Raw genomic sequence first — 144,179 nt, forward strand, 5'->3', positions numbered from 1 at the left:
TTGAGTTTGACACCCCTGGTATGCAGCTTAATCACTTATGTCTGGAAAGTAGGTTCCCCATTCATCAGAATGTGTGACAGTTAGGACAATATTCACTCCCCCCCACCCGCCTCCACTGACTTCCTGGAATATTTGCACGAAAGTGGCAAACTTCCAGCCACTTTCCTTGTAAAAGCCCAAGAAAACAGATAAGGGAGTTGCAGTCATAAATTGTCTATGTAGAGATGCTTAAAGTACTCACTGGAATTCTTGTGTGGTTGCTACTTTAACCTTCCTTCTAATAAATATTACTCCTCTGAGGTCTGTGATTTGATTTTTTGGATTTAAGTGTTGTGGGTCCAGGTTGTTAGGAGTAAAATCTAACATTTATTACGATTGTGGATTGTTACTCAGCAATGCTTGATATATAGCAGGCTGCTGTGACAAGATCACCAAGCACTTTGTATGTATCTCTTACGTTTTTCCAGAACTGGGAAAACTGAATTGAGAAAAGTCCCGTGAGGTGATTGGGTACCAGCCTCATTAGATAGACTAGACCAGGAAATCAATTCCACAGGAAGGTTGTGGCTGCTCCATCATTGGATGCTTTTAAGAAAAGACTGGAGAGACTTGCAGGGGATTGGATAGGAAGACCTCCAAGGTCCCTTCCAACTTTGTTATTCTGTTTCTGTTCTACTGCCCAGCTAGCCTTATGGACAAGGTCAACTCATGGTCTCCTGGTTTCTAGCTTGATGGCTTGACTACTATACCAAACTAGCTCTTTTTTAAAAAATTGAATACCTATTGCCTAATCTAAGCTCCCTGGAGAAAGTAGATTATATGGACTATTGCATCAATCAGTGTTTAGTCATTGGTGTGGGATAAACGTTGCATTGGTCACCCTCATGGATGATCCATGTCAATACTTCAATGAAGGGGACTTCTTGCCTTGCTGGATCTCTATGCACCATCGATCTGGTATTCTTCTGAGTTACCTTAATGGGTTGAGATCTGGGGGCCTATTTTGAGATGGAACTTGATAGATTTCAGCCAGGATTATGGAGGGGAAGCTTAAGTTATAAACAATTCAATACACCCGGGTTTGGCCTTTGTTCCATTTTGTTTGACAAAAATATGAAGGCATGGAAAAAGTCATCTGTTTTGGTGGGTTCAGTAGCAGATGGTACTCAATACTCAGTAGTCAAAGCATAGCCTTTTCAGAGTCTGAGAAAGTAGATAGCTGTTTGCAAAATATTGCTAGTCATCCAAAATGTTAAGAAACAAAATGTTTGTTAACACAAATTTTAATTGTGTATAGTTGAAGTAATCTGGGATGCCATTGAACCCACCTCTGAACATGGAATATAGAAGAATAAAGTTGGAAGGAACCTCGGAGGTCTTCTAGACCAACCCCCAATCTAACCGGAGACCCTATACCAGTGATGGCTAACCTTTTTGTCCTCGTGTGCTTTTGGCACGCGTGCCCACACCCATAATGCAATGTGCCCCGCCCCATGCACATGCACACCACACCCTCCATGTTTCCCCTGCCCCCCTGTGAATGCGCACACGACATGCACATGCGCATGTGTCTCCCGCATGTGCGGCGGAGTCCCGAAAATCAGCTGGCCAGCAGGAAGCATGTGCGCATGTGCAGTGCAGCTGAGCTGGGATGACAGCTCACATGCTCGCAGAGAGGGCTCTGCGTGGCATTTGAGGCACACGTGCCATAGGCTCTCCATCACAGGCCTATACCATTTGAGATAAATGGTTGTCTATTTATCTGAAATGTACCATTTATCCAGTTTTACCAGTATAAATATACCATACATTTATGAATACTATGCTACACATTTATACATCTATTTATCCATATTTATGTATACATATCCCTAGCACCGCATAACGGAGAGAGTTCCTGTTACTTGTCCCAGCTTCTGCCAACTTAGCAGTTTGAAAGAACATAAAAATGCAAGTAGAAAAATAGGGACCACCTTTGGTGGGAAGGTAACAGCGTTCCATGTGCCTTCGGTGTTTAGTCATGCTGGCCACATGACCACTGAGACTTCTTCAGACAGCTCTGGCTCTTTGGCTTTGAAACAGAGATGAGCACTGCCCCCTAGAGTGAGGAACAACTAGCACATATGTGCGAGAGGAATTTTTACCTTATGTATACATTTAAAAATACTATAAATGTGCCATTTATCCAGTATTATTTAAGTGAAACATTCAGAATGGTGATTCTAAATGCATTTTGATCCAATAATATTATTCACAACCCTCCCAACCGCACCTCAAAAATCCAGACTCTGTTATCAGGGGTTGCCACAAAGAAGAGGGAGTCAAACTATTCTCCAAAGCACCTGAGGGTAGAACAAGAAGCAATGGGTGGAAACTAATCAAGGAGAGAAGCAACTTAGAACTGAGGAGAAATTTCCTGACAGGGAGAACAATTAATCAGTGGAACAGCTTGCCTCCAGAAGTTGTGAATGCCCCAACACTGGAAGTCTTTAAGAAGATGTTGGATAGCTATTTGTCTGAAACGGTATAGGGTTTCTTGCCTAGGCAGGAGGTTGGACTAGAAGACCTCCAAGGTCCCTTCCAACTCTACTATTGTATTATTGTATTTTACACAAGTGTCTTGGCAAAACAAATCCCAAACCAGATTCTCACTTCATCAAAAAGCAATTACAATTAGCCCGAATTAGCCCAAATTACCACTTTGAGAATTATTTATCCCAGCACAAGAACCCCTGATCTAGAGTCTCCTTATTGTTCTGCACCTGAGTTGTGAATGTTGGCAAAGAAGAAGGAAATCCTTAAAATGATATGGCAGAAAAAAACCCTGAAAGTCAACATATCCAAGGAATGCTTGGAAATGTTCTTATGAAGGTGATGTGTTTCTTACAACCGAGAATCCCTGATCTAGAGACCAAGGCACAGTATCTTAGCATCAGCAACTTTAAGATTGAACTTCCAGAACTCCCCAGCCAGCGTGAGAGCTGAAGTCCACACACCTTAAACCTGCTGATATTGAGAAACACGGCCTTAGTCAATACATTCCTTAATTTGGCTTTGCTTTCCCTCATCTTTGTTTGCTGGAGAACTCTTCGCTTTTCCCAAGTCAGATTTAAAAGTTTGAAAGTGTATTTATTTGAGAGCCTGTTCATCTAATGCAGGGGTGTCCAAACTTGGGAACTTTAAGACTTGTGGACTTCAACTCCCAGAATTCCCCAGCCAGCATGGCTGGCTGGGGAATTCTGGGAGTTGAAGTCCACAAGTCTTAAAGTTCCCAAGTTTGGACACCCCTGATCTAATGCATAGCACGACAGTGGCTGGGGATGTGTAATTTTTCCTAATATGTGCATTTTTGTACATACATTTTGTCACCAAAATCCAGAAAAGTGCAGATCTGAAGAAGTGTTATGTTGAACACACATCACTGCACTTGGAATCTGGGTTGCTTACAGTTGAAGCTTGAGCTGGTCTATTTGTTTAACTTTTGGCTTAAATCATTGTTTGCTCCTGCTGGTTTGGCCCCTCCAACTTCTCTGGACAGTTTTCAATCTGTCTGGAAGAAGCCATTGTCTAAAAAGCCTAGTCATATATGGATTTTCACTGAGATTTTTGGTCTCGTTGGGATCTTATAGAATGAAAACAATTCTTGGCTTGCCTGCTTGGATACCAATATGCAAAGTTTTAAGGAAAAGTTTTCCTTACTGAAGTTAGATTTTTTTTTTTTTAGCATTTTAACCCCAAAGAGTAAAGGGCCTTTACAAAGGAGTATCTGGAGAACTTCTTGAGGGAAGGTGTTGTAGCACCCATTTGCAGGTATTGAAGAAATGATGGGATGTGTTCTTTTATGCCAGGGGTGTATAATTTTCCTAAGGGGCCACATGAGAAACTGGGACTGTTGTGGAAGGCTGAACCAATATAGCTGTGAAGGTGTGTAGGCATGCACATATGCACATATATAAACTGGAGGGAAAAATAGCAGTTACCTTCAAACTATGGGACAAGGTGGCTCAGTGGATAAGATGCTGAGCTTGTTGATCAGAAAGGTCAGCAGTTCGGTGGTTCAAATCCCTAGCGCCACGTAACGGAGTAAGCTCCCGTTACGTGTCTCAGCTTCTGCCAACCTAGCAGTTCGAAAGCATGTAAAAATGTAAGTAGAAAAATAGGGACCACCTTTGATGGGAAGGTAACAGTTTTCCATGTGCCTTCGGCATTTAGTCATGCTGGCCACATGACCATAGAGACGTCTTCGGACAGCGCTGGCTCTTCGGTTTTGAAACAGAGATGAGCACTGCCCTAGAGTCAGGAACAACTAGCACATATGTGCAAGGGGAACCTTTACCTTTACTTACCTTCAAAATAAAAGCAATCTATGTCGGCCGAACATGGACTGCCAAAGGGACAGATGTAGCCTGGGCAACATAAAAAACCCCGGTCCAAGATGACTTAAACTTGTTTGTGTTACCATTTTCCCCCAAAGCCTAATTTGTAAAAAATAAGATCCCAATGCCAAATTGGACGGTGAATGCAAGATGCCATTGTATACACCACACTCATTTATTTGTCTCTGCTGCATTGTATTTATAATAACTTCATTCATGTTCTTCTATAGAAACCCTAGAAATTGCTTTTTTCCCCCCAGATATTGGCCAAATCAATTCCTCAGTTTTCCAACAGAATGTTCAGAAATAAATGTCACTTCCCATGTACCTATTAACTCTCAACCTTGGTTCAGGCACATTAAATAACTTCAGAATTAGCTCATCCACTTGTCACAATGATGCAGTGTTCCAAGAATCAAAAGTAAGTAACCACTTAGTCTTTACACGGAATTTTAGTCTGAAGGCTGCAACTGATTATAACTTTGAGAAAAAAATTAATATGTAATGTAATAAACATATGTGGCTAATTTGTATGCTATTTAGGTGTATATCAACCAATTTTTTTTTTTACAGAAAAAGTTAGGTTTATACTTTGGTCCTGGCTGATGAAATCTTTCTGGCCATTGCTTGCTGTTGATGACGTTTTAAATTACAGCATATCACGCTGGGAAGAATCATTTATTTAAAAGAGATTTGTTATCTGTTTTTTAAAGAATTGGCAACATTGCTGAAACATGGATGGAATTTGGCACTTACTTACTGTAGACTAAGAAGTATGCAGAGGATTCAAGCAACATAAGATTGAGAATGCTTTGTTAAAGAGCAGAGGCAATAGGACGGAAAGATAGTGCTCAGGCTTCTAAGCGATGCGTTTGATTTGCTGACATTGAATTTGAACAGTCCCTGTGTTTGCAGAATAGAAGACTATTCTGGCCAGCTAGAATGATCATGGAATTTCCATTCTACTGTTAAATCTTCAACCCCATCAATAGATTATATGTGAAAAACAGATTACATGTTAGTCTTTGGATACATATGGGAACAATCAGTCAAAACTGAAAAAAAACCACTATATGTTAAACACTTCAGATTCAAATTCTAGTACCTTAAGTTTAAAATATCCCACAATGAATGACATTTGAAAACTACAATGATCCTTGGAGATTATGTAGTCCTTTTCTACACATCTGCTCAAGGAAGAAACTGCAAGATCCAGTTATCAAATGGATTAATTTCAACTATTTCAAAATGCAGAAGGTGCAATTAATATTTTCAGATGCCTTGCTTATAGACACTTTGTTAAAAGTGTGTGAAGAATGGTAGGGAATTAAAAAATAATAATACTTCCATATTGTTATGGTCAGACCAGGAATCAGATTGATTCACTGCTTATGACAGCTCAGACTATTTACCTTGCTGAATCTACCTTGCAGCCCCTCCCAATGTCTCAAGAAAGTGTCCCTCACCTTCTAAAATATTTAGACAGAGATACCAGGGTTTAGATCTTGAATTTTTTTCAGTGCAAAGCATCTGCTCTTAAACTGAGCTATGTTTCATATAGTTTTGAGTATGGCAAACCTAATCTAAGAACATCTTTCATCCTTAAAATGTAAATGTTCAAAACTTCAAGAGTGGGACAAGGAAAATGTGGGTTTTATGCATTTTTAGAATTATTTTAGATTTCCATTCCTGGGTTATTTTGATTTATCTTTCTCCCAACAGCACACTCTTTTTATATTGTTGCTCTACCATTGTTTAATCCAGGTGGATTTCATCATTAACACATCTGAAACCATTGCCTCTCCTATACCTTTATTTCAGGTTCCCTTTTCCCCAGTGGTGGGATTCAAATAATTTAACAACCAGTTTTCTGCCCTAATGATTCCTTCCAACAACCAGTTCACCAAACTGCTCAGAAAGTTAACAACCGGTTCTCTCAAAGTGGTGTGAACTGGCTGAATCCCATCACTGCATTTCCCCTTCATTGAATATAGCCTGTGTGATAATAGATGAAGCACTAAATATGCATAAACCTGTGAAAATATACCTTTTTTAAATAGTAGAGGTGTGTGGGAAGGAAGGAAGGAGAGAGGGAGGGCGGGAGGGAGGAAGGGAGGGAGGGAGGGAGGAAGGGAGGAAGGGAGAAAGGAAGGAAGGAAGGAAAAAAGTTTTTTAACCATTTTTTGAGATTTATTTTAAAATTATAGTAAACCAGAATTTAGTATAGCAATTATAAAAAGATCAAAAATACAAGAATGAAATTAAGCTGCACTGGTCAGCCACAGACTAACATGAATGAATTTCAACAAAGACAAGATGCAGACATGAATGCACAAGGGAGTTTTGATAACAAAGGCGGCATTTAAGAGTGCCAGTGTGGTTTTGACCAGAGTTTTAATGTCGGCAAATAAAGTACATTTCAATACCCTTACAACGGTCTCTGTTTATATAGTTTTGTGCCAGTAGTGGGGTTAATAATAACTGGCTATGGAGATACTTTGGAAGACATCTGCTAAAGTTATTTTTCTTCCTCATTGGATCATCCTTCTTTACATCAATAAACCAACTTTCTCAGTTGCTCGATTGACTTCAAGATCACCAAAGAAAGAAATACAGGATCTTTATAAAGCAGTAGGATTCTCTTTCAAACCTAAAATAGTAGAAATGTCTCAGACATCTACAAGATGTTTAGCTGCTCCTTCTGAATGGACTAAAGCAGAGCAATGCAACAGGAGGGAAAAGCTCAGTAATCACACTAGAGATGAAAATACCATGTTTCCCTGGAAATAAGACCTCCCCTAATAATAAGACCAATCAGGCTTTTGAAGGTATGCGCTAAAATTAGCCCTCCCTTAAAAATAAGCCCTCTCTGAAAATATTGCAACACAGCAGCAGCCATGAGGTGACTCCTGCATCTCAAAAATAATAACACCTCCCCTAAAATAAAGCTAAGCACTTATTTCGAGGGTCAAAAGAAAATAAGACCCTGTCTTATTTTTGGGTAACATGGTAGCAGAACCTGGATATCTCAAAAATAAAAATAAAAATCACAGTTTGGATGTAGGTGATGAAAGAAGAAATGATAGTCTCAAGAAGTGAGTGAATTTTGTGTATCCGAGGTTTTGCAGAGGTTACATATAACAATGCAGTGCACAAAAGTACGGGGTTTACGCCATTTCATGTGGCTATGGGGCAGGAGTTCGTCCCAATTCCGGAGGGTCCTCAGGTGCGCCCAGATGACACGACCTCACAGGAATAGATAGCCCAGATGCAAAAAGTGTGGAAAATGGTGAGGGATGCATTATGTCACTCTTTTGCCACATATAAAAAGAGGGCCGATAAAAGGCAGAAGGCGCAAGGACCTTTCCACATAGACCAGAGGGTATACCTCTCCACTAAATATCTCAGACTGCCGTTGCCATGTAAGAAACTCGGGCCTAAATTCATTGGGCCTTTCCCAATTGTGCGAGTTATTAACCCGGTCACAGTGCAGCTAAGACTCCCCACTCTACTGGGGAAAACATATCCAGTCTTCCACTGCAGCCTGCTCTGATCAATTCACGCATCTGATATCAGAGAAGACCCGCTACGGCCACCAGCCCCGGTTACTGTAGATGGGGAACAGCACTATGTAGTGCAAGATATACTAGATACCAGGTGACACAGGGGACGGTTACAATACCTTGTTTTATGGAAAGGTTATCCCCTATCGGAGGCACCTTGGGTTCATAGCAAGGACTATAGGGTTCCCCACCTGGTAGTGAGATTCCACCGCAGACATCCCACAAAACCAGGGGGAAGGGGTCTTTCAACCCCTAACTGACAATAATTTTTAGCTCCCCAAATGCTGTCTCCGTGATAGAGGGCTGCATGTCAGCTCTGGCCAGCCCAGAGGCCTGGAGCTGCTATTCAGACGAGAAAACCAAGCCAGCTGCAAAGACTCACCAGGTTTCCCTCCTACACAAGCAGTCCAGCTGAGCTATTGATAACTGACTGAAAACAATCCATGATTAATGCCAGGTGGTTTTCGTTCTGGGTCACGAGGGGATGGGTGAGCACACGCGCGGAGTGCAGTTTATCCTATTTACCAAGTAACTATAAAAGGTGTTGGGGAGCACCGGATGGCAGCTCTGACAATTTATTCCTTGCCTTAGTGCTTTGTTGGTCAGTTCATGCCGGAGGAAGAATACAAACTGCATTTACAAACCGTTTCCTTGTTTTGCTGTTTTCATTAACCCTTCGGAACCTGACAATTAATACAAACATGAATATTTAATGGAACAAGTACATAGAGAAAAAGAAAGAAAAAGAGAACTATAATCCCGTATTTTTTAAATTTGTTGGTAAGGGTCACAGTGATCTTTAAATGTTATTTCCAGATGATCATGATTAAGATACACTGCCCAGCTGATTGTGACTTGGCAGGGCAAAAAAGGATGTGGTTCTGTGATTGTCCTGCTGTATTTCTTTGTTCATGAATGACACACAACATCTATTATCTTGCCTTCTTCCTCACACATGTTCCATAGTTTGGTTTTAATTGTATACTCCAATGAAAATCTGTGATATGTTTGTGAAAAAAAAATCTTTCATCTTTATATTGTAACCAGTGTATGCCTAAAGAGGGGGGGAAGACTGAGTCAACCTTAAGCCTGGTGGGATTTGAACTGATAAATAGCAGTCAGCCGGCAGTCAGTAGAAGTAGCCTGCAGTGCTGCACTCTAACCACTGAGACACCAAGGCTCTTTTGATTCTCTTTGCCTTTCCAGGGGTCACCCTTTGCCAAGAGTTGAGTACATGGCTCAGTGGTTAGAGTGCAGCACTGCAGGCTACTTCTGCTGACTGCTGGCTGACTGCTATTTAGCAGTTCAAATCCCACCAGGCTCAAGGTTGACTCAATCTTCCATCCTTCTGAGGTGGGTAAAATGGGGACCCAGATTGTTGGGGGCAGTATGGTGGCTCTGTATATTGCTTAGATAGGGCTGTAAAGCACTGTAAATCAGTAGATAAGTCTAAGTGCTAAGTGCTATTGCTAGTGAGTTCTGGCAGTCTCTTTTGTCATGACTTGAATACTGACAAGCAATAGCAATTACTTATATAATGCTTCACAGTGATTTACATCCCTCTCTAAGCAGTTTAAAGAGTCAGCATATTGCTCCCAACAATCTGGGTCCTCATTTTACTGACCTCAGAAGGATGGAAGATTGAGTCAGTCTTGAGCCACTAAGGATCAAACTGCTAGCAGCCCACAGTCAGCAGAAGTAGTCTGTTGTACTGTGCCATGACTACTTAAAATGATATGTCTAGTTTTCAATACTGGCCTCCTTCTTAGTAGGAAGTCTCCAACCCTCACCACATGACTCTTTCTCCAAGAGTCATCAGAGCATGGGGTGGTCTCATCTGCAGATGTCCCCAAATCACTCTCAAAAACAATAGCCTAGCCTCCATAGGAGTGTACATTGTGTAATTCCACAGTCACGGAATGATTTCTTGATGTTCCTAGTCCAGTGGGGAAGGTTCTACTTGCCTGTCTTTTGTCTATCAACATTAAGACAAATCCCAGGCAGGTTGTAACCTTAGGCATCCCAGGCGTAGGTACAGGCACAGCAGCCTTCTTGGTGTCTCTGTTTTCTGTAAGATACATTTACCTAAGCAAAACTTTTGGCGGCTCTTTCAACTTCTGCCACTGGGATGGATCACTACAAAAACTGGCTTCAATTTTAAGTGTAACAGAAACCCAGGAACTCTTCTGTATGTGCTGGCCACTGTTTCTGCTTTTCTCGCCAGGACATTTATGCTTTGGCATTTGCATAGACATCACAGCTGTCCAGCTGATACTGACGCACTCTGGGTGGCCCATTTGCCTCCTGAGATTTCACAACTGCTGCTGTTGCTGCTGAGAAGTGAACCTGAAGATTTTCAAACCCTCCTACAAGTAGATGAACTTGCACACAAATCAAGTGTCAGTTTCTCAGCACTTCCACAGAATATTTTTCCCCCTTCAGCTATTGTTCCGTTGTCTGCTTAATTAGACAATTGCTAACAATATGATCTGACCCAAGGCCTCCTTGCATGAATGTATGTCTGTAGAGATAATCTTCTCACAAAAATCTAACTGTTTGCCAAGATCTTCAGTGCGTGTTCTAAGCCACATTTTCATATTCATCTTTATGGTGTGGGATTTACATTATGGTAACTATTATTTTCTGAAGGATTGGAAGACCTAATAAGAAAATTCACAACTGGAAGCGAAAGGCTTCATTGAAACTCTGGAGAAGTTTCCAGCTGGTATGACTATTTCTCAAATTGAAAGCTTGCTTTCCCCTAGGATGCAGAAATAACTTCCATAGTTGATTATAGCCAAAATCTGGAATGCCCCCAAGTAGCAAAAACTAGGGTTGGGTCTCTCCCTTCCCATTTTCTCAAGAAGAGTTAAACATCCAGATAACTGGATAAGACTGCACCCTAATCATCTCCAAAGGACCAGCCAAGCTGGAGTCACACTTTCAAGTGGATCCAAGTCACTTTGTCCACCAGATTCCTAGTACAGCACAGGGGTGTCAAACTCAAGGCCCAAGGACCGGATGCGGGGTGCTTAGATCTGGCCCGTGGGGCTGCCCTGGAAACAGCAAAGGACTGGCCCACGGTGCCTCTGTCAGCGAAAATGGAGCTCGGGGGGGGGGCACAAACTCCGTTTTTGCTGGCAGAGGGTTACAGGAGGCCATTGGGAACCTGTTTTCTTTGGCAGGGCGCTCAGGCCACCACAGGTGCCCTGACATGAGTGACGTTGACCTGGCCATGCCCACTCCACCCCCACCCACCCCCAAGTCAAGCACAACCCTGATGCAGTTCTCAATGAAATTGAGTTTGACACCCCTGGTGTAGCACAATCCTCACAATGACCCTGCATGGGATCCCCCCAACTCCTTCAATGCAGCCTTAATTTTTAAAAATGCCCAGAAATTTGGTCTTTTCTGTACATTTCTCTACTTGGAATTTAACCATTTAAAAAATATACTTTATTTTAACTTCTGGTTTTCATGATCCATTCTGGATACCCAAGTCTCTGTGTATACAGAAAAGGAGAATTGAATGTCCTAATCAAGCAAGCAGGCAAACAACACAGGAAAAGATTTCACTGAAATTAGTTTAAATATAAGAAGGCTTAGGTATACATTTAGTTCATTGATTTATTTGTGTTTGTCAAGTTCTTTTTTAAGTACATGCTTTCTTCTAAAGTCAAGGTCGCTAACAACAGATGTGCACATATATGTAGATTTACTCAATTGTTCAACTGATTAATTAATTGAGTAATGCAATCAATTGGCAAAAAATGAGGATGATTAATTTTCAATTGCAGTAGTAATGTTTTGGTCCCTTTTTATTTTCTTACAGCTGAGAGTGGAAGCTCTTAAGGAAAGGACTAATTGATGGTAATGTTAAAGAGCAGGGCCTGACTTTAGAAAGCATAGGGCCAAGACTTAATTGTGTTCCTACTTAAAAATACACTTGATCTTTCCATGAGACTTTTATTCTCAGGAATTGCTGAGGACTGGGTGATAATTTAAGTGAGCCTCTTACATTACTGGAAGTGATGACAACAGCTTACTAAAGAAATGAACAGCATTTTAATTTTAATTTCCCAGCTTATTAGTTACGCTATTTACTCTTGAATGTCACCTTGGCACTCAGGGGGAAAAACATGACCTACCTCCTGAGTTCCAAGAGGAAATAAGGACATTATCTTTCTGTTTGGTAACAATACTTGGCTTGAGGTTAACTTTTTGGCTAATAAGCAAGGCCAAAATCTGAAATATAAACAAATTGGTTTGCTTAGAAAGTGCTTTTTGTTTATTCACAACTCATTGCCAGAGTGTTCCTTATAAAGTAAAGGATATTTCCACGAAAAGGACCTCTGTTGTAGAGGTGACACTGCCCAGAGTCACTTTTTCAGGGAGATTTCTAAATTAAAAATATCTATCTATCATCTATCTATCTATCTATCTATCTATCTATCTATCTATCTATCTATCTATCTATCTATCTATCATCTATCTATCATCTATCTATCTATCTATCTATCTATCTATCTATCATCTATCTATCATCTATCTACCTATCTATCTATCTACCTACCTCCCTACTTACCTACCTACCTGTCTATCTTATCTATCTATCCATCCATATCTATCTATCTATCTATCTATCTATCTATCTATCTATCTATCTATCTATCTATCTATCTACCTACCTACCTACCTACCTACCTACCTACCTACCTGTCTATCTTCTATCTATCTATCTATCCATCCATCCATATCTATCTATCTATCATCTATCTATCATCTATCCATCTATCTATCTATCTATCCATCCATCCATCCATCCATCCATCCATCCATCCATGTCTGTCTGTCTATCTATCTATCTATCTATCTATCTATCATCTATCATCTATCTATCATCTATCTAATCTATCTATCTATCATCTATCTATCTATCTATCTATCTATCTATCTATCTATCTATCTATCTATTATCTATCTATCATCTATCTATCTATCATCTATCTATCTATCTATCTATCTATCTATCTATCTATCTATCTATCTATCTATCTATCTATCTATTCTTATCTATCTATCAATCATCTAGCTATCTACCTACCTGTGTATCCATCTATACATAGGCAGACACGCAAACAAACAAGCACATGCTCATATACATACATGTACATACATACATACACAAATCCCATTTTAATGCCTGCTGATGTAATGGTAGGCCTTATTCCAGGCCTATATGCATTAATTGCTGAAGCTGTCTGCTTCTAAGAAATCAAGATGTGGAGGCTCCTTACCACAATCCATCCTGTTTTCCTCTTCACAGTACACTGAAAGGTTAAACATCACCAAATGAATCAAATTGTCATATACTGAAGCTAGGAGGTGTTATTCTTTTTCCAACCGATGAAAAAGGAGTGATGGAAGGGAGAAGTGGTCCTGGAATTAACTTATTTTGGCTAAAAGAGTACTGAAATATTTTCTTTGTAATACTGATTTTACAGACAAATGCAACCAAGTGGATTAGGGTACTGTGTGAATGCAACCAATTGTGATTCAGTCAACAAACCATGATTTAAAATGGTGTCCAAACAGAACTCGCTCTCAGGTTTGTGTATTTTAAATTTCATCTCCAACCTGATTCCCTACGGATGTGAGGCTTTATGACAGGGGTGTCCAAACTTGGGAACTTTAAGACTTGTGGACTTCAACTCCCAGAATTCCCCAGCCAGCATGGCTGGCTGGGGAATTCTGGGAGTTGAAGTCCACAAGTCTTAAAGTTCCCAAGTTTGGACATCCCTGCTTTATGACTTTCATCATCTTACATAGCCCTCACAGAGAGGGATCTTCTTAAGAAAGACAGCCCTAACAACTTCTCCTCATGGCTGTTTTCATCCACAAGGCAGTTCTTTGCCCTGGCTTAGTTCTTTTGCTTCTCTCTCTACCACCAGAGAACAGAGGAGAGAAAGATCCCTGTCAGAGTTTGACTTTTTCAAATGTTCCAACCGGAATTACAGCAGATCTTCAAAAGCACTAACGATTCGTTTTCCTTTGTTCCCATTGAAGATGAAAATCCCCTGCCGAAGTAACAAGGATTCCCATTTAATTCTGAGAGTTGGACCTGAGTTAGTAAAAAAGAAAAAAAAAAAAAACACCCACCCAAAGGTAAATGGAATAAAAGCAGCAGAGGGTGGTTTGTGGGTTGTTGAGGATTTTTCTTTCTTTCTTTTTGCTCTTTGGGTTAGTGACTCCTAAATCTTTCTTTGGCAACTGAATCAAAAACCTCTTTCCAAAGTCAATCTGTGTTGAGGATGATTATGAACTAAAATTTGGACAGCAAAATTAAGCATTGCTGATGCTGTGTTCAGGGGAGGATTTTGGAAACTTGATCAAATATACATCCCAATAATGCCTCTACAAATCATTGTTTCTTCTTAAGAGCTGTAGAATTGCCCAGGCAGCATGTTGGCTAGGAAATTCTGGGAATTAAAGTCTGCTCATAAACTTGCCAAAGTTGGGGAGGGGGAAAGATAAAAGTTACACTTGTCCAGCTGTGCCTGGCTTTAGGAGGTTGTATTCATCTCCATTTCCTAGCAGAGGGACCTAGCGTTGTCGGAAGACAGTTCCGTGGTCATGTTGAAAAATACTGCCCTAAATGCAGGATTAGACTGGACAGGACAGCTAAGGAGGATAACCTGGATTGGCCTGGATGGTTTTTCACATATTGTGGTTAGAAGAGTTTTTGGGCAAACAATTTGTGCAATACTCTCATCTGTTTTATTTTGTCAGTGTATTTCTTGGTCTGTCTTTCCCAGTTGGCAGTGTTGTAAATCTTATGAAGATCCAGGGGTGGGATTCAGATGGTTCGTAGCTGTGACGATCAGCTGAGAGCGAACCGGTTCGCTCCGACGATCAGGTGCCCCCCCCCCGCCGCTGTGTTATACTGACCTATATTTCCTTTTTTCTGAAGCCCAGCTGATAGGTGTGGCAAAGCGGATTGCCACACCTCAGCTGCTTTACTGCTGTAGAAGGTAAGTCTTTGAGCTGTTTTCAAACCCACTGCGCATGCCCGGAGCGAAGTGCGCACTCAGTGAACTGGTTGTTACACCGGTTGAATCCCACCACTGTGTAGATCTACCATATAGCGTATCAGATTGCTATACAGAATCACACTGTTTTAACTTAACCCTATCCCTTAGGGATCTCCACCAATGTGACGAAGGTGAGTCCTTGGAATTTATGCTCTTTCAAACCTTTGCCTTCCTTTTGAGATTTTTGCTTTTATAAAACAAAATGCAAAGATCAGCCAATATCAAGTCTGTGAAATTTTCCCAGTCACTAAGGACTAATTTGGGGGGGGGGGGAATCTTCTGTCCATTTATGTTGCAAGTAGTTGCATTCAAAAAAATAGTTCTTTTACAGTGCAAATTATTCACAGGTGTAAAAAGATACCCATATAGCTTTGTATTTGTAGTTCATTCTACAACACTCTCCACATCTACTCAGAACTACCTATAATTATATTTAATGGAACTCATTGTTTACAGCCGTCTGTTCCAGTCTTGTGCCTTAAGCAACATCCGATTGTCTGAGAATTCAAAAGTTATACTCCAACATATCAGGATGGTATAAAGTTGGCAAGAAAGTCATATTCAGTTTGCGTGCTTTTAAAACTATGCTCTTTTTTTGCTGTTCGGTTATTCAAAGAGCATTAAGATAAATAAAATATTATAGAAATGCCTATGCTGAAAATATGGGTGACGTGTTGATTTATGAGACTGTCAAGCACATTTATCAAAAGAGTGCCAGATGTTGGGGTTACTCGTCTATCAGAATTTTCAACTGTGTCACCAGAACTTATTGTCAGCAAGGTAAACCATCCATTTTATGCTGCTTTTAAACTGTATTCAGTTGCATGAGTTCCTTTCCCTCTAATTTGCTTCTTTTCTTTCTTATCAAACAAACAAACAAACCAACCAACAAACAAAAGTGGCTCAGTGGCTAAGAAGCTGAGCTTGTCGATCAGAAAGGTCAGCAGTTCAGCGGTTCAGATCCCTAGCGCCACATAATGGAGTGAGCTCCCGTTACTTGTCCCAGCTTCTGCCAACCTAGCCGTTTGAAAGCACGTAAAAAATGCAAGTAGAAAAATAGGGACCACCTTTGGTGGGAAAGTAACAGCGTTCCGTGTGCCTTCTGCATTTAGTCATGACCACGGAGACGTCTTCGGCTTTGAAACTGAGATGAGCACCGCCCCCTAGAGTTGGGAACGACTAGCACATATGTGCGAGGGCAACCTTTATCTTTACTTTAAATAAATAAATAAATGCCCTGAATGTATCCATTTCCTTTTTGGGTGATATGAATGTGTGTCCGCTGTGAAACCGACAAAACACGAAGTAATATATTTAACATGTTTTGACATTTACTCTGTTGTTAACGTTGTCATTTTAATTTATTTTATTAGTATTTAAATCTCCCACATGAGGAGGTTCCACAACATTAATTGTTGAACCAACAACATCGAGTTGATTTTTGGTGTTTTGGAATCAGGGTCGGTTCCTGGCAACTGCCTGGACTAGTCCCTGAAGTTTTCTTGCCAAGATTTTTTGGGAAATGGTCTGTCATTACCTGCTTCTTGGGCCTCAGATGGATTGACTAGCCCAAGGTCACCCAGTTGGCTTTGGGCCTAAGCAGGACTAGAATTTATGGCCTCCCAGCTTCTAGTCCCATGATGACGAACCCATGGCACGCAAGCTCCCAGCTCCAGCACATTGCCAGTGTGCCAGCCAGCTGATTTTCAGCCTTCCAGAGGGCCAAGGGAGGCCGCTTTTGCCCTCCCCAGGCTTCAGGGAACAAATTTCCAGTAGGCCCGTTGGGCCTGTTTTTCGCTCTCCCCAGACTCAGGAGGCGTTCCTAGAGCTTGGGGAGGGCAAAAACAGCCTCCCCCGGCCCCCTGGAGGAAATGCCAAGCTCAGCTTGGAGGCCAATAGTGTGGCGCGCACGGGAGGGCATTGCAGGGTATGTGTGTGCATGCATACGGATGTGTACCCATCCTCACATTTTTGGCACCCAAGAACAAAAAGGTTAGTCATCACTGTTCTAATCTGATAACTTAACTGTTACAATATGTCAAATGGGCACAGGTTGAATAATTCCATTTATTTTCACTACCTCTGCTAAGCACATTGGTCTACAAACATACTCCACAGTTGAATATTGGGCTGCAATAACCAGCAATTTATTACCTGCTTTTTCAGTTAAAAAAATTCAGAAAGCAAAGATCTGTGTTAGGGTGATACTATTGAACTTGACTTAAAGATAAGCAAGAACTGGTCAAGTTTGCACATGATGCTATGCAGATTAGTCAAAAAAGTGATATTATTCAGGGTAGTAAAACCATACTAAATATGGAGTGCCTGTTAAGTATCACTCAAATAGTAAATTCAGTTTAACTAATGTGCATTAAGGCAAAAAATTTTAACACACATTGTGTTCTCTGAAACTAACAAATGAAAAAAATATCCTTGGGGATATAATGAATCAGACAATAAATATGTCAGTTCAGTGCAGAGCTACTGTAAAAAAGGCAAATTCTATGCTGTAAATCTTTAGGAAGAGAGCTGGAGAAAAATGCATTTGTTTATACAATCTCGGGATCTCAGATATTGCATACAATTCTGATTCCTGTGCTTTAAAGGTTTCGAATAGAGCTGAAAAAACTGCTGAATGGAGCCACCAAATTAATCAAGGAGCTCAAACATCTTCCTGTGGTGAGAATCACATATCTTACGATTGTTGAAGTTTCAAATATAAGTCAAATATGAGAACGAAGTTCTACAGGCTATACTCCTCCATCTCATCAATCAATTGTTCGTAAATGAAACAAAATTAATTTATTTTGGCTTCGTACTACAGTAGACTATAAACTCTTTTTCAATGTGCAAGGAATACGAAAACTAAAGAAACCAAGGTCATAATGGGACTGACCTCGCAGTCATTAAAGTGGCTTTTTGTCTGTTTTCTTTCTTTGTATAGTTTCCTATAGAAGTTACAAAAGTTTTATAGTTTTTTTTATTGGGAATTAGCACTAAAGACAAGAATGCTAAGGTGAAATGGAGGTGGTGGAAAATATTGATGTAATGCTGTCATCTAGTGGACAAAAATAATAATTGCAATACTAAAATATTATACAGTTGCAACTTGCCTGTTTGCAGATGTGGACACCAGGATATTGTGATCAGAGTACTTGTGGTCTCACAACACACTAAGGTATGGTTTCTACTCATACAATACACTTGTAACTCACATTATATACTTGTAGTAAAGCATGCTTCACAAACCACACTGGCTGAGTTCATACATCTTAAGCCAAAATACGGTATAGTCTTGTTAAGTTTACAACTTTGAGAATAGTGCCAATTCAACCTTTGGGTTTGGTTTGGGTTTCAATCCATATATTCAGATTAACAAAGTCTTCTATGCACACTAGAATGTCTGCACTTTGACATCATTATTCTACCAAATGTTCTTCTTTTTTAAAAAATACTGAGCAGAAAAAAATGTGCTTAACAATTATGTATTTGATCCAGTTAATAAATGTTTTTAATTTTACTTACAATATAAACTTTAAAGTTGATTTTAAAAATCATTTTATTAGATGTGCCCTCATGAGAATATGGAATAGATATAAACCCAGGTGGTGCCCGAAACCACTTCTGTGGATCTCAGCATAACAAACATTTCTTAAAAGAGAAGCAGCAGGCAAACAGCAGGAATTATTGGACATTTCTCAAGGGGAATATAATATTAAATCAAGACATTTAAGAGCATGTAGATTTAAGGATATAGTTGTCAATGGCCTTCCTATTTACAGTTAACAAAATGAGTCAAAATAGATTTTAAAAACCCTTATGGAACAAAATAAGGCATAGTTTGAAGTACAATATGCACCTATAATGAACATGTAATCGCTAAACTTTTAAAATTTTGGCTGATATTTTAAACAGAGGAAGACCACCTTAAAAAATGTATGATAAAATGAGCCAAGAATTTTAGTTGTAATATACAGATGGATAAGTGGGAAAACATGCAGTTAAAAGGGTTGAAATTTACATTATGCTGTGATCTTAAAAATAATACAACTTAAACTTAATAATAATACAGTTCTGGGTGATATATTTATTTACTGTCAGATGTTTACTTACAATACAAAATAAATAACCATGCAGTGTTACTAGACAAACTGGCGAGACTGATGTAGAGATCGACTGACCAGACAGCTAATCTCAACAAAAGAATGGATAACTATTAATGGATAACTGACAAGTTAGAACAACTGACAGTTAGAACAATTAATCAGTGGAACAGCTTGCCTCCAGAAGTTGTGAATGCCCCAACACTGGAAGTCTTTAAGAAGATGTTGGATAGCCATCTGTCTGAAACGGTATAGGGTTTCCTGCCTAGGCAGGGGGTTGGACTAGAAGACCTCCAAGGTCCCTTCCAACTCTACTATTGTATTGTATTGTATTGTAACTAGGTGATACAATGAAATTGGTTTGCAGCTAGAAACTTTAAAGTCTGAAAAAGAAAAGAAGACACTATTCCAGAAAAGAGAAAAAATAATCAGAACTACTTTAATTATCCACTATTGAATTAATGGAGTATAATAACTGAGCCAGGTATAGATCAATCAGATAAATTCATGAAGGACAGATTTGCCAATCACTATTTAGCCATGAACTGTCAAACTCAGAAAGCCTTTTTCATGGTGGCATCTAACTATGGGACACCTTCCCAGAGAGGTTCAAGGGGACTTTCTTTATGTCCGTTGCATGCAGAACTCTTCTCCACTCCCACCGAGAATGTGGGAGTTTGTGCAAATTTTAATAAACATGATTATTTAAACTTTTCATGGCTTGTGCTTTTTCATTTTACTGTGGCATCTTCTTTCTTATATACTGTATATATATAAATGAATGTGTGACAAACACTGTGGGGGTAAGACACACCTAACACTTCTTGGTGTGTGTGTGTGTGTGTGTGTGTGTGTGTGTGTGTATTCTAGCATAACTCTGGAACACCTTGAGCAATTTCAACCAAACTTGGTACACAGATGACTTACTCTCTGGAGACAAATACTGTGGGGGTAAGACATCCCTAACACCCCTTGGGGGGGTGTTCTGTTAAGATGCAGCCTGTTGTGCCTTTAAATGGCTTCTACTGTACTCCCGTAAAATGACTTCTACTGTACTGCACAGTGGAGTTATCATGGTAACGGCTTCATAGAACTCCACAAGGGGGCTCCCTTTGGTAAGGGAGAAAATCCAACATTAGAAATTGCAGCCACGTTCATGAAAGGAGGGTTGGGATAAATAAATACCCAGACAGTGCCAGGTTATCAGCTAGTTGATGATGATATTAATAATAACACTGATTAAAAAAAATAAGATATAAAGCCTAAGAACATGTCTTCTTCTCAACCCCAATTCCTGAAGAACATTGACTTGTGGACATTGCACAGACATTTAACAATCAGTGATTGAGGGCCTTTGAACTAGTCAGGTAGATCAAAAAATCAAGACAATAAAGAAAAACAAATGACTTGTTTACAAGAAGTAAACTTGTTTTCCAAGAAAATGTAATGCACGAATGGTACTTGTTTTCAACAAAGAAAGCAAGAATGCAAACACATTGACACTGAACATTTCTCCCACCCACCCAAATGTTGATTTGCAATTCACAAGTTGTCTTATTCTTCTTATTTGGCAAAACCTTTAATTGATTATCTACATTTAAATGGACTAATTGCCTACTCATTTTTTTCTTGTGTTGCAGACAACTTACTTAAAAAAGGAAAGATCCTCACTGTTCTAATGATTGTCTTCTGTCTACTATAAATTAGGACCATTATTTTACAAACAGCTTTTCCAAAACATGGCAGAGAGTTGTCAGTTCCTCTTTCAAATGAGTGGCAATTTCCAATACTTTCTGTGGTGAATCAAGAACTTCCATGCTGCAGTTAATGGGATTGTAGTGAAGAGGGAAAGTCTTCTTGATCGTAAGAGCATATTTCCTATAGAGCAAGGAACAAAGGATGTATCTCTGGTCTGCATGACAACATAATGTACCATTACCTCTAACACTAAAGCAGTATTGGCTTTAATAATTACCATGAATCTACTCCTTGTGAGTTTGGTTTGTTTGAAAATGGGTGTGCTATCCAAAATATGAGTGGAACCTCATATTTCTTCCTCTACCTTTAATCCGTGTACAGATATATCATTAGGGTTTTTAATAACAATCTTCAAATATTTTTTAAAAATGGGAATGCCCTAATATAACCTTTATTCCCTGGTACCCCCTGGGAAAATAAAATAGATGAATAGCTGCACCCCAGTATGTCTAATTGCCCAGAAAAAGGACATATAAACATAGATAGCACAGAATTTTCTAAGGAAGTGAGTGGCTAGAACAATTGTCATAAGTGTTTTGTCCACCATAGGAATCCTTCTCTCAATGGGTCTCACCAGCAAATAATTTATAATTGCATCCTTAGTATGTTTACACACTCTAAAAGTACTAATGCCAACTGCCTATAAAGACCAGGAATCCCTGCTAATGCTAATGAAAGAAGTTCTAAATCAATCATAACTCAGCATTAGCTTCACAAGAACTCTACAGAACACATTTGAACACGGACATCTAGAGATTGCAGGTTTTGCACTCCTGATATACAGTAAATCCAGATCAACCTAATCTGGTGATATAAACCTACCAGCTTTAAACTTACTGTAGTTGAGACTTTGCATCTTCAAAGCAGTCTGCTACAAAGTAAATGGGCTGGAAGGTCTGGTCATGATAAGGTTGGACCACCATCACATCTGGATCAAAGGGTTTATATTCTGGCTTTTCTGATAAAGCATGCTTTCAGTGAAGAACAACAGAAGAATTGTTTTAGATTGAAATCAACTCAGTTGGCAACACAATAGATAATTGGGAGTACCCAAGGACCTGAAATGAATGGATGGATAGGATGGTAGAGTGAAATTTCCATTAAATTCCTGGAGCTTCAAGAAAATGTTTTAAATTTTGCTTTCCTACATCATCGAAACAGTTTTCTGTGCAAACCAATATTTAATTCAGCTTTTTCAGAGTTCAGACTTTATTTGATTTGCACAGTTCTGATTTTTGTACATTTTTCAAGACAGGTGAGATGGAGTAAGGTGAAGCAAAAACTATTTCTCATCAAAACCGTAAGGTGTTCGGTTTTCATTTTTAAACTCTACATGGAACTATTTAAACTGTGAAATCCTATTACATTTGTGTTTGTTTCTTTGGGTGTTTTTTTTGTCCATTCTAATCAGTTTTGACTCCTGGTGACTGCCTAGACAAATCCCTGCATTTTCTTGGCAAGATTTCATTGGTTTGCTATTGCTGCTTTCCAAGAACTGGCGAGAGTGTCTGGCCCAAGGTCACCCAGCTGCCTTCATGCTTAAAGAGAAACTAGAACTCACAGTCTCTGGGATTCTAGCTGATGCTTTAACAACTCCACCAGACTGCCTCTGTTACACTAACCATCATGATAAAGAGTCAAACAATATATATTCCCAACCAGCTATTCAACTCATAAAACAAATACATTTTTTAGTCTTGCATGCAGAAATGATGTGGCTGCTTTAATTAGTACTAGAGAGGTGCTATGCCCATGTCCGGGTATTTTCAAAGGACATGTTTCCAGCGAAGTACATTGGCTGACTATTTTGTACCTGGAGCACTGTTGTTACTGTATTATTTTTTTTAATAATAACTTTATGAAAGTTTATAAGTACAAAGATAAAAGACTAACACAAACTAAGAAAAAAATACAAAAAGCAAAGTAAAGAAAAAGTGCAAAGAGATTTTAAAAAGAAAGAAAAAAACCAATAAAAATGGCTAAAATATGACTTCTCTCCAGTCACCTCTCCAGGTGTTAAAACATAACACCTTCTCTAATATTTTTTAAAAATTCTTCCCCCCCCCAATCTCATCCCCAAATCAAATTGTTAAAATTCATAATTTGATACTAATCAACAAAAATGTAGTAAAAGCTATTAGAATTAGTAAAACACACATACACACAAACGCATTAACTTTAATCAAATAAATCCACTATATAATCTGATCACTTTTTAAATGAAATAAAACAAAATAAATCTCTCCCTACTTATAAACAGATCTTTAAAGTTTCATTGTTCAGTTTTAGTAAAAAGACAAAAAGAAAGAAAACCCATTTATAGCTATCAGAAACTGGTATATATTATTTGGTATTGGTCAAATAAATATACTTTATGATCCCTCTGTTTAGGGATTATAAAGTATACTTATTTAAAATCAATATAAAAATAAAAAAAATTGATTTCTAAGCCTATCAAATAACATCCCGCAGGTTGATTTCTTATAATTTCTTCTTTGTCTCCTTTCAGGAATAGTTTCAATAGATTCCTTTTATAAAACCAAAATAAAAAAGCTTTCCAAATAATTGTTCTTAGTTATTATTCCTAATTGTTCTTACTTATTAAGATATCAACTGGTTTTGTTTGTAAATCCATTTTGTCATCTTTCTCCATGTCATAGTCTGACATTCTTAAATCTATTTTCAGACCCACAGTGTCTTTTTTCCAATGTCACTTTTGTAATCTTGCATTTTTTTAAAAAAAAAGTCCAAATCCACATTCAATCAATCTTGTTCTCTGTGTTATCCAATAAAATATGTGATTCTTCTCTATCCTCTGTTATTGCACCAGATAATCCTACCTAATATCTGAGTACAGTGTTCCCTAACAGCCTTAATTTCTTCTATAGTCAAATAATATTGCTCCATTGGATCTTTTCCCCTTTTAATTTTACTTAATTCTTTCAAATGCCCTCTAGTCAATCTTCAAAATCCCCTCTTATCATCTGTTTATTTTCCAGTCAGCAAACCTTTCTTACAGGAGTATTTCTTACAGTTAATTTCAAAGTCTTCATATATTTTTTAATAAAATGTTTAACATACCAAGGAAAAAAAGTTTCCATTGTACCTCATTAACAACATTTGCATTCTAGTCTCTCTCTCTCTCCGCACTCTCTTCCTCCCTCCCTTCCTCCCTCTCTCTCTGTTTTCCAAAAAGGAAAGTCTTTCTTTTTAATTCTTAAACTTACATGGAACTTCTTTCATCTAGAGTAGAAGGAGATTCTCCTAGTGTAATAAAACATATTGTTTGGAAGGTTCTTAACTTCTAGTAAATTAATAAAGAGCAACTTCCTAGATTAGTTAAGAAAGGAAGTGGATGAACCCAATGTCTCCTGTATTACTATTCTTCTTCTCTTCCTTCCTAGTATCCTTATTAGTAACCTTGACTATCACTTATTGTTGTATCTTTTTATTCTTGATGAATGTATTTTATTCTCCTTATGCACACTGAGAGCATATGCACCAAAGACAAACTCACTGTCCTTGTGTATCCAATTACACTTGGCCAATAAAGAATTCTATTCTATTCTATCTATAAAGATGCTTAGCGATGGCTTAGGCAAGAGGTTTTTCTCCCTGGCTCCCAGAACTATGAAATCTGTTGGAGATGGCTATTTTATTATCTCTTCATTGGGAAATTCTGTGTGGTGTGAATGTGTGGGTGGTCATCGCTCCCTCCTTGACCTAGAGAGGAATTCTAAGAATCTGATCAATTCACCAGTTCCTCTATTCAACACTGTTGTTAACTCCACAAAAGTAGAGCTGTCTTCAGTCTGCCATTACAACTATGGTAGTCCTTGCTACTGTATTTCTTAATTGCCAAAAAAGAGCGGGGAGGCGGTGGGGGGGAAAGAACTTTCAGAGCAGCTTTATTCAGTCTTGGCACTCTCCAGATATCTGGGTTTTCAGTTCCTAGGAGCCCAAGGCAGAATAACTATTGCTGAGATTTTATTTTGGCAGTGACATCCATGAATCTGGATGGTGTCCAGGCTATGAAAAGCTGTTTCGGAGATACATCCTTGCCTGTGTCCTCATATTATGACTCTTATTGGAAATGTCAGGAAAAGGAAGGAAGGGAGGGAGGGAGGGAGGGAGGGAAGGAAGGAAGGAAGGAAGGAAGAGAGGAAGGAAAGAAGGAAGGAAAAGGATGTCTTTCCAGAAATGGTGATGGCATTTTAATATGATTCAATAAAGCCCAAATTCAACTTATGTTGTGTCAAAGCTGTTGGTTCCTAATTTGACCTCTGCTTTTTTTTTCCATGCTCAAAAGTTATGCAGAATTAGATCTAGCTGTAGCTGGATGGATATCGCTAAGGAATTCCAAAGGGGTAAATTAAACTGGGAAGCTTAAAAAAAAAAACCCTAATGAAGGCAATGGGGGGCAGCTCCGAAGACTTCTCACCTTTGGTCAGGAATCATGAGGAGTTAAGCTAGCCCAAGGGCATCTCTATCTTTTGAAACTTATAATATCTCCCAAAGTCCGAATAGGGAATTTAGGAGAAAAAGCAGCCTTAATTCTCTTCCAAACGTTGAATTTTAGCTGGACTTAAGCTCAATTATTTCATTTGCAATTGCATGATGTTGAGTCAGTTCTCCATGTGAAGATTCCTTAAATTTAAACCAGACACATTTGTAATAATATACAGATATATAATGCTACAGGCTTATGAACACAGGCTGAAACGTTTTTATAATCTCAGACCCAGCTTTTCTCTCTGAATCTTTCATTCTTGCAATGGGAAGATATGCTTAACAAGTGCTTGATGACCCCACATAACCTTTCACAAGGAAGGGAGGTTTGTTTTTCAGCAAACGAAGCATGCAGAGGGAAAACGCCTGCCAGCTGTGAACTATGGGCCATTACATTTTACTGTACATAGGATCAACTCCAGCCTGGGTGTTAACATCATATTCATTGTATATAATGCAGAACAGCTGAACATACAGTAAAAACTGAGTGTGTTCTTGGTGAGTTTTCTAAAGTTCAAGAGACATCGCATCCACCGTGATGGGTTCAGATAGAGTAGATTTAAATGTCACCTCCCATTCGAAGGACAAAACCGAGTTTTTAGGCCAAATGGTACTTGAAAATGAACTCTGAAATTGGCCTTCTTTTAAATGGCTAGCTGTTGCTTTATAAACAGATAGTATATTTAACAGCAATGTTACAACTGGAATCATTTTGGATAACTTCAGCTAGGGCAGCCAAGTGAAATCTTCCACCCAAAGCGGTGCCTTAAAGATACGCCGGACTACATCTTCCATAATTCTCAGCCAGCATAGTTAGAGGGTGGATGCTGGCATATCATCCAGCAGTGGCCAGCAATACATGCATTACAGGTACTTAAAACACATTAAAAATACTTTGAATTTAAAACAGGTCCATTAAAAACAATAGGATTTAAAAATAGACATGACTTACTGTAAATTTCATCTATTCAATTGAATTATTGTACATTTTACTAATTTTGGGAAAATTTAACATCAGTAGGCCTGTATTAGTGGTGGGTTCCGGGCAGTGCGACCCTCTATGGGCATACCAGTGGCAGGTGGGAGCAGCAGCCCGCCCTCGTTCCTTACCTGTATTTAAGCCAACCGGGCCATTTGCGCACATGCGCGCAGCATACAGTACCTATGTGACCTCCGCCGAGCAGCTGGAGTGTCGCAGGGTGGTGGCATGCGCATGCATGCACAGCGCACCTGCCCAAGGTGGATGGCCAGCTCCATCACAGCGTACCGGTTGCGACAGGATCTGGAACCCACCTCAGGCCTGTATGCTAAGTCACCAAATAACAGTTATAAATAAATAAGTAAATAAGATTTACAAAACAGTTTTGTAAATCAAAACTAACTTAATTTGAGGGGGTGGGACAGAGGGATATTAAAAAAAAATCAAGAAGTACTATGTAGCCTTTAGGTAAGAATGTTTAGATTGACAGATGATCAGAGTAAATAATATATGGGATGCTTGGAATTGTTAGAGTGGTGTATAGCGGAAGTCAGGGGGGTGGGTTTGATTGGGAGGTGGGGGAGGGCTAGGGTGGAGGGTGGGGAAATATATATGCATAATTAATCTAAAAGATGGGATTAATGAGATATTGCTACTTTAAGAGAAACCTATATTATGATCTATATATGTTTAATTAATTTAGAAGATGGGGTTAATGGGCTATTGTTACTTTAAGAGAAACTTATATTATGATTGTTGGGAGGTGAGGAGGTATAATATTTGAATGAGAAATCTATTTTAAGACGGGGGGAGGGGAGGGGGTACAGTATTTGTATGTGACTTACATTATATGGCGGGGGGGTAAAAAGGGGGAAAATTTGTTTGTATAAAACTTTTTCAATAAAAAAAAGAAGTAAAAAAAATCAAGATGACTATTGAGGTCCCATTCCTTTCTCCAGGTGTTGCACGTTTTTATGCTCTACTACACTGAAACAATGACCAGTCTGGCTTTTCATTACAGTTGGTTGATGAGAAGTATCTTGTTCATTATTAAGAGCCCGTGAAGAGTTTTATTTCATTTTAAAATAAATCTATCAACATTTGCCTCTGAGTTACCTTCCAGGGTTCCCTGCTGGTAATGCCCATCTGTTGCTAAATATTGCAGACTCCTGAGATGTTGATGTTTTTAGGGAAGACATATATCAGACAAAAATATTTTTAAAAACTTACTATCAGTTCTCCATAGGATGAGAGGAGGCCTGCTCCATAGACTTTGATAGATTCATTTTGTTTGCAGAGGCCAAACTCAACTGTAAACCAATAGAACTAAGAAGAAGAGAAGGAAAGAAACAGATTATGAGAACTCGTCTGGAGTAAAAAAAAATAAAACCTTCCCAGTTCTTAATCCAGAATTTATGGCCACTCATCCTTGGGTTAATGGAATTGTTGGTTCATCTCCCTTGATACTTCTTTATTGGGATGGTATCAAATACCATATTTGATGCATTGTGGGAAAACAACAGCACAATAGCCACCAGCTGAATTGGGGCCACCAAAGTTCAGTTCTGTAAAGAAGAAGGGGAAATACAAATATGTCCCAATGGGAATTTCACCCATCTAACCACTTTTTCCAACTTTGCACCTTCCAGATGTATTAGAAAACACTTCCTATTTCGATGGGCAATATGCTGAAGGACAGTAGGTTGGAAAAAGCCATGCTATTGGTGCTTGTATCCTGGATAGGTGGATTTGGGAAGGGATCTCTCTCTCTCTCTCTCTCTCTCTCTCTCTCTCTCTCTCTCTCTCTCTCTCTCTCTCTCTCTCTCTCTCTCTCTCTCTCTCTCTCTCTCTCTCTCTCTCTCTCTCTCTCTCTCTCTCTCTCTCCTTGTATGTAAGAACAGCACAATATGATTTTCTTGCAGAAAATTATCATTATGCCCTGGGTGTTTGGAAAGCATAGAATATTTATATGATATGTGTTATTGTATACATGTGGCTCTTTGGCATTATATTTCTGCCATGAAAATTTGTGTAGGAGGCCAGGCTGAGCCTAAGAGAAGGGCTAAATGTGTTATAAGTCACGTGTCCCTGCGCGCCCACAAGAGATTCTGCCCACCTTCCAGTCCACCTTTCTTTAATCTCTTGCTCATTTCCCTTGAACATTAGTTGGCCAGATTCATGTACAGAGTTTAAGCTTGGAATAACTCATTTGAACTGCTTGGATCTCCTGATTTACCAGGTGCTTGACAATGTGATTTCTACTCACTGTTGATAGTTTTTCAATATCCTCATCAGATGCTCCAAGAGAAGCCAGCCCAATATCCTAAATCAAGCATATTGATTTTTATTAAAATTACAAGCCATTTTTCCATTCTATTCCATAAAAGCCTTTCAGAAAAGAAATTGCAGAATTATATTATTTTTCAGTAGCATCTTCAGCATGTCACACCGTCTGGTTCTCCAGAACCATTCAGAACCTGCTGAATACCACCTATGATGTATAGGCATGTGCTTATGTATATGCATGTATTTATTTAAATGTTTATGCCACCTCCCCTGCAAAGTGATTCTGCTTGGCTTACAAATAATAAAACAAATAAAAAATAATTGAAATATTAAATCATGAAGTATTCACGTTATTTAATACTTCATGATTCAATTACTTTCACTGTAGAATAATTAACACATTACATTAATTAACATTATTTAATTATTAAATAAGTATTAATTAAATAAATTAAACCATAAATATGCAATGATTAATGATTAAAATTAATGATTAATTTAATGGTAGCAATAATTATTAGTGTTATAATTAAAATAGTAAAACATTGCTTTATCATTCTGTGTCCCTACTCCTCCACTTTAGGATGTAGCTAGCAGCACAACAACACACTAGTCAAGGAGAAAGAATTAAGCAACGTTCTGTAAAAAGACCCTCTGCCTTTAACTTAATAAGGGGAAATAAATTAGGAATATATCAGACTATGCAGACCACTGTCATGTGAACTAACCCCAAGTAAATGATCAGTTTGTCTCCATTTAACCCAGCATACTTTTTCTGACAGTGGTCACGGAAGTAAGTGCAGGAAGCCAGAAGATCTCTCACAATCTTGTCCTTCATCAACTGATCAGAGATACTCTATAGTCTCCTAAAACATTGAGGTCTAATAGCAATTGCTGAAGACATTCTCCATGAATTTGCTTACGGGAATACGGAGCCTTTTTCCAGGAATATTTACACTCTAAGCAAGATTGTCATCTTTAGGATAAACATCTGTATGGTTTGTTCTGCTTGCAACTTCCCCTAGGTCAATTTATTATTTCATGATTGTTAATAATACAACATAGAGCCAGGAGTATTTCATCTTTGGATTCTTGTTTAGCCAAGAAAAAGAGTGCATGGAAGTGGAGCATATACTTTCTAATATGAGATAATCCACCCCATGTGATTTGAACATCTGGCAAGGTTAGTGCAGAGCTGTAAATCAGATTGTTTATCCTAAAGCAATTTAACCCAGCATTGCTCAGCCCAACACAGGCAACAGCTGCTTGCTGAAAATGACAATGGCTTGTGCAGCATTTGAAAGGAGGTATAACAGGAAACAGTTTGCCATTATCAGTTGCTGCTGTTATTTTTATTCTCCAGAAAGTGATGGAACAATCAGCTGGTCCAAACTGCAATGCCACAGGCAGCGCGGGCGTATTTCAATATTCTCATGCAATTGCACAGCTCTACAAGCTGCACTGTTACAAGTGAGTTTCTAGGTATGGTTCAAATGCTGGCTTTCATCTATAAAGTCCATCATGGCATGGAATCAGGTTATTTGAGGGATTACCTCTATCCCATGTTCATCCATTAATATCAAGCAGAGTTGGTACACTTCAGATCCTTCACATAAGCTATGCCAACTATCAAGCTCTGGGAAGTGGCCTTCTCTGCCATGACACCTGTCCACATTCTCCTCAGAATTTTCAAAAACCCAATGTCCCAGAAGTGCTTTTTCATAGCCACATTTTTTGAAGACCACTAGAATATCATTACGGTGGAATGTCTACAGTGGAATGTCTTGTCAATCATCCAGGTCATGGTTGCCTCAAAAGTGCTTTTCAAGAAGCAACTGGACTTTCCTGTTTTTCTTTGAAGACATTTTGCTTTTCATCCAAGAAGCTTCTTAATGGAGTGGAGCTGGAGAAACTTCTTGGATGAGAAGCGAAACATCTTCAAAAAAAAACCAACAACAAACAAACCCAGAAAGTCCAGTTGCCTCTTGAAAAAGCACCTTTGGGACAACCATGACCTGATTGACTGAGAATCTCCATAGACATTCTATCATAATGATATTCTGATGGTCTTCAAAAATGTAGCTGTTGTCCCAGGCCTTGGGATAGAGCACTGTGGATATAAAAAAAATATGGTAATTTTTTTCTATCAGCTGAGATCTATCTTCCTCCTCCTCCTCCTCCTCCTCCTCATTGCTCATGAGGAGCCATTAGCATCATTATTTCCCACTTCTTGATGGAAACACTTTTAATTGACAGTTTACTACATATTTTTAATTTTCTAGATCATCCTACTTTAAAATCTTGATTATATTTTGATTTTATGCTTTATAAATTCCTCTAGAAATATATTTTAAAAATAAGTACAAATGCACAATCAGTCTAGATAAACTCAAGCTTTTGTTTACACTTAAGAACTACAGTGGCCCCTTCTGGTTTCATGAGGAATGTTCAGAATCCACATAGCTGGCTAGCTACATTTACCTTCTCTGTTAAATTTCCAAGCATTCCTCCAAAACTTTGCCTTAAAAATTAATTCTGTTTTGAATAGGTAGCAGCAGACATAAATTTTGGTTGTCTCCTATCTAGCCTAAATTGCCAAATACAGATAGGGCACTAATATTAGGTCAAGCTTCCTTGTCTAACTCAATATTAACTATACTCTCTGGCAGAGTTGAACAAAAGAAATATTTTTGCAGATGTTAATAAGAATTCCAGAGGAGGAAATAATTTTTGTAGAAGATGTTAATGGAGTGCTAGATCCAAGCTTAGACAAATCATCCCAAAGGGAAAAAAGGAAGGCAGCTTCCAAGAAAAGAAAGACAGCTTCCAAATATAGATAGATAGGTAGGTAGGTAGGTAGGTAGGTAGGTAGGTAGGTAGATACATAGATAGATGATAGATACATAGATAGATGATAGATAGATAGATAGATAGATAGATAGATAGATAGATAGATAGATACATACATACATACATACATAGATACATAGATGGATGGATGGATGGATGGATGGATAGATAGATAGATAGATAGATAGATAGATAGATAGATAGATAGATAGATAGATAGATAGATAGATAGATTAGATAGATATAGATGGATGGATGGATGGATGGATGGATAGATAGATAGATAGATAGATAGATAGATAGATAGATAGATAGATATGGATGGATGGATGGATAGATATGGATGGATGGATGGATGGATAGATAGATAGATAGATAGATAGATAGATAGATAGATAGATTAGATAGATATAGATGGATGGATGGATGGATGGATAGATAGATAGATAGATAGATAGATAGATAGATAGATAGATAGATATGGATGGATGGATGGATAGATATGGATGGATGGATGGATGGATAGATAGATAGATAGATAGATAGATAGATGATAGATAGATAGATAGATAGATAGATAGATAGATAGATAGATAGATAGATATTGGCTTTGACTGATGCTTGCAGAGTTGATAACTTCCCACGCTGATATTCGCATAAAGTTAATTCTTTTAACTTTGATCGTAATTGTTGTTTGTTTTCATTTGTGTGCTGTGCTGTGTTGTGCGGTGTTAGTTAATGGTTCAGAGAATTATACGAACTCAAAACGTGGGTTAATGATTTCATTACACAAGCATATTCCATGAACACAATCAATATGTGAATCATCACCATGCCAAGGGCATTCCTTCCATCAGAATAAGAAGAACATAATTACCTGTGAAAACTGAGCAAAGTCCTTATCAGCTAACATGGGAACATGGCCCAGCAGCTCGTGGCAACAATCCCTGCCAAAATAAACAGGTTAAAAATTGCCATAATGGTATCCTTGGCTTTAGGGACTTTAGTGAAAACTCTTCATTGCCACAGCAAACCACAGAAATCCTATGATCTATATATGTACTGATTTGCTGCTGTTTCAGCTGTCTCTTCTGCTATATTGAAAAACCTTGACATAGCCAATTCTCCAGGTGCCATGTGGATTTCAAAAGCTATGCAGGAGTCAATTTCCCACCTATTTCGCATGTTTACCAAAGGAGTACATTGAGCAGATGCAATCCAAATTCAAACCAATTGGAGCATCTGCAAAACACTTCCCAAGATGACCTAAAACTATTGCAGCCTGCGTGGCATATCCAGTCATCTATAAGTTGAGAAAGTGAACAGCAATGTTCAAGGACAAGTATCCAAGCACAAGTATGAAAGCTTTTAATTTGGAAAGGTCTCCAAATGATCCTACAGCCAGCCATGCTGAAATGGATAAAGTGGCCAGCCGAATGAAGGTGCTCCATTATGAGATATTTTTAAATATATCTTATTCTCTAACATAAGATTTAGATGAATGAATCAGCCACTGGTTTGGGGTTTAACAGCCAGTGAGAGTTCTGGATGCAGTCTTTTGTCACAATAATGCCTTCACTGGTTGCACATCTCCAAGGAAGCAAGTAATCAATTCAGCTCACCACAATGCTTGGATATATATAACATGCTTCATATGTACATGTGCAGCTACAGTCTCTACTGACTGGTTGGCATAATACACTGGCAGGCAGCATTGAGGAAGAGGAGGCAGCAAGGGAAGAAAGTGGGAGATCATGGTTGCACAGTTTCTTTTTTTAAAAGGGGGTGAAGAAGCACAAACATGGAAAAACACACTAATTCCCACAATATAAGAGTGGATGGTAAAAGCTGATCGAATTCGCAGAGGTGGCAAAACTGATTGTTCTAATTGTTCCATTCACCTAGGACAGGCATGTCCAAAGTGCGGCCCGGGGGCCAAATGTGGCCCTTTTTCAAATTGCAAGCGGCCTGCAGCCTCTTCTCCCCACCGGAGTTATTTGTTTAGTCTTTCATAAAATACCGTATTTTTCGGAGTATAAAGATGCATCTTTTTCCCCTCAAAAAAGAGGCTAAAAATCTGGGTGCATCTTATACACTGAATACAGCATTTTTTGCCTCCTCTCTGCCCCCTTCACCAAAATGGCCGTGCATAGCCTTTAGGAGGTTTTCAGAGTGCTCCTGAGGGCTGGGGAGGGCATAAATGAGCAAAAAATGGGCCGTTTTTTGCTCAACTTTGCCCCCCCCAACCCCCAGGAGCACTCTAGAAGCCTCTTAAGGGCTATTCATGCCCTTTAAAAAAAAGGCCCGTTTCCACGAAAAATGGGCCGTTTTGGGAAGAGTGGAAAAACTTTTTTTAAAATTTGCCTCTTCAAAATCTTGGTGCGTCTTATACTCTGAAAAATACGGTAGTCAATTCGCATTTAATGTTAAGGGTTCAAAGAATGTCAGGCTGAATAATCGGCCCCACACATTTTCACCTCACCAAATCTGGCCCTCCTCGCAAAAAGTTTGGACACCCTGACCTAGGAGTATAGTCATGCTGGCTGCATGAAAATGGAAGCGTCTTCAGACACTTGGCTCTGTAAGGGGAAAATAATGGGGAGCCCCTTCTAGCCCAGTAAAGTTTGGGGGTTCTGAGATGGGTTCAATATTGACATTAATTGCCTGGTGCAAGTATAAAGGGAAATTTGTAATCAGCATGTCCATCTGATGAGATGATAGTTGACACGAACCCTGTAGCTGCCTATATGCCGAAATGAAGAGGACCAACGAAAATAGGCCTTCCTTATCTACAAAAAGGCAGCCAGGCTCAGATGCTTGTGGTTACACTAACAGCCTACAACCAGTCATGAATGCTGCAAACCAGTGTGGCAGTTTCTCTCATGGGAGGACAGAACTGAAACAGAGATGAGCAGTGCCCCCTTGAGTTGGACATGACTGGACACGGGAAACTTTTACCTTTATATTTTATCTAGTTTTGTTTCTATTTGGAAACAGTGACGTGCGGTGAGGTTTATGGCTGGTGAGGCACTGACGTCATCAAATGATCATCATGAAGGGAGGACTGCGACAACTTTGATCTTTGCAAGCGTGCAAGCAAAATACCCCAGGATCATGGTGGCGGGGGCAGCAAGTCCTTCCACTGCGCTGCAGAGAAGAGGAGGCTCTTCAGTGCTAGCCTCAGATCAGCGTGAGCCGCAGTCCCCTTCATGTTGGCTCAGGAAGGAGGTGAATGGGACCGCGTGTGCAGGAGGCTCCTCAGTGCTAGCCTCACATTAGCACGAGCTGCGGCTCGCGCTGATCTGAGGCTAGCGCTGAGGAGCCTCCTGCATAGCGTGGCTCTTCTCCGCAGCGCAGCGGAAGGAGTTGCTGTCCCCGTCACCGTGATCCTGGGGTATTTTGCTTGCACGCTTGCAAAGATCAAAGTTGTTACAGTCCTCCCTTTTTAGAGGCTTTTTTAAGCCTCACCTCAGCACTCGCCTTTTCCCTTTTACATTTTTTTCTTTTCATGAGAGCAGTGAGGCTCTGCCTCCTCTGCCTCCCCTGACTGCACGTCACAGTTTGGAAACGACTTCTTAAGTTTTGCTTGAAACTTGGTGGGGGGGGGACCCCAGAACTTTGATTTTAGATGTCGATATTAGAATGAATTAGTTATTATAGACATGGCTTGAAACATTGTGAGATTTAAAGCGAAAGGTTGAGGTTGGAATTATTTTATTATTATTTTTGAATTTTATTGCACTGAAAAAAGTTGGAAGTCACCACTATTTTTCCTTCTTTCTTTGCACTCCTCTCTCTCTCTCTCTCTCTCTCTCTCTCTCTCTCTCTCTCTCTCTCTCTCTGTTCTCTAACTTTTGTTTCTTTTTGTATTTTTATCTTATTATGCAACTCAATAAAATCTATTGAAATGTTAAAAAGAAAGGCAGTAGCAATAGGGTAAAGGTAAATTATTTCCAGACATTTAAAACTATTAATTAGTGAAACAACTTGCCTTCAGAAGTTGTGAATGCTCCAACACTGGAAGTTTTGAAGAAGAGATTGGACAAACATTTGCCTGAAATGGTATAAGGTTTTATGCCTGAGCAGGTGGTTGGACTAGAAGACCTCCAAGGTCCTTTCCAATTATTCTATTCTATTCTATTCTAAAAAAAAAAAAAACGTTGGAGATTCAGTGATTGCTCAGGACCTTTCCAAACCAAAATACCAATGCCATTCATTATTATATAGAAGATGTAATAATGCATTTCATCAGAAATTCAGAATGAAAAGGTTCTTTTTATGAGCTGTATGCATATCCAAGTGTTCTGACCTAGGCTTCTCCAAAAAGCACGAGACAGAGTCCTGGTCCCGACAAAACCCCGTTTATTAAACGAATGTGAATTCCTCTCATTCACATTCAGCAAAGCCTGGCAAACAGTCTTTCAAAAGGAATATTTATGACTACAGACTTTATCTATCTTGGAAAGCTGCCATGTAAATATTTTCCAAATAAGGTGCTGTGCAAGGAAAGGCTGGGCACAGAGCCTCTGAGATTCATGGACAGATCTTCACACTCCTGAAACTAATCTAATGATCGAATGAATTGTTTCCTGCAAAAGCCCACTCCCTGTTTGTTCTTCTTTTATTTCCTATGGGAGGGGCCAATCACCTTCCACCTGTGACTTTACTCCCAAGTCTAACCTGATTTCTGAGTTGTTCTTTTCTTCTGGCAGCTCTGCGCTTGTGCACACTGGGAACAGGCCTCCAGCTGTTCATCTGCCTCACTGCTGTCTAGCTCTGTAGGCACCTGATCACTGCCAGATGGCCTCAGCCCCGTCTCTGCCTCCGATGCAGAGCCCTCATCCGAACCTTCCCCAGCCTCCAGGACTGGCCCATGCTATTCCCCAACCTCCTCACTGTCCGACTCTGCTGCCAGCTCTGCTGGCTGCTGGCGGGCAACAACACCAAGCCTTTGTAAAGTTACATTTAGGAAGAGGGTTTTTTTAGACTAGGCTTAAACTGCAAATTATTCATTTCCATCTTCTCTTTGGCAGCTGCCCAGATTACCATCTGAGGCTGTAAAAAAAATACTGATTTCTTTTCCACTTTGAAAAACTAGAAAACAAACTACAAAGCAGAGAAGGAAGAATACCGGTCCCTTCCCATATTGGTATCCTATTAGAAAATGCAGCTGGAAGAAATGAGGGAGAAAGAGAAGTAGAAAGTATGGATGGGTGGGACTTCACACGAACAGTCCCATGTGGAGTTTAAATTTCAGAGTAAGTTTATGCAAACTTTTTTTTAAGGATAGAATTTGGCAGTGCACATGCTGGTGTTGGATTCTGATGTCAAAAGTTGAAAAGAAGCAGAATGTAATAGAATATGGCTGAAAAGAAAACTGGTGGATAAAAGAAATGGGTGTGTGGCCAGAAATGAGTGTTGGGTATGAACACATCATAAATGATTGAGGCTGACTGTGAAAACTGTGTGAGTGCCAAGTGAGCAAGAATCTTAAAAGCTTCCTACCTTTTTTTTGTCTCCCAGCTACCTATTAAGAATTACCGTATTTTTCAGAGTATAAGATGCTACAAAGTATAAGACGGACCTAACTTTTGGGGAGGAAAACAAGGAAAAAAATCTGCCTCTGCCTCCCAGCAATTTGCCTCCTTGCAGCAAACAGCCTATTTCAATTTCAGTTTCAGCACAGCCTGATTAGCACAAGCAGCTCATTGTTGGTTGGATCAGCCCCCCCGATGATCATCTGTTTCAGGCTGCAGGGATTGCCATAGCCTATTGCCACCTCTGCATGCCCCATTTTCGGCCTCCGCATACCCCATTTTCGGCCTCCGCATCCCGCTTTCAGCCTCTGCACACCCCGTTTTTGGCCTCCATGCACCTCATTTTCTACTCCATTTTCCACCCATTCCAGGCAGTGGGGATCAAATGGGTGGAAAATGGGGGGCACGGAGGCCGAAAACGGGCCGCACAGAGACCAAAAATGGGATGCAGAGGTCGAAAAGGGAGCATGCAGAGGTAGCAATAGGCAATGGCAATCCCTGCAGCCTGAAACAGCTGATGGTCAGAGGCCGACCCAACCAACAATCAGCTGCTTGTGCTAATCAGGCTGTGCTGAAACTGAAACAAGCTGTTTACTGTTTGCTGCAAAGAGGCAAATTGCTGGGAGGCAGAGGCCAAAGGATGATGGCCGGCAGGTGAGCAGGGCTACATTCAGTGTATAAGATGCACCCAAATTTTCACCTTCTTTTAGGGGGGAAAAAGTGTATCATACTCCAAAAAGTAAATCCCTTGTGCCCCAATTCTGGAAAAATTGCAATGCTGGTTTTTGTCTTCTTCAGACTGGAATCACCAAATCTTTTGGGACCATGGTTGGCAATTCCAGGGCATGGCACGAGGAGCAGGTTTAGCAGCCTATAATGCAGCCTTCAGGGACACATTGAGAAAACCATGACATTTATCAGCTCACGTCTACTTACGGTTCTGGGGAATGCATGGGGGACGACCAGTGCCTTATGTACTGAGTACTCTGAAAGACACGAAATGCCAGGGCAGCAAGGAAATCCCGAGGAGATAGTAGCCCTGCAGCTGGTCTCAAGCTAAAGCCCGTTCTTTCTATAAGAGAAATTTACACTGCAGTTCAACTTTTGATGAAAATATACTTATATCTTCGGAATGATGCAATTTACCAAGCTCTGCTGTTACGTCATTATTCCATTTTCACATGCATTGTCCTGTTGTGAAAATGCCTCTCTTTCACACATGCATTTCATGTGAATGAATTCTTCCCTTTTGTTCTCTATTCTTCTTCAGGGTTGTAATTTCCCATCTAATCATGGAATAGCAGTAACAATAGCACTTAGACTTATATACCGCTTCATAGTACTTTTACAGCCCTCTCTAAGAGTCAGCCTATTGCCCCCAACAATCTGACTCCTCATTTTACCCACCCCAGAAGGATGGAAGGATGAGTCAACCTTGAGCCAATGAGATTTGAACTGCTGAATTGCAGCTAGCAGTCAGTAGAAGTAGCCTGCAGTGCTGCACTCTAACCACTGTACCACCTCGGCTCTTGGAACCTTGGATCAATGATTTTGGAACTTTCTCTGGGTATTTCCCTTCACAGAGCAACACGCAAAATTGTAAGAAAAATAAACAAGTTCACAGTAATATCCCCAATGGAAGAGGAGGGCAGAAGATCTGAAAACAAACTCTACTATTAAAAGAAAGGTGATTCCTGCTCAGAAATGCCAAGGATTAATCATGAGTTGTTCCCACACTCTTGGAGCCAGAAACTCTGCCCCACAGCTGGAAACTATCCTTGAGAACACCAATCCTTTCCCCGGCTCTTATCTGTTGAGGAACCAGTTGTTGCCTCTTTTAGATAAAACTCTCCACATATCTTTCTGGGCTCCTTGAATGGATTAGTATCTTTGTTCTCTTCTGTTATTTCATCAAAGATCAGGAACTCAAGGTAACCCCCTGTCAGGTAGGTTGGCCTAAGAAAGAATCACTGATCCAAACATTCAAAGTGGAGCTCCTTATTACCAGTTCTCAGCCATTAAACATGATGTTCTCTAAATGGGAACCATTAGACTATAAGCTAAAAGAGAGAGGGGAAACCATTAGGCCAGGCTTGTCAAACTGGTAGCCCATGGGCCAGATACATCATGTGGAGGCCACGCCTACCCCAGATACACAAAGGGGAAAATGTCATGATGCATCACATGACACGATCGAGTTTCACATCCTTGCATTATGCTGTAAGCTCAAAGTCAACAAATGTCTTTACTTGTGTTCTTGAGATGTTGCCGTGAAACAAAAATCTGCTCAGTATAATTGATTTCATGAGGTTTATGCCTCTGATGAAGCCTGTGATTCCATAAATGCTGCTATCATAGCAATAGCACTTAGACGTATATACTGCTTTAAGTGCTTTTACAGCCCTCTCTAAGCGGTTTACAGAGTCAGAATATTGCCCCCAACAATTTGAGTTCTCATTTTACCCATCTCGGAAGGAGGGAAGGCTGAGTCAACCTTGAGCCACGTGGAATTTGAACTGCCAAATTGCAGCAGCCGGCAGTCAGCAGTACTGCATTCTAGCCACTGCGCCCCTGAGGTTCATCATCTCCTTCAGGTGTTTCCTTTGAGGTCAATTAAAGCCCTGCTGAATCCACAAGGATCAGTTTAAGAAGGAAGAATGACAAATAGTGCATTTCAATTCTCACATTTAAAGCAAGCACCTTTTGCAGCACATGGAATGGGAGCTAAAAGGACAGAAACAGCCCCCAGTTGAGACATGCAGAGAGAGTATTTATGAGGCTTTCTTCCTGCTAAGGCTTAAGAGCATAGGTTACATCACTCTTGACAGCTTCAAAGTTGGTAGAAATGCCCTATCTGAAAGCAGCTTGCAGGCTTCGTTCTATCCTGTGCCCACTCAGCGACAAAATACATGAAATAAATGCATTTCCTGAATGTCTTAAAATGTTGTCTACATTCTTATAATTGTATGGTGTACGTCCCCCAAATAGTGTAGGGATTTCTTCTTGTTCTATCATCCATAAACAAAATGAAAGCCAGTGGCCAAAATTATGCTTGAAATTGTATCCAATATAACTTTTTTTTAAACACCAGTCTGAAGGTTTCCAAAGGTAGTTCTGGAGCTCTGCTGCTTACTGATGTTTGGCAAATTTCAAAAACTGGGCACCTTCTCAGAATCACAAGCTTCTTCAGCTGCATAAACCTTCAGAGTAGAAAGCTAATTATTGGGCTGGAGACTCCTAGAAGTGTGTTTCTACACCAGCAGCACCTCTTTCAAAATCCAAGAAAAGAAACCCCCAACTCCATTGTTTTACAGAAAGGGTACTTTTACTGGATATGAAGTGAAAGCAGCGAAAGTAAAGCAAGATCTGAGTCTAAAAGACACAAACTTGTACATATCAAAAGTTTACCCAAATTCCTCCCCACAATAAACCCCAAGCTAAATGTTCACTCTCCAACCTCCAAGGGTGTCATGTGGGGTGCATCTTCAGTTGACCTCATCTAGAAGGTATGCAGAGATGGTTGGCCTTGACCAGACCTAAACAAGAGCATTCAGCATGCGCAGAAGAAGGTGAGAACAAAACTCCTTCTTTGTCCTGAGATATCTCCTACAGCATGATTCCCCTCCCAAATACCGAAACCTCCTCCCTCCCCGTTACTATGGCAGCCAATAGCAAGCAAGTGATATAGAGGCTGTCACCTACAATTGCTCTAACCTTTCAGAAATGCAGAGACATCCTGGAGTTGTGGGATACAGTCTGCATGGTAGCCACAGTATTTTTCTAGTTGATGAAAGGCTTCCAGGTATTGGTTACAGGCATGGGTGGGGTAGAGGACACTCAGCTTCTGGTAAATTTCTTTCCTGAGAATAACAATTGTTAACTAGCAAAAAAGTTCACTTAAAAGAAATATAAATCAGAGTCATACTTAAGTAATATGACTGTTCATCTTTTCTAAGGACAGATGGAATTTTTTTTATATTTAAGATACTGTAATACACGAAAGTTCCATAAGTCACTATTTATCAAAACTGCAATACATGTAAAGCAAAATAAGATTAAAGTATTATTACAGGTGCCCTGTTTCCCTGAAAAAAAGGCCTCCCTGGATAATAAGCCCAACCGTGCTTTTGCGTGCATGCGCTAAAATAATAAGCCCTCTTTGAAAATATTGCAACACAGCAGCAGCCATGAGTTGACCACACTCACCGCCTCCTGCACCTCAAAAATAACAAGACCTCCCTGAAAATAAGGCCAAGTGCTTATTTCGGGGGGTGAAAAGAAAATAAGACCCTGTCTTATTTTCAGGGAAAGACGGTAATCCTCAATTTACAACCAGAACTGGGATAAGAATATTCATTGTTAAGCAAGGCAGTTGTTAAATGAGTCACACCTGATTTTATGACTTTTTGTCACAGTTGTTAAGCGAATCCAGCTTCCCCCATTGACTTCACTTGTTGGAAGCCAACTGGGAAGGTTGCAAATGGTGATCACATGACCCCAGGAGGCTGCAACAATTGTAAATACATGCTGGTTGCCAAACACCTGGATTTTGATCATATGACTGTGTCGATGCTCTGATGGTCATAAGTGCAAGGACCAGTTGCAAGTCACCTTTTTTCAGGCCATCATAGCTTTGAACAGTTACTAAACAATCAATTATAAGTTGAGGACTACTCGTACTGTACATCAACATGAAAATTGCAAGATGGGGAAGACAGTGGCACTGTTAACTCCCCATGTGCAGGTTCAAGTCATACACTCACCAAGTAGCAGTCTCTTCAGCCGTGTACTCAACTCTTGGCAAAGGATCACCCCTGGAAAGGCAAAGAGAATCAAAAGAGCCTTGGTGGCACAGTGGTTAGAGTGCAGCACTACAGGCTACTTCTTCTGAGTGCTGGCTGCCTGCAATTTGGCAGTTCAAATCCCACCAGGCTCAAGGTTGACTCAACCTTCCATCCTTCCAAGGTGGGTAAAATGAGGGCCCAAATTATTGGGGGCTCTGTGAACCGCTTAGAGAGGGATGTAAAGCACTGAAAAGCATTATATAAGTCTAACGGCTATTGCTAAAACTAAATATATTTCATTTTTGAGCTTTTCATATTTCATTTATGTGATCCATAATGTCAAATTTCACACACACAGCCAGGCAAAATTAAGGCAGCAGATTTCAGTAGGCTATCTTTAATGCTAAGCTGGAGTGAATACAGGAACGTAGAAACTACACTAGGATTTTCCTAGCCTCATTTATAGGAGCTAATTAAGGCAGAGTCTATGAATACGTTCAAATGCTTTTTCCTAGATTTTTCTGCATTTGGACTGAGTTGACATTTGTGAAATAAGCTGTCATGCGCACGCTGGGAACAGGTTCCTATTGTTCTTCTGCCTCGCTGATGTCAGACTCCAGAGACTCCGGAGACAGCAAATAACTACCAGATGGTCTGGTTCCCTCTCTGCCTCCAATGCAGAGCCCTCATCGGAGCCTTCCCCAGACTCCAGGACTGGACCATGTTCCTCCCCAACCTCCTCACTGCCTGAATCTGCTGCCAGCTCTGCTGGCTGCTGGCTGCTGGCAGGCCACAACAAATTATAAGGCAGTACTGCACAACTGTTAGTTTGAGGGCCACACCAGGCTTTGGATGACCTATCAGGGCTGCACTCTGAAAAGCGGAGCCATGTCCTATTTTGAGTACCTTAAACATTTGTAAGGATGAAGGCACTCAGATTACATAAAGCTTGTCCTTTTGTTCAATTATTTATTTGATGCACTTACTGTCTATATTTAAATGCCAGGTCAGCAATAAAAGCCCTCCTTTTCCTATATTGTGGATCAGCATAACCCTAGAAAAAGAAGAAAAACGCTGCTTGCCAAAGTCCAAGCAATTCCATTCCAAAGCTTCACGCTTGGATATAATTGCAACAATGAGAAGAGATTTAAAAAAAAAACTTAAAAAAGAAACTTGGTTAACATTGGGACAAGAGATTTCAGAGTTTTTATGGTGCCCTTAAAAAGACGAGAAACAGAGACATGATAAGCGGTTTACTGACTTGTTTTGTGGGGATGGGGTTTTCCCTGTCTTTCAACTTTAATGTGGAGGCAGCATGTGAAACCAAACTCACATAAAATTAAGTTCATTGTAGTCCTTGGCTATAAAAGGGGAAGAAAGAACCAAGTACCAGCAAAGGGGAATATTTGTAGCTGAAGGTTAACATGAGGGGTCCTTGGTGCTCCCTGATCTTGGTTGTTTTCTTGCAGATTTTTCATTCCCCAAACTATGTAACCTCATCAGTCACTGGCACTAATGACTAGCACTGATTATGTTACCTAATTTGTATAATGAAACATCTGCAGGGAAGCAACCAAGCTCAGAGAGCATCATAGACCCCTGAAAGAACCAAGTGACAATTGACACATAGAGAAAACCCTACCTTAATTTCGACCTCTTTGGTCCATCTAGGATTTCACAAAATGTTTTCATTTTTTTGTTCAGTTTCATTCAATAGCTACAAGCAAAACCCAATTTGTCAATGTTTGGGACTAAAAGAGTCTTGTCCAGTTCTCATTTTGCCTTCACTAGAATATGCGTAAATCTATTTGGATTTCAACAAGCACATATTGTTTCAGTTTCATCTCTCTTCCACATAATCCCATCACAATAATTTCTCCTTCGTAAAAAAAAAATAGTTTAGTTTTTACAGAACAACATCAACATGGACAACCAGTGTTCTATCTACAGTGGTTCCAAGAAGAGTAATTATGTCAGGAAAAATAAAAAGAGCAACTATCTTCAACTGGATGGTTAAATATTGTACCCAGAAGCCTCTGTTTTATTATTGGTACAAGATTTCATAGGGATGTTGGTAACTCCAAGCCTAAATAATTTGGAAAGATACAAACTTCACTTACCGGGTGGTCAAAATTCAGATCAGGGTCAAACTTGGTGATCAGGTGATGGCAGTAGTCAAGATCTCTTATTTTCTTTGGGAACCATGGAACTGTGGACAACAGCATCAATTGCACATTGTAAGAATGTGACATTTGTAGTTTCCATCAGAAGAGCAAGAATAATTTACTTGTTCAGTGGTATCAAATAGACATTTTTTTCCTTCAACGTGATGCCTTCAGAGATGTTGACCCTACAAAACCCCAAATCTAAATGGTCTTGAAATTTTGGTAATTGTGGTTTCAACATTTATGTGGATAGGCTAGACAAACGTCAGACAAAGAAGTTGATCAATGAGTTCATTATGAAAATAATCTTGACTTTACCAGCTGAGGAATTGTACAGGTGTTGATGAATATGACAATCTTCCTATGTAATCAATTGAAAGATCCCTGCTTATCAACATGACGTTTTGCTACTAAATAATATCTAACTTGCTACTAAATAATATCTAAACCTATACAGAGAAATTATTGTACAGACAAAACATTGCTCTTGAATCACACATTATCTTTAAAATTCTGGGTAATGGCCTTTAAAATCTCTGCATCTTGGTTTAATTATACTGTAGCTAGGAATTCCAGATAGACATATACTGAAGAGGTATATTAGGAAGAAAGAAGGTAAAAGCCTTTTGTGACATACCTTTTTCTTCTCTGATAGCTTCCACGTCCTCTGCCACTCTCTTCAAGGAATTTAAAAGACTGCTAACCTCACAGTCCTGAACTTCACATCTTACAAAAAATTCAAGGTTGCCATCAGTGTTCTTTGACATTCTAGCTGTTCGGCTTTCAAAATGATGTATTTTAGCTTCAAACATCTATAAAAGCCCAACACAGGAAGACAAATTTTTACCATTTTAGTTTGTGAAAGAAAATGAAGTGCAAATCTCCTCCTCCTCCTTTTTCTAAGAATATTTCCCTTTAATATTCAAAACATAGGCACCAATCAAACACTTCCCAAAATATTAATCATTCTCATAATAAACTCCTTGCTTATTTTCACACAGAGTAGAAGATACAACTACAAAACTCTCCAATAGATCTGAATTCCCAAAGATGCTTCAGAGTTTGCAAAGTGTGAACCAAACCTTAAGCCAGCTATATATTTTTGCCTGTAGATGTACAATAGCTCAGAAAAGTTACTCCTGAGAAATAGAATTATCATTTTTGTTTTCTACTTCTCCTTAAAGTTGAAGAGTGCTGACATAGGGCAAAAGATAACAATGGGTTTAAATCTGGGAGAATTTCATGAGAAAGAGTACAAGAACAATCATGAGCCCACAGAGATGCAGTAGGAGGTATGATGTTACAGTTAAAACAACTAGCACTAGATTTAAATTCCCATCCAGCTCCAAAGAAATCTTGGACTAGTTAGTTTCCCTGTTAAAGTCATCCCACAGAATTATCATTAGGGTAACACAATGAGGAAGGAAGAAACAGGCTCAAGGTAGACTCAGCCTTCCATTCTTCTGAGGTGGGTAAAATGAGGAGCCAGATTGTTGGGGGCAATATGCTGACTCTGTAAACCACTTAGAGAGGGTTGTAAAGCACTGTGAAGCAGTATATAAGTATAAGTGCTATTGCTATCTATGCTACCTTGAACACCTTGGAAGATACCCATGATGGGAATTTAATGTAATTAGTAGCACAAATAGTACTGGATGAATGTGCATGAAACATCAAAAGAGCATGGTTGCAAAAAAAAAAATCCAAATATGTGTGTGGAATATATTAACACAGTTTTCCCTTATCATTTGCCTTCTAAACAGGCTGGTTATCTATTGATATAATAATTCCACACACCAGGAAAGCCAGCCTATCTTGAACTATGAAACTGAGATAAAGTCTGTAAGGAGCTGCTTTCAGTGCCAGCTTTCTACAGCCTATTTCCTTCCCACTATCATTTCCATTCATTAGACTCTTCGGCCGGAAAAGTTTTAACAGATTAACAGAGTTGGAAGGGATCTTATAGGTCATCTAGCCAACCCCCTCCCCTTCGAACAGTTTCCTCCTTTCTTTTTCTTTTCAAACTGAGAAGCCCCGACCCCCAACCTTGAAGGGCTTTTCAGAAGACACGTGTGAAATATTGGTATAAGACAGAACTTACCTCGAAAACTCGAAGCGTTTTGGAGATGCTGCTTTTCTTCTTGTTGCTCAGAGCGAAGGTGAGGGTCAGCGTAGCGCTCCGCTCCTCTCCTTTCCGATCCAGATCCCGAGACTGCTGCGTCTCTGAGGGCTCCATCTCTGTCGACTTTGCGCGCGATCTCAAGCGCTCCTGACCGGCAAGATCTCTGGCGAAAGAGAAACCGGCGCGGTTTCCCCGACGGGATCTAGCTGCTCAGCTGCCCAAACGCGGTGGAGTTGCGTACTTGCTGCGGGCCGGGGAGAACTAGGACGGGATTCTCCAGTATGGGGGAGGTGGGTTCCCGCAATGCTTCCACCGTCCTTCAATTGAATGCCTTCCAATCAACGTCAACGTGAGACCATCTGGGGATGATGGGGGAGGACATCCGGAAGGTACCAGGTTGGGGGGGGATCTTTGGCACGTGATCGAGCCCACTGTCTTAACCATCAAACGGATTCTGTTTACGAGGAAAATAACTCTCCCCCTCAAACGGCAACTTTTGCGGTTCTTGCATTGTGGTGTAATGCTGGGGTTCCTCCCCCCCCCGGCTTTGTATCTATTTTGTTTATTTTTTTTAACTGACTGCTAGCTGCTTTGAGAATCAAAAGACGTCTAGAAAAGACTTTTCCCCCTCCCGCCAAAAAATAGACTAGGGAGAAAATTCGATAGCTGTCCTCAGAATGCTTAGGCTCAAAACATGTAAACGGTTTTCTTCTGATTGTGTGAATATCACTCATCCCCCACCCCCTGTTCCGGTACAAGTTGGCTGTCAATTAAACTGACCTGCCGCAGTGGGTAAGAAGCCTACTCAGTCGCATTCTCACCGCACTCTGGGTTTGCCTGGAATTAAATTGTTTGTAGTTCCGACGTTGTAGGGAAACCTAGATAACATTATTTGATCTTCTACCGTACGATTCAGAGCATCGTAGAATTTATGTGAAAAAGCAGATAATAGGAACGCAGCCCTTGTGCTTCTTTATCGGGGTTTATGGATAAAGGCGACGTTTAAGTGTGTGGTTCTTCCGTTTATTTGGTAGGAATTCCACGGAATTCAGTGGGCTTGACCACAAGGTAGATGGTGGCATCAGGGAAGCAACTTGGCTCAAAAAGGCTCTGAGAAAGATTTGCAGCGTAAAATAATTCGAATTTAGTATCAAGCAAATGAAATGGAATCAGACGTGGTTTCTGTTTTTTTGACTTTCTGTCAAAGACATCTACAAGTTGTATTATTAAGGGCATCTTAAAATCAATTGAATTAATGGACTCCTTAATAAATGTGATCCCTCCACCTCTTTCTCGACAACACCTATTTTCTTATGTCATTTCATTTACTACTCTCAGCCCCTGTCGTTTTTGATTTTTTAAAAACACCCTTCGTCTGTTATTTACATGGAGAGGGATAATGTGGGTGAGAGATGCCCAATTCTTTGATATTGTCTTGGCAAATAAATACAAAGATATCACGGAGAAAATCAATGCAGACTTGTCACATTGCAGGAAGAGAATCTTACTTGAAACCCTTCAAGGAATAAACTCTTAAATGTAAACAACACTTGTACGGTTTTTGCAAAGCCTATGAACATAAAGTAAGTTTTATTTCACCTACACCACGGATCCCAAACACGTGTTTAAGGTACCGAAGAGCCTCCTTAAGACTCCGTTGCTCAAGACTGAAACACTTCAATTCCAATCCTTTATCCTTCGCTCTATATTGGCAATCATAAAATTCGTAGCGTCACAGCGGTGCTGTCCTTGGTACTGAAAAAATGCTCATTGACAGCTGAATCCACGCAGATGGATTAAATTGGTTTAGTGCTCTTTGGTATTTATTATTTGCTTCTCCGGTTAGTTTTCATTCAAGAGGCAATAAATGTGTTTGTGTGTCTCTGTATAATCACTGTGAAGCACAATTTCTTCAAGTTAGTACAGAAACCTGGTTCTGAGGAGGGCTGTTAATTTTTTTTCTTATTAAATCCTTGATTTGAATGCAATTTAATTTAAATATGAATAAAATGTAATTTAAACTATAATATATAGTATGCATATATTAATGTGCCATACTTTTTAAAAGTTGACATATATTAACTATTTTATGGGAAATAGAAATGTTATTTCTAAAAGTATTTTAGAAGGAAAATAAATATTTATGTTGATACTTGTTATTTTGTTTACATTGTTATTTACTTGAAAATTCAGGAGAACTAAAGGGATCTAATTGGTTTAAGTAACATAGTAATAACAATATAAAAAATTTATCAGCAAAATTTCAAGAGTGTAACTGATAGGTGATAGTGCTATAATTTAGTAGTGGAATATAATCATAATAAAAATGTTAATCAAATAATATATAAGCACATTTATGATTTTATTGGATATTTATAATACTAGTTGGAGTTTTAAACATTAGTTCAATTAATTGCATTTTTATTGAGAAAAGCATTTTCAAGAAAATCCCAGAAAATAGAAGAAGAATTCTAAGAATTTCTCTATGAGAGAGATGGGAGACAGATTTTAAAATATTGTTAAAATAAATAAAGGTATAAATTTCCCCTTTTGAAAGAAATTGGTTTGTTGTATACTGAACAAACGTTGCTTCAGGAATTTACAAGGAATATAAGTCTGTCTCATAAAATGTGAATTAGTCATTTTTCTCAATAGGGATTAAAGTATTAAGTAATTATGTTTTGAATTTTATATGTGTATTCATGCCTTTGTTGGCTAGCATTACAACAGACCTAATCCCAGGTGTTTTTTTTCCAGATACCTCTGAGCTTTAGTGACCATTATAATTAAGGAGAACATCCAATCTTAATTAATTTGCTCTTTTTTGCCACTATCTTGGAAAACATGGACATAATTCAGCCATGTTAAGCAATGTTTTATGAGCTGAAAGAGTCCTTATGAAGAGGCTAGCAATTGCTTTTCATATTGGTACCAAGCAATGAAATCTTAAATATCCAATTAAACTTAATCCCATATAAAGAAAGTAAAGGCTGCAGACTGCGTTGATTTAAAATGTTAATTAGATCATTAGTTGAATCATATGAAATGAAAATCACGTGGCTTCTCATGTATTTATTCAGCTCATCTTCATGATTTATTTTTTCATATCATATATATAATGCAAATAGAAAATCCCATTTTCCAGTAACATCAACCTAGTTCACAACAAAGCCTTTCCTTCACTTGTGGTCTACCAGATTATATTCCATCATAAAAACCACGTATACATATACTTTAACAAATCTTTTTATTAACTCAGTTACATCCATTCCTACTTTAACATGAACCATCAAAATTTCACTGAAAATGAATTTAAAATATAAGTCAATTGTAATGAATATATTAATTTTAAAGAATAACTATTATGAAAACCATTAGGTTCCATGCAAAACAACCCCCAAAGATATTGTATGTATTGAAATAATTATACATTTTAAATATTGGTTTAAGAAAAATATGATCAACATTTGGGTTATTTTTTCTACATATTAGCTAGCAAAAAAGAACTTAAATGTATTTGAATCATTTGAATAAGGGTATCAATGTACATTCTTCTTCAGATGATCATTGTAAATAATCTATATATATTTAAAGGTAGCAGTAAAAATTGGATTTTCCCCTGCAAACCATGAATTTGCAGACATATGCAGCAAAGAAATATTCTGCCAGTGAAATGGTTCTACCAGCAAAAATACATCAGTAGAATATGTAAACTGGGACAGAGTTATGGGTGGGATATGAGTATTGAAGGGGAAAAAATATTTGCACAGCATGCTGGACTTTTGCATGTCACCATTATCCCCAATAGGTTACCTATGGAACTTTACATCCATCCCAGTTGATCAATTTAAAATATTTATCTTTAACATGTTAGGTATTGTTATACAATTATATTTGATATCTAAGATCAATATAATCTTCACATCTGATTCATAGATAATTAGCACTGTAAGAAACTAAAAGTAAAATTAATAAAGACTTCAAAAGACTTCATTGTATGGATACAATGTAGCTTCCTAAATTCTTTCCAGAGATCCATTGGAATTTTTTTTTAAAATGTGCAGAGGGATGTTTTGTGCAACCTTGACCTTATGCAACCACTTTCAATTTCACTCTTTCTTCTGCCATTTCTTCTCCTACACCAACTTTTGTCCTCTTCCATAACATTTTCAGAGAGTTGCGCTGTTTATAGAGTCTTGATCACCTTCACAATATATATTGGATTGGAAAGAATAAAATCACTTGATTAAATGCACTTCAAAAATGCATAGCTCTTATACTGTATAAAAGATGAATTGAGTAAGCTTAGCTTTTCTACTATTTTTCTGCATTTTGTTTTTCCAACACTATCAAATAGAAATCATGTTTGAAACGCCTAGTTCCTAGCTAGATTATTTATAATAATTTTGTATAGATTTATACGATCATATCCAAATATGGAGAGGGATTTATCTGTAGATATAGTATATAAACATATTATATATTAGATTTTGTTTCTTTTCTGCATTATATGTTAATTATGGGCCAACTGACTTAGTTAAAAGAAAAAATAACAAGCAAGACAAGCCCAGAAGTCTCTCTTTCACTTGATCTTCTGGAGAGCATTGCGAAGAAGTTCCATTTCATCTGCAAAGAAATCACGAAAAATAAAAGTTTTACTTTGCTCTATATTTGTTACATCTGCATATTAACTTTTTCTACAAGGCAGCGCATATGAAGCTATCCACAATTTCTCCTGTCAATAGAGATAATGATGCAGAGATTACTGGGCAAATAAAAAAAAACATAGTACAATCTTATGGGGAGAATGCATGGCTGTTCTCGACGTACAACAGTTCATTTACTGTCAGTTCAAAGCAGTGGTGGGATACGACCGGTACGCCCTGGTACAGGCATACCAGTACCTACTGGGAGCACCAGGTACCCTTCCGGTTCAGTGCTCTGGAGGGCCCACCCGCCTGCCCACCCTCCTTACCTGTATCTGAGCTGATCGGGGCTTTCACGTACAGAGCGTACGACGCCTGTGCGATGCTCCACCGAGCAGCTGGAGCATCGCGGGCGCTAGGTACACATGTGCATGCACATGGAGGATGCTCGGCCCCATTGCAGCATACTGGTTGCAATGGGATCCGGAACCGACCACTGGTTCAAAGTTACAACAGCATTGAAAAAAGTGACTTATGGCCGTTTTTCACATTTACGACAGTTGAAGCATCCTTAGGGTCACATGCTCAAAATTCAGAAGCTTGGCAACTGGTTCATATTTAGGACGGTTGCGATGTTTCAGGGTCACGTGATCTCCTTTGGAGACCTTCTGACAAGCAAAGTCAATGGGGAAGCCAGATTCACTTAATAACTGTGTTACTCAATTTAACAACTGCAATGATTCACTTAACAACTGTGGCAAGAAAAGTCATAGAATGGGCCAAAATCCACTTAAGAAATTTCTCACTTAGCAACATAAATTCTGGGCTCAGTTGTGGTCATATGTCCAGGACTATCTATATATGTGTTTGTAGGAAATGCATTGAATGACTTATGAAGAAGAAAAACAATGAGATGATCTACTGTGCTACAACTGTTAATTTAGTGTCTATAGATTCCATACAACATAGAAGCTCCGACTCACACAAGAATCTTTTTGTGCACCAACAACCATTAGTAAATACTTTTTAGATCTTTGGATCTTTAATAGGAAACTATTAAAAAGATGTTGTTGAGGCTGATAAACGGAAATAAATGCATTTGTTATGAAACTCATCTGAATTCCAGGAGAAAATGAATACATCTGTCATTGCAATCTAACCACAAAAATGTTTATTTTAAATATGCTACTAGAATTGGAATTTTAAAATACATTTTTCAGTTTGTTATGAACTTGGAAATCATGATACTTGAGTCCGTCTATCTCATATGGTGCTTGAAGTTTCAAAATGTAGCGAAAGTCAAACATCCATTTCTTTGTACACAAGGAACCGTTGGTTGAATAAAATGAAAAGGCAAAACACACATATAAAAGATTCTTGGTTGGCATCCAAGCAAACCCATCCAAAGTTCTGAAATTAAGTACTTACTGCCAATGGCATCGGCTAAATTCTTTAATTGTTTGATATTGTCCAAAACCTCAATTCTTTCAGTATATGGATTATAACGGACTGAAAATGGACGTGAAATCGTTGAGGCATATTTTCTGTAAATGCAAAGCAAACATTTAAAGGCAGCAATATGTTCAGGTTTTTTGGTGAAATGTCATTCTTTACAGCTAGGAACTGTAAGTTTTATGATTTGTTTGAAATGGAAAGATGAACGATAAAGCTGAGATCTTGTGCAATAAATAAAAACTATTATGCATGTCTTAGAGATGGAGTGTAAGCTATGTCTTTCCTTTGATATGGGACTGTTTTTGCTCTTTCATGTATTTCCTGCAGTCTCAAATTCTCACCTTTCTCTTGCTGTGTATCCCTCTGGAAAATCATTTATCTCACAGGTGAGCTTTTATTAATAACTTTATGTTAAAACGTTCATGACTGGGAGAGACATGGGAACAAGGTCAGCCAATGAATAGGCATAGCAACTAAGCCAATGGGAGCTTAAACAGATCTGAGTCTCTGCAGGGAATTGAAACAGAAACTTAAGCAGTCTGCCGCTCTGAGAAGTAAACTAGCAGTCTGTCTGGGCTTGTCTGCTAAAATGAAACAAACTTCTTGTGTTTGCCTGTAACTCTCCTGTCTTGTGTTTACTTAAAAGAACCACCTGTTGTTATTGTACATTTATTCATCTATTCTTATGTATATAAAGAAGTTAATGAATCCTACTGCATCAGTTATCTGTGTGTGTTTCTGGATTTGAATTTATGCAACAAACTCTGACACTTTATAATCCCTCTTCCAAATTAAAGATTTCTAAGGTAGCTGGCAGTAAAACTATGGTTTTGATAGTACTCTAAGCAGATCCTACCTTAACTTCTGTTTTGCGTCTTCAAAACTTTCAGCTACATAGTAAATAGGCTGGAATTCAGTAACTGGATATTTTTGAACTGCAGTCTTTTCCAAGATGAGGGGTTCAGTGATGGGTTTATTTGACAGAGAGTACTAAAGGAAAAGGATAGAATGGTTTGAAATTTTAAATAAAAATTATTGTTGCTGCCACTGTTTAAGCTTAGTAAGGTCTAATCATTATTTCCAGTATTGAACATGAGTGTGGAGTGTCATTGCATTGTAGTCAATGGAAATGTCTTAAGAATGTAGAAATACAATAAATTGTCTGAGAGCTTGCATCGTCATAACCTCAGAATTCATAAAAACGCTGGGGGGGGGGAGGAAACACACACCCATGTTGGAATGTCTTTACAGAATGAAATTATGGGATGCAACTCCAAACAGGGATATTCCATTTAAAAGGTTGAACAGACTCAATTTTTTTTCTTATAGTATTGTTTAATATTTTAATTAACAAGGGTTATATTCTGGATTTATTGATGCCTTCATATGCTAAAAAAAAAAAAAAAGATCCACCTTCTCACAACAGCATTCTATAACAACATCTGGATGGGATTGGAGTAAAACTGCCATTAAGGTTAAAGTTAGCAAGATATTGGATAAATTGGCTGGTAATAATGGAGATTGTATTCCAATACATCTGAAAACACCAGTTTGGCATCTTTACTCCAATCACTTCTGGCCAGTTCTTTCCGACTACCAGCATAGCCACAGAAGAACCCACCCAATTCAATAGGACCGAGGAATTCCTGGATTAGGTAACAACATAGTTTCACAACTAGTGTGTCCTAATTCTGTTTCTTTTTCTAACAGATCTATGAAAATGTATGACAATCTCATTTCTACTCAACAGTGGTGGCATAGACTGAGAACCTATCTAAAAAAGATGGTAATGAACATTGAATTCCTCTTGATTCTTTTGTCAAATTTATTTTAGGCACACCATATAGACTGAGATCCTCATGTTTTCTCCTTCACATGAACCCAATAGTTCATAAGTAGCACTCTGGTATTATTTCTGAACAGTCATAGTTTATTGATTGATTGAATGAATGAATCAGTGAATATAGCCACCCAACTTGTTACTTATACCTTTCTCTTCTTCTTTTTAATTTTGAAAGGGTTGGAGAAGACCTGCACAGAATGGTATCTTTCTTTTCCAGAAGGCATTAGGGAAAGGAAGAAGAGACAGCAGTACATGATCTGTTTATTTAATTATTTTTTTCTAGGACAACATATCTCCATGAATTTGGGCTTGTCCATATTGAGGGTGCAAGTCTGTACCAGACACTCATACTACTCAGAATTAAGGAGAAGTTGGCTTCCAGGTTGATGACTAGTCTGTTCTGGAACATTCCTTTTCTTCAAGATGGGAAGTAAAGATGTGGCTTGCGCACTGATATCACAATAACTTTTTTCCCCCAAGAAACAGAATATCTTATATTTGAACATTTGGAGAATTAGCCTTTCAAGGACCAAGAAGACAATAGGAAACCAGAAAAAGGCTACCAAATTTAAACTGGGTTGCATTTGAAACAAAGCTACATGAACATCACCATGCCAAATTTTATTTTGCAGAACGTTTCATCAACTTCATTTGCAGAAATCATGAATTCATACTTGCAGTTCACCATATGATGACAACAGTCCAGCCCCATAGGCCTTAACTGCATTGCCTTCTTTACAGAGGCCAAATTCCACAGTGAACCAGTAAACCTGAAAATAAAATAAGGTGCAGAGTTATTGTTACTGTTGCCTAAAGAGTTTCTGATGATGCTGAAACAGGGCGATGAAATAAATTAAAAGAAAGAAAATGATTTATATTAATGAAAATTGTGTTCTATGAATGGATACTTTCTTGATGATTTTATTATAAACTAGCTGATAACTCAGTGTTGCCCGGGTATTTATTTATAGGGGGAAAATGTCCAGACCAAATGAAATTTCTAATGTTGGATTTTCCCCCTTATCAGAGGGAGCCCCCTTGTGAAATACTGTGAAGCTGCTACCATGGTAACTCCACTGTACTGTACAGTAGAAGCCTTTTTACGGCAGTACAGTAGAAGCCATTTTAAAGCACAACAGGCTGTATCTTAACAGAAGATAGGGGTGTTAGGGGTGTCTTACAGTATTTTTTTCCAGAGAGTAAGTCATCTGTGTACCAAATTTGGCTGAAATTGCTCAGGCATTCTGTTAGGGTGTAACCAACAAGTTGGGTAGACAATATATTGCACAAGGCATGTTATGTATCTTTAAGAGAGGAGCTCTGCTAATTAGTAGATTACAGCATTTAAATTGCAGCTGATGTTGTTGCTCTCTCTCTCTCTCTCTCTCTTGATTGATGTATGATAACTGCTGTCTAACTGTTACTACTGTTGCTATTACTTACTGTGTGTAAGTTATTTGCTACTTGTATCCAAGTTATCTTGGTAGTATTGGACTGTTATTTCTGTGTATGACTTTTTGGCTGTGTTTATGGATTTTGCTATATTCTTCAAAAAGTAAAGTTTATTTTGTTACTTTACTATCCATTATTCAGTGTGGTTGCTTTATCTATCGCACGCTGCGTATACTTTACAGGGTTGCTCTGTTATAACCTCGACCTGGGGTTCATTGCTAGTGCTTGATCGCACCAGTACCTAACACATTCCAAAGTTATGCTGGAACATACACACACACACACACACACACAAAGATATGTGTGTGTGTGTGTATGTATATGTATATGTACACACACACACACACACACACACACACACACACATATATATATATATATATGTTGTAATTGTACTGATAAATAAATAAAGGGAGACTAGGATAGATCTATTTCGAGCTAATTAGCTCTCATCAGCTAGCCATACCCTTACTGGGATTAGAACCCGGGCTGTATATTAGTCATACCAGGGGTTGTAACACAAACACACACACACACACACACACACACACACACACACACATATATATATATATATATATATATATATATATATTAATAATGGTTAGTTGTTTATTTGGGTAGGAACCTGACTCTTTGCATATAACTAACCTTCAAAAATGCTATGGTTTGTTTCACTGTATATAAAATGCCAATGTATTAATGGTTATAATCTTTTGGTAAACATTTCAAGCTTATAAAAGTACTACAATAGTTAATGACTTTTGAATGATTAGCAATATTAATATAATGTAATGTATCATGTAAAAATGAATTATTTTTCAAGGAAGAGTTTCAAGATAATTCTGACACCAACCAGCCAAGAACTTTCACTCCATATTAATTACGGGATATGACTGAAGCTATTATCAGAATTCAACACTGACCGTTGCAAGTTTCTCAATATAATCATCTGGAGCTCCCAGAGAAGCCAACCCAATCTCCTGTAAAAGCAAAACATTTTCATTTTCTTATTTTTATTCTCATCTACACAATCCCTGCACACAAACACACACACAGACTCACACACAACTTTTTTTAAAATCTGAAAATGAAACAATAGGGAGAGAAACTATCAAGAAAACATTCCTCTTTTCTGCTTGTAAAATCTTTTTCTTTCCAACAGAGGGGATTACATATATTGTTATATATGTAACGTGTAGAGGAAAAATAAAAGTGCGTGTATATAACATGCATAAAATGGGTGTGCCTTCACTTCCATGTTAGCAACTTCCCCCCTTTAAAATAAGCCCTAACAGTTTTAATGTAGGCTAAAATATGATTGGACAGTTCAATATATTTAAAGTTATCAACTGTAGATTTCAAAATGCTACTGAATCTCAACTTCAAATAAAATCATCTTTATGATCTCAGCAGGTCCTCTAAAAAAATTATTTTTAAGCATCAGGAAAATTTCCTGACTCTAACTAGGACTGAAAGACAAGTTACTCAGTTACTCAAGCAAAGCAAAAGACAAGTAATAAGCATCAACCTTAGGCCTGGGAACCAAAGTCAGGTTTTTCAAAGCTTTCTGGATTCCTTGGAGAGATAATTAGAGGTTGTATTCTACCAGTCTGGACCAGTTCACCCGAACCAGTAGCAGAAATTGCAGGTGGCCTCACCCACCCGCCCCAGCTCTATGGCATCCCATTTAGGCCCTTTTGTTGCAAAAAGCGGATGCATGGAAGGTTGAATGCATGCATGCTCTCTCACATTTACGAACCAGTAGGGAAGGTAAGTGAATACCACCCCTGGAGATAATAGGTTATCCCCTGCCTGTGTCAACCTCCCGCTAGTCAACTGTTAACATTAACATTTACTTACTTGAGAAAACTGAGCAAAACTAGGGTCAGCAAACAGAGGGACGTGTCCTAAGAGTTCATGGCAAACATCACTAAAAGAAAATATAAATCAGTATGAAAACATTCAGCTAAGATGGGCTTCTGAGAGGGACAAATACATTGGAAGAATCCTGTTATTTCAATAAACTACTGCTGGGAGAAACAATCTGATTTGCTACAGATGTTTTGGACTTTTTTCAAGCTTAGCCAGCCAAAAACCAAAAGATTGCAAGAATTTTGGCCAAAGATACAGTATCTGGAATGTACCAGATTACCTGATTTACCTTGCTAAATGTATATATGTGTAATCAGATAGAATTAACCCTTCCCTACCATGGCTTCCTTCCCTTTCTTCCTTATTCATGATCGCTAAATAAAAATCAATAGTCTCTGAAAAATATTCATGCATGTTCTATAAAGTTTTATGCACAATTCTGTACTGTCTTGGTCCACTTCCCCTTTGATCATGCATATTATTCCAGGTTTCCAAGCGTAATACATAATACTTTACAGGATGAAATACGTACGGTTCAGGTGTATACATTGGTTTTGATGAATGGCGAATGTACTGCGTAGAATGAAATACTCTAAAAGCCAAGCCACCCAAAAAATCTCGAGATGAAAGAAGACCAGCCACGGGCCGTAAGCGAAATCCAGTGCAGCCTTGAAAGAGCAGAAAAGTTCTAGATGACCATCTGACTTCAGATTTAGCTATGTCCTAAAGTTGAGTTCAACATCCTTTCAGAAATCATTGAGTTACTTACTTCTAGACACATATGGACAGAATTGCAGTTTGATTGCTTCTGATACACAAGCCACATTTATGTTGGCTTTTCAACCAGTATTTACTTACTTCTCAAAAAGTTTGAGACATCTTCAAGCTGGGGAATGTTATCCTCTTGATAGCCACAATATTTTTCCAGGAGTGGAAACACATGATTGTGTTCATAGCAAGCATGGGTAGGGTAGAGAGTCTTCAGCTCCCTAAAGACTATCCCCCATGTCTTCTTCTCTTCCTCAGTGTAAGTCACCCTGGGTATAGTTTGCCCACTGAAAGGGAAGTTTTAAAAAAAACTGCTTGAACTATAGAAAATACATTCCTATTTTATCAACATCAGTATCAGAAATGCAGTTCATAAGATCTGATGGGCTGTGGCAGATCTTTAGAGATTAGGCAGGAAAAGTACCTTGTTTTTCAGAGTATAAGACGCACCTTTTTCCCTCAAAAAACAGGGTGAAAATCTGGGTGCGACTTATACACTGAATACAGCATTTTTGGCCTCCCGAAATCCCAACCCCTTCACCAAAATGGCCATGCATAGCCTTTAGGAGGCTTCCAGAGTACTCCTGGGGGCTGGGGAAGCAGAAATGAGCAAAAAACGGGCTGTTTTTTCCTCATTTTTGTCCCCCCCAACCCTCAGGAGGCTATGCATGCTCATTTTTTGACCAAAAATGGGCCGTTTTGGGGAGGTCTGCAGAGTGCAAAAACTTTTTTAAAAAATTTGCCTCTTCAAAATCTTGGTGCATCTTATACTCCAAAAAATACGATAAACATTATGATGAACTTTTTGCTACAGTGTGTTCATACACATGTCCTTTGATTCTTCCATTGTACATTTAAGCAACTTTGTGCCAATATTCAACACACACACACACACCCGCCAAATCTACAATTGCTTAGAGGTCAAGCAGAAATAAGACCCCTCAAAGGTTAATGTATGCTGAAATTATCCTTACTGATAAACACAGTATTGTGACGTCCCACTTTGACACAGTTTGATTACTGCTACGTGTTTTTCATGTTTTTCACATATGAAACTTCTGGTGGAATAATCAAAGCAGTGGTGGGATTTAGCGCACCACTTCAGGAGAACCGGTTGTCAACTTTTTGAGCAGTTTGGTGAACTGGCTGCTGGGAGAAATCATTAGGGCAGAGAATTGGTTGCTAAATAATTTGAATCCCATGGGGTAACATGAGCAATTTTAATATTTGAGAAGATGCAGAAAAGGAGACGGTAAAGGACACTGCTGGGATCCCAGAAGGTCTGATAGTAACTTTGTCCCTTATCCACTCTTATTATTTATGATTGAATTACCTGGATTTAGGACAACAAAAACACCTGTTGGGGATTAATTCTTAAGAAACATCCCCACCATTCCCAACTTCCTTACTTTCTCATTATGCAATAACAGTTTGGCCTAATTTCTCCCATGCTGTTCTTGCTTTGCAGCTTTAATGATCCGGAGATGAAATAATCTGATGTATGTGTGATCGACACTGAAAACCAGGCTGGTGGACAAAGCATCTGGCTTAACTAAACAATGCCTTCAATCTCTCCTGGCCTTAAAGCCGGGGTGCTAAAAGTCGACCCAGGTAATGGCTCAGCAGGACAAGCAGATTTGTCTCTTCCCTACATGTAAGTTCCCAACAGTCAGCTTGGCTCTGTCTTGAACCCAAAAGGAATCTTTTGCCTTGCTCAACTTGTTGCCTTGACATTAAAAGCGGGGGTGGTGGTGGTGGGGAGGGGCTCTGTTGCTCAGAAAATAATTTTAAACATGGGCAGGCGACTTATCTAAGCCTCTCTCTCATCCTGCCCCAAATCAAAGCTTCCCCCACCCCTAGCAATTGAATAGGGCTTGTGGCACCGTGGGGATAATAGGAGGGATTTCTAAAGTGGCAGCTCTTTGTCAGAAGATGAGTGATACCCCCACCATTCCTCGTCCCTTCCCTTCAGCCTGATCCTAGAGGCAGCGTTTCCCCCCCCCCCCTCAATAATTGTGCAATTTTCGGTGTCTCTGCACCAGTCCTCCTTGATCTCTGGAGCCTTAAACGTGATTTTGAATGAGATGGGTATGTGCGTGTGAGGAAACTGCTGTGGTTTCTATAGCATTGACATTTCTCATTAATCCTTAGGCCACCTTCGTGGGCCTAAGAAAAGAGGAGAGGTTTAAGGCTCTGTCAGACACCAATTTGAAAGCTGCTGAGATCAATAGACCAAGGCTCAGGGTGGCAGGTGAGAAGGAAGAACTGAAGAGATGGGGGTGTAAGTGTGGGCATACATAAAGGGCGGGGGGACAGAAAGATGAATGACCGAGAGTCTTAAAAATGAGCCACACAACAACATCCTAAATTGTCCCTCCTGCTCCACAGATTGTCCTTGAAAGGACTATAATTTCATGTCTACAGCTCCTATTGTTTGCCTGTTTATTGTTTTCCTATATATATATATACACATGTGTGCAGTAAATGCTACACCTTTCCTGATTTCCTGTTTATCTTAATTCTTTTGTGAAGGACGTGCATAGTTTGCCCTGTTTCATCTTCATAGCAACTCCAGGAAGTGGGCTTGGTGGGGGGAAAAAATCACCCACTAGCTTTGTGACTTCATTTGAACCTATTAAAACTCCCATCACTACAACTCCTTATCATGAATCCATGCCAACTCAAAGATTTTTAAAGCATGGTTTTATCCATACAATACGCCATAAATCACAACAGCTAGATTCAAATAGGTTGACAAAGCAAAGCCACCCACACCAGAAGAGTCAACCGCTAGCACTAAAATTCCAAATTACTACACTCCAAATCTGAATTAGCAAAGTGTAGTGTTTGCTTTCACATAACTGAGTGTGCTGTCCATTCAAAGGCAGGACCATTTCCTAGCTCACCATGCAGGTTTGATTCCCACAACATGCAAAGACAATGGCTAGGCTCCAATTACACTTTTGCCAAATCTATTTTGTTTAACAAGGACTCTGTCAAACAAGGATCTGGGAGATGACTTGGAAGGAAGGAAGGAAGGAAGGAAGGAAGGAAGGAAGGAAGGAAGGAAGGAAGGAAGGAAGGAAGGAAGGAAGGAAGGAAGGAAGGTTGGTCAATCCTTGGCCATCCCATCCCCCCTTGCTGTATTAGCTATTAAAGATTAGTTGTATTATGAATTTCAAATAGAGTCCTGCTTGTACAGACAATAAGTAAATGAATCGTCCATAGTTTGGCAAGAGAGAGGGGGGGAGGGAGGGAGGGAGGGAGAGAGAGAGAGAGAGAGAGAGAGACAGACAGACAGACAGACAGACAGACTGTACTTCCTATTAGTTGATAATAGGATTTAATTATCAAATTGGATCATGCATAAAATCACTACTACACTATCTCTTCAGTCCCACAGTCCAGAAAATAGTGTGAAGACTAACCAGCTCATTAAACATTTTATTATGCAGCTGGAACAGTGACGATAGACACAATTAGATCAAGAACATACGCAATGCATTATTTTAACATTGCTCATTGAGCCCTTGCTATCATGCAAATTATACACACTTCTTTCCCCTGTTTAATGTGAAGCATATGAGATGCTGTTTTATTCGGGGCCTGGTGCTTTGTAGTTGCCTCTGATGCTGCAGCACAATTAGATAACAAAGCTTTGTGGGGGCTGGAGCATGGTCCTCGTTTGAATGCCATTTATTACCAGAAGGCTGTAATTGGGGGATAAATGCAGTCAGAAGAGGATCTAAGAACAGAGGAGGAAGAAAGCAAGCAAGAGAAAATAAAGATTTTATGGAAAATTTGACTGGAGGAAAATTTGGTTTGATGGTCCATTTGATTTGGACTCTCAGTAATTCAGGTGGACTCACGTGAGACTTTCTACCTTCATTTGGTCTGGTTTGCCTATTTTTATTTAATTTGATAACAAACGATTTATTTAAACTTTCCTCCTTCTGTTCCTTTGATTTCAAAATGCTTAGATTTCCTCTCTGCTCAAAGGCTTCCGGATCTGCTACAGATAATGCTACCAATGAAAATAAGCTTTTTTTTTGTCTGTTATGATGCTTCTTTTTGATACATTGGATCTTAATTTAACATTCTAAAGTACAATTATCCAAATGTAAAAAGATTTTATAAATTTAAATTCAGCTGAACAACAAAACAAATTGATGGTCAAGATAGTTCAACAACCAAATTAAGTACTTCAGGAAGAGTGAGTTGATCCTCACTGGAGATCTTTGGCCAAAGATTGAGAAATAAGGCACCATGGATTCTCCAGCTATGTGAGACACTGTTCTATTATTCTCTAAACATCCTGCCTGGAGTTCATTCTTATTCTATTATTTCATGCTGCGTCCAATTCAACCTGCACTACCCAGAAAAAAATGTCTCATTTTTCTTTTTCCTCCTCCAGGGCCATAATTTGCACCATCCCTCTCCCTGACCAAATGACCAATGCCATTTCCACATCCATCTCAGCCATGTGGCCAGTTCCCCCAACATCTTCATTGAAGCAGTACTGTGGCAAAGAATAAATGGGGGAAAGCTAGCCTTTATTTATAATCAGGGGTGGGCTTCAAAAAATTTAGCAAGGGGTTCTCTGCCCGGTTGCTGGGTGGCCATGGTGGCCATGGCCTAGTCGGCCTCCTGCACCATGGGGGGAGGCATTTTTGCCCTCTCTGGGCTCTGGAGGCTTTCCTTGAGACTCCAGGAGAGTGAAAATGGCCTCCCCAGGCTCCAGAGGCCCTCTGAACTTCCGGTTTGCCCGTTTTTCACCCGATCCTCTGTGCACACCCTGCATTTACCTGCATCCAAAACGAGCCATGTGATGACTCCTGGGAGGGGAGGGGCTGGGTGGGTAGGGCCAGCCATGAGTGGGATTTGGGGGTTCTCCAAACTCCATAGAATCTTAGCTAGAGGCTCTCCCAAACACCTCCAGCAGCCCATCCCTGTGTCTAATATGCTCCTTATCACTTCTGTCTAATTCAAGATGCACATTTCTACTGGACCTTCTGCAGTGTTCCTCAAGCTTCTTTACTGATTACTAAACAAACATTCAGCTGACTGGTGGTTGGAGTGGCGGAGGCCTTTACTAAGGCAGTGAAGGATTCTGGCCAGGTGATGGATGGTGAATGTGTGAATGCTCTTGTGGGCCAACATCTTCACTGTGGTCTAACAGTGATCTTGTAGACCACTGTTTGATCAAAAGGAACACCTATTTTGAGCCAAAGAAGTTATTTTAAGAGGTAGTTTCTTCTTTCTAGTCTGCATACTTACTGCCTGTAGTTGTATGCTATATCTGCAAACTCCTTTCTTCTGGCCCGGTAAACTGGATCTTTGAAACCCTAGAAAGAGATAACAAAACAGATTGCTTTGTGAGTGTTTAAAGATGTGGGTACAATTTAAAGAAAACGGATGTAATGCAAGTTGATTTAAGGCAAATCAGGCTCTAGAAGGGAGTGGAGGATCACAGTTCTCCCAATCAAGATTCAGGATTCATCCAAAGGTTCAAAGATTTGACCTAGGCAAGTTTAATTTAAAAAAATGCAATAGTACAGCCCTGGGAAAACATAATTACTTTATATTGTTTTTAAAACACAAATACAGCTCCATCCTGTCCCTCACTGGAATATCCTTCCTGAATAGCACTGATTCACTGATTTGCATTGATTTTAATCCTATGTTTGCAACCCAGATGAGACCCAGATGAGGAGTCAGATTGTTGGGGGCAATGCTGACTCTGTAAACTGCTTAAAGAGGGCTGTAAACTGTGACCTGTGAAGCGCTATTGCTACCTGCAATTTCAGTGGTCCTACACATTGAATTAAATAAATAATAAATCTATTTTCAATATTTGTAACCACACAGCAGATTTTATTCATTTGCTCTGCAAACTTAAATGGCTCCCAAATCTTGATGAAATAACTCTGGATATCCAACAAGTGTAAAAACAGAAACACTGATATAAAAACATTAATCTTACATAGGGAAGATTGTCCAGGATGAAGCTAAGATCTAAGTGGACTGTAGCAAAATTATTGTAGATATATCGAGGATATTTCAGATAATATTTCCAGTTTGACTTATGATTGGAAATATCAAGGTGTATTTTTGTTTCCTCATTCCAAACAACAGCAAACCCTACAAGAAAAGGGCCATTGATTAACTCTTTCTAGGAGTTGGGTTTGAGATTCATCTTGCCTTTGGTTACTGTGCTTCTGTATCTATAATATTATTCACTTGTTGTTCAGTAGAATGACACCCCCCCCCCCAATTCACCTTATTTTGTTCTAGGATCCGACCAAATATTGCATGTGCAAAATAATTATATGGCGTGCATTATTCATTTTAGATTAAACTAGTGAGCTAGTGAAAGGCTAATCACTCTTCCCCAATTAGTGTAATAGCAGTACTTTTTGCTGCATTCTGTATAATTTATTTACAAGTACCCAGCTTCAGTTAAATTAATAGAGATAATTACTGGCTACACTACATTTTCTGACATCAGAAGGATACAGAATGTTGTTTTCCTTGATCAGTGGTAAGCAATTATGTGGTCATTCATCCAAAATTTTATTTGCTACACAACAGTAGTGTTATGAATATCTCCCCTCCCCCTCTGTCTCTCTCTGTCTTTTTCTACTAGTGAGAAAAGTCCCTACCTAGCACCTAAAAAATATTACAATTACCACAAGCTGATCATTGCTTTAAAATATTTTCCTTATATACAATACAATAGTAGAATTGGAAGGGACCTTGGAGGTCTTCTAGTCCAACCCCCTGCCTAGGCAGGAAACCCTATACCATTTCAGACAAATGGCTATCCAACATCTTCTTAAAGATTTCCAGTGTTGGGGCATTCACAACTTCTGGAGGCAAGCTGTTCCACTGATTAATTGTTCTGTCAGGAAATTTCTCCTCAGTTCTCTCTCTCTCCCCCTCCCCCTCTCTCCCCCTCCCCCCTTCATTATTTGGATTTTTACTAGAAATTCCAAAATACGTAATTTATCAATACTCTGAAAAACACTGGAACCAAATGTTTAGAATTTTTTAAAAAGGAATTATTTAGGGGAAGAGTTAAAATGGAGAAGTAAAGGCGGCAGAATAAAGAAGTTAACACATTGATCATAGAGATATAACCACTCTATGTGTTGCTTGTTGTCTACTGAGTATTTTCAAACAATATGCAAGATTCTTTGCAGTACGGGCACTTTTTTGATCTCCCATTAAGATGTTTCCCACATTCAGAGCTTAATTATCATCACTTAATTATAGGAGCCTGGAGTCAATAAAATTGCCCCTCGCTTTTTTTCCAATAAAGTGATAGCATGAATTCTGATATCAGTGGTGTAACTAATCAGATACACAAAAACTAGATCCACCACTCTTAATTATTCTGAATTCACATGTTAAAAAAAAAATCCAGAGTAAAGTTTTTGTGATGTTTCTCAATCTCACAAACCCTAGATAGCACTGTTGAGCTACAGTAGAATTTTCCCCCTCCGCCAAGTGGATATTTTTACCTAGAGTTCTTTAAATTGTGACACTGCATAATGAGTAATTCTGAAAGTTATAGTTATTGTATCTCACTATGTTAGGGATTGATGACAGAGCTACAGAATAGTAAATTAGTAAGAAATAGATTCTTGGAAATATAGATATATTTTTTTGTTTGGTTATCTATGCACATTTTCATCTGCACCATTCAGATTATAAGAAATTCCCTATTTATATGATTCTGGCTGTTTATTTTAAATATACCTCTAACTTCACAAGGATGATGCTTCCTATCAATAACTACAAATGGAGATCATAATTCAGGCTTTTATCTGTCTAGGGGGGGGGGTTGAGAAAACTGTGGCTCTGGAGGCTTTCCTCCCTCTGTTGTGGCTGCGTCACCCGTCGGCGCCACAATTTTGAGAGGCGCTTCCGGGGGCGGGGGGGGGAGAACAGTGTGCCAGGAGAAGACTCAATGGCAAGGGGAGGGTTTTCCAGTTGTCTCCACAATTGATAGGGCTTTCAGTTATGACAGGTAGAGGAAAATGTACGCCCCGCTAGGAGGAGACCCTATGGTGGGGGAACTGAACTTCCAGTCAGCTTCAGAATTGAACAGGGGGCTTCCGGTTAGGACCTTTGTGGCTCCCGGTGTTTTCTTTTCTGTGGGAAACGGGTCCAAATGGCTCTTTGAGTATTTAAGTTTGCCGACCCCTGGTCTATGGCAACCATCCTCACAATGTTGTTTCGGGCTCCGTTCCCAAAATTCTCAATTCTAGAATGGTAAAATCTGAGCGAAGCTTCCATTTTAAAATGTAAAATTACATATGAGTTTAGAAGCAGATTTTTTTTTCTTTAAAAGGGAACCGGTAAAGGATGTTTATTTTATTTTTCTTTAACAAACGTTTATCCTTTCTTACAGGATGGTCTGCGTCCAGTTCTGCTCCATAGCTGAGAATCTGATTCGCAAATCTGTCCAGTTCTTGAATAGATCTTGGGAACCATGGAACTAGAAAGCAGAAAAAAGGCATCAGTTGTGATTAGTTCCTTGCCACTTCATAAAAGCATATGGCGTATGTAGTTATATTCCTGTTACTTTATTCAATATTGGCTTGACAGTTACAATGAAATATAAATAATAGATAACTTAATGCCCGGTGGTACGTCGGTACTCATTATTAATTGGTTCCAAGACGAGTGATGAGTATCAAAAATGGTGAATACCAAACAATTTTTCCCCATAAGAAATAATGTAGTGAGTCAGAAGGCAGTCATCACTGACAAGTTCTAACTGAGTACCAAACAAGCAATGAGTAATGGAACAAAATCTTCATGTCAAAATGCATTGAGTACCAAATTCGATTAGTTTAAAAGCAGTTGAGTAGCAAGGAACCACTGTATAATGTTGGGTTAAAGACTGGAATTCCTAGGCTTGTTGAGTAAATTTTGTCCCAGTAGTTAAGAGAGATCTCGGTGTTTTCCTCAATTAATTTGAAAAATACATGGATATACTGAAGGCCATTTTCTAAGCCAGTGGCTCCCAACTGTTTGGGCACCAGGGACCAGTTTTGTGGAGAGAGGTTTTTCCATGGACCTTTGTGGCTTGCCAGCCCAGCAGGGAGGAGAGAGGAGTTAGTTCCTTGTGAGTGATAGGTGGGGCCCATGTGAGCAATTCTGTTTGTGTGAGCAGGGGGCACATGCATCCCCTGCTCTCATAAAAGGACCTTTGTGTGTGAGCATTAGCTGCCACTGCTTAAGTGAGGAAAGTTTCATGCATGAGCACAAACCCCCGCCGCTTGTGTAAGGGGAGCTTCGCAGGGAAGTGCAAGTTGCCACCACTTGCACAAAGGAAGTATCGCACATCAGCGCAATCCACTGCCGCTTATGTGAGGGAAGATTTGCACTTGAGCGCAAGTCATCGTCACTCGTGCAAGGGAAGCTTTGCGTTCAAGCAGCAGCCATCTTGTGGTAAAGGGAAGCTTCACACATGCACAGCCACAGATAATTGGCTGCGGCCTGGGGGTTGAGGACCCCTGCAATACAGAATATTAAAGCAATGGTCTATCTATATATATGAAAGCCAAGTACCACTCATTCATCATCATCATGAAATTTCCAGAACCGTAAAGCCTACAAATTTAAAACTTGGCACATATGTTCCTCTAGGTGCTCCTAAGATAAGGATTTTTTTTTTTTTGTGAAATGACCATCAAATCATTAGGATTTCTTATACAGTAATTAACACGCTCTGATGGTAAGGAGTTCTACTCCCCCTCCCCACCTGAAATGAACTCTGTTCCAACTGCCAGTTGCCTTATATTCCGTTACCTCAGTCCAAACTGGCAGACGTCCACTCCTTCACTCAGGAGCGGTCTGGTGCTCCTTACAGTATTAAATGTCAGTACCTCACCAAAATGTCTACGCCTTCCACCTATGGAACTGCTTCCGCACTCAAGGCGGTGGGAGCAATATTCCCTTATGTGTTTCAATCACCGACCACCATTGAGCCAACGGATTGTGAACCGAATTTCTCCTGCATAGCCCAATCACATAGTTTTGTCGTGAAGCACTGATATCCAGCTAGTATTATATATATAATATCCATTTTGTGTTATGCTTTGAATTTTTGGTGTGATTACTGAACTAGGATCTTAGTAAGGGACATAAACCATCTCTATTTTTATCTCTGAGCTGTGTTCATTTTTCACATACTGGTAGGTCAATTTTATTTCTTTTTTATTTGCAGAACTCAGGACAGCCTTCTGAAAGTTAGTTACAATTTAAATAAACACTACTGGGGGTGGGGTTTTTTGAGCCACTAGATGGCAGCAATAGCAAATATCATGGGTTTGAACCTATTAGTGCATGAAAATCTCTTTTTTAAAGATCTCCAAACTCTTTGGAGAAACGATGGTGCCCTGAAGGTTTTTAACAAAATAATTGAAGCAAGACACCCAGTTGGATCCATGTCTGTTATGAGCCTCACCTCACAGTAACACTCTCAAATAATACAATTTCTCTTATAAGACTTTTGAGGTTGAGGTTTCTCTTCTAAGACCCTCAGTTTATGTAACTTGAGCCGTTCAAGACCTTGAGAGTTACTTTATTGACTCAAATTTGCACACAGATCTAAAAAAAAAAACTTATTTCATCTTAAAAGTTCTCTTTTATCTATTGCATTCATGCAATCCTGCTCACATTGGCTTGGCATGTTGTAATTAATAGTGACATGTTTAATAGCATCATATTCATATAAGTAACGAAGGAAGAAGGACCCTAATTGGGACTTTGAGGGGAAAAGTTCTGCTCAAATTTAGGTATCCTAGGAAGAGGCACAGTTATAAGAAGAGGTGAAATTCCCCCAAAAGGGCATTTTTTAATTTCTTTGTTTTGCATAATATATTAAATTTAAAATTGAATAAAGTTCAGAGATCCATTGAGAATTAAAAAAATTCAAATTTTCACTTGCAGATATCACTGACGGGACTGCAGTGTGGTTAGTCAGTTCAAAAGACTCTCCAAAGCAGAGTTGTTTCCTGCAATAGTCAAAAAAGTGCCTATGGAAAGCCCGTAACAGCAAGCACAATATTGTGCTTTGTTGTTTATTTCCCCAAAACTCTAATTTCAAGGCACTGGATTGAGGATGGTAATTATGGTTTAATCCGGGTGGGGGTGGGGTGGGGGATAGGACTTGTGGACTTCAACTCCCACAATTCCTGAGTCAGCATGTCTGGCTCAGGAATTCTGGGAGTTGAAGTCCACAAGTCATAAAAGAGCCATAGTTGCTTATCTCTGGTCTAATCCTTCATGAGCTTGCCCAATCAAAAAGCAGGTTGCATATAGCCAATGAATATCCTTGTTTAGACCTTTCTACAAATTCCTATGCATTAGATAGGACATACAACTCCCCCCACCCCCCCAATACATGTTTGGCATTTTATTTGAATACATTTTTAACCTTTCGCTGGAATATTGTCATTACCTCCATTGTAGTTTTTTGTTATTTTCACGCTTAGCATTATTCTGATTCTATCCTGAGAGTTTATTACAAAAAATTAGGATATGCCTAAATGTGATTCTGTCCCTCATCTTTCCTCATCCTGGTTCTCCCCAGATATGTTAAACTGTAGCTCCTTCACTGTCATTATACAATTACAAGAACATTTGCTGGTGTGGAATGGTTGGGTTTACAGTGAAGATGAGAGCCAGTTTAAGGCAGTTGCGGTTAAGGCAACAGGCTAGAAACTAGGAGAGAGGGAGTTCTAGTCTTGCCTTAGGCAGGGGACTATGAGCCAGTCATTTTCTCTCAATCCTTAGAAGAAAGCAATGCCAAGCTGCTTCTGAAATGTTACCAAAAAATACTGCAAGGACAGTCCATTTTCTTGCCAGTAGTCAAGATTGATTCAAAGTTAAGAAAGAGATAAAATATATCACCCGCAGGGCAATTTTAATACACATGTATATCTATTCAGAACAAATCCCAGTTTAATTTATATTATTTCATCCCCTTTAAACCTGTGAAGGACTCCTTTAAAAATAGAACATTTTAGAACATGCTGTTTCTTTCCTGAGGCTGTTAATGAATGGCCAGCATAGGCAGTTGCAACACTGACCCTCCATGGACCTCTGTAGGGCCCATGCAAGTTGTTTAGTAATAAATATTGATTTGTCTGCAGGAGGAATAGCAGCATTTTATGATCTTGCTGTGGACACCCAAGTGGTGACCAATTTGCTAGAGGTCAGATGCTTAATGGGATGCTAATCAGCTATTTATATGAGAGCAAGGAAACCAAAGAGATTCAGAGATTCTCCAGAACGTTGTCCATTTTGGGGAGGGGGTCAATGACAGGAGTTCAATATTTATTGCCGTTTTCAGCTCAGGTTGGAGCCTTCTTTAAACATGGCCAACTGTTCTGGTGAGCCCCAGGGCCCCAAGCTAACAAGGCTTCTACAGACCCTCAGCTTCCAGCTTGTCTCCAAACTGCAATAAATTATTTCTGTTTTCTCACTGAAACTGAATCATATTTAATTATTTCATTCAGGACTCCAAGGGATCCAAGCATATTGAAAGCACTACATTGTGTCTTCATGACAATTCATTTGAACCCTTAAGACCAGTCTGATTGTCAACTATGCAGCTATACCAGAACTCTGTGATCAACCATAATTTACTATAGATGTTCTGAAACTCTTGGGGCCAGTTGTCAAATTTAGGGTTTTGAGAAATTGTTATGGGCATCGTTACAACAAAATGTGGTTAACCTGGCAAACCACAAAAGTCCTTTTCATCAGCAGATAACTTAGCTCCAAGTCTTCTAGAGTGGGCAACTGTAATAAATGTAGATAAATAAATAAATAAATATTCCCTTTAACGTGTCAGGAACTGTCTGATGCACAGCTTTCTTCTGACTTTTTTTCAGTCTCTTATCATTTTAGTTTTCTAAAAATGTCTCTTAGGTTTTGTGAAGTCCTGAAGCATTTTTAACATAAAAAAACAATTAGATGGGGCAATTCTTAAACCTTAAACTCTTGACCGTGGACCTCGGCCCATTCCTAAAAGGTCCGTAAAAGGGGGCGTGCATAAGCACACCAGCATGCCTACCCTCCCTGTCCTACTATCCCCATTTACTTGTACTCATTCCTTGTTCATGTCCATGTTTATACCTATACCTGTTATCTAGTACATGTTCGACAAATAAATAAAATAAATAAAATAAATAAAATAATAAATAAAATAAATAAAATAAATAAAATAAATAAAATAAATAAAATAAATAAAATAAATAAAATAAATAAAATAAATAAAATAAATAAAATAAATAATAAAATAATAAAATAAATAAAATAAATGAAATAAATGAAATAAATAAATAAATAAATAAATAAATAAATAAATAAAATAATCATACTTGAGGCTAATGCTTTTTTTTGGTACTATGGTAAAATAAAGCCTACTTTGAGCTGTTAATGGCTAAATTCTTACAGCACACGGAAGTACAACCGACTCGGGTCTATCTTAATGTCACTGTAGAATGTGACACAAACTCAGCCAAAGGGTGAATCTAACCCTCTTTACTCAAATGTTAAATGTGGGTGTAAGAATTCTGATCATAATAGAGATAGACTTCTGGTTTACAAGCAGACGGTTCTTTTAAAAGCGGGGTGGGTGGGAAAGTCTTCCCTGCTGTGTGATTGAGGAAAGTGTACCACAAACAAATGTTAACCGCTCTATGATATTCTTTAGATTAATGATCAGGTTCTTAGCAATGGGCAAGATACCCTATTCATCACTATCAATTTGTCACCAAGACTGCATCTATTTCACCATCTGCCCAGTTCTTGTGCAGTTGCTGTCTTGCCATCAGAAGCCATTTGGGCTAAAATAGGTCAAACCTGGAGCATTACCCAGTTCTATTTACTGGTATGCGTGTGTGTGTCTATTGCATATTTTTCATTTTTTAATCTCTTTTGTTCCTCTTTATCTAACTAGAACTTGTATCACAAATACAGTCTTATTTAATCTCTGATTATACATTTATGAATGTAGATCATACAGAGAGAGAGAGAGAGAGAGAGAGAGAGAGAGAGAGAGAGAGAGAGAGAGAGAAATGTACAAACCTAGTAGAGTGTGTTTACAGACATCTATATATACAAAAACAAATCTTTAGATCTGGAAACATATTGGTCATCTGGAAACATATTGATCAATCTTGCTATTAACAAATTATTTGAATGGTCTTACTCTGTGGATTGGAAGTTTTTTGTTAGTGGTACACCAGGATTAGAAACAGAAAAGAACATTCCTTCTGGATTGTTAGACCCACTGCACCTTTCAAAATATATTATTTGTGTGAACCTCAGCTTTGACTGTAACATTACCATGTATTAAATTAGGGGCTGTATAGTTTTGTGTAGTCTGGTGAGGATGTGTCTATGTATACACACATTTGTTATTATTTCTTAAATACTAATTCTAACCTCCAAAGGCTACAGAGGACCTAAGGAAGATCCCGTGGTATTGCTGGAGCAGTAATAGTTTTTGCCTCTTTTTGCATTTTCAGGGTTCCTAAGACTGTTCCATAAAATCAGAGGCTTAATGCATATGTTGTTCTGTATGTGAGGGAAGGGAGGGATTTCAAACAGTACAGCTGTGTATCTGGCCACCCTATACATCGGGATAACCTATAAAATCAACAAATAAACAAAACTCAATAGTTTTATATGTTGGTTTTATAAGCTATCCTGATCTGTTAGGTGGATTGTGACACTGTGAGATCAAGGGCTGCAGAAAAGTGGACCATGTATATATCCCCTGGGATGTGAGTAGCATATCCCAGGTATTTTTGTTGTTGCTGCTGCTGTTTTAAATCATGATATTGATCTGCGCACAATGTTGCTTCATCTTAAGAGACTTATCTGAAAACACAACTAACTTATTTCAATGGATCTTACTAAGATGAGCTTTTTCTTTATGCCAGAGTTATGATAAAGAGGGAAGAACCAAGATATTCCTTTAGCCTCCAAAAGTAATTAAACTTTCAATTTTAACTTATTGTGGCTCCCTGACAAGCCATAACATTTTGCCTGTCGCGTCCCTTTCCTTTTTTCCCTTTACAATGTCATGGGTAGGATACAAAAGAGAGGATAAGAAGATTATAAGGATTCATTTCAGGAAGATATTACTCCCCTTTCATGTTGCTCCCAGGAAGGAAAAAGACACAGCAGACCTAAAGCATTTTAAACCAACCTTTCTTGAAATCCTATTAGGATCACACCTGCCGTCTAAAGAAACCATGATCAGAAGATTTGGTTTGAATGTACACGAAACAAATGCTTACTAAACATGTAAGTTCCCCTCACTATGTTTTCTTCTAGATTCTATCTAGTGAATACAGGTAACTCATAGATGAATAATTATGTGCATGAATGTAGCCTTATTCTAATTCTTTGACTGAGGCCTATTAGAATTAGGAAGTTATGCACCTTTGAATTTTTATGTTTTCTTCTTATAAATGTGGCGTGTAATAAGTTGTCTGGATAAAATAACTAGGATAAAATAATAACCAACAGCCAGGCCAATAAAAAAATAAGTGTAACTGGAAGTAGAACTCAGGACCAATTGATCTAGTTTGTGTCTATAATTGTCTTGTTTGCAATCATTTATGAATCTAGTTTCTGCATCAGTCAGCAGAACAGAATGTAATCATTGTTAATATGTTTTAATAACTAAAATGTTTTTTTTCTAAATAACTAAAGAAATAATTCTAAATGCATTTTAACGTATTTATTTGCAGTATGCACATTTCAGGATATCACAAAGGAATATCACACAAAAGATTTAAAGCGAAAATGTATCCTCCGTCACTTTTTTGTCTGAAAAACGTGAATCAGGCTGGCAGACCTTACAAAGCCAACTGAAATTTTTCAACATCCCTTGCTAAAGCTTCCTTTTACAAGAATTGGTTCTTTTTTCTTACCTGCATCTTTTCTCTTTTCACGTGAAAGTTCATGAACATTTGCTCTGATGTCATCTCTCAAGGTCTTGATGATATCTGGAAGGGCAGAAATATTCTTGCTCTCCAAATTAATGAAAAATTCATATTCATCTTTATTCAGCCGGGAAGGTCTGGATTCTATGTGAGTCAGGTTTATCCCCTTTTCCTAAAAGACAATGAAATAAATAATACCTTCTCTCTTTTTTGCAGGGGGCCTAGAAAGGGATCTGTGCAGAGTACGGTGTGTAAAAATTTGGATGACAAGAACCTTTGTTTATAAAGTGTTCTAGCTATTTTTTAAAATAAAAATGTGTACCGGTATTTAAAATGTTGAGCCCCACACAAAAGAAATTGATAACTGAGTTATACAACTATAACTGTATACCGTTATAGAACTGCAAATGCTATTATAATAAGCAGTAAGTTGATATCTCCGCAAGATCTGAATATAATGAATGTCCTACCTTACTTTATTGCCTACTAGACCAGAGGCCATTAACCTCAATGGCTATTTGGTACCATTCAACTCAGAGGCATCGTGATTCTCAATAGCAAGTACTAGGGAACATCAATGCAAGATAACCACTGTTTTCATCTTTTGTCAGATGCTTTTTGTAAGCATCTCATTGGCTACTGGGAAATAGGATGTTGTATCAAGTGGATTATTTAATGTTCTCCTATGAAGTATTTTTGAGGAAAGTTTATTTACAGAGGCATCAGAGGGCCAGATAACAACCTTCCAAAATGAATAATGTTTGGAGACTGAATCTGCCTTTCCCTCACAAAATGCATACACTCAGGTCATTTCAGGTAGTACAGTAGAAGGCCCAAATCAGAGGTGGTATGCAGCCAGTTCTTACTGGTTCAGGCGAACCGGTAGCGGTGGCTGCTGCAGGCTCCGCCCACCCATCCTGACGTAATGTGCGACCTTCTGTGCATGCGCAATAGGCAGTGCACATGCACAGAAGGTGGTGCATGTGAACGTGCTCACATTTGTGAACCAGTAGCAAAGGTAAGTGAATCCCATCATTGGCCCAAATGTGACACAGATACGTGACATAGTATAAGTTACTATCCCAGGAATAGTTCCAACCTTCTTGGGCAGTATGAAAGATGGCAAGTAGCTCCATTTCAATAGCTGTTTTGAGATACAGTCTTGTCACTTATATGATGACTAATGGCAGGAATATATCATTGCAGTTTCTCATTGATTTATTTTTAATTAAAACAACTTAACAATATTAAAGATCAGGTGGGGAGGTCAAAGAAGGTAGACCCAGGAATAAAGACCCAGAAGGAATATATAGTCACTCTAAGCCTGTGATGGCGAACCTATGGCACGCATGTCAGAGGTGGCATGCACAGCCCTCTCTGTGGACACATGCTCCATTGCCAGCATGTCAAAGTGCCAGAAAATGGCACAAAAACTGCCCGAAAATGGGCCCAAAACAGGCCATTTTCAGGCCATTTTTGGGCTGTTTTCAGGCTGGTTTTCACTTGAAAATGGCCCATAAAATGGCCAAAAAAACCCAGGCATGCGTGTGCCAGCCAGCTTGTCTTTGGGTTTCCAGCACTCTGGCGCACACAAATGCATATGCATGCACATGCATTCCAGTTTGGGCACTCAGTGCTGAAAAGGTTTGCCATCACTGCTCTCTGCCAAAGTTACATTTTCTTTTTTTATAGTTGGCGTTCATGAAAACTGTCTATTTGAAAGACAGCTACAACAATGAATCAAGCTCTTAGTGATGTGTGGTTTAAAATATCATGCATACATATCAACACCAATAAATATAGGCTGGTGGTGATTTCCCCCCCCATCCCCCCAGAGCTGAATATTAAATATATTCAAGAACAGAGAGAGGCAGAGAGAGACATTCAAAAGGACCATCTGCTCAGAAACAATGTGCACTATTGGATTTGTCTTTTTTGAAGTTCTAAGCAATGAGCACCAAAGATGGGCTAAACTGTTTGGCCAGATACCAACACAAGAAGTTGAAAAGGTCAGAAGTGCATTCAAATCCCCTGGCACAGGAAAGAGATCCTCCTAACAGGGATGGCCTCCATGCAAAGACCTCTATTAACCAAGCTGAGCCCTGAGGTCAAGTTGTTTTAGCTCTCCAAAGATCTGCACTGGTCACAGACAATGCTTTGTATTTGCTATTTAATTAGGTGCTCACAAATCATTAGAGGGCTCCAGAGCCAGGGAAGGGTAAAGTTTAAATTACTCTATGTAAGATTTATTATGATCAAGACCAGACCCTAAAACTCACAGTCTGCTCTAAGCAAGAAGGCTACAATTTGCTCTAAGCAAGAATAGTACGTTTAATTATAATTCCAATAAGTCCATGGTCAGAATTAAGATTTGGGATTCGTAGTGAGATAGCAAGATTCTTTCTTTCAAGAAGTAGTGATGTTTCATGAAATGAGTGAGCTGAAGAGAGAACGCTAGATGGAAATGTGAAAATGTTATCTTCATCTCTGCTGTTCTTCCATTGCCCTTGGAATCAGTTGTAAAAAAAATTGTGCTAGGGAAAAGTTGCTGTCTCCACCATTTATTTTAATAACTGGCAGAAGCCAATGATCAAGGGGTCATGGAAGGTGACACATTATTAACACCTTTAATTCTATACAACATAGCAGCTGCATGCCTGATTATTACTCAGAGAAATTGTGGGAAATATAAATAAATATTTAGCTCGGTTGTTATCTTGCAGATGTTTTATTACCAAACTAGGTAACATCATCAGTGGTAGTAGGGAGTGTGGTTTGTTCGCTTGTTAGTTTGTTTGAGTAGACAAACGAGCTAAATGTAACACTCAGACATTCAAAACACTCAGACAATCTAGCTAATAGTAAACCACAGCCCAATCAAGGAACTACTAATAGAGCACTTCTATCAACATTGACAGGGTAAGCCACTACTATATAAAGTGAGAGCAAGCCATATTCCCTACTACCACTGATAATGTTACCTAGATTGACAATGAAATGTCTGCAAGAAAACAACCAAGCTTAGATAGCACCAAGGACCCCGCAAGATATTTGATTTGAAATTTAAGCCTAGATTCCATGCTAGATATTCCCACTTATTCACTCTCCCCATTAAAAAAAAAAATCAAGGTGCTTCATGCACAATCCAAAAATCCCATTCATCTCTCATGGTTTGGAGGGAGATGGAATTTTATTATCACTTCCGGTAAAGTCTATTATACTGTTTAAATTTTTTTAATCAGTTTATAATATACATTTAGGTTCTGTTAAAGGCCAAGAGAAGAGTTTGAGAAGAGCTGGTATCAAGCCACGGGTGGGTTCTGGCTTCTTTTACTGCCGTTTCGCTCAGGGATGCACTTCGGGGGTGCGCACACGCATGCTTGCTGTGCGCTACGCGTGTATGTGCAGTAGATAAAAAAATGCTTCTGTTTGTTTGTTTGTTTGTTTTATTGGATTTATATGCCGCCCTTCTCCCAAAGGACTCAGGGCAGCGTACAGCATTAAAAAACACATATTACAAAAGTTAAAAGGAAATTAGAAACAATCCAAAAAAACAAACCCAATTAATATAACACTAACATTTTAAAAATTAGATAAAATTAACAGGCCAGGCCGGCTTGCTGGAAAAGCCAACTTTTTAAGGCGCGTCGGAAGGACTGGAGGTCAGGGATTACACGAAGCTCTGGGGGCAGCTCATTCCCGAGAAGGCTCTCCCCCTGGGGGTCGCTAGCCGACACTGTCTGGCCGACGGCACCCTGAGGAGACAACTCTGTGGGATTGCACTAGACGGTGGGAAGCTACTGATGGCAGTAGGTGGTCTCACAGGTAGCCTGGGCCTAAGCCATGGAGCGCTTTAAAGGTCATAATTAGTACCTTGAATCGCATCCAGAAAACAACCAGCAACCAGTGCAGGCCGCCTAAAAGGGGTGTAACATGGGAGCACCTAGGTACCCCCATGATAACCCGCGCGGCCGCATTCTGGACTAACTGAAGTCTCCGGGTGCTCTTCTGCACATTCGCAGAAGCAAAAAACAAGATAGAACAGGTTCAGGGGCATGGCCAGCCAGTTACTACCTACTCGGCCGAACCGCAAGGAACCCACCTCTGTATCAAGCTCTCAGCATTTCTCACTTCCATATATTTTTGCAATGTTTTATTCTCTTATCAAGAAATCAAGTGGTAAGTTTGGGGTGTATTTAATTTATTTGCAATATCAATGGTATTACTGGTAAAATATTGATGATCAGCAAGATAAACAAATATATTTACTTTTGTCTGCTGATATATAATCTTTACTTCCACTGTGCTTCTCAGCCCCTAACCCTGTGAATTCAATAAATATCAAGTTCTGAAAAAAAGACCATAAATATTAAATTATCTTCTTATCAAATTGTCTGTGCTGATTTCATAAAGTTTGTGCCCATGTAGAAAAAAAAATCAGATTTGGGTTTTTTTTTTAAATGCCGATATGCTATCTACATTGAATTGTAAAATTTGACTCTGATATTAGAGTATATGAATCCAGCAGATATGTAATAACTTCCTTTTTTTAAAAAAATATTTTTTTAAAGATTTTTTAACATCCGAACCATTCCTTTTTTTTCCCCCTCTTGTGGAAAATTCTGCATTATGTTTGAAGGTATATACTGCATATATTTGCATTTCCTACAGCAGAGGAACATGTGGTTAATTTTTAACTGGTCCAAACAAACACATTTGATCTTGGAGTTGCTCTGAAATTCATGTACAAACATCACTTCCCTCTGAAAAGGCTCAGCACATGATCACCACTTTCTCTGTTGCTAAATTATGCTGCAAAACATGAGTATTTCAGCTAAAGCAAACATTGTTGAGTTCATTTGAAATGCTGACAGATAGTTACTGCTTTGATACTTACGTAATGATGGGGAGAAAAGACAGCCATCTTTCTTAAATGTCCCCTAACTTTCTGAATTTTTTAATAAGGTAAAAAGGTAAAGGTTCCCCTCACACATATGTGCTAGTTGTTCCTGACTCTAGGGGGCGGGGCTCATCTCCGTTTCAAAGCTGAAGAGCCAGCGCTGTCCGAAGACATCCCCGTGGTCATGTGGCTGGCATGACTAAACACCAAAGGCACAGAGAACATTGTTACCTTCCCACCAGAGGTGGTTCCTATTTTTCTACACAATTTTTACATGCTTTCAAACTGCTAGGTTGGCAGAAGCTGGGACAAGTAACTGGAGCTCACTCCTTTATGTGGCGCTAGGGATTCGAACCGCCAAACTGCCGACCTTTCTGATCAACAAGCTCAGTGTCTCAGCCACTGAGCCACCCCGTCCCTTATGTTTTTATAACAGAGGTTCAAAACAAGATTTTCCCCAGAGATACCCTTCAGAAATCAGTGGCTCTTTTTGCATTTTTGGAAACACATCAGAGAAAATGCAACTAGGTTGGGCCAAAGCCTTAAGACAGGGGTGTCAAACTCGTGGCCTGAAGCAGGAATGTGTCCATGCACTGGCATGCCTGGCTTAGCGAAACAGACAAAAGTCATGATACATCGTGTGATGACGCTGTGACAATGCGAGTTTGACACCCCTGCCTTAAGATATTTATCCCACATCAAGAATAAGGATCCCTTTTTTTTTTCAGTTGCGGATGCAGATAATTTAAGAAAGGCTTGCTGGTGGTAGGTCGGGGTCAAAGCCAGTGATGGGTGTGGCTGGGTCCAAAATGGGAGGAGGAGCTAACCTTTTTTTTCAGTTTCTTTTCCCACCCTTTTTATCTGCTCTTTCTCTCTACCTGTGGTCTAATCTATCACTTTTACCTGAGGATTTGAATGGCAGGATGAAGAGAGAATTTAAAATTAACTGAGAGACAATTGTAACAACCATTTCACTAAGCACATCTTATTTTAATGGGCCTGCATTTGTCAAAGTCTTGCTTCCCAACCTTCTGTAACAGATTTTCAAAAGTTACTTTTTAAAAACTTTCCTTTTTGGAAAGATTTTGGTTTTCAAAGGCCTGATTTAGGCAACTAATTTTTAACGGTCACTGGCTATTGTGAGAATGTGTGACACACACAAATTCATAAATAATTCTGCTACCTGTAAAAAAAAATTGCCCCTCTACCTTCTCTACTACCTTAGGTGGAAAAATATCCTCCAAGTTCAATGTTCTGTTCCTGGTTCCATGGTAACTATTGTTTTTAAAATTAAATCTATGCCAAGTAATGGCTTCCTCCCAATAAACACAGTATACATTTTGACACTTATTTTGTTGACATCATAGAGGAGCAATACCTCAGTGGTTAAAGATGTTGAGCTTGTTAACTAGAAAACTGACAGCCTGGGTTCGAGACCGAGAACGTGCAATGGGAGGTAAGTTCTCATTACTTGCATCAGCTCCTGCCCACTTAACAGTTTGAAAGCTGCGTAGCTTTACTCTACTCTATGTGAGTAGATAAATAGATTCTACTTCAGTGAGAAGATCATGGCATTCCATGCACCTCAGTGTATAATCATGCTGGCCACATGGCCATGGAATTGTCTTTGGACAATGCTGACTCCCTTGGCTAACAAACAGAAAAAAGCACACACAAACACCCTCGAATCGCAAACAACTGGAAAGGGGAAACCTTTACTTCTGTTGATATTAATTGGTAATACTAATAATAGATATATTTACACACACACACATACACAGAAGCCTGTATATTGCCTGTGACTTTTTTGTAAATTACCCAGGTAAGGGGGGAAATCAAACAAAAATTACGTTTGGTCCAGACATTTTCCCCCTATAAATAAATACCCAGACAACGCTCGGTTATCAGCTAGTGTATTATAATATACACAACAAGGTGAAATTTGTAGTTCTTTAACTTATATTGGCCTTCCTTATTCTTATGATTGGTGATACAATCAGCCAGATGTTTGGGTTTGGACGTTTTATCCCCCTACTCAGTTTTATCCACCTATCAAGTCCCAAGGAAAGTCCCAGGTCCTTGAGACTTTTCCCAAGTCCCAAGGACCTGGGAAAATTATTATTTTGCTATAAGCACCTGTGGCTGGAAGCTAAAACAAGTGGGCTTGCCTTATTGATTGCCGTGAAATGAAACAGAGTTGAGTCACATGAGGGATAAATAAATTCTGTTTAATCTGTAAAACCTTACTTTAAAGATCAAAGGCCATACTTTCAAACCTTGACCAGTTAGCCCAAACTAGTGGCTTTTAATGCTGGATTACAATTTCCCATAATCTCTAGCCAGCACAAACAATGAAAGATTAAAACATTGGAAGGATACTAGCTGAACTATATAACATATTGCTGAAGTATCTAACATTCAACAAATGATGAAATGAACTCTTTATAATTAGTACAAAGAAAGTTACATAAATGCAGATATTTGAGTCCATTTAGCCTAGATTTGATTTTTCAACATTCTAGTATTAAATCAGGGTGGTTTTACATTGAGATCCACATTATACCACTCAGACATAGGACTGTTTTTTTTCCTCACTGCCCACAATAATTTCTTGATAATCTCTCATTTGGCCCAAATTAATTAAATGGCCATTCAATATGACAAATAGGAAGCAAGAAAAGCTTTTACGGAATGGAGAAGAATTATATTGTAATGTAATACTGTCCTGAGAAGGAATTGTATCCTACAAAATTTGGGCTGTCAGCTAGAAGAGGACAAATATTTGCTGAGCCAAAGGTTAGGATTAACTGTAATGATCTACATGTTAAAGGAGAAACATTGCTGATTTTGTGCCTGATGTTAAGAGATATTTAAAGGTGAAACAATTTTCTGGAAGGGGAATAACCAAGCATTCTTTTCTAAAATACTAAAGTATCCTTTAAATTGAACTAGATTCTTGCTGGTTTTATGGAGACATACGTTTAGTTACCATGGCAACAATTGGGAAATAATTTGCCATTTCCTTCTTCCAGGAAGGTTTTTTTTATTTTATTTTTTTTAAATCCCAGTTTAGCCTATAACCCTAGAATTCCTTGAAGACCTCACATATAGATGCTAACAAGCTGTTTTGCTGCTGAGCCCAGACAATGCCTGTCTCCACCACTAGACATCTTCAGACAAGACTAGCTTGTCATCTATGAGGTACTCTAACTCTGAATTTTCATGTGTCAAGCTGATTCTATGAGATGAATGAAGAACAGAGCTGCACACTCATCACAGCTTCGCAAGAGCTCTGCAGGGGAAGGCCAACGTGTCTATGGAGGCTGAGCCACCTCAGGAGAAAGAGGTTAAAGGAATATTGTTTCTCCACTCTTATACACGACTAAGAAGTGCAGCCAAGCTCTCCATCAGATTGAAGAACAGAATTTCAACCTCGTTTCAAGTTAATGTCAAGAGAATCCATCTGATTAACATCCCGAGGAGAAAATTAAAACAAAAACAAAAGCCAAGAACATATACTGCTTCTCAGGATACTGTTCCATAAGTCAAGTAGCACATCGACAAAGTATATTAGACTTTGAGCTGCTACAGAGTATTTGTAATGTTTTTGTTGCTATCAATAACTGAATTTTTTATCAGTAATCAGTAAGGAACCTGATCTACATGCAGGTTTGGTTTCTTTGGAGAATCTCTCTCGATCTGATTACAGAAACTCACGTACAACATGATTTTGCTTTCTCTTTATTTATTTGCTAAAATACTGAGCAATATAGTTAGCTGACACTACAAAGATGAATAAATCTTTTTGATTTTAAATCAATCCTCAAGAGATGGGCTTCATCAAACGGATGAAATTTTTGACAGAGACTCCCTGGTGACATCATTGTATCACCTCAGTGCCCTCTGTGTAATTCAGAAGCAGCTTTATTCTTTTTAATGCAGCCTCCAGCTACAAGCATTTGCCTGCCCATGATCCAAATGGCATCTCAAGGTTTGAACAGAGCCATTTTGTTATGTAAAATGTCTTGCTTCCATCCCACATACTGTGTATGTATGAGGGATGCTGAGGGATTTTCAATCAATGCATCTAACTCAAACTTTCTGTACATCTTTGGAGCAAAATTTGAGTTAGATGCGTTGATTGAAAATCCATTCTGAAGTCAATTGAACATAGAAAAAAAAAAGTTTTACACATCTCATTCTGGGTAATCACTGATTTTTTTCCCCTTTGGTTATGAAACAGAAGCTTCAGGAAGAAGAAGAAGAAATCTACCTGCATTTCTCACTACCCTGCATTTCCTTTCCATTTACAGCTCAATTTTTATTTTCTTAAATAAAAAATTGATGGGATTCCGGTCATTATACAATTTGTGTTTCTATATAACTTTTTCCTAGATATACAATGCACTTAAAGCCCATACTATATCTTCTTTAAATAAATGTTTTTTTTAAAAAAACCCACAAATTCTGAGATTTTAAAAGGGAAGCTAGGTACTAGAAAGCAAGTAGAGGTATTATTATACTATCATTATCTTTATGGCTCTTACATGGGCAGGGGGAAGGAGAACTTCGCTCAGATCCGGAGCGGATGGGCCCCCTTCAGTGGACCAGAGGAGCTGCCAACAGTGAGTCTTGTGAGACCACTCTGGGAGGAGTTTGCGTCTGTTGCCCCCGAGGATTTGGATAGGTTGCGTGGACGGCTGCGACCGACCACATGTTTAATGGACCCGTGTCCCTCCTGGTTGGTACTGGCATCCTGGGAAGTGACACGAGGCTGGCTACTGGGCCTGGTGAACGCCTCTTTGAGCGAGGGGTCCTTTCCTGCTGCCTTGAAAGAGGCAGTGGTGAGGCCCTTACTCAAGAGGCCTTCCCTTGACCCGATGGAGCTAGATAATTATCGTCCAGTCTCCAACCTTCCCTTTTTAGCGAAGGTTGTAGAGAATGTGGTGGCACAGCAGTTTCCACAACACCTTGAGGAATCCGAATAGCTAGACCCACACCAGTCCGGCTTCCGGCCCGGACACAGCACGGAGACGGCCTTGGTCGCGTTGGTCGATGATCTCTGGAGGGCCAGAGATAGGGGTTGTTCCTCTATCCTGGTCCTATTAGATCTCTCGGCGGCTTTTGATACCATCGACCATGGTATCCTATTGCGCCAGCTGGGGGGGATGGGAGTTGGAGGCACCGTTTTGCGGTGGTTCGGCTCCTACCTCTCCGACCGGACGCAATGTCTGTTGGCAGGGGGGCAGAGGTCGACTCTGAGGCCACTCACTTGTGGGGTGCCTCAGGGGTCGGTCCTCTCGCCCCTTCGGTTCAACGCATATGTGAAGCCGCTGGGGGAGATCATCCGTGGTTTTGGGGTGGAGTATCATCTGTACGCTGACGATACGCAGCTGTACATTTCCACCCCAGACCACCCCAACGAGGCTGTCGAGGTGATGACCCGGTGTTTGGAAGCCGTCGGGGTCTGGATGGGGGACAACAGACTCAAGCTCAACCCCTCCAAGACTAAGTGGCTGTGGCTACTGGCACCCCGGTTCAGTTGATTCCATCGCTGACCATAGGCGGCGAGCAATTGCCCCCTGTGGAACGGGTGCGCAATTTGGGCGTCCTCCTAGATGCCCGGCTGTCAATGGATGACCATGTGGCAGCCGTGGCAAGGGGGGCGTTCCACCAGGTTCACCTGGTGCGCCAATTGCGCCCCCTACTGGACCGGGATGCCCTACGCACGGTCACTCATGCACTGGTGACGTCTCGGCTGGACTACTGCAATGCCCTCTACATGGGGCTTCCCTTGGGACGCGCTCGAAGACTGCAGCTAGTCCAGAACGCAGCCGCGCGGGCTATTTTGGGGAGTACTAGGTACTCCCATGTAACACCGCTCCAGCGCGAGCTGCACTGGCTGCCTGTGGTCTTTCGGGTGCGTTTCAAGGTGTTAATCACCATCTTTAAAGCGCTCCATGGCTCAGGACCTAGGTACTTGCGGGATCGCATCCTACCACACACTTCCCTACGACCGATTCGCTCTCATAGGGAGGGGCTTCTCCGGGTGCCGTCCACTAAGCAGTGCCAACGGGCGGCACCTAGGAGTAGAGCCTTCTCTGTGATGGGCCCAACCCTCTGGAATGACCTCCCCCCCAATATCAGAACCACCACCGACCTTCCCTCCTTTCGACGAAAACTGAAGACTCACCTGTTCCGTTTAGCCGGCCTGGACCATTCATAACCTTATTATACCTCCTGGCAGATATATTTTAACTGGGTAATTTTAATTGGGTATTTTTTAGGATTACTGTTTTTATTTTCTTTACCTGTACAGTGTTGTATTGCCTCCTCTTCTATGTTTTTATGTTTGTATGTTTGTATTCCATTTTATCTGTTTATTTGACTGTACACCGCCCCGAGTCCCTTTGGGGAGAGGGGGCGATATAAAAATCGAAAATAAAGGTAAAGGTAAAAGGTAAAACTTTCAAGACTGAAGTCGGGAATACTTTAAAAGTGCATATGAATAGTCCATCTTTCATTGCACAATCATTTCTGGCTTCTCAGACTTAAATCCCAAAGGATACCATATAGAAATTCCTTTTGTTAGGGTTGTGGCTTTTCCCCCATTTTTTTTTAAATATCCAGACTGGGAAATGTGGATAACCAGGCAATTTTCAGAGTGATGGAAAGATGTGCAACTGGAAACAACTCCAGTTGTGGCAGATTTCATCACTTCTTAGAACAAAATGAGGTAATAATTAACACCAAAAGAAATTTTAAATGATGAAACACTCGGTGGAAAAGAGGGGGGAAAGAAGCTTCTTGGCTACTCAGACCACATCTCTGTTTTGCTAATTCCAGCATACAAACCACTCATCAGGCGTTCAAGACCAGTTCGGAAGCAGGTGAGGATCTGGCCAGCAGGAGCCATCTCCGCTCTTCAGGACTGCTTTGAATGCACTGACTGGGACATGTTCAGGGAGTCTGCAACCAATGGTGACTGCATTGACTTGGAGGAGTACACATCATCAGTGACCGGCTACATCAGCTAGTGCATTGATGATGTCACAGTCTCCAAGAAAATTATCTCACACTCCAACCAGAAGCCGTGGATAACTGGAGAGGTGCATGCTCTACTGAAAACCCGAGATTCTGCATTCAGGGCAGGTGATAAAGCAGCCCTAAGAACAGTGAGAGTCAATCTGTCCCGGGCCATTAGAGAAGCAAAGTGTGCACATGCCCAGAGCATCCACCAACACTTCACGAACAGCGGCGGCACATGGCATATGTGGCAGGGCATCCAAGCCATTACTAATTAAAGAACATCACCACCTGCCTGTGAGGGGGATGGCTCACTTCCAGATGTGTTAAACAGCTTCTACGCCTGTTTTGAAGCACTGAACAATGTGACAGTGAGGAAGACCACACCTCCTTCCAATGACCAGATACTTTGTCTCTCCACTGCTGATGTGAGGAAAGCTCTAAGCAGAGTCAACCCATGGAAAGCTGCGGGACCAGACAATATTCCTGGCAGAGTACTCAGAGGATGGGCAGATCAACTGGCAAATGTTTTTACCGACATCTTCAACATGTCTCTGAGTACCACTGTTGCCCCAAAGTGCTTCAAGACAACAACCATCATCCCCATGCCAAAGAAACCATCAGTGTCCTGCCTCAATGACTACCATCCCGTTGCACTTACTCCCATCATCATGAAGTGCTTCGAGAGGCTCGTCTTGAGGCATACAAACACCCTGCTGCCCATAACATTGAATCCACTGCAGTTTGCATACCGCTCGAATCGCTCCACCAACGACGCCATCTCCACTACACTCCATCTAGCCCTCACTCACCTAGAAAACAAAGACTCATACATACGAATGCTGTTCATAGACTTTAGTTCAGCATTCAACACTATCATTCCCCAACATCTGATGGGGAAGCTCACCCTGTTGGGCCTGAACACCTCCCTCTGTAACTGGATCCTGGACTTTTTGATTGGAAGACCTCAGACAATCCGGATTGTGAACAACACTTCTAACACCATCATACTGAGCACTGGAGCCCCTCAGGGCTGTGTGCTCAGTCCCCTGCGGTTCACCCTGCTGACGCACGACTGTGTAGCAATGCACAGTTCGAATCACATCATAAAGGTCGCTGATGATAAGACCATGGTGGGTCTTATCAGCAAGAACGACGAGACAGCATACAGAGAGGAAGTGGAGAAGTTAACGAACAAGTCCATCAGGGTGTGTGTTCTGCAGTTCGTTGATGGTCAGGTCAAGTATACAGAGCACTTCCTTAGCATTAGCGCTAGCGGAATATACATGCTGAGTATAATAGCAGTGGTGAATTCCCTGGGTAAATAAAAAAGTCTACATCTCACAACCATAAAGTCCACAAGCGGTGAGCATTGGTGGAAATGAGGACAGAGTCTTTACACCATTCTGTGTTGATATACACAGTCCGCCGCCACGAGTCTTACCACACAGAGCTGCATTTCTGTCGGCACGAAACGCAGTTAACCTGTCCAGCTGAATAGCAGCATCCGGAACTCTATCACTCAGCCATGTTTCCATGAAAACAAAGATGCAGCAGTGTCTTTACTCATGCCGTGAGTACAGTAGCTTGCTGAAGTCTGATGTAAACTAATTTATTGTCCAGGGAGCAGACATTTGCTAGCAGGATGGATAGTAGAGCAGGCCGGCTAGGGTTTGCCTTTAGCCTAGCATTAACCCCTGCTCGCTTTCCGCGCTTCCGCTTTCTCTCGCACTACTTCTGTTGCCCCCTCCTCCATCCGTTGGCTTCTGGCGATGCCGGGGTCTGAGGGCCTGGATCTCAGAACAAGCTAAGGTTGCGCAGCTTCTCCCGCAAATCATCATTAATGGTGTTGGAATTGTTTCTGTATTTCCATAGTGTCTGCCGAAGGTACACATAAATGCCAGTTGCTCTGACATCCATATGCTTCGTGGAATGGGATACAACATAAAAATAGCACCACTTTGGATCTGGAGTGGCCGCTGCGAGATACTGCCGCGCTGCCTACACTTCCATCCTACACCTCAACACACCTTTCCTAGATTTCCTGTTTCTAGCTACAGTACTAAAAAAAAATTATTCAGAGAAACATTCCTAGCTACAGTACTAAAAAACATTACTCAAAAAACACCCTACTTATTACACTAAAAACGTAACTCAGAGAAACTCCTAGCTACAGTACTAAAACGTTACTCAAAGACACTCCTATTTACTGTATTAAAACATTACTCAAGGAAACATCTACTTACTGCACTAAAAAACATTACTCAGAAAAACACTCCTAGCTACAGTACTAGAAATGTTTCTCAAAGAAACTCCTACTTACAGTACTAAAAAATTACTCAGAGAAACACTCCCAGCTACAGTATTAAAATGTTACTCAAAGACACTCCTTAGTTACTGTACTAAAAATGTTACTCAAAAAAACTCCTACTTACAGTACTAAAACATTACTTAAAGAAACTCCACTTACTGTACTAAAACGCTACTCAGAAAAACTCCTATTTACTGTACTAAAAGTCAGCTGGAATGTGAGAAGAGAGCCAGCTGCCGGCACCTGGTCTTGCACTCCCACAAGAAGAGGGGACATTGTCATCAAGTCAGTGTCAACTCTTATCTATATAGATTTTTCTCCAGGATGAAATTTTAATGAAGCTATTTTGTAAATATTTCACCATATCAAATATAGTAATAAACAGAAATACATAACTGATTCTCCTGTAGCTTTGAGCTCATTCCCATACCCTACTGTTCCAGAGAAAATGTGGGGGAATGCCTTTTTCAAATTAGTAAAACAAGCAATGAAGTTACAGAGCAATAATTACTGAAGAAAAACCAACAGCACTTCCATCTTATAACAGTGAGATACGTTTAAAAGAAACACTGTAAAAATAATCTAAAGAAATTAGAAAAAAGGGAGACATGGTCAAATAGGCGGCTGTGCTCATTTCCGTTACAAAGTCATTGAGTGAGTATTGTCCAAAGATATTTGGTCATGTCATCACTGAGTACTGTTACCTTCCCATCAAAGTGGTACCTATTTATATACTTGCATTTGCATGCTTTCAAATTGCTAGGCTGGCATGAGCTGAAACAAGGACAGGAGCTCAGCTCACCCCATTGCGTTGCACTCATATTTTGAGCCTGAGCTGCTAAACCACCATGCTTCCCTAAAGAAATTAGTATGATAGACAAAAAGGATACAAGTATTTTTTGCAGGTGAAGAATAGCTGAGGGAAATTGGACAACAGATTTTTGTAAACCCTTAATATAAAATCCAGTTTATTTTGGGATGATGCTTCCTGCAATTCCTCGCCATTTTCTCTTGCCAAACGGACAATAACATAGAATAGGAGCAAGGGAACAAAAGAGTAACAGCTAGACTTTTTAGCACAGGAAAGTTTGGGGTGTCATCTGAGATTAACCACAAAGTAGATGACATCTGGGAACTGCATCCATGATGGCTGGATTGTCATTTTGCAGCCTCGGTCTTCCTACAAGTGCTTTTGCAAAATACATACCTCAAATATGCGAAGGACTTTAGCCAAGGCTCCAACTTCTTCTTTAAGGGAAAAAATCAGAGAGATTGCATCTTTCTGGGAAGTGTTCTCTTCAATGTACCTGGATTCCTAAATAATAAATATGAAATTATTTACAAGGCTTTGGTGTCTGGAAACTAATTACATCAACTCTAACTTCTAAAATTGAATCTGGCTAGCTGTTTTATACCCTATTTTTACAATTCACATCCATCTTAGCTCTCATATAAACAGACAGAAAAAATGTTTTTAAAGATTAAACATATTTAAAATGACAGTTCTTGCCATTGGCTTGTTTCCTTGGGGATGAGTGTGGCAGCCTCTACAGTAGCAAGCTTCATAAAATTTGAATTGCACATTCAATCAGGATACAGCTGGAAGGAACCAGAGGTCTTCTAGTCCAACCCCCTGCTCAAGCAGGAGACCCTATACCATTTCAGACAGATGGCTGCCAAGTCTTTTCTTTCAAAACTCGAGTGGTGAAGCACCCACAACATCTGAAGGGAAGCTGTTCCACTGGTTAAATGTCCTCACTGTTAGGGAGTTTCTTCTTAATTCCAGGTTGTTTCTCTCTTTGATTAGTTTCCATCCATTGTTTCTCGCCTTGCCTTCTGGCCCTTTGGAAAATAAGTTGATGCCCTCTTCTTTACGGCAGCCCTCCCAATATTGGAATACTGCTGTCACTTCCTCCATAGTCCTTCTTTTCTCTAGACTAGCTCAATTCCTGCAACCGTTCTTCATATTTTTCTTTCTATATATTGGCTCGAATGGGAGGAGATTGTTATGAAGCAATGGATTGAATTTCTCTATTTGCAAGATGTTCCTCTGTTCTTAAATTTGGCAAATTAAGTTTTTGCAGCAATGATGATTAGAAGGGAAAAGGAGTTGTATTAGTAGATTAAAGAGAATAGTAGTACAATTGGTACTGTTATGTAATGAATAAAGAAATAAAGAAATTATAGTATATTGTTAATTGTAGAAAAAATTGAAAGAAATGCTCTCTATGTTAAAACTTAATTAGAGGATATATATTGTTTACAGTAAAATAGACCAATAGAGAAATATGAAATGATAATTTGTTGTAATTTTTGAAGGGGCAATTGAAGATATTGTTTATGTATTAAGAAAAAAGAAGTATCAAAATTGAAAATAATGGAAGAAAATAATTTGGCTGAAAGTGAAAACCAAGCTATGATGTAAAATGGATTAGGTAAATGAGAGGATGTGAAAGGAAAGATCCGGTCAACACTTTGTTTCTATAATACGTGTAAATTTGTATGAAAAAATTTAAAAATGGATTAAAAAAAGAAGCTTGCTTTCTTAAAATTCATTTAAAAAATGCTGATGTCCACCTCCTCCTTCTCAGGTTTTTTTAAATATTGCCAATCTTTCTTTCTGCTATTTCTTCAGTGTCTTAAGTTGTACGTGTTGAGTCTGAGACAAGAGAACGTCTTGTTAAATAGCCTATACTTGTTCCAGTGCATATCATTTGTGACATTAATAACAAGTCTGTGAAGCTCATGAGGAGTATTTATTAAATGTCAGACAAAGGTTCAGCTAAAACCAGTCAGCGGCTTTTGGTAAACAGAAACTTCTGTTTCCAGTAAATGTTTGTTACAAAAAGGAGGGTAATATATATATATATATATATATATATATATATATATATATATATATATATATATATATATATATATATATATATATATATATATATATATATATATATATATATATATATATATATATATATATATATATATATATATATATATATATATATCTCAACTCAAAGCATTTTGGTTCAACCTTTATGATGGAGAACAAATTGAATGGTCAATACATTTTAGGATGATGATGAGAAAAACAAAATAAAGCTCTTTGTTGCTCTGGACACAAAATAAAGCTCTTTGTTGCTTCATTGGTACATGCAATCTTCCTAATTAAGGAAATTAAGCACATCCCAAGACTGAGAGGAGCGGGGGTGGGGGGTGGGGGTGGGGGATTATACCCTCTTATGAGCAAAATCTTGAACAAATCCAGAACTGCTAAGCTTATCCCAGCAGGATACATTGAATGCTGTGTACATCCTTTATTTTTATTCTTGGAAAATCAGGAATTCATTAGTGAATTTCACTGTGGTATTTGTTTTGCTCCACTTTAGTTCATATGGAAAAGCAGCATTTTAAAAAGAAGTCATAGCAAAGTCTAGAGTCCCGTCCACAAAAGCCATGGAACTGCTAAACTGTTTGAAAAATAAGAAACAGCAGCAGCTAAAAGTCCATTAATATTAAATATTTCGCTTCAGAGATTATCCGGGCTGAAGGAATCCTCTGAAACAGGGCCAGCTCAATGCAATTGAAAGGCAAACCTGCCATTTGTTTCCATAGTCTAGATCAGGGGTGTCCAAACTAGGGAACTTTAAGACTTGTGGACTTCAACTCCCAGAATTCCCCAGCCAGCATGGATAGATAAATCTTGGTCTATTTAGTTTATAACTCCAAATACCAGAATTATGCAAGCTACAGTATTCCCTGTGATCCGTTATGAAAACAAGAGATGGATTTGAAGAACAACAGTAGAAAGAGTATTGAAGCCTTCAAACTTGCTGCTGGAGAAAACTCTTAGAGAATTGTGTGGACAGCCAAGAAAACAAATGATCATCAAACAATTCAATCCAGAGTTCTCACTTGAAACACAGATTACCAGGCTGAAATTATTCTATTTTGGACACAGTATGCAAAGACCTAAGTTTCTGGGAAACGTTGTAATGCTAGGGAAGATGGGGGGAGGGGGGGGAGAAGATAGCCAATAACAAGGTGCATGGGCTCAGTTACAATAACGATCAGTGCACCTTTGGAAGACCTAAAAGACCAGGTTAGAGATAATTTGTCATGGGAAAAAAATCTATGTGTTCATTAAGAGTTGAAAACAACTTGATATAATCACTGGTCTAACTTTCTTATTACACTGAGGCATGTATTCACCAGATTTCAGATATGCTGGACCATTGGTGATAAGCAAATACATTTGAGGATACTTGGGAAAGAAATGAAACATTGCCATAAAAAATTGGATGACATTATTTTCCTTTCCCAAATTCCTTTGCTCACAAATTCAGGGATCTGGGGTTTCTAATTGTAGATAACTTTAGGTGTCCATGGTCAGCATATTTCTATCTATCACATAATTCATCAAACATATCATTCACCACGATTCATCTCCAGATTTTAAGAAGGCTGCCTGAGATATTGGAAGGGTGTTTAACTGCAGTTACTTAACATGAACATGTATTTTAAATCTCAATGTATAGATAGAAATTATGTAGGTCAGACTTAACATACACTTATACAACTGTGTGCAAAACCAACACCTTATTTATTTGTTATTGGAAACATTCTCATAAATACCTAATTTTCTCCACAGTAGCTCAAGTAAATATATATTAATCATAATACAAATTATTCATGGGAAAATCTATGTGGAAAAAATGCTATGCCTGCAAGTTTATTCCCCCTTTCCCTGTTCCAGAACAATCAAAATAAAATAAAATAATAAAATAAAAGTAGACTTAGGATTGTCAGATTCAGCATTTATGCATTTAAGAGCAGGTTAATAACAAGAATATAAAAACAATGACTTATATCTGCCTATAATTACCTTGCTGTTGAAGGCATAGAATTGAAAGTTAGTGTCAGTTGTATAACTAGTAACTGCAACATTATGCATTCTTTAAAAATACATGTTAGTGTTTATTTATAACATTTAAATACATTCATAAAACGTCCTCTTAATATAGTGGACTTACTTGGAAAAGATCTCCATTCATGTTGCTGACTTTTTATTTGTTTTTTTCCCCCAAGCACTAATGAACAGTATTTTTCCTAAACGATTTTACAATGTTTGCAGGATCTTCTACAAACTATGAACACACATATTTAAAGCTGAGTTTACAACTGAAGGCTCGGCCCCTCTTTTGACCTCAATTCTTTGGCAGAGTTTGGATAAAGGTGGGGTTTTCTTCACACACCCCTCTGCTCCACCCCCTTCAACTCAAAAGGCACCATGGTTTGGCCATAAGTTACAAAAGTCAAAAGTGGGATCCTTTATCCTTCTGCATGTGCTTTCTTTCAGGATGACCACATGAATTATTTCTTGTCTTATGGTTTGCATTGTGCAATTCTGTAATTTCAGTTCTGCGTTTATTCCTTCCCTACTCATATGAACCAACCGTAACGATGCTGCTTGCTTGTAGCAATACCAGTAATCCAACCAAACAGGAGTTCCAAATAATGGTTTATTCATATTTATTTCATTAAGTTTCTATTAGAGGGAGAAAATCTTTTATTGCCCAATTCTGAGGAATGCATTCAAATTTAAATGGGGGCAAATTTCCTGTAAATAAAACCACAAAATAACCAAGAACATAAATTATATTCATCCTCATCTTGTGCTGCCTATCTTGGCCTGCACAGAAAGAAGAGCATCAGATTGCTAAATTTCACAAGATTCCTGTGGCTTACTTTCAGATAATCAAACATAAAATTGTAGCCAGCTGAGATAGTGAAATGAAGGTACTTTCAGTTCTCCCCCATGTTTTCCATCTGTTTGTATAAATTGCTATCTGAAGCACGCAGTTCTGAAAGAAATCCAAATAAGTTTAGTGAAATTCCCAAATGAACAGGTAGTAGAACAGACTAAGCAAGATGAAACAGCCCAAATGAAATCAGAACAAGTTAATTGCGACAATCACTGAAACAGCTTCCCAAAGTCACCCTGAGCCATTATGAAATACAATGACAGCCAGCTCCCCCAGAGGCAATGAGGACCAAGTGACAAAACATGACCAAACCCTGCAACTTATGTTTCTGCAACAGGATACAAGCAAAGCAAACAGAGATGGCATCATGATGTCAGTAATTCTGGTGTCATTTTGAATCTGTCTTGGTTTGCAGCAGACTCCTATTTCCTTAGATACCATAGGCAAATACATAACTACTAGCTGGATACCCGTGCTGCCTTGAGTCCATAAGCAGTTCCATAGGTGGAAGGGGTAGACATTTTGGTGAGGTACCTACATTTAGTACTGTAAGGAGCCCAAGGCTGCTCCTGAGTGACGGAGTTATCAGTTTGAACTGAGGTAATGGAATGTGAGGCAACTGGCAGATGGAACAGAGTTCTTTTCAGGTGGGGAGGGGAAGTAGAACTCCTTAGCATCAGAGCGTGTTAATTACTGTATAAGAAATACTATACCTGTGCTTTGCAACGAAACTATGTGATCCGACTATGCAGAAATTTGGTTCACAATCTGTTGGTTCAGTGGTGGTCGGTGATTGAAACACATAAGGGAATATTGCTCCCACTGCCTTGAGTCTGGAAGCAGTTCCATTGGTGGAAGGCGTAGACATTTTGGTGAGGTATTGACGTTTAGTACTGTAAGGAGCCCCAGGCTGCTCCTGAGTGAAGGAGCGGAACGTCTGCCAGTTTGACCTGAGTTAATGGAATGTGAGGGAACTGGCAGTTGGAACAAAGTTTTTTTCAGGTGAGAAGGGGGAGTAGAATGTCTAACTCCTTAGCATCAAACCATATTAATTACTGTATAATACTAATGATCTGAAAAATTCAAAATATTCTTTCTTAGTGAGCACCTAGAAGGCAAGAGGAACATACATGCTGAACTCTTCATACATGCCTGGAGACACTAGCAGCCATCTAGGTTTCCCAGTGAGTATTTTTGACTGGGACCAAGCATGATATCAGCTTTTTTTAAAAAAAAAATCCACCTTTTATTTAGTTCTCCATTCATTTGTATACATGTGGCCCACGATTTTAATTATTTTTAATGCCAGCCTCTCTATGAAGCTTGGGCAATTGTAAAAACAGGATGATTTTAGTACAAAAGGCAATGTGTGGATGTTATATTTAGGGAATGAGAAGAGATAAAGCCAATATTTTTTCTATAACTTTTATTAAAAGTTTCAAAGAGAAAATTAAAAACTAACAAAAACTGTTACATAATTTTTAAAAAGGCCGAAAGAAAGAAAGGGAAGGTATAAAAAAATAGAAACTTCAATTTCCTGTGTAACAAATACAAGTGATTACAAATTTATCTTTTGCTCTATGGTTATAGAAAGGTTGTCTTTTTTCTATTATCTAACATTTTCTAATCATCAAAACCATAAATCAAAAGTTCATTTTTTCCATTTTATGCAAAAAGTCCATAAGAAGTTTAGAGTCGGCAAAATATATATTGTAGGTATTGTCTTCTCTGTAATTGAAGAAGTCAATTTAGCTATCTCTGCAACTTCCATCATTCTCACCAACCATTTTTCCATTGTTGTGGGAATGAGGTCGCCATGGTATATGTGCAGATCAGTTTTCCTGATTGGAACACATATATGGAATTTGGGACTGAAATAAATTGAGTAGTGAACACGGGTTGAGCTGGATGCCCACTGGGAGGACCCCATTTAGAAAGCTGTGTTCAGCTTGCAAAGCAATGCGGAAAATAGCAAGCAGAAAATGTAGCTGCACTGTGTATATTTCTGTATATCCTGCTCCAACCACATAACCATGAACCGTGATGTTTCCATGCCTTGCTGTACCTATACAGGAAACTATTATGTACGATTCGCTGAACCCTGCCTTTTTTTACCCTAATAAAAACAGCTCCCCGAGACTGCTCGGGGCGACGATTTCATCACGAACGGTGTCAGAGCCTTCTTTTCATGGGTCTCACCCCCGGTGTGAGAGGCAGCCTCGAACCGGGCCAAAATCCCTCAGGTTGCCACGGCTAGTGGGGCCCCATGGGATCGCCGCACATTGTGATGAGTGCCAAACCTTTCCTCTTTCAAGCATATAATAATCTTGTTGCAGTTATTATATATAAAAACAAAGTTCCATTACTTTTTCCCTAGTTGCTTATCTATTAATTCCAAAATATAGGTCTCTGGTTTCAATCAGTGACGTGAGGTGAGGTTTATCGCTGATGAGGCTGGTGACGTCATCAGGAAGGCGGGGAATGGGACCACGTGTGCTGGAGGTGGAGGCTGCCTCAGTCTCCAGCACACGTGATCCCATTCCGCGCCTTCCTGAGCGCGCTCCGCCGGCTCGTGTTCCGCAGTCCCCAACAGCAGCTGCTTTTCAGTGCTTTTCTGTGCGTCTGGCATTTAGGACATCCAGCTATCTACCTAAACGCCAGATGCACAGAAAAGCACTGAAAAGCACTTAGCCTCCAAGCCACTTCGTCTTGATGACGTCGCCGCAGCGGCTGGGCGGGGCCGGATCTCCAGAGCGGCGCCGAGGCGGTCCGGGCGGACGAAAGAGCGAGCAAGCGAGCGATGGAGGATCAGACAGCCTGATCCTCGTTCGCTCGCCCGCCCGCCGGACTACCTCCATCCGTCCCGGGAGCTGCGTGCGGCGACATCATCAAGACGAAGTCCAGCGGAGGCAGAAATGTTGTCAGCGCTCCCGGACTTCGTCTTGATGACGAAGCCATGAAAGTGACTGGGGAACGACGAGAACCTTCCTGCCTCTGCTGGACTTCGCGTGCTCCTCGCGACTGCAATAGACGTCCAGAAGCGGCTTTTGTGGCTAATGGGGTTTGGGCTTCCAGCCCAACAGCCCCTGCCACTTCTGGACGTCTATTGCAGTCGCGAGGACTGCAGCGGAGGCAGGAAGGTTATTGGCGCTTCCGAGAACCCTCCTGCCTCTGCCGGTTGCCCAGCTGGTACTGCCCTGTGCGCGCACCTCCTCCTCCTCTTCCTCTTCACTCCCCAAAAGCTCTTCTCCTTACCGGAACTTAGCGGGAACCGTGTAAAAGGGATGGGAGGAAATATATATTATAATTTATTATTATATATTATTATATATTATATATTATTTCATAATGAGAGGTGCGGCTCTGCCTCCCCTGCCTCCCTTGACCGCACGTCCCTGGTTTCAATTGTACATTAGTCTTGAAAATCTTCTGAATTAGTGCATGTATTGAATCCAACATTTTCTGGGTATTTTCCCACATCCACCAAACATGATAAAATGTCCCTTTTGGAGAGACAGATCCAATTGATGGAGACATGGCAGAAAAAAGAGTTTGCTAGGACATATTTCTACTTTCACGATTGGGTGCAAGTAGGGAAAGGCCCCCAAGCCTCTCTTTTCCACAACTCAGTGATACTAACCGTTATGAGCGTGCTATGACACGTACACATCACCTCTGCTTTGTGAGCTGTACTGGTTACCAATAGGTTTCCCAGTGCAATTCAAGGTGATGGTTACTGGCTATAAAGCCGTTCATGGTATAGGCTGGTTATTTGAATGGCCATCTCTCTTCCATAGCTTCTGTCCTTCCTAAATGATGATGCAGAGTCAGCAAGCTTTGGATACTGTCAAATAGACTGTCAACTGATGGGGCCAAGGAAATCTCTTTTGCAACACCTGCCCTCTGTAAAAAGGCCTCCAAGATTTCCATAGCCCCCATTTTGACTGTATTTAAATGGCCGCCTAAAACCTGATTGTTCTCAGAAGTCTAGGATTAGAGTAGTTAATAATAATAAAATAATAATAATAATAATAATAATAATAATAATAATAATAATAATAATAATAATAATAATAATAATAACAATAACAATAACAATAATAATAATAATAATTTTATTTGATTAGCCGCAACCCTCTCCCGAAGGACTCGGGGCGGCGTACAATCAAACAGATAAAAAATACACATAAGACAAACATATATACAAAAGAACAGAGACATATACATATGTGCATGGAGGAGGATGGACTTAAGTGAAAGACAGTTAAAAATACAATTTAAAATCCCCTAATAAAATTACCAAATTAAAAAACCCATCAGGAGCGTTACTAAGTTATGGTCGAGCCAGGCCAGCTATTTGGAAAAGGTGGGTCTTGAGCTTGACACGGAAGGAGCGGAGGTCAGTAGTAGTCCTAATATCCGGGGGGAGGTCATTCCACAGGGCTGGGCCCGCCACAGAGAAGGCTCTGCTCCTAGGCGCCGCCCCATGGCACTGTCTGGTAGACGGCACCTGGAGAAGTCCCTCTCTGTGCGAGCGGATGGGTCGTAGGGATGTATGGGGCAGAATACGATCCCGCAGGTAACTAGGTCCTGAGCCATGGAGCGCTTTAAAGATCGTAATCAAAACCTTGAAACGCACTCGATAGACCACAGGAAGCCAGTGTAGCTCGCGCAGGAGAGGTGTCACATGGGAGTACTTGGTACTCCCCATAATCACCCGCGCGGCCGCATTCTGGACCAACTGCAGTCTCCGAGTGCATTTCAAGGGAAGCCCCATGTAGAGAGCGTTACAATAGTCCAGGCGAGACGTCACCAGCGCATGGGTGACTGTGCGTAAGGCGTCCCGGTCCAATAGGGGGCGCAATTGGCGAACCTGGTGGAACGCCCCCCTGGCCACGGCTGTCACATGTTCATCCATGGACAGCCTGGCATCCAGGAGGACACCCAAATTGCGCGCCCGCTCCACGGGGGCAAGTTGAATGCCCCCAATGGCCAGAGATGGAATTATCTGGTTGAACCGGGGGGCCGGAACCCACAGCCACTCCGTCTTGGAAGGGTTGAGCCTGAGTCGGTTGTCATCCATCCAGACCCGTACGGCTTCCACACACCGGGACATCACTTCGATGGCCTCGTTGGGGTGGTTCGGGGTGGAAATGTACAGCTGAGTATCATCAGCGTACAGATGATATCCCACCCCGAAACCACGGATGATCTCACCCAGCGGCTTCATGTATGTGTTGAACAGGAGCGGCGAGAGGACCGACCCCTGTGGCACCCCACAAGTAAGGGGGCTTAGGGTCGACCTCTGCCCCCCTGCCAACACACGTTGCATCCGGCCGGAGAGGTAGGAGCCGAACCACCGCAAAACGGTGCCCCGGACCCCCAACCCCTCCAGTTGGTGCAACAGGATACCATGGTCGATGGTATCAAAAGCCGCCGAGAGGTCTAATAGGACCAGGATAGAGGAGCAACCCCTATCTCTGGCCCTCCAGAGATCGTCTACCAACGCGACCAAGGCCGTCTCAGTGCTGTGCCCAGGGCGAAAGCCGGACTGGCGCGGGTCTAGATAATCATTCTCCTCCAGATGTTGTGGGAACTGAGAAGCCACCACACTCTCTACAACCTTCGCCAAAAAGGGAAGGTTGGAGACAGGACGATAATTGGCCAGCTCCATAGGGTCCAGGGAAGGCTTCTTGAGCAAGGGTCTCACCACCGCCTCTTTCAAGGCGGCCGGGAGAGACCCCTCACCCAACGAAGCGTTCACTAGGCCCAGGAGCCAGTCGCGTGTAACCTCCCAGGAAGCCAGTACAAGCCAGGAGGGACACGGGTCCAGCAAACATGTGGTAGGTCGCAGTCGTCCACGCAATCTGTCCAAATCCTCGATGGCAACCAAGTCAAACTCCTCCCAAAAAGGTTTCTCAAGACTCGCCACTTGCGTCTCGACTGGGCCACTGAAGGGGACCCAATCCTTCCGGATTTGAGCGACTTTATCCAGCAGATATTTCCCAAACTCCTCTGCTCTACCCTGTAGAGGGGCCTCCCGCGGCCTCTGAAACAGAAGGGAGCGGGACACCCGAAACAGGGCGGCAGGGCGGTTCTCTGCGGATGCAATGAGAGCGGCACAATATCGACGTTTGGCCGTTCTCAATGCCACTAGGTACGTCCTTAAATGGGCTCGTACCTGTGCTCGGTCCAATTCGGATCGGGAGGATCTCCAACGACTCTCTAGGCATCTCTTGCGGCGCTTCATCACCCTTAGCTCCTCGGTGAACCAAGGAGCCAGGGTGGATCGTTGCCGCCGGAGAGGCCGCAAAGGCGCCACCCGGTTCAAGGCCCCGGTAGTCGCATTATTCCACGCGGCCACCAGGTCCTCTACCCGAGGGCGGGTCAGGGCTGCAGGAGGTGGCCCAAGCTCCGTCTGGAACCTGTCTGGTTCCATCAAGCGCCTGGGGCGGAACCATCTAGTGTTTTCCGGTTCCGCCTCCCCGCAGCGAGGGGTAGCACCGGGGAAGTCAAGTCGGAGGAGTGAGTGATCTGACCATGATAGAGGAGTGATGGTTAAATTCACTCCTCCCAGATCACTCAACCACTGGCGAGAGACAAAAACGAGGTCCAAGGTGTGACCTCCCTCGTGTGTCGGGCCCTGAATCATTTGAGTCAGGTCCATGGCTGTCATGGCTGTCCATGGCTGTCATGGAAGCCATGAACTCCCGAACCCCCTCTGATGCTTCTCCCACTGACGGCAGGTTAAAATCCCCCATTACTAAAAGTTTGGGGGTCTCAACCGCCACCGATGAGATTAGCTCGAGGAGCTCAGGCAGGGTCGCTGATGCATGGCGGGGAGCCAGGTATACTATCAGCAGGCCCAACTGCCTCCCAGGGCCCCAAGTTGGTGAACTTCTCTGTTTTGATGATGCTGGTACTCTTTTTATGGTTACTTCTTTTATATGCTTTCTATAGTATTTTCTAGGGATGCGGTGGCTCAGTGGCTAAAACTCTGAGCTTGTCAATCAGAAAGGTCGGCAGTTCAAATCCCTAGCGCCGCATAACGGAGTGAGCTCCCATTACTTATCCCAGCTTCTGCCAATCTAGCAGTTTGAAAGCACATAAAAAATGCAAGTAGAAAAATAGGGACCATCTTTGGTGGGAAGTTAACCGCGTTCCATGCACCTTCGGCATTTAGTCATGCTGGCCACAAGACCACGGAGATATCTTCGGACAGCGCTGGATCTTTGGCTTTGAAAGGGAGATGAGCAACGTCCCCTAGAGTCCGGAATGACTAGCACATGTGTGCGAGGGGAACCTTTACCTTTACCTATAGTATTTTACTTTTAATTATTTCACGTAAAGGTAGTACTGGACAACCTATTAATTACTGTAATAACTAAGTAACATTAAAATAATCTTTTTGAAGTCACCCTGTTTGAAAAAGTATTTGAGCTGTCCAAATTGAAAAGAGAAATAACATCAGACAAAATCTTCAAGTTATGCATCTAGGTGTCTACCTTTTGCAAGTGGGGGCACAGTTTGATTGTCAGGCAGGAGAGCTGAATGCTTGCAAGGGTTCACACATTTGATCTTCTTCCTTAAAATGATTGCTTGTCACCAGATGGCACTCTGTCTACATGAGTTTACGGAAATCCCACTCTGGCATTTTCTTTGCTTTAAAATACATCATAGAGTGGGAACCGATGCAAATAAACGGCATCAGACAGGGCATTAATACAAGGAACTGCAATCCCTCTGCACCTGGATAAGCACCTGCCTCTCTCTTCACTCTATTTAATTGAGTCAATATGGATTGATTCACAGCAATATAGAAGTGCCACTATTTTTCAGGCTTTTTGATCAGTACGCAAACAAGTGACACTTAGCAGGGCTTTTGGTCAAAGTTATAAACACAAGAGGTTAGTTAATACTGAATAATTTGTCCATTATGCTCAGTTTTATCTACAGTGGCTAGCAGTAGTTCCCTTCTAGTGTTTCAGCCATATTTTCCAAACCACCATGAAGGTGCAAGGACCTGTTTTGTGAAAAATATGAGGAGGGCACAACAATTACTGTAGTGAATGAAAAGGTTCACATACATTTGATAGACATAAATATGAAGCTTTAGATAATTCTCCTCAATAAACAGGTATAATGTTTTTAGCTCATTTATTTAACTGGATTCTATTTATCTAAGTTTAAGTCTTGTCTGGAGAACTGATCACATTTTAGGTCGAATTGATGCACAAATATTAACCATTCAAAGGAATTCACAAACTTTAAAGAACTACTATCAATACCGAGATTGGATTCACATAGCAGATTAACAAGTATAGGGCTTGTTTGTATAATACCCAAACACCTAAAGAAAGTACATATTATGGCTTAATATGATAGACTAACATATTAAATAAGCTATGTGCTATATTGTTGTCATAACAATAATAATGAAATAATAACTCTAACTGGTAAAAACAATTTGGATATAAACTATAATATGGGACCTGGGGTAGGGGAGGGGGTAAAGGAATTGGTATAATATTTGAATTCTTCTTTTTAGGGGGGGTTGGGGGGAGGGGGTATAGTATCTGTATGGGATTTATACTGTATGGTGGGGGGTTAAAAGGGGAAAATTTGTTTGTATAAAACTTTTTCAATAAAAAAAAATATGGGACCTGGGGAAAAGATTTACTAATTTTACTAATATTCTTTTTGTTTAGATTTTGTTATAAAGATGTAATCTCTCCTGGGTACTTATAAATTCTAGTAATACATTTTTGTCTAGATTTATTATAATATAAATATAAATGATTCTAGACAAAAGCACGTTTAAACAAATACAGTTAAATGAGAATGATGGTATATTGATGGTATAAAGATTTTTGATTTAAAATGTTCAATTCAATATGAGTGAAATATAAAGAATGATTGTAGTAACGCATGAAATTTATTTGTAAGCAATCGACATGCTTTCTGGAAGATGTATTGAAGAATGTTTTTCTGTGTGTTTTTTGTTTAATTAAAACAATAAAATATTTAAAAAAGAAAAAAAGCTATGTGCTATATTGTATACCACTTGATTCTTCAATCATGGGGCTTCCTTTGAGATGCACTCGGAGACTACAGTTGGTCCAGAACGCGGCCGCGCGGGTGATCATGGGGAGGACTAGATTCTCCCCTGTAACACCTCTCCTGCGCGAGCTGCACTGGCTTCCTGTGGTCTACCGAGTGCGTTTCAAGGTCTTGATTATGATCTTTAAAGCGCTCCATGGCACAGGGCCTAGTTACATGCAGGATCGCATCCTGCCCCACACATCCCTACGACCAATCCGCTCTCACAGAGAGGGACTTCTCCGGGTGCCGTCCGCCAAACAGTGCCGGGGGGCGACACCCAGGAGCAGAGCCTTCTCTGTGATGGGCCCAGCCCTGTGGAATGACCTCCCCCGTGACATCAGGATTACTTCCGATCTCCGCTCCTTCCGTGTACAACTGAAGACCCACCTCTTTCAACTATCTGGCCTGGCTCAACCGTAATTTTCTCGTACCCCTCCTGACTGTCTGTTTTTAACATTTTGAATTTGGATTGTACATGGGGTTTTATAATTAGGGTATTTTAATGGTTTTTAATTGTCTATGTATTGTATCTGTTAACCTCCTCCGTACATGTGTGTCTTTGTATTTATGTATGTCATGGGTTTATGTAAATGTTATATGTTTTTTACTCCATTGTACGCCGCCCCGAGTCCTATTCGGAAAGGGAGCGGCTAATAAATTTAAATTGATTGAATTGATTGAATCACAATTAACATACAAAACAAAGTACAATATAGCTAAAATGAATCAATGTGGGACGGGGGAAGTCGAAACAATATCCCACGTAATTTTTGATTGCCCCCTGTACTCAGATTTGAGGGGACACCAGTTGGCTAGGATCTTTTATACCAGCACTCCTAAGTCCAAAGAGCGCTTTTTGCAACATTGTTTGTTAGGGACTAATTTGCAGTTGGTGAAATGGATTGCCAAATTTACTGTAAAGTTGATGGAAACAAGGACAAAGTTGGTGCAGCAGAACACGGTAGATTGTAAGAAAGACCACTTGATGGGGTAGACGTAGGGGTGACATTGTAATATAATTTTAAGCATATTTAATTTGTAATTTAAATTATTGCACTCTATTCTGATTATATTTTAAATTGTGGATTATTTCAATCTCATTTTAAACTGTAGTTTTTGTCTCTGGAACTTAGTACTTTGATATGGCCCAAGGGCTAATCAATAAAGATTGGTTGATTGATTGATTGAATCAAATCACATTTCAATGGTAACACTGAAATTAAACTAAGTAGGCATTCAGCGACCCTCATGCCAACCTCCAAATGTGATGGATAGCTTAAAAATGTGAAAAATACAATTGAAATGAATGCTTTTTTGCACAATTTCTTCTTTAACGTTTTCCTGAATCTTCCCTGAAGCAAAGGAACCATCCAAATATCTAGCAGGAGATTGTTCAAAGGGGTGGATGCTACCATATAAAAGCATGCCCTCCTTACCTTCCCATGAGGGAGGAAGCTGCAGTGTGCCCATCTAAGACAAACACACCTGCTAGGTAGTTTTCAGCTGAAAGAATAGGCTCCTGCAGTGTAATGGAATGTGAAAATAACCTTCGGAGGCAGGAGGAAGATCCACAGCCTAATCAATGATCTGATAAGAGAGTTCTGAGTCCAAAGCTGGAATGGGATTGCAGAAAATGTCTCTGAAGGGACCCTGCATAGTTTCTGGAAAGCAAAGATAAAGAAGATAACGGTTTTCAGACTTGCAAGATTCTGTTACTGTAACCTTACAATAGAGGTAGCATTAGTACTCGTGGTTTTAGTGTGCTGTCTGGATTACCTTATAAGACTGACATATAAATCAGAGGTGGTAGTCAGCCAGTTCTGACAGGTTCTGGAGAACCGGTAGTGGAAATTTTGGGTAGTTTAGAGAACCGGCAAATAGGCTGGCCTCGCCCCCGCTGCCTCCCAACTGATCTTCTTTTGTTGCCCTGAACAGAAGAATGGAGCTGGAAAGTAGGTTAGTGGGGTGGGGAGGGAATGGGGGATTTTGCAGTATCCTTCCCCTGCCACGCCCACAAAGCCACACCATGCCCACAAAGCCACGCCAACAGAACCCGTAGTAAAAAAAATTGAATCCCACCACTGATATAAGTAGCCAAATTCCAAGATATATAGAGCTTTGTAGGTCTATACCAGCCTGTTGAACTGTACGAGATGAGACGAGATCTCAGAACCACTGAACTATATCTTTCACAGATCCTGGAGCACCGGGGAACCTACCAGAGGACTGGAAAAAAGCTGATGTGGTTCCCATCTTCAAAAAAGGGAAAAAAACAGATCCAGGAAACTACAGACCTATCAGCCTGACTTCAATACCAGGAAAGATTCTGGAAAAGATAATCAAGCAACGAATTAGCGAACACCTAGAAACAAACAAAGTAATAGCCAAAAGCCAACATGGGTTTGTCAAAAACAGATCATGCCAGACTAATCTTATTGCATTCTTTGACAAAGTGACAAAATTAGTGGACCAGAGGAATGCCATCGATATAGTTTACTTGGACTTCAGTAAGGCATTTGATAAGGTAGACCATAACCTACTACTAGATAAAGTAGAAGAATGTGGGTTGGACAGCATCACCACCAGATGGATTCGTAACTGGCTGATCAACCACACTCAACGTGTAGTCCTCAATGGGACTGCATCTTCATGGAGGGAAGTATGCAGTGGAGTACCCCAAGGCTCTGTTTTGGGCCCAGTACTCTTCAACATCTTCATCAATGATTTGGATGAGGGAATAAATGGGGAACTCATCAAATTTGCAGATGACACCAAGCTGGCAGGAATAGCCAATATCCAGAAGACAGGCTAAAGATACAGAAGGATCTTGACAAACTTGAACATTGGGCACTATCTAATAAAATGAAATTCAATGGTGAAAAGAGTAAGGTTCTACATTTAGACAACAAAAACGAAATGCACAGGTATAGTATAGGTGGTACCATGCTCAACAATAGTAATTGTGAAAGGAATCTTGGGGTCCTAGTGGACAACCATTTAAATATGAGTCAGCAGTGTGCGGCAGCTGCCAAAAAAGCCAACACAGTTCTAGGCTGCATCAACAGAGGGATAGAATCAAGATCATGTGAAGTGTTAATACCACTTTATAATGTTTTGGTAAGGCCACACTTGGAATACTGCATTCAGTTTTGGGCACCACGATGTAGAAAAGATGTGGAGACTCTAGAAAGAGAGCAGAGAAGAGCAACAAAGATGATTAGGAGAATGGAGACTAAAACATATGAAGAACAGCTGCAGGAACTGGGTATGTCTAGTTTAATAGAAAGAAGGACTAGGGGAGACATGATAGCAGTGTTCCAATATCTCAGGGGTTGCTACAAAGAAGAGGGAGTCAAACTATTTTCCAAGGCACCTGAGGGTAGAACAAGAAGCAATGGGTGGAAACTAATCAAGGAGAGAAGCAACTTAGAACTGAGGAGAAACTTCCTGACAGTTAGAACAATTAATCAGTGGAACAGCTTGCCTCCAGAAGTTGTGAATGCCCCAACACTGGAAATCTTTAAGAGGATGTTGGATAGCCATTTGTCTGAAACGGTATAGGGTTTCCTGCCTAGGCAGGGGGTTGGACTAGAAGACCTCCAAGGTCCCTTCCAACTCTGCTATTGTATGTATTGTACCCGAAAACCTATTGGCAGCCAATGCAGCACCCACAGCACAGGTGTTACTTATAAATACCAACTGTTATCTGCTAGTATGCAGCTGTAAAATCTTGTACTAATACAACTTCAAATAGACTTTGAGGCACCCCATGTAGGGATATCGTAGTAATTTAGCCAGGAAACAAAGATCATGAATTACTTCCTGAGAAATGGCTACACTAGGGCTTAGCCAAAGCTGGTCATCTGCTCTTCTAGCCACAACCTCTATATCAGGGGTGAAATTCAGCAGGTTCTGGAGAACCGGTAGCAGAAACTTTGAGTAGTTCGGAGAACCGGCAAATACCACCTCTGGCTGGCCCCAGAGTGGGGTGGGAATGGAGATTTTACAGTATCCTTCCCCTGCAACTCCCACCAAGCCATGTCCACAGAACCGGTAGTAAAAATTTTGAATTTCACCACTGGTCTATATCTATAAAACAATAGATGAAGGTGAATCTAGGAGAACTTTCAAGCCATAGATCTGCTACTTCAGGAAAAATGCCACTCCATTCAGATTAACCCTTGGAACAGTTGGAGCCACATGGTTTCTGGACAAACAAAAACCTACCCTTGCTGGGACCAGATTTAGACTGGTTTCTTTTTATCCAAATCCTTATAGCTTTCAGTCACTGGATTAGGACTTTTACCATGTCTTCCTCTCACAGGAACCAGGGACAGACCCTAAAGTTCTCCAAAACTGAACAAGTCACAAGATTTTCAAGACATCCAAGTCATGGTTGTCCCAAAAGTGCTGTTCAAAAGCCAGCTGGAGTTTCTTAGGGTTTTTTCCTTGAAAATGTTTAGCTTCTCATCCAAGAACTGAAGAATGGATGAGAAGCGAAAAGTTTTCAAAGAAAAAAATGAAGAAAGTCCAATTGCCTTTTTGTTAAAAAGGCAGAGACATGGGAACAAGGTCAGCCAATTAATAGGCATAGCAACTAGGTTAGCCAATGGGAGCTTAAACAGATCTGAGTCTGTGCAGAGAATTGAAACAGAAACTTAATCAGTCTGCTGCTCTGAGAAGTAAACTAGCAGTCTGTCTGGGCTTGTCTGCTGAAATGAAACTAGCTGCTTGTGTTTGCCTGTAACTCTCCTGCCTTGTGTTTACTTGGAAGAACCACCTATTGGTATTGTACATTTATTCATCTATACTTATGTATATAAAGAAGTAAATGAATCCAGCTGAATCAGTTATCTGTCTGTGCTTTCTGGATTTTATTTTTCTGCAACAAACTGTGAACACTTTTGAACAGCACTTTTGGGACCCAACAAGCCACCTTAAAGAGAGCACTGCTGCTGGAGTATACTCTAGTAACATACAATAAGGGTAGAGAGGAAAGAGCACTTTGCTTCTGTTGTCACTTTGATGTAGGCTCAAATCTGTGTTCAGTTGAGTTCAGTTTCAGTGTTTTGCCACATATTGCCTCCTCATATTGTTATTCACTTTATCTCTTTCAGTGCCATAACACCAAGGAACCTCTTAGAATCTGTAGATAAGGAGAGGTTGCTTGAGAGTGGGGTCATGAATTTTTGTAGTCTCCCAGAACCCCACACAAGGACAAAAGAAATCCTCAAGGATTAGAAGCAAACACGAGAACAGTGATGAGTTCCAGAAAGCCAAGGAATATACCAAACAGTAAGATGAACGATACCTAGGCAGAATCCCTAGCTTGTCCCGACCTTACATAAAGACACTCATAAGACAACCACTTGATGCACACCTCCTCCTGTGATCCAGAAGATCCCTAAAATTGGTTTTTTTAATCGTGGTATGCCATCTATGGTTGATTTGCATAAGAGCCTCAAAACAAGCATTAGAGGTGGGAACTAGCAATAAATTACACCCTTCCCCTAAAATGTATTCCTCCACTCATTGCCACTGCAATCTGACCTCCTCCTTCATTTTTCTCCCCCACCTACCAATGGTTGCCTACTGTTTATTCCCATAACAAACCAATCTATCTCAAGGTACAATCTCCTAAATCCTTCCAATTGTCCAGCTTCTCATTCACCCAACTTATCTAAGTTCTTGGAACAGTTGGTCATTTGGTAACAAGATGCTTAGATCAGCTGTCCCTCACTCTTACAGCCACCCACTTATTTTTCACTTGCTCTTTTTATCATTCAAGATAATCACTCCTCCAATTCTATTCACACCAGGGTTGGCAAAGACCAATAACTCAACTTCCCGTTCTCTCATTTTGTTTTATTTTTTTTAAATCATTTTTCCCTTTCAAGTTCATTCACAAATATACATTCTTATAATTGCTATTTAACATTTATCTATTCATCATTAGTCTCTATAATTACCACATTTTTACACACACATATATATAATACAGTTTGGGTCACTTTCTTGCCACCCTGGGCCTCCATCTTATTTTGCAACAATCTTGCTCCTTCCATCTTCTCAACCTCCCTTCTCTGCCTTCTTCTTTTCTCCTCTCCTTCCTCCTTTCTTCTTCCCCTCTTTTTCCTCTCTCTTCCCTTCTCTTCCTTCTTCCCCTCTCTCCTACTCCTGATTCCCCACCCTTGCTTTCTCTGCTTTACCCTTTCTTCCTTTCCCCCCTCATCCCCCCTCCCTTCCGTTGTTGCCCTTGCTTATTTTCTCTGATGGGTTCTCAGGATAGCGTTCCAGCAATCCCAACTTTATGTTGTCATATAAATAATTTTCTCTATTGCATTTTATTTCTAATATTAATTCCACTTATGTCATTTTTCCACTTGTATACTTGCATTTTAATATTTTCTCATTTCCCCTCCCACTAATTGAATAATGTGTCAACTGAATTATTTATTTCATATTTTGTTCCTTTCTCTTTCTATTTATATCTTTTTTCAAGCCAATCATTAAATCGCCATCACGTCCTGTAGTACACTGATTCCTCTTTGTCCTTTATTCTCAATGTTATCCTGTTCATTTCTGCACAATCTAATATCTTCTTTATTATATCCCCTTCCGATGGGATTTTATCTGCTTTCCAATTTTGTGCAAACACAATTTTAGCTGCTATTATTATCTGTACAATCAAATATGAATCTTCTTTACTATATTTCTCTGATAGAATACCCAATAAGAATACCTCTGGCCTAAACTCTACGGGCTGATGTATCATTTTCTCTAACCATGTTTGTATTTTAACCAAACCTCTCATTTTAGAATCCCCTAACTGGGTGATGCTTCCTCTGCTTTCAGTTCTGAATCGTGGTCTTGTAAACGCTCCACACCTTCAAAGTCATCCAGGCATCCCCAGAGTATTAGTCATTCTCAACTACCAAGACCTCAGCCTGGAAATTCAGCATCCACTAACACCTGACTGGACAATCTCCACATGGGTCACACAATCAATATCACGTGAAGTGTTAATACCACTTTATAATGCCTTGGTAAGGCCACACTTGGAATACTGCATTCAGTTTTGGTTGCCATGATGTAAAGAAGATGTGGAGACTCTAGAAAGAGTGCAGAGAAGAGCAATAAAGATAATTAGTGGACTGGAGGCTAAAACATATGAAGAACAGTTGCAGGAACTGGGTATGTCTAGCTTAATGAAAAGAAAGACATGATAGCACTGTTCCAATATCTCAGGGGCTGCCAAAAAGAAAAGGGAGTCAAACTATTCCCCAAGGCACCTGAGGGTAGAACAAGAAGCAATGGGTGGAAACTAATCAAGGAGAGAAGCAACTTAGAACTGAGGAGGAGAAATTTCCTGACAGTTAGAACAATTAATCTTGCCTCCAGAAGTTGTGAATGCCCCAACACTGGAAGTCTTTATAGAAGATGTTGGATAGCCATCTGTCTGAAACGGTATAGGGTTTCCTGCCTAAGCAGGGGGTTGGACTAGAAGACCTCCAAGGTCCCTTCCAACTCTGCTATTGTATTGTATTGTACAATTAATATACTACAATGAACTTCAAAACAGTTTGAACCAGTTCCCCCATTGTAGCCTAGCCTGCCTTATTGAGTGAACTCTCCTAGTCCCAAATCAAAGCACAGCTCTTTCTCCCATTTCTTTCAAAAGTCTGATCAACCCTTCATGCATGTTATACTTGTAAGGACTGAGCTGTAGGTTGGTTAACTTCTGAGTCACAAATTAACAGAAGAATGATCAGCATCATAGAGCAAACTAGAGGACAACTTTCAGAACAAACAAGCCAGCATGTTATATTTCAAAAGGGGGTTTGTTTATAGTTTTTTCCTGTCCAAATGGAGTAAATGATCAGCCAGAACTGGTGGAGCCCAGCCAAATTGGATGGTCCTTTCAGAGTGGCTATAATTTCCTGGGGCAGCACATTCAGCACTATTCAACATTTCTTGACAATTACTAAAACAGCTCGCAAGATTGAGAAGCATCACTAAAAAGGGGGGGGGGGGAGACTTCTTAAAATGAGATCCCAGAAAGTAAATAGGACTAGCAGAATTGCAATTCATCTTCAAGATATTAATTTCTTTGCCATAAAAGAAGGATATCTTCTAAATTTAAATCAGTTTTAATATATTATAAGAGTGTAGTGCCTGTCTTCAATGGAATGGTATCTGTTTTTGGTTGTTGCTCCCTACTCCCTACTTTACTCTTCCTACTCCCAGCTCATTCCATGCTTACTGTTGTCCCCTAAGAGATTACCTTCAACAGATTGCAATTAGTGACCAGAAAATCCCTCCCCTATAATGTTTTCTTTAATTTGGTGTCTTCCGGATGGGCTGAATTTCAACAATTGCTACGTTCAACTACTATTCATATCTGGGAGGGGGAGGTGATAATTATCTAGTCCAATAGGCTTGGAGGGTACAAGATTGGGAAGATTGTGTTATATTAGACTGCAGTGCTTGATCTATAAAGGCATTGAGGAAGAAGATAGATAGATAGATAGATAGATAGATAGATAGATAGATAGATAGATAGATAGATAGATAGATAGATAGATAGATAGATAGATAGATAGATAGATAGATAGACAGACAGACAGACAGACAGACAGACAGACAGACAGACGCAGAAACTGATCAACTGAGTCAGCATCAATCTCCACAAATTAATTACAGTGCCAGCTTTTGGCTACTAGGGAGGCTTCTACAGGTTTTTGTAGGCTGCTTTGACACAAGATGCTTAAGCAATAGTTTATTGTCCTTATTTGAACAGGTCCCAAGACATCAGAAAGTCAGGGAAGTTATGGTCTGAGCTCTCTAGACGGATGCTCCTTCTTGCCTCACTTTGCCTATTAAATAGAATCTTCAAGTCTATACAGTATTCATGTAGTCATGATGATTTGTTACTGATTGGCAATTTGTTACAGGAATGCAAGTAAGGTACTTCTTTACTTCTATTGTTACCCTACTTGGCAAGAGTAAGTCAACACAAACTGTCACAAATATGTACTGTGGTGATTAAACGTTTGTGAAGCCTTTTGAATTTTCAATATTTCTGCATAAATATGATCTATAACACAAGCCCTAGAACTATATAAAAAGAACCCAATTAAAAACAAGACACAAAACAGAGGGAAATGATCCAAGGCTATAATAACTATTTTCCAGTATGACCAATTACTCCACCATTCCTCCGAAAAACACAAAAGGACCATCCTAGACAAAACCAAAGGTATATCACAATCACACTCTAGCAGAAAGCTCTCCAGTGGAAATGAAAGCCACTACCCCTCTCTAGCAATTGATCTGTTGTAGCATATAGCCAACATTACTAGTTTCCTTCCTCAGTATGTAATCAAATATCTATGTATTTGATACATATAAATACACAAAATATATTTTAAAATCAGAAGAGCCCTAATTATATCAGACATATGAAATAATGTGGGCTTCAGCCTCACATTTCCCAGTCCCACCTGCCTCTATTAGCATGACCCACAATGCAGGATGATGAGATCCAGCAACATTTTTAGAATCATGTATTTCCCTTCTCATTTAAGTCCTTTGCTTTTGATGAATGGACCAGAACTTTAGAAAGCTGGCACCTCTCACCATTGTGAATTTTAGAAACCATAAATAAAATGAAGTACCCCAGACAAATTGTCAATCCCATAGCAAAACTTCAGTAGGAATTTAGTAGAAATGGAGCAGAAGTAATTTAGAACTTTGATAAACTTCCTTAGTTAAAATTGCCTCTTCAGTCATGAATTATTGTAAGGGAAGTACATTGCCCTTCACAGCTGGTCATCCAACAATGTGTGGCTAAATATGATAAAAGACCATTAACCCTAAATAGTCTATCATGGTATATGACGAAGTAGATACGTATATAGAGAGACACTGATTTTCACGAGATCCCTTTCAAACCAATTTCTAACAGCACTGAACCATTCTATGGAGATTCTCAGTCATCCAGGTCATGGTTGTCCCAAAGGTGGTATTTCTTTGAAGATGTTTAGCTTCTCAGCTAACAAGGTTCTTCAGCTCTGAAGAGTGGATGAGAAGCAAAACATCTTCAAAGAAAAAACAGAAAGTCCAGTTGCCTCTTGAAAAAGCACCTTTGGGACATTGAACGATTCTCAAGCCCTATCTACCTTAAGGTTATCCTGTCCATTATGGCCATCTAGATGAGTACAGAAAGCACATAAACATTTCCCAAGGACCAAAGGCAACTCTTTCCAGCATGTGGAAGAAGCTAATTGATATTATTGTAAAGCAGGAGAAGCAGTTGTGAGTCATCTCAATAAAGTGCTTTGCACTTTGGCAATCAATCTACTTCATCATGTTACAGAAGAAACACGGTCGGCCTCAATTCCTTGCATGACCTTGAAGTTTCATACAACAATTGTGTGAAGGCAGAAAACTATATCCGCATTTCCAGGAGTTGACTGAGCATTGTGCAGGAAGCTTTTGGAGAGGTCCACCCCAATAGGCCTCTTACTGGAACTGCCACAGGAGGCAGCATAGTGAAGCATTTTAGAAGTAGGGTGTGTGTGTAAGTCACTTTAGAAAACAACTTAGATGTTTTGCACAACCGTTCTTCAGAGAAAATTACCTCTTTGAAACTTTACCCAGGGTTACTCATTGCTGGTCCCAGCTTTGCCATACATTTGTCTAATACAGGGGTGTCCAAACTTGGCAACTTTAAGACTTGTGGCTGGGGAATTCTGGGAGTTGAAGTCCACAAGTCTTAAAGTTGCCAAGTTTGGACACCCCTGGTCTAATACTATGAAAAGTCATCTAAATCAATGACCAACATTAGACACCATCCTTTAACAATATTATCTCCTTTAAATGCAATGTTCCAATCTGACATTGAACAGATTCTATGAGTGGCTAGAGACAATGGGTAGGAATTAGAGGAAAAAAGACTATGAATGTCTGCATTAAAATAGAGATGATTTTCAACTGTAAGTATGATCATTTATAAACTATTTGGTTATACTATTACAATTATATTTAATACAAGTGTTATTGTATTATAGTTACTGTTATGAGTTCATGTGTTAATATTTACCCAGGTTTTTTTTTTACAATTCTGGTCTTTGTCTGTGTAACTGACATATCCTGTATTCATACACTGTAATCCAAAATTATATTGGATTGCTAAGCAGTGGTGCAATTCAGCCGGTTCTATCTGGTTTGGGCAAACCGATAGCAGTGGTGATGCCAGGCTCCGCGCACCCATCTGGCCATCATCATGTCCCATTTTTTATACTCTGCGCATGCCCGGAAGGTCCGCGCATGTGCACACGCTCACATTTGTGAACCGGTATCGAAGGTAAGTTGATTTCACCCTGGTGCTAAGAACTGAAACCCCACAAATTCTTGACTAGGCTGATGGGGATTTGGAGTCTTAGTGCTGCAACTGAAGAGACCCAGGTTGGAGAAGGCTGTTCAACTTTCTTTCTTCCGTTGGAAACCTTCACTTCTTCTGGGGGGCTCCCGGTATGAACCTGACTGAACCTTTTGCTCCATCTCTGTCACAGATTCCTCCATGCTTCCTTATCGCCCAAGAGGGTTGCAGCTACCGTGTCCTCGGATGCTATCTGAGCTAAAAGCGGCTGCCAGAGACTTATAAAGGAAGGGTATTTGAACTTCACGAGGGCCGGGGAAAGAGAGAGAGAGAGAGACCGGACGTTCCTTCCTTTCTTGGCTTGTGAAGTCTTGGCACCAAATTTTCGAATGCGCACCGTAACTGAAAGCCGGAAGCCAGATGGGCAATGGCCCGCCTTGATCTTTCCGGGCGAAGGAACCGCTCGGCTTCATCCCGCCTTGGCCGCTGAGGGACGCGGGACACGTGGCCCTACAATGCCGACACACGACCGGCCTCTGTCGGTCCAGCCGCCTTCCTCCAACTTTCTCCCGAGACCCTTTGCGCGGGAAGACGGATCTAGGGAGGAAGGAGGAAAGGAGGGGGCGCCAGCCATGCAAAGGGGGCGAGAAGTGGCTTCGCTTGCAGACCCCAACCGCGCCTGCGGGAGAGTAAAGTCTTGTTTCTTTGCGCGTAAAAGCCGCTAAAGGTGCTCGGTTAGCTTCTCTCTTTACTTCTCTCTCTCTCTTTCTCTTTCCTTCTCTCTCTTCATCTCTCTCTTTCCTTCTCTCTCTTTCTTTTTCTCTTTCTCTCTCTCTTTCCTTCTCTCTCGCTTTCTCTCTTTCCTTTTCTCTCTATTTCTTTCTCTTTCCTTCTCTTTTTCTTTTTCTCTCTTTCACTCTCACTCTCTCACACACACGCACGCACAGAGAGAGAGAGTTTGCTACGTGTGCGCTACACCCGACGTTTCCACGACCCCGGTTATTTTCCTTTTGAGAAAGGAGACTTTTTAAAAAAAGGTGTGAGCGGCTCCCGCTTTCTCCAGATTTCGCTCCATTTTCTCAAATGGGAGAGAGTTCTCTCCCCCTTCCTCTCACCCCCCCCCCCAACTGCTCATTAGCATGAACTGGAGCTAAGATGCTTAAAACCCCTCATTATTTAATGCGTCCTAATGGGGGCAAAGCGGGGAGGGCGGCGCTTGGAGGAGGCCGAGCATAAGATGCATCCTTCCGTCCTCCCCCATCCCCCCACCCCATAGAATTTTTTGTAAACGGAATCCTAATGAAAAAGTTTCCCAAAGAAAGGGCAAAAACAATGTAGGTTTGAAAAACAAGGCAGAAACCGTCCAGTTAGCGCTGTGCTGGGGTCAATGCCACGGTCGCCTCATTGTGAAAGAGCAAATTTAAACAGCGATAAACGGGGAGGGGATTGTGGGTGGGGGAGGAGAGAGAGATCCCGACCCAATAGAAGGGTCGGGATCTCTTTCTCCCCGAAATCCCACTTGCCCTGTTCGCTTCGTCTTTGTTTTCTTCATCGCAAGCTGCAGAAGGAACCGGTGGAGGAATCTCTTGAAATATTCAGCGCGGGTGGAAATCTCCCGTTTACAACACTGCATAGCAGCCTCCGTGTTGTTTGTTGGTTTAATTACGCACGGACACAACAAACGACACACTTTACCCGCTTCTTGCCTTAAAAAAAAAAACCAACCGGACGCGGCTTTTGAAAGCGTGAGTGGAAAACAACATGAGGAGAAGAAGAAAAAGAGCCAAAAGCAAAACCTAGAACGTGGGTCAAAAAGACCTGTAACCAATCCGTGTAAAATCGTCCCATTTACGCATTTCTTTAACTCCAGCGACAAGGGTGGTTGTTTTTCTTTTTTAAGGACGCGGGCCTTTTAGTTGGAAAACATTCAAAACGAGTTAACTTTCCTCTGCCTCGCCTTCTCCTTGGCAGCCCACTTTATTTTATTTCCCCCGAATTGTGCCCAATTCTTCCTTGATCGCGTCTCTCCTTCCCCACCCCCCGGGGTATTCAGCGGTCGGGATCTGCCAGTTGCGCGCCCATCGGCCGGACGCTCCGCTCCCGCGCCAGTTGCCACCCACTGCACGCTCGCTCTCTCGCTCTCTCTCGCCTGTTGCCGAGGTGTTTCTATACAAACTTCAGCGTCCAGTTGTCATATTAACTATTACATGGCGTAATGACTGAAATCGTCAAAATAAGAGGGAGACGCGAGGGAGCTCAACCCCCTCCCCGCCCCGCGGTGTCCTCCCCCCGCCACTTTTTTTGTCCTCCTCCTCTTTTGCCTGCTCAAACTTTTTTTTTCTCTCAAAAGAACTTTTGCAACAAAAGCACTAATTGGGCTCCAGTAAATGCCCTGACAAGGCATGGAAGATAAGTTTCATAAAGCCCCACAGTTGTGAAGGGGGGCAGAGCCCTCTCAATAGACCCCACGCTTCTTTTCTAAACTCTCTTGCTGAGCCCCCCAAAATAGGCCGAATTGTGAATGCCAGGCCAGTAGAGAGAGCGAGAGAGCGAATGCCCCGCGTATTGTAAAGGTTCCCCTTTTTTTCCTCGCTTGTTCTTCCCCCGTCCTCCCAAAGAGGCGAGTTATGTCTTCTACGGGGAGAATAAGCTGGGCTTTTTTTTAATTAAAAAAAAAACCCGATGAAAGACCTTTTGCTTCGTTGTTTTTTTTTAATCTTAGACGAGGAAAAGAAAGAGGGGGGAGGGAGTTCCAAGGCGCTGTAACAAAATACGGGCATAAGAATCATAGGGTTCCTTTCTCCTCTAATAAAAGTCCCCAATGTATGGATTCTTTTGAAGGTCTGTATTTAGATTAACCGCTTTCCAAAGGCAGGCGTCTCATCCTAACTAACGCGCGCAGAGATGAAGGGGGAGCTTTTAAAGCAAAGTAAAAAAAGCAGAAAAACGGGGAGAGAATAGAGAGCAGACGTTTCAAGAAAATAGGGCAGGAGCTACATCTCCCCTCCCCCCCTTCAAGAACTACACTGCAATAATATGGGAATTTCTTAATTTAAGGTGATCAGGATAAAGAATATTGTTTGGAGAAATTAAGAATTCTGAACTGCAGGTGCTGAACTTAAGGAAGGGTCCTGGTTGGTCTGTAGAGAGAGATCACATTTCTCCTTATAGAACTCTTTTAGACAATTTAACAGCTACATTTCTCTGAGAAGTAATTTGAATAGAAAACCAGAAAACTTGGCTTATTTAGGAGGTTTTTAAGGGAATTTTGACTACTTAAGAAATTTCTTTGTAGTTTTGGCAGAACTGGAAACTTGTCTTGGTAAAATTAGGTTGTAAACAGATAGGTAATCATTCCCCCTTCTTTTTACTTTCTTTTTTTCTTTCTCTCTTTCTTTCTTTCTTTCTTTCTTTCTTTCTTTTTGGAGTTTCTTCTATGGCATTTGTGAAGTTGAGCTATGTACCTAGTGAGCATTTATTTCCTTGTTTATTAAAGTTACATGCTACCTATCCCACTGTCAAGCAACTCTGGGCAGCTTACAATATTATAAAAACAAGAATATAAAAACATTAAAAAGTTAAAACAATAATTAACACAAGATTCGATAAACTAGAAACCGCAAATGGAATACAGGTGGGATCTTCTTAATCCACTAACCACCCTCAGCATGTAGCATCCTCATGGGGGCCCCAAGCCAGTTGGCAGAGCCAGATTTTAAGGCCCTTTCAGAAGGCCAAGAGGGTGGAGGCAGATCTTACCCCAAGCAGCATGATGTTTCAGAGGGTGGGAGCCACAGCAAAAAAGGCTCTTCTCCTGTTCTCTACCAGCTGAAGTTCCTTGATGGGATTTGCAGTATCCTTCTTGTGCTGGAGCAAGCAGGGTGGGCCAATCCCATTGGGGTGAAATGATTCCTCAAATAGCCTGGTCTCATGCCATGCTCTAAAGGAGTTAACCCAGAGGTGGGTTGCTCCCGGTGTGGCCTGCTTTGGCTGAACCGGCAGTGGCGGTGGCAGGAAGCTCCATCCTCCCACCTGTATGATTCTGCGCATGCACAGAAGCATTGCACATGTACGAGAGAGCACGCACGCCAGAGGTGGGTTGCTGCCGGTTCAGCCCAGATCAGCCGATCCAGTAGTAGCAGTGGTGGAAGGCTCTGCCCATCTGCTCAGACGCTTCTGCGCATGCGCAGAAGCTTCACGTGGGCACGCAAGTGCGCACCCAAACCTCTTGTGCACATGCAAACCAGTAGTAAAAAATATAGAAACCCACCACTGAGTTAACCCATACCTTGAACTGATCCTGGAAGCAAACCACAAAACATTGCAGGTCATGCAACAGCAGTGTTACATGATGATCCCTAGGGGGCCCTAGGACTGTCCATGCAGTTGCCAGCTTTAGCTTCTGAATTCTCTTCAAGGGAAACTCCATGTATAGCACATTGCAGTAGTCCAAATACAAGATGACCGGGGCTGATGACTGAGTGCAGTGCCTTCATGATCCAAGAAAGTGCAAGTAAGTTAAATAAATTGAGTCTAGGACAACTCGGTGTGGCCAGCTCGCCTCTGCATGTCACCTCTGCCAACTCACTGCTACCAAGTTGATGCAGGACAACTCCATGCAGCCAACTGCCACAGGGACAACTCGCAATGGGTGGCTGAAGGGAGAGCCAACCAGGCAACCTGGGGATGAGAAGCTGACAGTGATGAGCTGGCTGGGCTGAGCTGAGTTGTCACATTCTGAATTAGGTTATTATTGCAATTACCGGTCCTAACACTATAGCATATCATAAAATAACTATGCTATTTTAAAAAAGCTTAAATATTTCATTCAAAGTTTAAATAACGGAGCAAATGTAACATCTAGAAACACACCTGCAAGAGGATTGATCATTTTTTTAAAGATCTGAGCCCTTCAGTTCACCTATCAATAATTTGGCCAAATCAATAATTTGGCCCTGCTATCATTGTAAATGGGATATTGGGGGACATAATAATGACCTTCACTTGATCAACACTACAAGGCCAGAGATGTTGTTCAACAGGGCATGTATCTAGTGGTTCGAGTCTGCTTTTCTGCAATCACTTGTCACCATTACGGTGCTTGGCTAATAAACCCACTTGCTAACTAGACTCACTTAATTCAGTGAAAGTAACTTCAATGTGTAGAGCTGCATGGCCACTTTTATTTTTATTTTTTTGTTGTTGAAGGTTGCTAGAAACATTTCACCCCTATGGCTGACCTGGTATGTTGTTGTCATACACATATGATAATTGAAGATTTAAAATTAAAAATGTAACAGTAAATGCACAATGGCCCATTCCACATAATGCCATGCCAGTTTATTATGCATTTATGTTTCAAAAATTTGGCTACCAAAATCCAACAATTCTGAGTGGCTTAAGCAACAACAGCAAAATCAAAATAGGACCATAAAAGTGGGGTCATACAGAAGGATTGGGTTTTTCTCAGCTGCCTAATCATATCCACTCCATTAGAGTAGAGATAAAGAAGGATTTTTTCCCCCACACACCCATCTTGTCATACCATTGGTAACCATTCTACGTTGGCCATTCAACCCTAAGCAGTTTTCACACCACTTGGTCATCAAATTTGCCTTCTCTCCTAGTTTCTGCCAAGCTGTTTGCCTTATTTCAGGGGTGTCCAAACTTGGCAACTTTAAGACTTGTGGACTTCAACTCCCAGAATTCCCCAGCCAGCAGCTGGCTGGGGAATTCTGGGAGTTGAAGTCCACAAGTCTTAAAGTTGCCAAGTTTGGACACCCCTGCCTTATTTGATAATAGCTTAGAAAAAGAAGCCAGGCCATTTCTGCCCAAAATGTGGATCTAACATGCTTTAAATCTATGAATAAATATTTAAATAAATAGGTGTTCTCTTTTTTTTCATCTTCATGTATTGATATCTCATGCAGAGCCCAAAATTCGGTCCCTAAGGTAGCTTCTGTATGAATATATGTGATGGAACTTACATGTCTCACTGGTATCAGGATGCAGCAATGGAGGAAGCCAAGAGAATGTATTCTGCATGATGGAGAAATTATGCTATGGGCTAAGACAGACCACTGTAGTGTGCAAAGTGGTGACACCATTTGATTTCCCCCCTCCCCCATTTAATTAAGACACCATCACAATACAATAGAAGATATAGGGTTTCCTGCCTAGGCAGGGGGTTGGACTAGAAGGCCTCCAAGGTCCCTTCCAACTCTACTATTGTATTGTATTGTATTGTATTGTATTGTATTGTATTGTATTGTATTGTATTGTATTGTATTGTATTGTATTGTATTGTAAGATATTCCCTCAAAATGTTTAATATTGGACAGAGGAACCTAGTAAATGTATAGGTTGCCCTTATATGTACATAATTAACCATTCACCCATAGGCCCAGAAGGGCAACATAAAATCCTTTATTGGCCTTCACTCATAAATGGGACATATTCTGAAGATTTCAGAGTGCATCAAATACTCTGCAAAAATTAGTCTGATGTCCTAAAGTATTATCACTTTGGCTATGTAAATTAAAATTAGTACTGTGCATGTAGGTTTCTATGACTCATGATGAATGCATTTAAGACAGGGGTGTCCAAACTTGGCAACTTTAAGAACTTTAAGACTTTAAGCTGGCTCTGCTGGCTGGGGAATTCTGGGAGTTGAAGTCCACAAGTCTTAAAGTTGCCAAGTTTGGACACCCCTGATTTAAGAGATTAGGGGAAGGTGATATACATGAATAGATGAAAAATATGATGAAAACCTACAGTTTAAGCACAAAATGCATTCTTTCTTTTTTAATGATCTATTTTATTTTATTTTTAATTTACATATAGTTGTAATATCTTCGTGCTTGAACACCTCTGCCAGTTAGCTGCTCCTGGAAGCCTAGAATGGGAAGGCTGGAGTGGGAAGATACCGATTCATTGCAGGAATTCAGGTTAAAAAGACAAATGTCTCGTGTATCTTTATTTGACCACATTCAGCAAAAGGGAATCCATAGTCACTCTAGACAACTGATTCAATTGGCCAAATGTTTTTATCCTTAGTAAATAGTTATAAACCTTCAACCAGAATATATTTTAATGTACAGTTTATCTCAACTATACCCATTATTCTTTGTCTAAGTGTAAAGGTAAAGGTTCCCCTCACACATATGTGCTAATCTAGGGGGCAGTGCTAATCTCCGTTTCAAAGCCGAAGAGCCAGTGCTGTCCAAAGATGTCTCCGTGGTCATGTGGCCGGCATGACTAAACACTGAAGGCACACAGAACGCTGTTATCTTCCCACCAAAGGTGGTTCTTATTTTTCTACTTGCATTTTTACATGCTTTCAAACTGCTAGGTTGGTAGAAGCTGGGACAAGTAAGGGGAGCTCATTCTGTTACGCGGGATTCGAACCACCGAACTGCCGATCTTTCTAATCAACAAGCTCAGCGTCTTAGCCACTGAGCCACCATGTCCCTTTTATCCTTAGGAAATACTTATTAACCTTCAACCAGAATATATTTTAATGTACAGTTTATCCCAATGATGCTCATTATTCTTTCTCTACTCTGATATTCCCCAATATAAAGTGGAATATAACTGCTGTTGCCTCTTCCTATATGATATCCCTTTAGGAATCTTGGGTTCTTAAAATTGGGTCCTACAACATGCTTAGCTTGGCTACTGGATTAAAGCATTTTCTGGATCTGCAAAACCCAGTGAGTCCCAAATTAATCAAATGTGCTGGCTCAGACAACTAAGTGTTAAGTCACAAATAAGCCAAGTTTAAGCTAACCTATTTTAGTATGTTACCTAGATAAGTATCAGTGTGAGCAGCAGCATTCTGGTTCTAATCTACTATAATTCCAAGATCTTTTGCACTTGTACTGTGGTTTTCTTGTAAAAAATATCTTCTCTGGCTAATTTCCAGCTTCCAAGTACAATTCAAAATGTTGTTTATGAGCTACTCATCATGACTTAGGATCAGTTTGTCTGACATTTAGTAATTCTGGAAAAACTGTTTCCTTGGTTCTCCACAAATGTTCAGAAAGGAGCAGAAAAGTGATCTTAGTTTTGGAAATATGTACCAAAGGACAATCAGCTAGTAGCTCCCTCTTTGTTGTCCTTCTGCCAATAGTTGAAAATGTTTTGGAGGTAGTCCTCGAGTTACAAAAGTTCATTTAGTAATTGTTCTGTTACAACATCTCTGAAAAAAGTGATTTAAGACCAGTTTTCATACTTACAACTGTTGCAGCATCCCCATAGTCATGTGATCAAAATTCAGAAGCTTGGCAACTGGTTCATATTTATGATAGTGTCCAGGGATCATGTGATCACCTTTTGTAACTTTCTGACAATCAAAGTCAATAGGGAAACCAGATTCACTTAATAACTGTGTTACTAAATTAACAGCTGCAGTAATTCACTTACTGTGACAAGAAAGGTTGTAAAATGGGGCCAACATTCACTTAACAACAACTGACACACTTAGGTATTTTTGCTGACTTTTAAAGGGTATGCTTTAATGCAATTTAATCCTATTTTAATCTATTTGTTAGCTGCCTTGAGTACCTTTTTGGCAAAGTGGTAGGATATATTATATAAACATACACGTTTTCACTAGCAGGTAGTTTCTTTTTCATATGCTAGAGCAGGGGTGTCAAACTCATTTTCATTGAGGGCCACATCAGGGCTATGGTTGATCTTGGCGGACTGGCCGGCCGTGGCCAACTGGGTGAGTGTGGCCAATTGGGTGGGCCTGGCCAGCTTGACACCTCTCCCCAAACTGTGGCATGTTTTCTCTTCGCACTGGGTAGACCGGGCCGAAGCCACGCTGGCCCAATGTTTGCTGTTCACATTGGGTAGACTGGGCCGAAGCAACATGGTCTGGCCACTTACATTTTCCAGGATGGCCCCATGAGCCAGATCCGACCACATCATGGGCCGTATCGAACCTTGAGTTTGACACCCCTGTGCTAGAGTATATCTTTATGATCTCTCGTTTTCAGTCTGAGCCACTGTACCATTTCAGAACTTAATAATGCCGTTCTACTGCATTTGTTGGCCTGTTCTTCTGATGGGATCAAGTCTACACAGCCTTTTCACATCCCATTCTTTCCCAAGCATATGTTTTTCTAGTATATTGGAATTTAACTCATATCATTTTCAATCACCATAACCTAACTGTCTTGCATTTTAGGTCTATCTCATACTTAATATCTGGCATAAGTAAGATGATAAAGATAATGACAGCAACAATAATGACAAGGATAGTGAAATCATCAGTATCTCAGGCATATAATCAGACAAATGCAACCATCTTGGCATTATGTCCATTTGGACCAGCAGTTCACTTTCCCTTTGGCAAGCCTGATTTCCCCCCACACACAAAGCTGTCATGAAGAAAAAGCCGTATGGGTGAGATCACTCCCATTACTTCAATTTCTTGAAATACTTTCCACCTGCCCAGGTCAACTGTACCATCTTTTCTATGCAGGAGAAACCACTTTTAAATAAAGTATAGGGCAGTTGCCAGGCATTATTTTTCATTTTCTAAGTTTGCCAAGAGAAATCTTGAAAATAAATATGAAGCTGTATGATGCCAACTCACATGTAAAATTCATGTCATTTATTTAATGAGTAGTTTTATTTTTTAAAAAAACACACAACATCAGAAGACTGGAGCCAAGAAAGTGCCAAGGGAGGCATAACTGGTGCTCATGAACCCAAGTCTGCTTCCCCGGCACTACATGGGAGATTTTCTTTATGCCAAGCAAATTGGGAAATGTAATTCCCCTCTATTACTCATAAACATGAACCTAAATCCCTACAATAATTCTTTCAGCCTATTTACAATGGTGGCTGGATATTTGTCCTCAGTGAGCCATTTTATAAATCTCTCCTGAGTCTTGAACAGGTATTGGTCTGCCTTGTAGTGATGAAATTTGTGGAGCTAAAAAGTTCCCTGCTGTAAAAAAGGTCAAAGTGAAATGGCTTTGAATTTATTACCTATTCAAGAGACAGATGTGGCTTAAATCTTAGGGAAAAAAGCCTCTTTGGGGAAGAGGCTATATTACTTCTAGTACAGTGATGGCTAACATTTTCCAGACTGAGTGCCCGAACCCCCAAAATGCAATGCACGAACGGTCCGGTGCATTCACTCCCCCCCCATGCGCATGCAACCCCCCCCGGTGCACCCTGCCCCTCCCGTGCATGTGCTCCCCCCACAAGTGTGGCAGAGACCCGAAGACCAGCTGGCCAGAGGGAGGCGCACATGCATGTGCGGTGGAGCAGAGCTGGGGAGAGGCACTGCATCCCACCTCTGGCATGTGTGCCATAGGTTCACCATCACAGTTCTAGTATGTATAGTGAGTGTTCTCCCAAGAAGCAGAGATTTCCTCTTATTTGAGAAGAAATTCATCAAAATGTTTCTTCCTATTTTATTTATTTCAATGGAATTGTATGAACATCCATTTCACCACTGCAACTCTGGGAAACTCACAAAAAAATTTTTTTTTTAAACGAATGTATAGAAATACGTATCTTGACAATCTAGAAATTAAAAAAATGGACATCAAGCTCTTGTTTGTAAGAGAAAACCATCTATGTACATTTGTGTTTCTGTCAATCATTTTTAGTCAGATGTAAACCCAGTCAGGGTGAAGAATCTTTTGCAAACCAATATTTTGAAATTTGAACTTGTTTCTCCCAAGCTAATTTCTGTTGCAATACCCTATTTCCTACTGGATTCAGACCTGGAAATGCAGTCCAAAAAGGCTACTGTGCAGCAATTTTCTTTCACCTTAGGGCCTGCAGATGCTTTGGGACTCAGAGGTTTTGTGCACACTGGTAAGCTTGGGGGAAATGTCTATTTATGTACCTATTTATTATTTATTTATTTATTTATTTATTTATTTATTTATTTATTATTTATTTATTTATTATTATTTATTTATTTATTTATTTATTTATTTATTTATTTATTATTTATTTATTTATTTATTTATTTATTTATTTATTATTTATTTATTTATTTATTTATTTATTTATTATTTATTTATTTGTTTATTTATTTATTTATTTAATTTATAAACCGCTCCCTCTCCCCGAAGGGACTCGGGGCGGTGTACAAACATAGCTAAAAACCACATACAGAATACAATATTGAATACCCATGAAAACAAATCCAGTATAAAACCGTTCTAAGACAATATTAAAAACAATCTAAAAAATCTATCCCCAGGGATTAAAATACCGGCCAGAAGGATTGGGAATTAAAACTACGGTTAGGCCAGGCCAGCTAAATGGAACAGGTGGGTCTTTAATTTCTTGCGGAAGGAGCGGAGATCGGTAGTTGTTCTAAATGGGGGGGGAGGTCATTCCAGAGGGTCGGGCCCATCACAGAGAAGGACCTACTCCTGGACGCCGCCCGCTGGCATTGCCTAGTGGACGGCACCCGGAGGAGTCCCTCTCTGTGAGAGCAAAACTAACTCTCTATAATGTAATTTTTCCCTTAATTGTTTGTAGCTCATTTCCTTATAGTCAAGTAGATGGGGGGGGGGGGGGGGATAAAGCAAAAGCAAAATACTGGAATAATGACTTGAATCAGTATTAGTCTACCTGATTATTTTATATATTGAATCATTCTGGTTTGTCCAGGGTGGCCCAAGGCAATCTCAGTAAAGTATTATCCCCTTAACTTAAGGACCTTAAGGATGCCTGTTTGGACAACCCTTATTAAGGTTTTCGGAGTACCTTCAGCTATCAATTCTGGTGAAAATGAATGGGAGTAAATATGGAAGCTAGGACCAGTCCTCTCCGAACAACGTTGGACTCTTATTTCCAAGTAAAGAGGCATCATCTTATGTAATTTCAAAGCAGGTTTTTCCTCCCCTCCTTTCTTTAGGAAATATCACTAACCAATTGATCGGGCAATTTCATCAATCATTTTGAAAGTATCTTGGCTCTCAGAGCCAAGAGAGGCAGAAACGGGGATTTAAGCATCCTTTGTGGGGAAAAGCCTCCAGCTCCTGGACGCCGCCAGGTTGTGCTCTGAAAAGCGGCCATCCTTCTCGACCTCCGCAGCTTCCCAGCGCTTTTCAAGCGGGCGACGCCACCTCCTCTATTTCATCTGAGCCTCCTCAGCGCCTTGCAGAAAAGCTTGTCCTTCCGAGTCCCCGGCAGCCCATCCGCCGCTTTGGGCCACCCAGCTGGCTTTGCACCCCCCCTCCCCCTTGAATGGGCTACATTCGAGCCCATAGATGCTTCTGAAGAGGTACCGCCACCTCCCTCAGCCCTAGAAGCCCAAGAAAGGGTCCGGACCCGTCGGGCAAACTCCCCGTCCCTTCGGACAACCTGCCGTCCGCCCGGGAGACTCGAGCGTCCAGCGTCCCGCATCCTTCCCCGCTACTTTTCCTTCCCCCCGCCTTCTCGCCCATCTCCCCCCCCCGCCCCATCACCGCCTACTTCTAACGCTCAACCAATCGGCGCTCGCTGCTCCGTGTGCCCCCCCCCACCCGTCCTCATCCCAAGCTGCGGTCCAGCCCAATTGTTTATTCAGCGGCTGGGCCAACGGCACGCGCCGGGCGCACGCACTTGCAACAACAAACCTCGGAAGGGGAGAGGCGGAGGGGAGAAGAAGGGGCGGAGCACCGGCCCAAACGCGTGTGCGGAGTTTTCGCCGGGTCTCTCCTACCGCCTCGTGCACGTGCGCGCGGGCGGGCGCTTCCCGGCGTCTCGAGCTTTTCCTCGCCCGCCACCCATCCATCTTCCTCACTCACCCCACCCGCCATGAAAGTCCTTCCACACCCCCACAATGAAAAGGCGGCAGCTCTCTTCCGCCCGCTGCCATTCACTGCAAAGCCGGCAGTGTGTGGAAGGCGCAAGGTGCAGGGTGGGTGTGAGGAGACGGAGAGGCAGCCGAAGTGGGAGGAGGAGGAGGCGCGAGCGTAGGAGTGTGTGTGTGGGGGGGGGGGGAGGGAGAGTGAAGTGTGAAAAGAAGGGGGGGAGGGAGAGACGGTAAGCGGAGCTTCGGGCATCCCTTATAAGAGAGACAATCTCTGGTCCTTTTTTGGCAAAAGAGCTTTGGCCAAGCAGGCTGCATACACGCGAGCGCCACGAGCCTCCTTCGGTTGCAAAGAAAGGGGGAGGAGGGAAAGCCAAGCGGTGCCATCGCAGCTCGCTCGCTTTCTACTTTCTGCAAGCCTCCCCCTCCTTTCCCTTCCCGATTCCTTCTCCTTCTTCTTCTACCTCCCCGCGCCAAAGGCCAGCGAACGCCGCGCGCCTTGCCTCCTCCGTGCGGCCGCCCAATGGCTAGTGGCAGCCAGCCGCCGCCTCCCCCGCCGTTCCTCCAGCCCGCCTGCTTCTTCGCGGCCGCCGCCGCAGTAGCCGCTTCACAAAGCGCGCAGCAGCAGCTGAGGCCGGCGGCGGGCGGCCAACAGAACCAGCCCTCTCCGGGCGCCGCCAAAGCGTCTGCTGCGGCTGCGCCGAAGCAGCCTCAGCAGCAGGTCAAGAGGCAGCGCTCGGCGTCGCCGGAGTTGATGCGCTGCAAGAGACGCCTCAACTTCAGCGGCTTCGGCTACAGCCTCCCGCAGCAGCAGCCGGCGGCGGTGGCGCGGCGGAACGAGCGGGAAAGGAACCGCGTCAAGCTCGTCAACCTGGGCTTCGCCACCCTCCGCGAGCACGTCCCCAACGGCGCCGCCAACAAGAAGATGAGCAAAGTGGAGACGCTTCGCTCGGCCGTCGAGTACATCCGAGCCCTCCAGCAGCTGCTCGACGAACACGACGCCGTCAGCGCCGCCTTCCAGGCCGGCGTCCTCTCGCCCACCATCTCCCCCAATTACCCCAACGACATGAACTCCATGGCAGGCTCGCCTGTCTCCTCGTACTCCTCGGAAGGGTCCTACGATCCCCTCAGCCCCGAAGAGCAGGAACTGCTGGATTTCACCAACTGGTTCTGAGAGGCCCTGGAGGCCCCTTGCCGCGTTGACTTTGCAGCAGGTGGGTTTGGCTTGGCTTGGCTTCTCGGGCAGGGATTGCAGGCACGGGGAGGGGTGGCAGCCGCGGCTGTGGACCCTTGGGGGGGGCGCCGGTGGCCCCTCGTGCGCACGGAGAAGAGAAGGAAGGAGGAGGAGGCAGCTTTGCTGGTCCTAGAGAAGGCCGCAGAGGCTGCTGTGAAGGGCATTTTAAAAACTCAGCCGGCTGACTTTACCATAAGGAATGTGGCAGAGGACTCCAAAGACACTTATGAGGGTTTGGGGAATGAGAACTGCATCCCATTCCCAGTCCCATAACAGTCTTAACCTAGTCCTTGACAGGGGCTGTCATAATAACCACAAGTTAACCACAAATGGCTGCTTTTGTGGAAGATGCTCAGTGGCAAAACAGAACCCCAGCTTAACACTAACCGAGCTTGACATGTTGAGGGAGAGCAGCCACTAATTTTTTAACTGACCTCATTAAGCTGTTCTGTGTGCGCAGCCAATGAGACTTGGGGAGCCAACTCTGTGGTCTGTTTTTTTCACTTGATGGCAATAAGGTGGTTTAACAGAATGGGGTGACTTTGTCAAAACTGAAGATCTTGCTTAGATTCCCAAGTGACAAGTGGAAGTTGGGGGCTGGGAGTGGAGGGTGTTTGGCGTATTAGCATGTGAGGCTGCTGCAGACCACTAAATACTCCTGCAGTAGCTTGAGTGACTCTTAGTAATACCGGTCAGTAAAACAGCCCTGGTCTAAATGGGTTTGTGTATTGTAAAATATGACTCCCTAGATAAGGGAAAAAAACAATTGTTGTAGCTCTGGAAAAATAGTTTCTATGCTTCTGGGAATCTCAGTGAGGCAGAAGGCTTTTCTCAAGTAGCTGGATTCCACTCCCCTTAGACTGGTGTTGTATGTTTCCTTACATTAAAGCCCCACTCCAAAGCGTCTCCCCTAAATAAACAAGTGTAAAGATCAATTGGAAGACATTATCAGATATCATATCTGAGTTTCTGTTTGCTGGCCTTATAATCCAAAAGCAATTTATCTGGAAGAAAGTCAACATTTCCAGGTAACAGGGCCCATAGTTTTGTGATGCAAACATCCAAAGGAAATTATTTCCAATTGTGACTGGTAGGGGATGATACCCATCCTGTGACAGTAAGCAGGACCATCCATGGCCATAAGTAGACAACTTGCGTCACATCATGTCACACATTGTCATATCTGTCACCATAAATAGATTGCCTGTGTCATGTCATTTACATCTTGAGCCTCATCAGTTCCTGACTGGACGATTGTGTGCAGAGTCTTTTGAGATGTGCCATAGAAGAAAAGCTCAAAAAGACTAATTAAACAGTCCTGTATTTAGTGCAATTAAATGCATCTATTTAATAGAACTGACTTCCTATGTAATATGTTTTAACACTACAGACAAAAGCTGAAAGTACTCTGTTTTTCTATATATAAGCATCTTCAAGACTTTTAGAATAGACACATATGACTGAACATTCTAAGACTGAATTGTTAATTGGGAATGGGTGACACTGAATGTACTGAGAATTGTATAACAACCCTAAATGATTTACTTGGCAGGTATTAAGTAAAATCCAAATGGGCAAGTATAGTGCAATCACATATGCACACATTTAGAAGTTAAGACTTGTTTTGCTTTATGGAGTAGCAACCTGTCATTCCAAAGCCAGCTGTTTTGAGAATTGCTGTTTTCCCTTTAGGTCATATGTTAACATCCCTTTCTCTTCTCTTTTCTTATGTTGCACAGGACTTCCTGGAAAATCATTCCATCTTACTACTACTACTTTCCCCTTTCGTTGTGGAAAGGAAAGGAAAGCCAAGACACTGAATGAAGCACAGAAGGAAATAAACTTCCTCTCCACAAAACCTGAAGCACTCCCAAATTCTGCCTTTGCACTCCAGCTGTTTAAAGAGACATGCAGCCCAGGTCTGTGGGCATTTACTAGGAAATAAAGTCCACTGAGCTGAATAGGACTTACTATTCCCAATAAGTATGCATAGAATTACAGACCAATGATTCAATCTCTTATACACTTACTGAAAGTGTAGCTTGCTTGCAAGTAAAGATGTAAAATCAGGCTGCACACAATGGACCCAGAAGCAAAAAGGAGAGCTGTGATGTGAAAATACCTATCTACCTATTCTTTATCCCCAAAGTTAAATTATACTGCCTATTTCACTACTGCCTACTCATAAATCTTCAACAGAACTAGAAGCTTCCCTTTTTACTGAAATACAGTATTGCCTCTAAGCCCTTCCAAAAAATGTGTTCACTACCTTCTGGCCATAAATTGAAACACAAGCTAATTATATGTGTCAGAAAGTAACAGGATTCATTCAGATAGAACTATTATGTGGTCAGACCAATATTAAGCATATTTGCTAAATTCAGTAAATTTATTCTGAAATTTGTGTGAAAGGGCCTGCGATCCTGGTTGCCTAATGCTTGTGAAGCTGTGGAAACTCCAAACTATGCTGTACTCAAAGAATTGTCTGAAATGTCCTATCTTTGTCTACAGTCCAACTACCATGCCCATTATAAAATGCTTCCATTTTTTTCTTGCAAACTTTTTATTATATAAAAAAATCTATTTGTATCAAGCCTAACCAATTTGGGGAATATATTAAGCTATTTTTGTATATAAGAGCCAGAAAAATTTATAGCCTTTTTTGTACAAATGTTATAAAATATGTATATCTTGATAACTTTTTTAAAGATATGTGATGCTTATTACCTCTTCCTGTCTAGATATGTGTGTGTAGACAACATGACCTTACAACTGCCATGTTTTTGTTATGTGGTTTTGTAAAGGACTTGGGAATGCCTCCAAATGTACTTTAGCACCAATGTGTCTTACTTTTTTTATAGAAAGTTTGCTAATGTATTAATAAACAATGTTCAAAATGAACAAACTTTATGCAGCTATTGTCCAAACACAAAATGGTAGCTATTTATTTTACAAGCTGCTGCCTTTTGAAGAAAAAAGAAAAGAGGAGGAAACACTCCTTTACTGCCTTTCCATTCTGTTTTATTATAAACTCACAAAAGTCATGTGTAAACGACATTTTATACAAAATAGTTTGGTAATAAACTTTGTTTCAATTAAAATGAAGTCTTCCTGGTTGTTGTGTACCGTTCTGCCATTGATTAAACCTGTACAGGAAAGGCAAATATTTGGGTGGCATGTCACTTCTAAACAGCCATATATAGGATTTCTATACAAAAGCTCCCATATTATGCTGGTATTCTTTTGCCTTTCTATTTTGCAAATGTCTGTTAAATCAAGAGAGGCCTGCCTGTCTGCCTCTTCCATTGTCCTTCATTGTAACCACTGGACATTTCAAAATTTTCTCCATAGAATGGATCCCAACAGAGAGGAGGCTCTTTCCTACATCTACAAGTCTTTCAAATTTGACCACCTTCTGATAAAACAGGGTGTTGTGGATAGATCAGATTGGACTGGGGGGGGGGAATTAGGGGGCTGGCTAGTAGGGGCTTGTGTGGAGAGGAGCATAATGGCTATTAATATATCATTGCTTTTATAAGGCATTGTACATAAAATCGCTGGAGGTATATGAGTCAGTGATGGAAAAATCAAACTAAAAAAAATATTAAGCAATGAAAGAGAACTGTGTACCTTAGATTCATTGATCTTTCTAGCTGTTGTGTTCTCTCAACAGCGTGATCTGTGTGTAAAAGTACCCAATTACCAAGACTCAAAAAGAAATTGGGGCCTTCTCTCTCACTCCTTTTTTGGCTAGCCTCCTTGTCAGTTAGTAAAGACGTGACTAGAATCTATCTCAGGCTCATTCTCCCACCGCTGCCACCCTCTTCCCCATCCCCTTCCCCCTTCTCCTGCTTTCGTGCTCAGCTCCTCCGGCGTCGCTTTCCAATTCAGTTTGCGCGTCCCAACACACTGAGTGGCGTGCATCCTATGAAACAAGCATCCTATCCAATGAAAATCAAATGGCTCAAAGTAGGCAGCCACCCCTGTCTTTCAAATCCAGCTTGCTCAAAACGAACGGCAAATCATGCAGAAATTCTCCAGGCATAGGCTATAAAGGAATTTTATTTAATTTGCTAGCATTGCATTTCCATACATTCAGCCTCTTTCCTCCGCCCGCCCCCACCTTTCCCCCTTGTTTCTCTCTTCTCCCCATTAATATGCTGCTTGGAGAGAGAATGGGAAAGCAAGCAGAAAACATCGCAGCGTTCTTTACTTGACTACAAATATTCATTGTTGAATTTGATCTCGGAACCACTGTTTGATTATGAAAATAGCAACGGTTATCACCCACCCCCATCTGTTCCCCCACCCACTTTCCTAAGTCTGATCTCTCTCTCTTCCTCCCACCCTCCCTCAACCCCCTCTCTCATTTGTTTTTAAAAAAATATTTATTTTTACACTGGTGCCATTATAAGGTTTCCAAACTGAATTTAGCTATAATTTATGGCTATGAATAAGAATCCTGATCATTTTGATCTGAATGGCTAAGTTAACATTTCTATATGTGGACCAATGTTGTGTGGGGGAGGGGGGGTTGTTCCATCTATTTCCCTCTGTCCCTCCCCCTCCAACACACACACACACACACACACACACACACTAAATCATATCTGAAGAAGATGATGCTTCCTCTGAGAGAGAAATGAAGTTCTTTCACTGCTTGTAACAAAGTCCAAGACAACAACACCCATATTTTATCTTCTGAATAGATCATATCACTTCCCTGGGGGACCAAGAAGGTTGTGAGTTAAATCTCTGAGCATTTAAGCACTACAAAAGTTTTTTTCTTGTGTTAGGAGGAAAGCCACTCAGGAGCTTTGACATGTTGGATTCGGCATTTATAAACTCCATAAACCAAAGAAACCACTTTAATTGCATGATTATGGTTTTCCAATTACCGTTATGGACTGAGATGGGTGAGGACCAGGTCAATTCACTAGAAATGCAGGTGGACATTTTAATGGGAAGGCAGAACCTGACAAAGCCTTTTGCAAATACATCTCAGCTATGGTTTTTTTTTTTTAGCCCTTTATAATAAACGATTAGTGGATCAAGTCAGTAAGCCCTGTTTAAAACGCAGAAACAAAACATGGCTGCAGGCAGACCAAGAGGCTGCAATGCTTCACAGAAGCAACTGGAGATTGTCTGCAGAGATCCTTTGGTTAGAGAGGAGCTGATGAGCTCAGACAGGGAAAAGACGAAAAAACAGCTACCAACATGCAAGATCAGGGTGCGCCATGACAATGGGCTAGCATCCGTGAATACTCATCATGATGTTCCTTTTGGAATAAGCCATCCTATGCAGAGGGCAGAAACGGAGCAAGAAATAATAAAAGCCAAAGAAATGAAAGACAGGGAAAAAAAGAATCAAAGATAAAATATGCTTATAATAAAGTCATGCATTATCCTTCTCCACATCTTTTTATCCTTGAAAATCCATACCATCCTTACAGTACATTTCAGTCAGCTTTGTTTTCTAAACTTCTCCACTCTTCTTTCGGTTGGAAAGAGAAACACACACTTTTAAATAGTGAAGTGGACAAAAACATGCTACTTTTGCTTGTTCTGGAAATATTTTTTTTCTCACAACAGGCCTTTCTACCACTATTTGCATGTATGAAAACTTTTCTGTTTCCCTATTTTTAGTAACCATCATGAAAAAATACACAAATTCAGCTTCTTGCCTTATTTTTTTTACTGTTATATGTAACTGTTTATTGTGAACTTGCTGCTATTACGGTTATCTGACTCTGTAAAATAGACACAGTTTACAACAAACCATACAATATATGACATTACACTAAATCTCTCTCTCTCTCTCAAATTCCCATCTGTAAGAATTTATAGTTTATTTATTTATAGAAAATTTAGATTTTCTACTCGCACATGACGAATCAAGGCAGCTTACAAAGATATAAAAACACATATAAGAGAAATAAAATAATAATAAAAAGAAAAATAATAACCCTCCACACATACCCCACATATCCTGGTGACAACACACATTTATTTTACTTATTTATTAATTAATAAATAAACAAAAACTAGAACAAGAATAAAAATACAGTATCAGGGGTGATAGGCACATTAGTGCACTTATGCACACCCCCTCTAATAACCACTTAAGTATGATGTAAGGTCCAATCAACGTTAAGAAAACTAAGATCATAGCATCTGGCCCTCTCAATTCCTGGCAAATAGATGGGGAAGAAATGGAGGTAGTGACAGATTTTATTTTCCTGGGTTCCAAGATCACCGCATGGGGACTGCAGCCAAGAAATTAAAAGACGGTTACTCCTGGGGAGGAAAGTTATGGCAAATCTAGACAGCATACTAAAAAGCAGAGATATCACCCTGCCATAGTGTGTATAGTCAAGGCTATGGTTTTCCCAGTTGCAATGTATGGCTGTGAAAGTTGGCCCATAAGAAAGGTTGAATGCCAAAGAATTGATGCCTTTGAACTCTGGTGCTGGAGAAGACTCCTGCGAGTCCCTTGGACTGCAAGGCAATCAAACCGGTCAGTCCTAGAGGAGATCAACCCTGACTGCTCTTTAGAAGGTCCTGAGGAAGACAGTGCTTTGTACACATTTTTGTGCCATTTGGTTGATCTGCAAAAAAGTGGAAGCCGGCTACTCAATTTGGATTTTTTTTTTTTTGCAGCTCTCCCTTTCCCTCCCTTTCCCACCAAACGTTTTTGCCAAGAGTGACTTTTGTGCACTAGCTGATTATCTCTAATTATTTAGTCTGTTTTGCACACCTCCCTCAATAGGTTAGGATTAGGGTTAGGATTAGGTAAAACCGGTCAGTCCTAGAGGAGATCAACCTTGACTGCTCTTTAGAAGGCCAGATCCTGAAGATGAAACTCAAATACTTTGGCCGCCTAATAAGAAGAAAAGACTCACTAGAGAAGAGCCTAATGCTGGGAAAGATTGAGGGCAAAAGAAGAAGACGACGACAGAGAATGTGGCGGCTGGATGGAGTCACTGAAGCTGTAGGCATGAGCTTAAATGGACTCCAGAGGATGGTAGAGGACAGGAAGGCCTGGAAGAACATTGTCCATGGGGTTGTGATGGGTTGGACACAATTTCACAACTAATAACAACAAAGGTCCACGGAAGTCAATTTGTGACTGAAACTGTGAAAATTTGTAGTTGAAACAACTGAATCAGATAGCGCATTACAAACTTTGACAACTCTATTACAGAAATCATATTTTTACAGTCAAGTTTAGAACGATTTATATTACCTTTAAAGTGGTTGTTAGCATGTGTATTACTGCGATTAAAACAAAAAAAGTCAATTAGAGGTAAAACATTACTACGTATAATTTTGTATGTAATATACAATTATATGTAATAGTTTTGTATGTAATATACCTAGGTCCACAAGCATCGCAGTACTAAGTTACCCAAACTGAGAATTTCGAGCCTAGTAGCATAAGGAATTCTATTGTGTACACAACAGTGCAAGACTTTTATCGTGAAATACTTCTGAACCCGCTCAATTGTTCTGATGTCAGATATATGGTGGGGATCCAAAACAGTTGAACAATACTCTAAGATTGGTCTAGCATAAGTTTTAAAAGATCTAATTAGCAATTCAAACTTTCCAGAAAAAAAAACCTGCACAAAATTTATACTAACAATTTAATGGGCTCCATCCTGCTCTGGGTTACCTAGGCCCACTGACAGAACCACGAATGTTAGAGTGCGGGCCAGTCTAATCTCGGGGGGGGGGGGATATTGTTCCAGAGAGAGGGAGCCACCACGGACAAGGCCATTCTTCTGGGTCCTGCTAGATGTATCTCCTTAGGGGATGGCCCTGCAAATTCCTTCATATTCAACAACTGTCAATCCAAAAGGATCAGTTTTCTGATTCATATACCTTGTTTGCATCATATAATCTATCTAACATTTGCAATAATCAGTCAACAACATAGAATCATCTGTGTACTAAAGTACATTCTTTTCCCCAATCAGCACACCTTAATATCCTAACAACACTCTTTACATTTTATCCAAAAACTTGGCCCATCTAGGCCATTCTCCATGAGCAATGCCAGACTGTTTGCTAAGCATCTCATATATTCCCATGCACGCTTTACTCTGATCACATTCAGCAATCAAACGTCAACCCCATATTTGCCCAAAATATTTCATAATTCAAGTTTAATCACTTTGTCCTATTGTTTGTCTTTTCTAAATAAATAAATGGATGGTAAACATTCTTCTTCGCATTCATATTCTCCTCAATGGTCTGTAGCCCATACACTTTAGGTTAGAAGATATATGCTCTAAACCAGGAGTGTCAAAATTGCAGCCCATGTCATTTATCGAAGGGGAAATAAGGCATGATACATCACGTGATGCCGCCATGATGATGTGAGTTTGACACCTTTGCTCTAAACTAACACACACACAAAACCTCAGTCAATACTGGATGTATGTTTGTATTTGTGTGTATAGGTATGTGTGTGGTGAGTGAATGAGTGCATATGGCCTGAGAGATAGGGGTGCAACAGGATTTACATATAAAAAGAAATGTCCACAACAGTTGATGCTAAAGGGATCCAAGGTTTTGGGGTTGTTGGGTTTTTTTTGAGAAATTATGGCAAAAAATAATAATGGTTAGGAAGCTCTCCGAATATGATTGATGATCTAGGTAAGAATACTAAACATCAGCACCTTAAAGGAAAGTTCCAGAAACTATCTAAATCCAGTTTCAAATGCTCAGTTTCACCACAAAATGAAGCAACACCCTCTCTTTTCAACACATATTTGGGACTCACTTCGTTTGGAAATCCCTTTTTGTGGTGTGTGTACATGAACAAAATAGTGCAATATTAACAGTAGAGCCAATAGGACTGAAATGAGCCACTGTTATGAAAAATGAAAAGTTAATATACTTCCCATCTTCTCCCTCTGTTTAACCCTTCTTTCCATCTTTATTATGAATGTATGGTTCCTAGTTACTTCTTTTCCTTTCTCTATAACAGCTGGTCAAACTTGACATCTCCAAGGCGTTGGACACCAGTTTTCATTTGAAGTTTATCATGACACAATCATACTCTATAACCCAAGCTTCCCTTGTCTGTGGAGATTCTTAATCATCCAAGTCACGGTTGTCCCAAAGGTACTTTTCCAAAAGGCAACTGGACTTTCTTGATTTTCTTTTCTTTGAAAACATTTCACTTCTCACTCAAGAATAAAATGTATCTTTTCTTTTATTTATCTTGTCTTTTTATGTACACTGAGAGCATATGCACCAAAGACAAATTCCTTGTGTGCCCAATCACACTTGGCCAATAAAGAATTCTATTCTATTCTATTCTATTCTATTCTATTCTAGTCTAGTCTATAGAAGCTAATTTAGTTCAGAACTGAAGAAGCTTCTTGAATGAGAAGCAAAATGTTTTCAAAGAAAACAACAAGAAGAAAGTCCAGTTGCCTTTTGGAAAAGTACCTTTGGGCGAAACTTCCCTTTTAATGCAACAACACTGTGTTCCTCCTCTTATGAGACCATGAGTAAGCAACCTACAGTTGCCACTACTGGTTAGCATTTTCTCAATTATCCCACCTCAGCTTCAAATCTATCACCTTGGAAGCAAGAACAAGTATGACTGGGAAATTTTGGAAGACTAGGCTCCATTCACAATCTGTTTCTTGAGTTCCTTTCATGCTTCTCGTCGTTTTCCATTCTATTTTGACACCTTTTAAAATTCCCACTATGTAAGAAATCTTTATGAAAGAAGAAGAGCATATCAGGGGTTTTCGATGTTAACAGTATTCTGAAATGCCATCTGTAGGAATTTTTAGATTCAGCAACTGTCAATCCGACACACTGGAGAGACTAAGAAATTAATTCATACCGGTCATGATGATTTTTATTGTAACAGATTGATGGATTCAGAGTCCAGACATCACAGGGTTCATTCCAAAATGCCTCCCCCCCAATTCGGAGGGTTTATTCTTTTTATACAGTTTTTACAAGCAAAGCAAAGAGCATATAGTAAGAGCATTGTAATTGGCACATTCTCCTTGTCAATCTCTAAGACCATCCCAGCCAGGGCAGAATCTCACATAACTCAATAGTTCCTGGTAGTGCCTGGTGAAGCTAATTTGGTGAGCTCATAGGTTAAGAGGTAAACAGCCACTGAGATCATGGCAGTTTGCTGCACATATCTTTACATAACCTTTCCTCTATCCCTACAACAGATATTGTATATTAACAGAATCTGACAAGTCTGAATGGGCCTCTCCCTCCCTCCCTTATCTTCATGCGAACTAGGAAGGATTGTTTGAGGCATTTTCTCATGCTAACTTCTGGGCCCAGCTCAATCCCCTTAGGGGGAGAACCTCTAGCTAAGATTCTGTGCAGTTTGGAGAACCTCCAAATCTCACTCCTGGCTGGCCCTGCCCACCCCACCCTGCCCCTCCCAGAAGTGTAGGGAGCATGCAGAGGCTTGGGGAGGGCGAAAAACAGACCTACTGGAAGTCCGGGCCCATTTCCAGCCTCCAGGGGGCCTCTGGAGCCTGGGGAGGCATTTTTTGCCCTCCTGGAGGCTTGACTAAAGCCTCTGGAGCCCGGGGAGAACAAAGATGTCCCCCCCCCCGGGGTGCAGGAGGCCGACTGGGCCATGCCCACCCTGGCCACGCCCACCCAGCAATCCAGCAGAGAATTCCTTGCTAAAAATTTTGAAGCCCACCCCCACTCTTATCTGACCATTGCCTTGGTAGAAGCTCTTCCTCCTGTCCCTCAAGACCATCCCCTCTTTCCTCTACAGCAACCCTACTCATCTCCTCCCCCATCCCCATATAAAGAAGGATACAATTTTTGTTGCCTATTTCCTAGTTTCCCTACAACTGCTGCTTCAATCATCTCCTTTCCCTTCTCCCCTTGAAGCGATGGCTGCCTAGCCATTAGCCAGTATCAGTTATTTAACTCCATAGCAAATTCCATTATCAGGGCAGGATCTCATTTCTTCATCTTTGGGCAGATTTTGCTCTTGATTCTTCCCATTTGTTTCTTCATTTTATTCTAGAAGTTTATCCAGATGATGCATGGAACCTGATGGTCAGAGAAATTAGCTTAGAGAAGCTAGGGTGAAAGTCCATTATCTGTAGGACCCTGTTTCTGGATTCCTTACTAGCTGATAACATACTGGAAAGGAATGATAGCAAAACCAGAAAACGGTCGCCCTTTCTATAATGAACGAGTAGGATGTGCACCTTTGAAGACTATTAACAGCCCTCTCCCAATTTTTGGTCAAAAGTGCCAGGTACCAAAGGCCAGAGAAGGGCATTTCACCCTAAAGTGGAAAATATCAGAAGCACCTACCACCACCACCTCCGTGCTTTCAGTAACAATGTCCTGAGGAAGACAGTGCTTTGTACACATTTTTGTGCCATTTGGTTGATCTGCAAAAAAGTGGAAGCCGGCTACTCAATTTGGATTTATTTTTTTTGCGGCTCTCCCTTTCCCTCCCTTCCCCACCAAACGTTTTTGCCAAGAGTGACTTTTGTGCACTAGCTGATTATCTCTAATTATTTAGTCTGTTTTGCACACCTCCCTTAATAGGTTAGGATTAGGGTTAGGATTAGGTAAAACCGGTCAGTCCTAGAGGAGATCAGTCCTGACTGCTCTTTAGAAGGCCAGATCCTGAAGATGAAACTCAAATACTTTGGCCACCTAATGAGAAGGAAGGACTCAATGGAGAAGAGCCTAATGCTGGGAAAGATTGAGGGCAAAAGAAGAAGGGGGCGACAGAGAATGAGGTGGATGGACTCCCTGAAGCAGTAGGTGTGAGCTTCAATGGACTCCAGAGGATGGTAGAGGACAGGAAGGCCTGGAGGAACGTTGTCTATGGGGTCGCGATGGGTCAGACACAACTTCGCAACTAACAACAACAAAAGATTACCGATGGGCTGGTCCAGTTACCCTTGCAAGAGCAAGAGCTTTTTCTTCTGTTCCCTGACACACATCACACAACCGCACTGATATGCTGCGTGTCTTATGGGCAGAAGTATAAATCGTAGGAAGGCATGCAATAAATAACCCGCGGTTATTTAGCACTGTTGCCTTGCCCTGGCGGGATGTCTCCCAATCCACACGCCACCTCTCTTCGCCTCGTGCGGCAGGGCCGTTTCGAGGTGCCCTATAACGGCTGGATCTCCATAGGGGCGGTGCAGAAAGAGGGGAAAGCTTCTCAAGGCGCGGGATCGAAGCCCCGCACCCTGAGCCCGCTTTCCTTTGTGAGAGGAAGGCAGACGAAAGGCCGCTTTCTTATCCTGCGCCATATCGCGCGCCGGTTTACTCGCTCAGCCTCCGCAGCTGGAAAGCGAACCGTGCCGCAGGGCCCGCCGAAGCGGAGGAGCGCGTGTCGGGCTTAATGATTTATTCAAGCGATAGAGCATCCCGGGCCGCTCTCGGCGCTGATTGGCTGCAGGCATGCGTCTCCTGTCATCGCGTGCGCCCAGAGCCCTCCCGCGCAGCCCAGGCGCTGCTCCTGAGATAACAGCAGCGCCCTTGAAGAGGCGCCTCGTTCACCCGGTGATGAAAAGGAAGGCCGAACGGGGTGGGGGGGGGGGAGGATAGGGAGGCGGGAGGGACCGTCCTAAGAAGGGGTGATTGCGGGATGGAGGAAGGAAGGGTTGGGCTTGCAAAGAAAGAGTAAAGCGTGCGTACTGCAATGCAGGCAACGGTGGATAGATAGGGAAGGTGCTTCTGAATCCGGGGCAATTGCTGCTCCCTGGGGATGTCTTTATAATTTTTGTTTGTTTGTTTGTTTGTTTGTTTCATCAAGCATGAAGGAGATAACAGATATAAGCCTCAACATGATTATGAATACATGAAATGGATACGAATGCAAGGGAATATTAGGACAGGGACGGTAGGCACGCTGGTGCGCTTATGTATGCCCCTTAAAGATTTATTAGGAATGGGGTGAGGTCGACAGTAGACAGTCTAAGGTTAACGTTTTGGGGGTTTGGGAAAGAAACCACAGTGACAGGTAGTGCATTCCAGGCACTGACAACTCTGTTACTGAAGTCGTATTTTCTGCAATCAAGTTTGGAGCGGTTTACCATAATTTGGCATCTATTGTGAGCTCGTGTGTTGTTGTGGTTGAAGCTGAAGTATTCATTGACTGGTAGGGCATTGTAGCAGATAATTTTATGTACCACGCTTAGGTCGGATCGAATATGGCAAAGTTCTAAGTTGTCTTAAGCCCAAAATTTCAAGCCTGGTGGTATAAGGTATTCTGTTGTGAGCAGAGGAATGGAGGACTCTTCTTGTGAAATAGCTCTGGACTCGCTTGATTGTATTAATATCTAATTGGCAGTGTGGGTTCCAGACAGATGAGCTGTATTCGAGAATTGGTCTAGAATTTTGGAGGCAAAACAGTTTCAGGTTCAGCAGATTCATTTTAGCCTATCCAAATCTGGCCACTTTAGGCGCAGGGGAGGGAAAGTATTCTGAGAGATGACGGCAGGTGAATGGTAGCTTCCCTGGGACGTGAAAGTGGGGAGGAGGAAGGAGGCTTTGAAACTAGTCCTGTCTGGTTCACATTTTGGAAAAGTCAGGAAAGTCTGACTTATTGTTTGACAGCTGTCTAGAACAATTCAGTGGAGCAGTACTTCATACAGGAGCCTAGAGATACTTGGTTTTGTTCTAGCTTTGCACTGCTTCAGCCCAGCCATTCAGGTTTGTGATTTAGTTGTTACATGTGAACTAGGCTACTATAGTTTGATCAACAATCTGTGGTTAAGTTAAAACATGGCTGGTTTAGTAGACTTCAATTATATATCTATGGTAATATGCCATGTGAACTGTGCCACTGTGAGATTAGTCACCCATGGCTTCTGATCTAACATATTTTGTGAGTCTAGCGAATTGTGGTTTATTCAAGAATCCAAGGTTAAGGAAACTTGGTCTAGTGCAAGACAGTTTTACACGAAAGGAGGAGGATTTATTTATTTATTTTATTTATATTTGGTGCTTCTAGACCGCCCCCTCTCCCAGAAGGGACTCGGGGCGGTGTACAGTCCATAGAGAATATCACAAAATACAATAAAAAATTAAATATGTACAGTTAGGAGGAAGTTAAAATGCAATTAAAAGAACTGTACAAAGCTAATATAAATATAAATTTTTTAAATCCCAAAAACAGACACAACAGATTAAAAAAACCCTAAGATAACCAGATAATAATACATTTGCCAGGAGGGACAGTTGTAATTATGCCAGGCCTGCTAATCGGAACAGGTGAGTCTTCAATTTTTGCCGGAAGGAGCGGAGGTCAGAAGTGGTTCTAATGTCGGGGGGGAGGTCATTCCAGAGGGTTGGGCCCATCACAGAGAAGGCCCTACTCCTTGGTGTCGCCCGTTGGCATTGCCTAGTGGACGGCACCAGGAGAAGTCCCTCCCTGTGTGAGCGAATTGGCCGCAGGGATGTATGTGGGAGGATGCGATCCCGCAAGTAACTAGGTCCCGTGCCATGGAGCGCTTTAAAGATGGTAATCAGCACCTTGAAACGCACCCGAAAAACCACAGGTAGCCAGTGCAGCTCGCGCAGGAGAGGTGTTACGTGGGAGTACCTCGTACTCCCCATCACAGCCCGCGCGGCTGCGTTCTGAACTAACTGCAGTCTCCGGGCGCGTCCCAAGGGCAGCCCCATGTAGAGAGCGTTGCAGTAATCCAGGCGGGACGTCACCAGCGCATGAGTGACCGTGCGTAGGGCATCCCGGTCCAGTAGGGGGCGCAATTGGCGCACCAGGCGAACCTGGTGGAACGCCCCCCTCGCCACGGCTGCCACATGGTCATCCATTGACAGCCGGGCATCAAGGAGGACGCCCAAATTGCGCGCCCGTTCCACAGGGGGCAATTGTTCGCCCCCTATGGCCAGCGATGGAATCAGCTGGCTGAACCGAGGTGCCGGTAGCCACAGCTACTCGGTCTTGGAGGGGTTGAGTTTAAGTCTGTTGTCCCCCATCCAGACCCCGACGGCTTCCAAGCACCGGGACATCTCTTCGACAGCCTCGTTGGGGTGGTTTGGGGTTGATGGCAGGAAGGAAACAAAATGATGGTGTTAAAGCCCATGTCAAAATATCTCTGCACTTTCTTTTTGGGGGGGTCTTTCTACATCTCTAGAAGGGTGGCTTGTATTTTGGATTTTTGAAATGTACTGTGTAATTTTGGGGTGGTTAATAATTATTATATTTAGCAATCCAGAATATGCAGTGCAAATAGGTTGTGTGGCCAAATCCTAATATATGTAGGCTATTATCAATTCTTCACAGCACTATTCAATATTCAGATTTTCTAATTTAATATGCCCATAAAAATTAAATTCCAGAAAATGAGTGGTGTTAAGTTATTGCAGTAGAATATTTTGATAGGTCCTAAAAAAGCCATTCTGTAATGGTGGACCACGTTTTCTCTGATATTTTCTCTTTCATATCATTTGGGGAGAAATTTATTAAGAAATGATTCAGGAACAGTTAAAAAGATTGAAGTTGGTTATTAATCATATACCTAAT

The 144,179-nt window shown here is 40.7% G+C and overlaps 3 protein-coding genes across 3 annotated transcripts; 1 reads left to right on the forward strand and 2 right to left on the reverse strand.

Moving 5' to 3' along the window:
* Window positions 1–20,657: 20,657 nt before the first annotated feature.
* On the reverse strand, window positions 20,658–46,237 carry LOC309394984 (tyrosine 3-monooxygenase-like; the record flags this gene model as incomplete). The annotated part of the gene is made up of 12 exons (XM_081958703.1): window positions 20,658–21,011; window positions 21,729–21,862; window positions 27,610–27,705; window positions 28,646–28,702; window positions 32,393–32,462; window positions 37,989–38,124; window positions 40,767–40,912; window positions 41,816–41,866; window positions 42,823–42,890; window positions 43,957–44,045; window positions 44,639–44,813; window positions 46,103–46,237. 12 exons carry the CDS (start codon window positions 46,235–46,237, stop codon window positions 20,846–20,848), a joined length of 1,323 nt encoding a protein of 440 aa, XP_081814829.1. The 3' UTR covers window positions 20,658–20,845.
* A 2,957-nt stretch (window positions 46,238–49,194) lies between these two features.
* Window positions 49,195–93,584, reverse strand: PAH (phenylalanine hydroxylase). The gene is made up of 13 exons (XM_081957399.1): window positions 93,416–93,584; window positions 89,590–89,697; window positions 74,134–74,317; window positions 66,577–66,665; window positions 63,440–63,507; window positions 58,253–58,449; window positions 57,927–58,062; window positions 57,383–57,452; window positions 56,446–56,502; window positions 54,742–54,837; window positions 53,081–53,214; window positions 52,198–52,313; window positions 49,195–50,749 (listed from the first exon to the last, which is right to left on the reverse strand). Exons 1-13 carry the CDS (start codon window positions 93,434–93,436, stop codon window positions 50,706–50,708), a joined length of 1,320 nt encoding a protein of 439 aa, XP_081813525.1. The 5' UTR covers window positions 93,437–93,584; the 3' UTR covers window positions 49,195–50,705.
* Window positions 93,585–127,782: 34,198 nt separating this feature from the next.
* On the forward strand, window positions 127,783–131,692 carry ASCL1 (achaete-scute family bHLH transcription factor 1). Its single transcript, XM_081958452.1, has 2 exons — window positions 127,783–128,624; window positions 130,384–131,692. Exon 1 carries the CDS (start codon window positions 127,934–127,936, stop codon window positions 128,582–128,584), a length of 651 nt encoding a protein of 216 aa, XP_081814578.1. The 5' UTR covers window positions 127,783–127,933; the 3' UTR covers window positions 128,585–128,624; window positions 130,384–131,692.
* The last annotated feature ends 12,487 nt before the right edge of the window (window positions 131,693–144,179 follow it).

This window comes from Natrix helvetica (assembly GCF_964273705.1).
Source record: "Natrix helvetica genome assembly, chromosome: 6".
Classification (NCBI taxonomy): Eukaryota; Metazoa; Chordata; class Lepidosauria; order Squamata; family Natricidae; genus Natrix; species Natrix helvetica.

Excerpts from the sequence above, each read along its gene's own strand:
- PAH (XM_081957399.1), bottom strand. The coding sequence starts at position 93,436 with ATGAATGGAGATCTTTTCCAA. Across the intron at positions 56,503-57,382 it reads GTTTTGCTCAGTTTTCTCAA|GAGATTGGGTTGGCTTCTCT; the intron begins GTAAGTAAATGT and ends TTGCTTTTACAG. Across the intron at positions 54,838-56,445 it reads ATATTGAGAAACTTGCAACG|GTTTACTGGTTCACTGTGGA; the intron begins GTCAGTGTTGAA and ends TTTTATTTTCAG.
- ASCL1 (XM_081958452.1), top strand. The coding sequence starts at position 127,934 with ATGGCTAGTGGCAGCCAGCCGCCGCCTCCCCCGCCGTTCCTCCAGCCC.